The following is a 140,169-nucleotide window of genomic DNA, read 5'->3' on the forward strand; positions in this document are numbered from 1 at the left end:
ATGGAACTACTGGTCTGTTAATTTGAAACATATACAGAGCTGTTTCCTCCGTCCCCTTTTTAATTTATTTTATACATAGTATATATACATATAATAAAACAGCTTTTCAAGTGTAGATGAAAACTCTGTGTTAAGAATTTTTCTTTTTCCGTCTTCACACAGTGCAGTTGAGTTGTGACTTTTTTGGAAGTCTCTGGCTGAACTGATGTCACTGGCTGTTTTTAAGTTCTTATGCACTGTTGGTTAATAAGGTTTAATGTTATGTCTGAACTCTAGCTTGTGTTCTGTAAGATTGCACATGTAGCTTCCAATATTTAAGATGGGTTTTCTGCATACCTCTCAATTGTCTGGACTTTCCTCATTTAAATAAATCTACCATTTGATCACAAGAAAGTTGATGTATGCCAGGTAACCAGGTTTGATTGTACCACAGGCAGTGATAAACTTGACCAAACATACTTCTAAGGGAAACTTACTGTGCATAATTAAAAGCTGACGATTGCTTAGGTTTTGCTTGACAGTGGAGCAGTATCAAGAGGCACGGAATTGCAGGTTTTAGCTGTAGTATTTGTGCAGAGATGTAAACAAAGTATAAAGCTGGGATATTTGAAGTCTGATAATATTGGTAGTTATGTACAAGATATGCTCAAGCAGGTAGGGGCAGTGGGGGTGTAGCTATGTGCACACACTGGTTCACATTGTCCTGTGTTTAACAAGAGCTCAATTTTATCCCTGCTGGTAGAAGAACAATTAGGTGCCAAGACTGCAGTGCAAGAAGCTGGTCTGTAGCAGATGGGTCTTGTGGCCACATCTAAGTGCTGCCTGCAGTGGTGACGTCTGGAAGTGTGTGAGGGCTGCAGAATTACTTGTTTCATCATCTTTCTCAGTGGGACTTCTCCATCCCTGTCCAGAACGACAGATGCTTCCAAATCAGTGGCTAAATTTGCTGTCCTTTGCAGTCCTTGTGAAGGAGGAATGCTTAGGACTTGTCTTCCAAACCTGCTCCAAACTCCCCCCCCCCCCCCCCTTTTTTTTTTTTTTTTTGTGATCAGGAACTGTTTTCTTCTTTGTTCCTGTGCTGCTAAGCCTGCTTCTCAACGTGATGCTACTCTGGATGAGTAGGTGGGCCACAGAGCTGGTGGGGGTGCGTTTTCTGTATGTTGATTGCATGGCAGGGTTGCCTTCCTTGGCTTGCCCTCTGGGTACATGCAGTATTGCCCTGACTTGGGAACTAGACACTCGAGAGGTATGGACCCGTGTAGTATGCACTGACATAGCGTTGCCATCCTTCCAGGGGGAAAAAGCTTTGAGCAGTCAAAGCTTTAAATACCAGTCCTGGAGTTCTGTACATTTACTCAAAAGTACCCTTATTTTGAAAGTATTTTGTGTAAGCATTGTGTGGGTTTTTTCCTTTCTTTAACGTGGTTGTCACTCCTGCTGAAGAGATGTGACCAGGTTACTCAGTAGTCCTTCAGAGTGAGCATTTGTGTCGTTTCGCTTGGACTGCTCTACAAAAGGAGGCTCATTGTCTGGTGCTGCAGCAGTCGTATCTCACCTCTGCAGTTGTATCACCAGTTTGTGTTTGAAGTCCGAATTGACATGTTGGTGTTGCCATACAGCCACGGCCAGCTTCATCCTCTGATGCATTTCTAATTTTTATTTCAAAAGACCTTTTTTTTTGTAGTATCTGACGTTTCTGAAATTTGAAAACAGAAGACGGATGGCAGCCTTTCAGCAGAAGAAAGTAACGGGAAGCGGCGGAAAATCCTCCGGGGAGGGCGGGCTGCAAGTGCCCCTTTCATCTCCCCCCCATACTTCGGTCTTACCTGTTGAATTTTATTGGTTTTTTTGGTTCATTTTAAGAGCGGGGGGGGGGAAAGGTTGGTTAACATATTCACTCGCCGCGCCTGCTGTCAGGCGCTGCTGGGGGAGAGGCGGCTGGGACGGGGTGAGAGGGTGGGACGACGGGGTGAGGGCCCGGGGGCGGCGCGGAGGCTGCTCGGTGCGGGTGAGGGCCCGGCGGCCGCTCGGTGCGGAGGCCGCTCGGTGCGGGTGAGGGCCCGGCGGCCGCTCGGTGCGGTGCCGGAAGGGCGGGGGGCGGGCCGGGCGCTGGCGACGTGGCGGCCCGGGCGTGCGGCTCTTCCGGCTCCGGGGCAGCCGCCGCCGCGTTTCCCGTCCCGGCCCCGGGATGGCGGCGGCGGGCGGCGCGGCGGCGGCGCTGTGGAGCGAGGTGAACCGCTGCGGCCAGAGCGGAGACTTCGCCCGAGCGCTCAAGGCCGTGAACAAGAGTGAGTGACCCGGGCGCGCCGCCTGCCCCTGCCCGGCCGCGGGAGGGAGAGGGGCAGGGAGGGGGGCAGGGCCTTTCCCGGCCTCCGTGCGCCCCGGCCCCGCGTCGCTCCCGCCGCCGCCCGGGCGGGCTGGGCCTTTCGGAGCGGCGGGGCGAGGCGGCGGGGTCACGGCTGCGGCGGGGAGCTGCAGCTCCCACCTGCTGGCTTCGTGCCGGCAGCCGCGCCGCGGGCCGGGGCTCCCCGGGGCTGGAGCCGAGGGGCCCGGGGCCTGGCCCCGCTCCCCGCTCCCCGCCGGGCTGTGCTGCGCCTGCTGCTTCGGGCGGCCTTGCTGGGGCCGAGGCTGCAGAGGCACTCGTGGGTTCTCCCTCAGTTCGATGGCGGGAGGAGGGAAGGAAGGGGGCCTTTCCCGCTGGGGCTGGAGCGGCGTGCGTCTGCACCGGCTGCCCTGGGAGAGACTTGCCCGGCAGTGAGTCCAGCCCGGGGTGTGTGCTTCTCAGGGCCCGGCATCCAAAACGGGTTTGCAGCACAAGGCGCGTGATGGCTCCGACTTGTAGGGAGCGGGGACTCATCCCCTGCCCCGCCAGATCCGAGAGCTGGGATCACGTGAAAAAAATCCAGTACCAAAACTAGTGTCGCTGTCCTAGTTCTCCCTCACTGGCTTCCGCTGACGGAAAGTATTAGCATGTGAAGCGACCTCCTGTCTAGAGCCATTCCGTTCTAGACCAGGTGCTTTTCTTCCTGCACACGCTTTACGTGGCACTCGGGTTTTGGCACTGTGTTCTCTGCCTGGAAGTGAAGTGCCAGTGAAAGGTTTGTCCAGGTGCAACTCCTTTGGTGCAGCTCTGTTCCAGGCACACCGACCACTTTGGGTAAGTTCAGGATTTATACTGGATTCTTTTAACCTGACAGGATTTGTTTAGTGAGCTGAGCCAAAGCAAGCAGAGTCAGGACTCTTAGATTAACATGACTACTCTCTATGACGGCTTTTTGCAAATGCAACAAGGTATGGCTTCTACAGAGCCTTAATGTGTCTGATAATGAGTTAGGTCATTGTGTTGGAAATGGTTTCTCCTCCAGTACTGCAGATCAGCAAAGATGATGTGACTGCGCTTCAGTGCAAAGTAGTGTGTCTTATCCAGAACGGGAATTTCAAGGAAGCCCTCAGCGTCATCAACACCCACACTAAAGTGTTAACCAAGTGAGTTGTTTCTTGCTGTACTCTACAAAATATAAGACCACAATTCCTTGAAAAGTGATTTGGACAAGTTTGAGACAGTCTAACATATTGCTGTTACTTTTGAAAAGATTGTCCCTGATCTAGTTTTCAGCCATCTTCATGAGCTGATTTCGCTTGCTGACATGTTTGAGCACCATAGCTGATACAAGGGAAGAGGACAGGTTTAATGGGAAGTGAAGAGAGAAGGGAGAAGCCCTTGCCAGTGGCAGGGAGCTGTTTGCTTTGCTTGGCTGTCTCATCATACTGCTCCTTGGGGTCCTTTTCTTTGCAAGCCTGAAGGTACTGCTTCAGCTTTTGTGGTGGTGCAAGCTCTTTGTGCACATTCTCAAAACCAGGACCTTAGAGACAGCTTGTGTTTGAGAACAAGTCAAGCTTCCCGTTTGTATAATTAAGCAGACTCTATAAAGATGCTCTTTGTGCGATGACGAGGATAAAAAAATGTTACTCAAGAGTTGCCTGGCAGCAAAATTCTTGTATTTCAGGTGCTGCTCTTGTAAGGCAACTTCCCAGATGAGAGTTTTGTAGTATCAGAGTGATGAAACGTGTCCTCGTTTATGCTCATATCTTAAAAAAAATTAACCTTATCCACAAATTCCTTTTTCTTTCTGCGATACAAGGGATGTAATTTAAGGCTTTTAGCTTGTTTTTTTAGGATGTGGCGAGAAGGAAGTGTAATTTGTCTAAATGCAACTGGCTTCAGAGTTGTCCCAATAATTTCTTAATCTTGGCTTTACTTCATGTCTGTCTCTATCCTGCCAAGCAGGGAAAGTGGTGGTTCTTGCTCTGCCTTGAAGTTGTCCTGCCCTGCACTGAGGCTGGCTCACTGCTTTACTTTAATTCTTAATGCCAGTTTTCAGGCTCCCTTAATAATCAGCTAGACTGTGATAATCTTAAATAGGCAAAGAAATAGCTGGTAGCCAGTGGTACCAGTGATGAACTGAGGGAATTATGGATTAATTTTTCTTTGGCTTAACTGGTAACTCAGGGGGTGGGTGGAACATAGCATTCAAGGCTCTGCTTCTTTGATAATGCTTCCCTGCTGCTGCGAGCTTGCTTTGAAGCCAGTTTTGTGTTAACATTAGCAAACCCTTTTGTTTCAGTTCTGCTGTACTGGTATTTCAAAATAGGTTAATGTTAATGTTGGCTTAGGATAAGATTATAAGAGGGTCTATTTTATACCATTTCCTTTCTCTCTCTCTCTCTGTGAGTCTATTGTCTTGGAAAGCTTGCGGTAACAATCTTCTGGTGTGGTGATATGTCTTCTCCTTAAGAAGGAGTCCCATAATGAATTTTTGTGTTTTTTTAGCTTTAAGGATTTGATTTGCATAATCAGGAGGAGGCAGGAAGGGGAATTTGAAATGCCATGTGTCTGGAAACAATAAAAAAACCCGAACATCTTCCTTTACCTCTTTCCCTGTTGAACAGAAAGTAGGATTAAGATATTTTCAGCGCTCAGCAGATACATAATTCATTAATCTGGGATCATGTGCTCACCTCTGGTGTTTTGGCTCTTTGGGAATGTAGCAGTCCGTGACTTAATTAGGGCTGCTTAAACAAGTGTGTTCAGGTGGGTGAATGCTGTTGAGTGAAGACTACGCCAGTTCCCAGCCTTTTTTTCTTGTCCTTGCAGTGACGTTATTGCCTTTGAGAAGGCCTACTGTGAATACAGGTTGAATCGTATTGAAAGTGCTCTCAAGACCATTCAGAGTGCCAGTCAGCAGACAGACAAACTGAAGGAGCTTTACGGACAAGTGGTAATTACAAGCTTTTCTTTGGGAGTTTCATATGCTGGGATGCCTGTTCACTCCTCTTATGTGGGGCACATATGGGGACAAAATTTCCTTCTCTGCCTTGAAGGTAAGGAGAAGTACAGTTTCCAACTGCTCCCACTTCTGTGGAGCTTCAGTCACCTGTTGCTGGAGACAATAGTCATCTTACTGCCGCTGAACCAAAGCAACACATTTGGGACTTCCTTTCCCTTCTTGCATCTGGCCTGATAATAGCCAGCTGGCTGAAGAGATAGATGATGCAAGAGAAATGATGACACTTTTTGGTGGTTGAGCCATGTGCTTGCTTTAGATACCTGTCCAGGAATGGTTGGCGGGACCTGATATCTCAGGTGTTAGAAGTGAAGCAGAAAAGAAGTTGCGTTTCTTCTCTGATTTCTCCTGGGTTGATCAGAACAGTTTTGTGAAGAATTGGCTGTCTTCCCTCAGCTGCACAAAAGACCTTTCATTAATCTCTCATAGAGAGGTGATCTAATCTGGAAAAAGGCTGTTTAAAGACAAAACCGTGTAAACTGCTGCTTGTAAAGAAGCTGTTTTAGGATTGAGAACTGTCATTTGTGTGCAAGTATTGGTTGGCATTGCTTGAGTCCTTGTAAATGTCATCTATAGAGTTTGCCCTTAAAGGTAGATGCAAATGTTACTAATGTTCAGCTTAAAACATTTGATGCTCTGCTGCTGCCAGTCCATGGGGAGGGAGGAAAAAGACTGTAGTTATTAGCAAACACAGGGAAATACTATTCTGAAGGCTAATCTCTTCTCTTTCTCAGTTGTACAGGTTGGAGCGTTATGACGATTGTCTGGCTGCGTACAGGGATCTCATCCGCAACTCCCAGGATGAGTATGAGGAGGAGAGAAAAACCAACCTCTCTGCTGTTGTGGCAGCACAAAGCACATGGGAGAAGGTGATGCCGGTAAGAGAGTGTGTGTGTGCATGTAAGAGTGAGAGTCAAGGAGTAAAGGATATGGAATCTTTTTAACAGGACAGAAATGTGTTCTTGTCTCTTAATGACTTCTGAGCGTATTGAAGATCACCTTGTGGTTTCACTCGTATGGAGGAATAAACAGTGCTGTTATACTTCATGAGTTATACTTCTTCATCTTTGATCTCTGGGAGTCTTGTATTAGTAGATGTCATAGCAGAGCAGGAAGTACATCTCTTTAAGGCTGCATTAGGCAGGATGTGTGGTGACTAGCACTTTCCTCTGTCTCCTTACCTTCTTGCCCAGGGTAAAGCTAACGGCCTGGATCACCTAGTCATGCTTGGGAATATCTTTGTTAATGAGCAGTGCAAATAGTAATGTCCTCATTTTTTTCATAAATCGTTGTCATTTGATGTATGCACAGCATGCTCAGCTTTTTGTTCAGTGCTATGGATCAACTTCCTCATTCACTAGAGCAGTGGTTTTTACCTGCCCTCTTTCCACAGCCTCAGTAGTCTCTAGGTTCAAGCTGGAGTTTCATTGTTGCCTTGTTGATTGCCTCTGTCTTGCTTGTGCAGTGTGAGGAAAGGTCCTTTGCACTGAGACTTACTTGCCAGCTGTGTGCCTGTTGAGGTTTAACTCCAGAGGCTACTGAGCACCACACAGCTGTTCCCTCACTTTCTCCTCAATGGGATGGGGGAGAGAATCAGAAAAAAAAAAAGTTAAAACTTGTGAGTTGAGATAAAGACAGTGTAACAGGACAGAAAATGAAAATTATAATGATAAATAATATACAAAACATGTGATGTATAGCACAATTGCTCACCACCTGCTGACCAGTGCCCAGCTATTTCCCAAGCTGCTGCACCCTCCAGCCAGCTCCCCCCAGTTTATATTCTGAGCATGATGTCATATGGTACGGGATGTCCCTTTGGCCAGTTTGGATCAGCTGTCCTGGCTGTGCCCCCTCCCAGCTTCTCGCTAGCAGGGCATGAGAAGCTGGGGAGTACTTGACTAGTATAAAAGCATTACTTAGCAACAACTAAAACATTAGTGTGTTATCAACATTGTTCTCCTACTAAATACAAAACATAGCACTATATTAGCTACTGGGAAGAAGATTATCTGTATTCCAGCTGAAACCAGGACAGTGCCCTTCTAAAATTGCCCATAAATTTATTTAGCAAGGAATGGTTTCAATGTACACGAGAAATATAGTTTGTGTGGTTGCCTGTCAAACCTGTATTGATCAGTTATTTATGTAGTGTTGCATTTGCTTTTCATACTAGGAGGATTTGGGCCTTCGAGAAGCTACCTATGAGCTGTGTTATAACAGTGCATGTGCATTGATTGGGCAAGGAAAGCTGAATGAAGCAATGAAAAAACTACAGAAAGCAGAAGGTAAAAACATGGTGAGGTGAGAGGGAAGAAGCTTTGTGTAATAGGAGTAGTCACTTGCTCCCTATAGACACACTTAATCAGAGAGAAAGAAGTTTTGAGAATTTTAAAATTGACCAGCGGCAGAATTTGTTATAAGTTTCCAGATGTTTTCTGAGAGGACTGGTGTTTCTGTGGAAATGTTCCTCTGCAGCTCTTTCCCAGAACCATGTGGCATGTACCATCTCCTGGCTCTCTTGTAGCCCTATGAGTGGTGTTCGGTGCCTTTGAGCAGTTTTTTGAAGTAGGATATAGACATGAGTGTAAACTCTTACTCATAAGCATGAGGTGTTTCATCTGCTCTTACTCCTTTTAGTATATGTATCTGTATAGACATATACTATAAAAATAGAAATATTTAATGGTCTGAATTAGGTATGAAATCAGTATAAGTCAATAAAAATGTGCTTTTTTTGCTAAAACATTTTTTTCTGTGGGTTAGAAGGGTGATTTTGTGCGTCTTTAAAAAACAAAAAAAGACTGGGTGGCAGAATTAAGAAGAATTAGCTTCTTTCTGATCTCATTGCTCTTGCAGATAAATAGGCCAGTTCTGTCCTGATTTTGATGATAGAATAGCAGCTCTCGTATAATTGATATATTAAGGATGTGTAATTTGAGCCTATATGCTGTGCTAAATAGTCCTTTGGAAAGCAAAGCAAGTGATGTTCCAGAGGTATATGAGGAAGTCAATAAGTGACTGTTTTGTGTACTGAAAACTGATAGAATTGCTGCCCCATAAAGGGTGGTGTAATCTGAATCTTGCAAGCTTGCAGCACTTAAAATATCTCCCAAGATGGTGAGCAGTTGCAGCCAAGTGATCTATGGAAAAGATCAGGAGCTAGGTTTAAGAAAATCTGTGCAGGAGAGAAAATGAGTGTGTAACTCTACTCAGAACGCAGTGCTGGGAGGGACAGTATCTGCTGTGCATTTGATACTGCGTCTGTCTTATCTAGTTTTCTTCCTCATGCTCAGTCCCTGCTGTGCCCTTGCAATGCTGCAGAAGTTTCAGGGAGACATGAAAAAAGTCTATGTTTTCCCATGCTTTTAGACTAATTTTTTCCTCCTGAAGCCTTCTAAATTGTTCTTTGATTTGTTTTTTCTTTCTAGAGCTGTGCCGCCAGTCGCTGTCAGAAGACTCTGTAAGTTCTTGATGTTGTTCTGGAAAGTGTTCTGGGTGCGGTTATGAAGGGTACTGCAGGTAGCCAGATGATAGCCAAAGCTGCTGTGCAGGATTACCCAGCAAGACTTGCCACTGCTGCTAGTACCCACTTGTGAGGCTGGGGCAGCAACCGTGGCTGTTGCAGAGACTGCAGGCTGTTTGCTGCTGTGCTCCTTGCACAGCTGCCTGTGCAGGTGCTGGCAAGATGGGTATGGGTTGTTTGAAGCCTCCCTCTGACCCGTCCCCTGCTATGGAGTGGGTGATGGGAAATACTTGAAATTTGTCATCACTGCCGTTGGTTCAAGCAGAGGGGCAGATGAAGCACACAAGTTGAGGGTATATTCAGATTCTTGCAGAAGCAGGCAAAGCTTTCTTTGCTCCTGGTTTGACCCAAATATGCTTGTATTCGTGCTGTGGCTACAACCTTCATCTCTAGTAGCTGGGATGCTTTGCTGCTTATACTGCCCAAGAGAGCTTGTAGACATTTGCCAGCAGAATGCTGAAGCCAGGGGAAAAGAGGCAAGATGGCAGCTTTTTTCTTTTTGCCTTGATTTTCTTTCAGGATGTGACAGAGGAAGACATTGAGGCTGAACTGGCCATTATTCACGGTCAGATGGCTTATATCATGCAACTGCAGGGTCGTACAGAAGATGCTCTACAGCTCTACAATCAAATAATCAAGTTGAAGTAAGGACTTTTCTAAAACAAATGCTTGTTACTCCATAGGTAGACAGAAGAGAGTCTGCTGTTTTATAACAATGTGCTTTCTGCTTTTCTTATCTGCAGGCCAACAGATGTGGGACTGCTTGCTGTCATTGCAAATAACATCATCACAATTAACAAGGTATAGAATTACCTTGCTCCTTTCAATGTGGTTATACTCTGTTGGCTTCTCCACTTCTGTGGAGAGAAGGAAGAGAACTAGGAAAGACTTTCCTAGACAGTTAAATTGCAGATCCAGAGGCCTTTTCATCTTCTTCAAGTAATGTAGTGAAATCTTCTCATGATGTGTGATTTCCCCAGGACCAAAATGTCTTTGACTCAAAGAAAAAGGTGAAGCTGACCAATGCAGAAGGCGTTGAGCATAAACTCTCCAAGAAACAGCTCCAGGCAATTGAATTCAACAAAGCTTTGCTGGCAATGTACACTAACCAGGTAGGGGAAATTGATCTGCAGTAAGTAGCCACAGATTTACTCCACAGGAGTTTGACTAGGCAAAAAACAGATATGCAGCTGTTCTGTGCTAGGAAGTTTGACCACTTGGTTTAGGCACGTAAGTGAGGAGAAAAAAAACAACCCAGCTATTCTTAAAAGAACAGCCAGCCAGTTGTGTAGGGACTTGAGCTGTAGGGAGGACAGTGTGGAGATTACTAGAAGACCAAAGGGATGTGAGGGTTTCTTAGGTGCATCTGAAGTGCTATTAAAGAGGACTTGATCTTGGTTCTGTGTACCCATTTCAGGGAAGCCATCAGTAGCTTCTCTTCTTAGATAGAACTGGTATGTTAGCCCTGCATTAAGTGCTTGCAGCAGAGGCTGAGAAAAGTGTATTCTCTCTTCCCACTCCTCAGGCAGATCAGTGCCGCAAGCTGTCAGCAGGCCTGCAGTCACAGAGTCCTGAGCACCTCCTCCCTGTGCTTATCCAGGCAGCCCAGCTGTGTCGTGAGAAGCAGCACGCAAAGGCTGTAGGGCTTCTGCAGGTAGGTTAAGAGAAAATACTTATTTGGCTAAGCTCCATTTAAACTTGTGCTTTATGTTCTTATGTGCTGTTCCCCTTAGTTTGTCTTGTCTGGTTTAAATTTCCAAGGGTATCTGACTGTGTTTATTTTGGTTTGGTTTAACGCTGCTGGAAAGTATTTTACACCCAACTGAACAATGTTGCTTTTAAAGGGAAATAGTTCTCTTGCACCTCTGATTTTTATGCTTAGAAGTTGCATTAGGCTTCTGGAGTAAGCAGTGGGGTTCTGCTTGCAAGCAGTTTGCAACATCCTCCTTTTTGGATGGAGTGAGTGACCTGGAATGGAAATCTAAGAGGGCAATGGGCCCACCGGCACACTTTGGAGCCCTCTTCTGCTGTGTGCTGAAGCCTGCCTGTGCTGGAAAAGCTTCCTTTGGCTCTTGCCAGCTTGCTGTAACTGAGCATGAGATATGATTCACCAAGAGCAGCAGCCTTGTGCCCACACACATGTCGAATTGTTCTTTCCTCTGACTCTCAGGACTTTGCAGACCAGCACCCTGCCAATGCAGCTGAAATCAAGCTGACGATGGCCCAGCTGAAAATCGCTCAAGGTATCCAGTGTCCTCCTTTGATGGGAAGTGTCTGCAGATGATAATGGTACAAGGGGTGAGAAAAACAAGGATTTAGGGCAATCTTTGCTGCACTCACTGTTGTAACAGGGGTGTAGGGGAGAGTTGCTTTCAGTCAGGTATTCTATATGTATGGCTATGGCATGATAATGCTCATAACTTAATGTCTGGATATTCAGGCTCCAAAGATCCCTGACAGAGATGCCCACAGTCTTTGTTAATAATAAGGCTGAATCTGTTCTGGGGCAGGAGGGTTCTGGGAGCAGTGTAGGGCTCTCTGGTGGTACCTTTCCTTTATACAGTTGGGCTGCACAGTTACTCCTGGAATAGAAGACCCTACTTGCAAAAGCTTGGTCATGAACCCTTGCAGGATATGGCAAAGGCAGAAAACTCCTTTGTGTGGAGGCCTGTCCTTTATTCCTTGAAATGGGGGAGATGTTTAGAGAAGGGGATTGTTATGTCCGCATTGTTTACCTTTGGCTGGAAGTTCACTTGCAGGGTGAAGTGTTACCATGCAGCTCAGAGCATGTTCCTTCCTGTCTTTCTTCTAGGCAGTGTCACAAAAGCCTGCATGATCCTGAGGAGCATAGAAGAACTGCAGCACAAGCCTGGTATGGTAAGCAAAACTCAGTTTGAACTGTGTGAGGTTTTTCCCTTGTAGCACAGCTTTGTACTGCCTGGTTCGTGTTGCCTCTTTCCTGTGGCTTTCAGTCACTTGAGTATCTGCAGGGAATCTGAGCCCATCTTCCATGTCTTGGACAAAGGTGGGATTATAAATTGCATCAAGTGGCCTGAATTTAGCCACAGAAGTACTCTGCCTGTCAGCAGAGGAGATGCTCTCTGCCTATGTTCCTGCTCTCTTGTAATCCCCCAGACCTGTGTGTTGCCTGGATTTACTTGCATAACATAACAGTAGCAGCTGCTTCCCTGGTATGTGCTGCTGGGAAGTTTTGAAGCAGCTTTCAGAGAAGCATTAGGGAGAGAGCGCCATATGTTCCATCCCTACAGTGTCACCCTGGTCTGCATGCATGTCCACGTCTGGTATTCAGAAGAGCTTGATGACCTTGAAAATGCTCAAGTGTATAGTGTAAGCGTCTTGAGTAGAGGCTGACAGTTATGGGTCTGTTCCAGTTGAAAGTCTGATCAAAGTGATTTCTGGAGGCAGCCAGCAATACCAGCTCCTTGCCCTGGGTTGCCTCTGGTTGTGACTGGGGTAGAGACAAGTATTGTGTGTTCTGTGCTGATTTGTTTTTTCATGGCTCTTGGGGTAGAGAATGGGGAGGAAAAAAAGGGTTTCTAATGAAACTGTCCAGTGTCAAGCAAAGAAAGTGCCAAGACAAGAAAATTCTTTCTGTAAATGCAGTCTTAAGCTTGTACCATAGGAGAAAAATTGTTGGGGACATTTCTTTGGGAGAGACCTGGGTAGGCAGGTCTCGCCTGGGTATCCTGCCTATTACCACAGCTCCATTTTAGGGACAGAGCAGAAAGCTTATGTTATGTTTTAGTTACTTCTGTAGTTTAACTGCTGACTCTGGCTTATAGACAGCTTGTGTGAGGATCTATTATAAGTTGCTGTTGAATTTTTGCAGGTGTCTGCACTGGTGACAATGTACAGTCATGAAGAGGACATTGACAGTGCAATCGAGGTCTTCACACAGGCTATCCAGTGGTATCAGCAATTCCAGGCAAGTCAAAACAGAGGAGCTAATGTGCAAGGTCTAATGCAGACAGATGCCTGTCTTTTCTAGCTAGTCCAACTTTTCCTGTTGATGCACAGTCCCAGCAGCTCATCCATTTGGGGTTTGGGAACCTGTGAGCTCCTGTTTTGTGGCTGTTCATTTTATCACTGTTCCGTTATTTCAGACGTGTCACAAACAGGCAACAGCAGCTCCCTTCAGTTGGTAGGGTGAGGGCAGTGGGAGCCCAAATGCAGCAATTCAGCCTTCTCCCTGATAAGAAAACATTGTGGAGCAGCAAGCTGCTTTGTCCCAGCCGTTCTGCCTCTCATCTTAGAGTGCAAAGGTGGTCTGCTTCTGTATCACAGGGTGTTAACTCAGGTCTTGGGTATTAAAGCCAGATAGAGTTGGGCTCTCTGCTGTGATAATGAGGAACTAACTGTGGCTGCTGTGTCTTTCAGCCAAAGTCTCCTGTCCATTTGTTGCTGATAAGGGAAGCTGCCAACTTCAAACTTAAGCATGGCAGGAAGAAAGAAGCAATCAGTGACTTGGAGGAGCTCTGGAAGTGAGTTGGGTGGTTGCTGAGCAGGTCTCTCCCCAGAGACCTCTGTAAGCTGTCTGGTGCCCCACAGTGTCACAATGTTGGTTGGCTGGTGGCTGTTGTGTAGATTTGTTTTTTCACAGGGACTCTAATGCAAAGCTATATATTGTAAGGAGGGGAGATGGTTCATTTGATCTATAGCTGATGTTCACTTGAAAACCCGATTGATTTATCCTAGAGGCCTCTTGTGTGTAGTGAAGATTCCTTTGGGGACTGGGATGCATAATTTTTTCTAGGTCTGCATAAACTATGGATGTCTAGGTTTTAGTTTTTATTATGCATTTGATGGGATTTTGCGGGGGGGGGACTGTTAACTTGCCTTTGCTACTAGGTCCTGAGGGATTTTTTTCTTTCATTGCCTGCTTCACGGTACTGTGGGAGATGTCTGCACAGCTCCTCTTGTCCACACCAGTGACATTTGGAAAGGTGCTCTGGAGGAGACCACAGACTGACTGCCTGTCCACACAGTTAGCAGCTATGCTGCCACAGCAAGCACTGCATCTGTGCCTTGAGTACTGTACCTTGGTCTGTACCTTGGTAACTTGGTCCTTTTTTTTTCCCCTACAAAGGCAAAACCCAAAAGATGTGCACACTCTGGCACAGCTCATCTCTGCCTACTCCTTGGTGGACCCTGAAAAAGCTAAAGTGTATCCTTTTGGTGGTGGTATCGAAGCAAAGAAAGATGTTTAGGCATTGATCCCTTGGGTTTCAGCTGTGTGGTGAATTCAGACCCACTCTCAACTGAGGAAAGGAACATACCCAAAACTGCTACATATCCAGGTCAGGTTGTCTGGAGCTATGTTACTTCCCTAATTGGTTTGATTATAGCAGAATCCCAGGACCCTTTTGTCTTTGGCATTCTTCTCTCTGAGAATTGATAACTTAAGACAAGGTGGAACCAAAAATAGGAGCTCTGTCATCTTTTCTGTTGGAATCTTGAACCTGTGGTAGTAATACAGGATTGTGCCCCATAAAACCTGGCTAAGCTCTCACTGTCCTAAAATGACAGGGTCACATACTGCTTTTGCCACCCTGACCAGCTTTCAGAGGAAGTTGCTGCTTTTGTCCCCATATCAAAGAAGGGGAAAAATGAGGCAGATGGCGATCAAGCAGCTCATCTCAGCTTATTTAGGAAGCTGGTGAGAGAGCTGGTACTAGTCACATAGGCTTGTCTGGTGTCTGCAGTGCCAACAGGCCAGATTGGTTCAAGCTCAAGTTGCCTATTGCTTTCTGGACAAACCTGGATGTTTATCATTTTGCTTGCTGGTTTGCATTCCTGAACTCTTCCCTTGCAGTCTTAGCAAACACTTGCCTTCCTCGGACACCATGTCGCTGAAAGTAGATGTTGATGCACTGGAGAACTCCCATGGAGCAACCTATGTTCGGAAGAAAGCTGGGAAGCTGACAGGAGACAACCAGCCAAAGGAGCAAGGGTAAAGTGGGCTGCTGTAGCTCTAGTGCAGTCGTTCTTTGGGGTGGCACAAGAACCACACCTGGTGTGGTAGAGACATTGCTGTAGAAGGCAGGCTGGTGGAAAGGGAGCCTGTTCATAAACTGCAAGAAACTTCAAGCAGACCCAAGTTTTAAGAGAGATGGGAATGGTTTAGCTTTTTCTAGAGCAAATTTTTAGTTGACCTGTGTGCTGTGTCTCAGTGGCTGTTTCCCTTCTTGCTTTTCAGACAAGGAGAAGTGAAAAAGAAGAAGAAAAAAAAGAAGGGTAAGTTGCATTTCCTAGCTATTGACCTGGCACAGCTGCAGCGAGCTCACCAGATTGTTTATTCAAATATCCAGCCTTAAGCTCCCCAGGAGCTGGAACTCTTTGCTGGGACTGGGTCTCTGTGAACCGAGATCTTCATGATAGCTTGTTGGGATGGGGCATTTTTTCATGGAACTGAGGGTAATATCCTGGTAGGATTATGTGGATTGCTGGGCTTTTGTTGCTTCCTGGCTACTGACATCCCATGTGTATCCCTTGGTGATGCCTCTAATGTCCCTGCACTGGATATTCTGCAGGAAAGCTGCCTAAGAACTATGACCCCAAAGTGACTCCCGACCCTGAGCGGTGGCTTCCAATGCGAGAGCGTTCCTACTATCGTGGACGGAAGAAGGGGAAGAAGAAGGATCAGGTTGGCAAGGGCACTCAGGGTTCAACCACAGCTGGCTCCTCTGAACTGTAAGTACCCATTTTGCAGGGCTTGCAGTCTCTTGGGTGACTGGGGAGACTGGGTTTGTACTAGTCTTCTCTGACTCTGTCACCATGCCAGCCATGGGTAGCAGAAGTTAAACTGTACTTTGGCGCTTGCACGTTCTACCACCTGCTCTTCCTAAAGATCACTATAGTCTTTCATTGTGTTTTTCTTAGGTTTGATGGTGAGATGGATTTTGTATGCTTTCTCGTGAGCTATTTGTTTTCAAGTCTTTTGGTGGCTGGAGAACCATTAGCCATTATTTGGGAAAATGCTGTGCGTCATTCTAAGTTGAAACTGATTATTTGAGCTGGAATCGGGATGTACCATTGTGTGTGAGGCCTGGCAGAAAGATGGTGACTTGCTAACATCTGAGAGAGAGAAATGCTGCTAAAATAGCAGCGATGCAGGGAATTGCCAGTGCTGTCTGATAGTTTCTTTCAACACAGCTATCTCAAAACAGAAGCATGAAAACCTTTTGTGAGAAACGTTTTGGGAGAAAGGATGTTGGGTTTGCAGTGTGTAAGCATGGGGGCCTGGAAGGCTTCTCATGTTGCATGAGCTGCTACATGTCTTCAAAAGTTAGCCTTGCTTTTGTTATTGGAGACTTATGCTGTCTAGTAAACATCTGTTAGAAGGTGGTTGCCTGCCCTTTGAGACATGTTCCATTATCCTTTAGCCCTTGTGTATATGTTGAAGCTTCTTTAAGATCTCCTCGCGTGACTGTGCTCCCACACATGATGTTATCTGATGCTCTCTTATGGGGCAGCTGCTCTTTTTCGCTGTCAGTTTCCTGCAGCTTTGCCACATCTTACAGGTAGTGGTGACCCCACACGGTGTCTCTTTCTGTCATCTTTTGCAGGGATGCTAGTAAGACTGCCAGCAGCCCACCTACCTCCCCTCGGCCCGGCAGTGCTGCAGCTGTATCAGCCACAAGTAACGTCATCCCTCCCAGGCACCAAAAACCTGCCGGCGCCCCAGCCACCAAGAAGAAGCAGCAGCAGAAGAAGAAGAAGGGGGCTAAAGGAGGGTGGTAAAAAGCAGGATGTGTAACCTCCCTCCTTCAACAGGTGATGCTGGTTGCAGAATAAAGGTCAGAAGCAAGTGCTGGTGAAAGACTCATGCTTGTCAGGATCTCTGTCCTGCCTGTAGGTGGTCTGGAGGGAGATGTGCTGGTACAGGCACCCGGTTATGTCTGCTCACCAAGTTGCCTTCCTGACACTTGCCCCCGCCATGACTCAAGAGTGTTGCCATCAAACTCAGATGCAGCCACTAAGAAATCTGTCAGCATTGCCAAATGTTTAAAAGATGTGGAATAATCAAGAATTTCTTGATACATGGTTTTATGCTCCTGCATATGTTAAGGCCTTTAACAGGTTTGTCTGACAGCATCTCTATGTATGATGCAAGTACTGTCTTCTGTGTCTCATCCCAGTCAGTTGTTGACCCCTGTTGTGGTTTAGTCCCAGCCAGCACCTAAGTCCCAAACAGCTGCTTGCTCTCTCACCCCCAGTGGGATGGGGGAGAGAATTGGAAGGGGAAAAAAAAGTGAGAAACCCATGGGTAAAAGACAGATATAAAGACAGTTGAAGAGGTAAAGCAAAAGCTACTTGCCCAAGCAAAGCAAAAAAAGGAATTCCTTCACTGCTTTCCATTGCAGGCAGGTGTTCAGCCATCCTTAGGAGAGCAGAGCTCCATCACATGTAGTGGGTACTTGGGATGACAAACTATCACTCCAAATGTCCCCCCTTTCCTCCTTCTCCCAGCTTTATATGTGAGCATTATGTTGTGTGGTCAGGGATATCCCTCTGACCAGCTGGTGTCAGCTGTCTTGGCTGTGTCCCCTCCCAGCTTCTTGTGCACCCCCAGCCTATGCTCTGGTGCAGTGGTGTGAGAAGTAGAGAAGTGACTAAACACTGTTCAGGAATAACAAAAACATCTCTGCATTATTAACACTCTGTTCAGCACAAATCTAAAACACACCCCCATACCAGCTACTATGAGGAAAATAACTCTATCCCAGCCAAAACCAGCACACCACCAAACAGCACAGGCACGAAGGATCTTGGAAAACAACATATGGGCTAGATTATCTGGAACTAGATAATCTGAACGGGGAGAACAAAGCTCTTGGGAGGAAGCATGATGAAGTGTGTGGGAGCTGACTCGGTGTCCCCTTTTCTAGTGGCCTTGGCAAGACAAGTGAGGTAGAAGAAAGTGTCTGGTTCTAGCACCCACAAGCATCTCTTAACTTCTGGTTTGAATATGGCAAAAACATTTTTCCACACATGAACTTTCAGTGGGTAGAAACAGCACCTCAGGGGGAGTTGTCAGATGCCAATCCAAAAGGCAAAGGCTGCTGTCTCTGAATAGGTTTAAAGTAAAGGCCTGAAGAGGTGGGGAGCAAGGGAATTATTAGTGTGGTTTAAAGCCCCCGCACTCCCCCTGAGTCCCCATGGAGTAAAATTCCAAGTCAAATCCATTACCTTGACTGCACGCCAGGAGCATCTGGAAGGGGGCTGGATGTTTGCTGTGCTCTGAGAACAACAAGATAGAGATACCAGCGTTATGAGTGGCTGGCAGGCACTTGCTCTCAGGTACGTGTCGGGGGATATGCCTCCTCTTAGCTGGCAGCTGCTGACTGCAGGGGAGAGGCGCTATCCTGCAGTGGTGCGATTTCTGGAAGGTGATTTGGAGAGGAGATCCTGGAGGATAATGCAACTCGGTGTTCTCTGGGTGTCTCCCCTGGTTCAACCTGGTGGGAACTGACCCGGGGGAAGCTCGTGGCGCTGCGGGAGCCCTGCCCAGGCTGGCGGTGCCTTCACTGCTTCCCCCGGGGTGGGCGCCCAGGCAGGAGCCGCCTGGGAGCGAATCCTGTCGTGCGGGGAGCGGGCGGCAGCTGCGGGGAAAGCCTGCTTTCCTCTCCTGGCAAAAAGCCGCTGGTGCGCGGAGCGGTTCCCCCGCTGCCGACGCCGCTTACACCCGCAGGCTGACACGGAGGGCCCGGCTGGGGGCGGGAGGGGGAAGCGCTGCCTGCAGGGCGGCGGGTCCGGCGCTGCGCCAAGGGCGGCAGGGGGAGCTCTGCGGGCCGCGCCCCGCTCTGCCCGCGGGCCGGGCCGGTGCGGGGGCCATGGGCACCCGCCTGCGCTCCGCCGCGCTGTGCGGGGCAGCGCTGGCCGTGGCGGGCGGTGCGGCCGCTTGGGCCTGGGCCTGCCTGCGGAGGCGCGCCCCGCCGCCCGCCGCCCGCCCCGCTTTCGCCGCCGCCGCCGCCGCCGAGCAGGTACCGGGGCCGCGCGGGGGCAGCGGGTGAGGCCGCTGGGCCGGGGACCGCCGCGGTGCCCGCTCGGCGCTGCTGGGGAGGCTGTGCTGCGAGCGGGCCCCTGGCCCCGCGCCGCTGCTGCGTGCCCGGGCGGCGCGGAGGGCCCGGACCGGGCCGGGGCGGTGCGAGGGAGCGGGCCGGGCCGGGGCGGGGCGGGTGGCGGAGCCGGGGGAGCGGGCCGGGCCGGGGCGGTGCGGGGGAGCCGGGCGAGCGGGCCGGGCCGGGGCGCGTTCCTCCCCAGCCGTGTATTGCCTGGCCGGCCGGGTCGGCGGGTGTCCCCGGCATCAGCCCGCCGGCACCTCCTCCCGCTTCGCCCCCTCGGCTTTGGCGTTCTCTCCAGCCCCCTTGTTGAGCCTCCCTTTCCCCCAGCCCTGCCAGGCTCTGCAGAGGCCCTGGCTGAGCGTGCGGCCCCTCGCTTTGCAGGGTACGGGACACAGCAAGCAGATCCTGGTGCTGGGCCTGGATGGGGCCGGGAAGACCAGCGTGCTCCACTCCCTGGCGACTAACCAGGTCAAGCGCAGCATGGCTCCCACCGAGGGCTTCAATGCCATCTGCATCAACACCGAAGAGTCCCAGATGGAGTTCCTGGAGAGTGAGTGAACCTGTTTAAGTACACAACGTACAATAAGTTCCTGTCCTGGGTATCAGGTCCATATTTTAAAACCACTGTACTACTCCCTTTTGTCTGCTCTGATAGCATGAAGCTGTGATTATGCTGTCCTTGAGTATTCTATTTACCCACCCAACTTCTTGAACGAGATGATTCACTGGTGTAAGAAGAGATCTCTGTTCATTCAGCCCTGTCCTCCAGGGAGTTCAGCTCCCAGAGAGAAAAGGGTGACAAGCCTGGTTGTGTCAAGTCAGAGGTGTCCACAGTAACCTGTGTTGTGGTCCATAGCCACTGCATGTTGTCCAGCTTTTCCTTGGTGCTCATGCCTGGCAAAGGGCAAGAGCAGAAGAGGTATAAGGTGAAAGAAGAGAGGAAGAAGAGAAAAGCTCTGTACACTTTTTGTTCAAAAGCCTCATAAGGGATGTTTTCTAGTCTAATGGCTTCTGAATATCTGTAGGTTTTCACTAAACTTTTATGTTTTCCTGAGCACTGATTTTTGGGTCTTGTCCATGCCTGCAGAGAGCATCTCCCGTGATGCTTTTGGGATGTCACAGTTGTGCTAGGGTGCAGAGACACTGAAGTTAGGTCAGCCCCTGGTACTGAGAGGCTGACATCCTAGCCTCATTGCTGCCTGCCTTCTGTGGACATGGAAGCTGCCCTTGGCTTCCTGCTGTTCTCCACTGTGTGTACCAGTGCTCAACTGGCTCACTTGGCAGCTAGCCCATCAACACCTCTGCACCTTTGTCAGCAGACCTAAAGGAGTTGTGCTGTTCCCAGGTAAGTCTTTGGGATGTGAGAATGAGGCCGCTAAAGCAGAGTTTATTTCCAGTTCTACTACCATAGGAGTGTCTGCAGTGTTGTAGTATCCAGAGATGCTTGTCGTCTGTGCCCCTCTCCTAATAGGTATGAGACTCCCATGTCTCCTACTGGGAGGTGCTTTGCATAGCTGAGCCCAGAGAAACCCACAGTAACTCTCCTCCTCCTTGGGGATGGCCTGGGCCCAGCGCTGTGCACCCCATGGCAGAACCTGCTGTTTCTGAGTCGTCCTTCCCTCTCTGGTCCAGGTTGGTAGTGACTGAGATGTGATGGCTGCGATCTGACCCATGGGAAATGAAATGTCTCAGGCCAGTTTCAGCCAGGTAAATCCGTGCATGGCTCTCTAATCTGGTTATTTATCCAGTCTGTACCATCGCCTAGTCCAGGGGTTAGCAGTCTGTGCTGTGATCACGTGGCATAAGATGATCAGCAGACAGAAAGGTTTTTATTTTGCTGGCTTAGACAGATAGAAAACTGTTCAATCTTTTTCTTTGTGCCATCATATAGATAAGGGGCTGGTATCTTGCCTCTGAAAGGGGTAGGAGCTCCTGGCTTCTGAGTTCCTTCTAGTTTGGGAAATAAAAAAAATGTTCTCTCTGAGGTTGCTGACCCCTGGGTTATGCTATGCATGAATGCATTTAACAGAGGAAACAGTGGTGAGCCCCCAAAATGTCACAGTACAGAATCAGAGGCATCTGTGCCAAGTGTGATGTGTCTGTCAGTCACAGCCCTCAGGCTCCTTTCCACAGTGTCAGATTGCAGTTCTGCCTGTGGATATGCTGGGGCTCCTGAAGAAGACTCAGGCACAACCTAGAGGGAAATGTTGCTTCCCTTTCTACATTCTTGAAGCTGCTGAACCATTTTGACTTAAGTGAAAGCAAAATTGCTTTGAAACAGAGCGAAGTCACTTGAAGACAGTAAAAGATGGGTGACTAGCAAGTCAGTTTTGAAAAGAGCTCCTGGGTAAGGCAGGAGACAATTACAGGGAACTTTGAAAACTTGCTACGTTTGGGGGACTCACCCATGCCTCTGAGCACTTCAGGACTCTTGAGCGAATGGTTCTGCACTCTGCCTGTGAGAAGACTTGGAGAACTGAGAACACATCTGAAGTACTTAATATACCGTTGCTACTCCTGCTCCTATCAAACTTGGCAATCTACCCAACTCTTTGTCCTCAATGGAAACAGCAGTCTCAGGCAACTTGCTGCATATGGTTTCACCACAGAATTGTTACAAGACCTTATTTTGAAGGTGGACAGCTTTCCTTTATATCCCATCACCTAAGGATTGCGTAAAGTCTGAAGCAACTTGATTTTTCTCTCTTCCTAAACACCTCTGGTTATTTGCAGTATGAAAGCTGTGCGTGTTTTGAACTAGCCCCTCGTGTCATACAAATCTGATGAGAGCCCTCTCCACCTCAGAGCTAAATTTCTTCTTTTAAAATTATCAGCCTGCTGTGTCTTGAGATGGGCATATGGAGATAGGTTATAATGGGAACATTCTCACACGGTGTATATGGACACTGAGCATCTTTCAGCTCTCCCTACTAGCTTGAGAGCAAGAACCAACAAGGGAGGAAGCAACTGTAAAGAAACTGAATCCAGAATCCTCTCAAGAAGAGCTTAGAATGGAAAGATTTTTTATTTCCAGAGCATTCATGTATGCCTGCATGGGACTTGACTGGGGAAAATAAAGCTATTTCCAGTCTCATACAGGGTAGCAAAAATGCTTCAAGTTTTTAACTTAAACACCTTGGGTTTTCATCCCAGGGCCTGCTGTCTGCACCTCTGGGAACGGTTCTGCTTGGATTGCTTGGTGAATCTTGTCCTGCTATCTTCTCTTCCAGTCGGGGGCAGTGAATCTCTGCGTTCCTACTGGAAGATGTACCTGCCCAAAGTGCTGTTGCTCATCTATGTCGTGGACTCAGCTGATCATGCCCGACTGCCTGTGGCGAAACAGCTGCTTCATCAGCTGATCCAGAACAACTCCACCCTGCCGGTGGTGGTTCTGGCCAACAAGCAGGTAAGAGTTACCTGCAGCTAACTGAACTTGGACTGGGAGCAGCTCTGAAAACAGCAACAAAGCCTTTCAAAGGAGGCTTCATGCCTTTAAGGAGGCTATGTGGCTGGGAGCGGAGGGTCTTTCTGGGACACCTGTTGACCACAAAAGAAAATAGTCTGACCTGGAGTTTTGGAGCTGCAAGGTGCAGGTCCTGTGCTCGGAGATGGTGCAGTCAGAGCTGTGGGTGGAAATAGTGGTGAAAACTGCTGTAGAGCTGCAAAGTTTGAGAACTGCAAGGGACACCATAGTTAGACATGGAGTTAGGTTTGTGTTCTGAATGTTTGTCTAAAAGTACCACTTTACCTAGCAGCAGCTGCAAAGTGAAGCACTGTTGTTTGCCTTCAGACTGGTTGATGACTCCTAAAGCTGCTGCTGAAGCATGAGAGAAGAGCATCTGTCCTCACAAGGCAGTGCTTTCTCCTAAGACCTTTGTGAAAGTGTCAGTGACTGGAGCTCTACCTGGAATAGAATTGGGCCTGTGGGACAGTTGGATAACAGAACAGCTTGGGGTTTTTAAGCCCTGATTTTCTTTTATGAGGGCTGTGTGCTTTGTTTACTCTATGTTGTTACCTCCTGAATTTCTAGTAACTTAGGCATGTTACTAGTAGTTGTCTATGTTACTCTTGAACAAAAGTGCAGGCTTTGGATTCATCAAACACAAATGCTACTGCTGATTCTCTAGGTCCCGGACTCAGAAGCGCTGGTGGCTTAGAAGGTGCACAGGGAAGGACTGTTGTATGTTTGCCCTGTTCTTGTGACTTGGTGCTGGGGTCTTGGACCAGCAAGACTTTTGTCTGCCTTGTGCAGATAGTCACACATTGTAATCAGAAACACTGGAATGACTGAAAACAGAACTGTACTCGTATTTCTTTGGGAATAAATTAGGTGAAGGATAAACTTTTTTTTTTTCTCCCCTAAAGCACTTTGGGGGAACCTAAACTTGATCTTACCGACAATACATAAGAATGGTGCCCCTAGGGCTTTGGAGACCCTTTCCTCCTTGGACAAAGGCAGTGGCAATGGTGCTGCCACCTCTTGCAACTAACAGGTTTGTTTTGTTTTTTGCACATCAGGACCTCGAAGGTGCATATTGCATCACTGATATTCACGATGCTCTGGCACTATCTGATATTGGGGACGAGAGGAAGATGTTCTTGATTGGTACCCATGTGGCAGAAGATGGCTCCGAGATCTCCTCCAGCATGAAGGATGCCAGGGAGCTCATAGCACAGCTGGTTCTGGAAACACAGTGACAGCTCTCTTCCTACAACGTGGTGTTTGCAGCTGAGGGAGATGAGGTGTTAGGGTATGGTCAGTTTGCCATATGGCAACTGAAACGTAGAGATACCTGTTCCTCGTGGGTGTGGAATTTCTCTGAAAGTGATGTGTAGTTGGTAAGAAAATCTAATTTATAGTGGTTTGAAAATACATTTGAAAAGTAGTCTATTTCTTAGTGTATTTGTAGGGGAAAATTAGTCTTGCCAGAGTTAAGGGGATATAGAGCTTAGATGGGCTGAGATGGCTTCTTGCCAGCAGGAATCAAGCTTGAACTTCAGCGGAACAAAGTTGTACGCAGTTAATTTCACTTGGCTCAATGTCTCAGGCTTAAACGGAAATACGTTTACTTCACAGGTTTTGCAGAACCCTGTTAACAGTGTTGTTCTGTTAAAAACCTCACTTCTTGACAGTGTCAGAAATGTAAACTCCAGCGACTAGTATTTTTCACAGTGATTTTCTATTGTTGCTATATTGGAGCTGTCTTTTAAGGGAGTAGCAAGTTAGTAAACTCTGGAATTTGGGTTGGTTAGTGCTTATTTAGTGGGTAAGAATGAGAAAATAAAATGAGGAAGAGATTGTTTCTTTGCCTATGGTGCAAAACCAGAACAGTGTAATTTAAGGCAGTGACTAGAAGCATTTAATTTAACTTGGCACCAAAGGTGGGAGACTCCTCCACTAGGCTGAGCGGTTATTTCTGTTTAGTCCAGGTTGTCCTCAAGTGAGCACTTTTACATGTGAAAAATCTAGTTTTTGAAAGTGATTTCTGTAAGGGCAGGAGATGAGGAAGGCGAGTCGCTGATGAGCGTCACCCTCTTAATTATACTCCCAGAGCGTGATCCAGGAGCGTTTCTGTACAGGGCCCGTTTCGCAACTGCGTGTATTGTGTGAGGGTTTTACAGTTTTGTCATTTGGAAAGTATGCATAAAGCAGTTTTACCTCAACCTGTGGTCCGAGCGTCATTAACCCGAACAAAGAGGCCCCCAGGCCTTTCTTGGACAGAAACGAGGCCTTCCCTCCCGGCTGCCGAGGCCGGCTGCCCCCCCGGCCCGCCTCTGGCGGCCCCCGCGCACCTCCCGGGCCCTGCAGGCTCTGGCTTCGGGCGGGCAGCCGGCTTCTCGCTCTCCGGGGCCGCCGGAGCGGACGCGCCTCGGGAGCCGCGGTGCCCGGGGAGCCGGCGGCCGCCGTTGCCATAGCGACGGGAGCGCAGAGCATGGCGGCGGCCGGGCCGCCCCGCGGTGCCCGGGGCTGCTGGAACCTGTGCTGCCGGGCGCCGAGCGCAGACCCTCCCGCCGCGGCTGCCCCGTGCCCCAGCAGCCCCCTGCCCACCCGCGGCGGCTCGCCGGCGCTGCAGGACCGGCCCCGCAGCTCCGAGGGCCTGCTGGCCGAAGCGGTGGTGGCCAGTGGCGTGGCCGTTGCCACCATCGCCAAGACGGACTCCCTGAGGTCGCGGCTGCTCTCCTCGCAGTGTCGGTGTCACCACGTCTCTGGCTTTCCTGCCTCCCTGCTACCTACCCGCCCCCGCCCTTGACACTCGCGGCGTGCTCGGTACCGCGAGGGTCCCGGTTCGGTACAGCCGCTCCTCGCGGGGCTCGCAGGACCTGCCTTCGGAGCGGCTGAAGGCATTAGCGAGAGGGGGCTGCGGGAGCCGGGCGGGAGCCGCACGGCAGCAGTGCCCGCGGCGCTCGCCCCAGCGGTGGGTGCTGGTGGGGGATGCGGTGCCAGGGGCGCTCCGTCCCGCAGCCTGGGGGCTGCCAGCAGCCCTCGTCAGGCGCAGCTGGGGAGAGGAGGGGAGAGGAGCACCTCTTGTGCAGGTGCGTGGCTGTGCGCCTGCAGCTGAGGGGTACCAGGCGAAGTACCGTGCAAGTAACTGCCAGGGAAGTCTGTCCCAAGGAGATGGAGAAGCTTCATCTGCCTTGTGATGATTTCACGCTGAAGCACAGGCAGCACAGGCTGCAGGTGTTACCAAGCTTTTAAATTCACCTCTTCTTGCCTTTGCAGTTCCTAGTTGCTCGTCTGCACGCTCACATGACAGGTAAGAAATCCTCCCAGCCCAGGGCCTCCTGGCTGAGTGTCCTGGCCGTGCCTCAGGTCTCTTGGGCAGGGCTCAGTTGGGGATTTACATGGAGCAATAAGTCTGTGTATCAGATGAGACTGTGATGAACACACAGAGGAAATGATGCCTAGTTTTGCCCATCCCCCTGCTTGTCATGACAAAACACATCCGACTGTCCTGGCCCTTCAAAGTGGAAGCTGTGACCCTTTGCTTTAGAAGGGATTGATCTCAAAGGGAGCTGATCCCCCTGAAGCAATGAGTCTGTGGGAGCTCAGGCGGTGGATGGGAGGTGTTTCTGTGTCTGCCTGCAGCAAGGCCTCTTTCCCTGCTGGGAAGCGTGACAAGGATCAAGATGCGTCCTGTGTGGGGATGCCTGTTCATAGCTTTTGTGGTTAGAGAAGAGTAGAAAGTAACCCTTTTTTTTTGTAATTGGAAAAAAAAAAAAAAAAAAGTCAGGTGAGTTGAGGGACCCAATTTGGACCTATGTGTGATTTGTCCCTTGGCCTGGTTTTGATGCAAAGTCTCCACAGCAGTGTCCAAGCCAGCAGTGTGGCGCACTTTAGGCTAGGTTTGGCTGTGGTTATGTGGTGGATCTGTGCCAGGAGTGGAGGAAAAGCGACAAGCCTGCCTGCGGATAGAGGCTTCCAGCTTCCAGACTGGTCAGGGCTACATCTGCCTGGTATCCCCTTGCACTTCTGCATGGAAAAGCTTCTGGGGAGCCACTTGGGAATGAGCAGCTGAAGCTGGTTTTGGACTCCTGAAGTGACTGCTGCCTTCTTGAGCATGTCTCATCTTGAACTGGTGGGAGAGCCCCAGAGTCCCATGGGCAGCTAGTTCCCTCTGGGGGATCTCGGTGGTAGCCATGTTTGCCATGTTGTGACAAAACATTAGGCATGACAGAGAGATAGATCAGCAGGTGTCTTGCAGAGAGCATGTGGTGAGGATGCTTTAACAGCAGCCTGCCATTGCAAGGATCTCTGTGGTTCTGAGCTCACTAGCTTGTGTTTGCTGGGGCTCAGCAGCTCACTAGAGGTATCAGCCGCATCAGAAAAACCACAAGTGTGTCCCCAAAGTATGGACTGATTTCTGTCAGCAAACATTTTTCTCTCTGTTGGTGTCCCTGCTCCTCTCTAGGACTATGCTGCCTGATTGCCAGGTGATACTGAGCAGGAAAGCAATGCCCCAGGCTTTCACCTCCTATGCTTTTTTCATGGTGGGGCATCTCCACATCTGCCCATATTGTGTATTTGTTCGCTAGCTGGGGGCTGCACCTGCAGTCCCAGTGGGTGGGTGTGGGCTTGGTCTGTGATCTCAGGGAGTTCTACAACACACTTGTGGCACTGGAGTAATCTCTTCCTTCTCCTTGTACCCATGCTTACAAAGCACAAATGCTTCCCAGCCGCTATAATGTCAGGCCTGAAACACCTGAGCAGCAGGAGCAGACAGCAATGTCTGATCTTCTTGAGAAGTTGTGGTCTGATGAATATTCAGTAAAAACATTTTCAGTGCTGCTTCTAGGGCACAGACCATGTATATTCCTGTGTCTCTAGAGCATCTAAGACCTCTGTGCTAAACAGACTGAAATAAAATGATAAGTAAAAAATAAGTCTTCACCTGTGCTCCTAAAGCCCCATGGAAATAGTACTGTCTCCGCTGTGACTTTTCGTAAACCACAAGAGTGTTCATAACAGCTGTTTGTGTTCATCTGGGCCCCTGTAGTCTGGGAGATCATCCATCTCCTACCTGCTAGGGTTATATGGCATCTTATTAACCAGAAAAGTATTTTATCACTCTCTCTGTCATGTCCCCAAGGAACCCTGCAGTAAGGGCAGAATTGCAAACTGTGTCTCTGTAATCCAGGAGGTAGCACAAATATCCATGGGCTGGTGAGTTCACCAGAGTAAATGGATGGAGAGAGATCTCTTAAATGCACTCTAGCAACAGATGCCTCACGGAGGCACGGGGGTTCAAGAATGTGTTATGGCTTTCAGTACAGCAGTAGCTTCTTCATGCTTCATGGTTTAACTGTATATGTAATGGCACATTTGTTCTTTCCAGTAGTTTTGACAAGATAAAAAAACTTGCAGAACGCGAGAAAACAGCCAGTGCAAGTGAACCCAGGTAAGGAGGTGCCCAGGCAGCTCTGGCTCAAGAAATGGGGACCTGGCCTCAGCTGATGCAGACCTTTTTCCTTTGTCTTGCTATTGTTTTCCTCTCAAGAACAGAATGACTCCAACAAGAACAGATTGAGATGTTCAGTGTGTGAGGGGCTCTCTTCAATATGCTTTCTTGTTTTCAATCCAAAAACTGGTCTTGCCTTTGCTGCCCCATCTGAGCTGGCCTGCTGAGATGTTGCAAGGTAGGATGGTGCTGTGGTGCAAGAAGACTGGACTCCATTGGAGTCACAGGCTGCTGTATCCTGGAGGACACAGTCCATCTTTAGGAACTGAATTGCTGTCTGCATTATGGGGTCAAGCTATGGCTTGTCAAGCTATGTCTTGACAAACAAAGGCAACAGTCTCTGGATAATGTCTCTTTTCCCCTGTCTGGGTGGGTGTCACTGTGCTCGAAAAAGGCTGCACAGACCCATCACAGTGCTCTTCCCTCTCCTGAAAACCCTGGTACCCTCTCCCACCATGGCCTCTCTCTCATTAGGAGATGAGCAACTGCACATTTGCTGTAGGCACAGGAGAGTAACCACTAACGTGCTGCAAAACCTCACCCACTTTCCACGGCACACCCTGACCCTAACATTATTATTATTTTTACTGTCATTCCTGTGGTATAGTTAGGTGGTAATGGTGAGGCAAGAAAAATGCAATCATGAAACTCCCCCAGGGGTTTCAGAGATGTAATGAAACAAGCCTTTCTGCACATCCACTGGTAACTGTAAAACCGGACTCATCACTTGAAGGCTATTTTCTTTTTGAGTTGACAACAACCACGTGGACAGAGTTAGGAAATGCAGTGCCAGAGAAGGTGAGTGCTCCAGGGATGGCAGCGACACTGTACAGCTGTGGAAAGCCGTAGGGACTGTGTGTGTGTCCCATCCTAGGCAGGGCAGGATAGCCCCAGCAAGTACATTTCACACTTGTGCATGTTTCTAAAATGTCACACCTTTGCTGTTCTTGCTAGGCTTGTGTGGGGAAACCAAGAGACCATCTGGACCCTCCCGCGGGGTGCTGTGACAGCTCGGCCATCCCCAAGAACAGTGGCACTGGCCAAGCCCAAAAAAGATTTTGGCAAGCACCGGTGCAGGTCAGTGATGCGGTAGCACATCTGGGGGAAGGAAACAGCTCAGATGGTGCTCTTTAATCAGGGGAATGTGCTCATTCCTAGGGGAAGGGGAGATGCCATCTCCTCTCGTGCCACCACTGCTCACAGGGAGCTCCATGCCACTGAGACACACTAGGCTGTACTGATGCTTGGAACAGGGGCTGTCTGTAGCAGGGAAGAAAGTGCTATGGGAGCACAGTCACCCAGAATGCTTGACTTCCAAAATGAGGAGGAACTGGGGGGGTGTTAAGTTTTGGTGCCATTTTATTTCCTCATAGCCTCTTCCTGGCTATAGGAAGGGCTTCTGCAATGCATGGTGCTTGCTGGTCTGATTAGAGCTCTGGTTTTGGATTAGCTGTCATGGGAGCCAGCCTTGATCTGGCTGCTCTGCATGGAAGAAGAGAGATAATGTGCATGCATGTATGCCTTGATGGGAACATAAATTTGTCACAGCTGGACATACAGAGGGACTGTCTGTGCCTAGGGTGTTTGCTGTCCATACTGGGGCTGATGCAGCCCAGACAGGCCCCTGGACAGAATTTGTGATCCTCTGAGTCCTCTTGGAGCCTGGCCTAAATCTTGAGGATAAAGGTTAGGAAATGCTATGAACAGAAATCTTGCAGCATTCTGCTGGCTCGAGGGATTCATGTTTCCTGCTTTGAGTTAAACCTCTGCTGTCACTGGTAAGCAACCAGTCAAAGCAGTCCATGGAAAAAATGTAAACTTCAGCAGGGATGGGTGATGCTGCATTACTTGAAGCAACTTGTCTGTAGCTCTGTTGGAGGGGATGAAGCTCTTTTGGAGACAGGATGGCGGTTGCTAGTCTGTAAGAAGTCCTAGCAATGAGAATGGAGATAAAATAGTATTGCACTCCTGGCTTTCCTCTACCTGGTGGAATGTCAAAATACGTGTCGTTTTCTCTGTCACTGTCATCAGTTCAGGGGCCCTCATCCACCTGAGAGCTTCTGCCTCTGACTGTTGCTGTCCATCTGACAGCCCTTCCTGCCTTTCTGCTCAAGCTCTGCTCACCCCTTTCCTGGTGATGACAGGCATCTGCCAGCAGCTGTGGCTGATGGAAGGCTGGGTGAGCATGGACTAAGCAAACATGGAGAGATCCCAAGATGAAAGAACCTGCAAGAGCGCAAGGTGCTATTAAGCCACTGCAACAAAGAGGTTTCTAAATTTGCAGAGCTGAACAGAGGTGCTGCCAAGTTTGCATTGTGGAGTAGCTTCCTGAAATGGCCCAGGGATATGCGAAAAGCATTTACCTTTCAAGCTAGGAAACGTCAAGTGTAAATGCCAGTTTGTTCATGGCTTTTCCATGTGCACCAGTGCTGACTTAGGTACATGTAGCAGGCATGAATGTTTAGCCAGACTTAGGAGACCATCTGCCAGGATCACGTTCTCTCTTGGTTGCCTTTTACTAACTTTTGTTCTGTCCTTCAAGACCCCTCTTCGTGTACAGCTGTGGGCGGGAATCAACGATCTGGGAGCGTCCCCCACTAGCGGATTTTGGCTTCCCTTCTGATCGGCTGCTGAAGTTGTCTGAACCTAAACAAGACGCTGCTGCCTACCTGCAGCAAAGGTGAGAGGCCAGAAAGCCTGCAGGGTGCTATAGGTAGGCCCTTGGGTCTTGTAGCATCAGTGCAGCTTCAAAGAAATAAATGCAAAGTAATGAATGGGTACAACAGAGGGCAACATGCAGAGAAGGGACTCTGCTGGGATTAGGACCTCTGGGTGCATGGCGTGAGTGCATTCTACACTGGAAACGGCCACAAGACAAAGCTGCCTTCTACTATGGAAAATGCAAGGCTTAAACATCCCAGCCGCAGCCTAGTTTAACCAGTGTGGGGGAGTATCTGTGTGGCAGTGCCATGCTTCTCTGCTTCCAGACCTCACCAGTCCCCTCAGTGGCCCGTGTCGCCAGCTGCACTGAACTGTAAGGCCTCCCTGCGGATCCTAGAGCTTGCCCGGCCAAAGGTGGTGCACCCAGATTTCATGCTGGCCAGAGAGGTGAGGAGGTGGTTGGGTAAGATTTGCAGGAGACGATGATGCAGCAAACCGTCCTGAGATTTTACAGCCTGTGTCATGGCCCTGGATACGCCCAGTGTGTGTTACGGAGGCGAGAAATTGTCTGGTTCTGCTTTTAGATAGTGAGAGAAACTCTTTTCAGAGTGAGATGCTGTCTTTGAAAATCTCACTGCTGAGAGACAGGAAACAGCCAGACTGGAGCTGCCTAGAATAGCAGGAGAGCAAGGGGAGGAATCTGGACTGCATCCCCCGATAAAGCAGCCTGGGAAAGTGGAGAAACCTTACAGGAATGGCCTGTTTAGCTCCTAGGGAGTACAGTCGTGGTTGTTGTTGGGCAGCTGCGCTCCTATTTGTGTGTACAGAGGGATGAGCTTCCAAACACTATGTGTATTTAAACAGTGCTTTACTAGAAGCCTAATTTAGAGACATACCTCTGAACTTGCTCCCTTTAGGCAAGTCATTGCTTTGACAAGGGTGAAAGGGCTTGTGGCAATCTCAGATTACAGTAATTTCCATGGCAAAGGCTAAATTTTCTGGCTGCAATCTCTGGGCTGGGAAATAAGGGAGGCTGTGCTGGAGCAGGCCTTGGCATCAGTAACCCTGTGAAAAATATAGGAAGAGGTCCAATGCTGAAGCAGTAATAACTTTAGCTGCAGGAATGCATTTAACTGCACCAGCAGTTAAAAAAAAATCTGAGTGTCTCTCCTTAGCAAGGAAAATTATTTGATGCAGCCAGGAGGATGCATATGAAAAACATTTCCCTACCCTGGAAGAAATTTCTCGGCACTTCTACCTGGCTGCGTAGGCTGTCATTACAGGCGTTCCTCTCCTAGCTATGAGTGGGCAACAGTTAGGGGAAAAAAGTAATATTGGCTGAGATGTACAAATCCCAATAGCACCAAAATTACCTTGTAACCATGGTAAAAGAAAAATAACGGGAGCTGGGAAAGCAAGGGTGCTCCTTTTTGTGTCCTTGTCTACAGAGGAAGGGTGCTGGGTACTCATCCCTTTAGAGAGGGAGTGTGTCCCCATGGGCTGCTGTGGACGAGCTCTCTGTCTGTACATCCCTCCTCCATTTTGAACCTATTCAGGTGCCAACACAGGTTTCACATGCTGCAATCTCGGCCAGAGCATCCTCACGGTTACAGTGTCTTGCAGAGCCCCGGGTCAGGAAGGTGACCTGCTGCTATGATAACAGCTTTCCTGAATCTGTCATCCGTCCGGTAATGCAGCGTCACCCGGGACCATGCACAGCAGGGACACCGGGCAGAGGGGACAGCATGGGTTCCCAGTCACTGGTGACTCCCTTCATGGCAGCCTTGGATGTGCTGTTGTCTGTGAGGCTGATGTCACTGCTTCCTGGGCTGCAGAGCAGGGCTCTCCCTCTGACCAGAGCATGAACTGACTCCCAGCAGACATTCCAAGAGAAGGGCAGACTTGTGCCTAGTCTGCAGTTGTGGGGATGGGAAGAGATGGACATGTGTCTAATTAGGATTTCCAGAGGGCAGGTTGTGGGACTGGCCTAAAAGGCAGTGATTTCTCCTTCCACAGCTTGTCTGGTGCCAGTCACAGCTGTGGACAGGATCACGTCCCATCTGTGCATCGTCAGTGGCAGTGAACCTGGGCACACTGAGTTGCAGGCTGGTCACCCTTGAATGCCAAGAGCACCTGTAAGGACCTTCCTCCCCGTTCTTCCACAGGTTTCCCTGTTGGCTCAGAAGGCAATTGCAAGCCCTCGGATCCTGGAGCTAGCTAGGGCAAAACCAGTGCATCCTAACTACGTACCTGTGCGGGATGCTGAGTGGCCAGTGACAAAGGCAGCACAGCACGCAGTGGCCACACCAAGGCTTGTGGAACTGGCCCAGCCTTGCAAAAGGTAGGTGCTGCTTCCTTGCCATGGGCAAATGATCAGCTGTCAGCCCTTTTTGTGCAGGCCATGGCACCTTGTTGATTTGGGTTTGGGCAGTGTGATTAAGTCACTACTCTTCCATTTCCAAAATGCATGGATTTCATATATCTGGATGTGCTAATGCTACATGGCTTGTGGTTTAAAAGGCATTTTTGAGGTGGAAGGAGAATCAAAAGAAAAGAAATAGGAAATTTCTAATTCCAGTAGGAATAACTGGTCAGGATTTCCCAATTATTAATTGCAATTATAAAAGGCAAACAGCTGACACATGACATGCTAGCACATTTGTGTTGCCCAGCAGCATGCATGATGCAGCTGGCCTCAGCCTGTGCTGCAGCAAGTGCTGGTTAGGATGTTCGACAGAGGGTGAAGGAGTGCCTGGCTGTAGTGGCTGTGGCAGCAGTTTCACTGAGAGAGGAACCACCCCCTCTCACTAGTGTCCTGGTGACAGCAGCAGGGGCATGACTGCTTTTGTTCTCCCTTGACAGGGAAGGGTAGGGCAGGGGTGGAGATGTGCCAGCTGGCAGGCAGTTCTGAGGGCTGGCTCTGCTCCACTTGGAACTGACCAGCTCTGTTCTTGCTCCCCCAGGCCTTCTATGAACTTTGTTCAACTCAATCTAGATGCATTCACAGTGAAGGAGTCTGCTATGAAGGCAACTTGTTCTGCAAGGATCCAAGAGCTGGCTCGTCCCATTAAGCGTTGAGCTCCCTCAGAAGCACAGCCTGCTGCTCGTGCCAGCTGCCCCCATCACTCCTTGGAACATCACCCTCTGTGGGCAGTCCTGTGGCTGGACAACCTGCTTGAGCATGGCACAGAGGCAGCACCCAGCTGGAACGTTTTCTTACGAGCAGCCACTTTTACTGGGCTTATCTGGAGGAGTTAAATAAAGCAGTCATTCTTTAGAAACAAAGTAGTCACCAGGGAAAAAGAGCAGAATTTGACCTAATAGGAAGCCTCTCTCCCTAGGATGGGTTATGTCTGGAGTTTGTCACTCGTCTTTTTTCTTTCTTTTTTCCTGTAATAGCTAAAGAAGTTATGAAACCACTGCCAGCACAGGAACTGTTCTTACACGTAAAGTGTGGCAAACCAAAGCTGATGGCACATAGCAGGTTGATGCAACACAACTCCTGACCTTGGGTTTCAAAATTTTTGATAAAGTTTAGAATTCATAGTGACACTCAAAGTTTTGTGCTTGTGACAGAAGTAGAAACACAAAAGGCTGCAAAACTGCAGATCCAGGGCTGGGTTTGGTAAGGCGTAGAGCTTTAGTACAGACTTTAGAAATGCTGGGGTGGCATGTGCATTGAGTTGCCTGGGCTTTGGGGCCCATTTTCTCAAATGCCTGGAGAATGGGCAGACCCAGCCTTCTGCATTGCAATGCTTCTGTGATACAAGTTACATAGTTAAATCTTCATTCAGTTGTGTGATGCTGGGCAAAATAATGGAGCTCTGCATTGGGATTTTTGGAGCCTAACTCAAAAAAAGCAAAGTTCCCCTCAGTGCATATTGCAAAGGCTAAGAAGAAAATAGATATTGGTGCCAGACTGCAGAATAAACTTGAAGCTCCAGTTGGGTCTGAGGGTGAGTCAGTCTGGCAGCTGGACTGCAAGGGAACAACACAGCTTGCATAGGACATGGCACACGGAGATTGCTTTTATCTGTTTCCTGCCAGCTCAGTATTTGCACTAGCAACCTAAGCACTGGCAATGTGCTGGAGATACTGAGGCAAGCAAGATGCTGTTCAGCAAGGGTCAAAGGCCATAAATGAAAGCATGTGGCAGTTTCAGTGCCAGTGTTTCTTCATCTTCCCTGTGTTAAGCTGATTCCCCTTCCAAAGGAGTAGAGGCAAGTGACCACAAAACAGATGAGGATTAAGCAGAGGATCCACTAAGCGATTCAATAATGCACTAAGCAGAGGATTTTTTAACCCTTTTGAACAAGGTAGAGTAACTGGGCAATGGTGCTGGTTATTTTTTAGCTCAGGCGTTGTCCTGTACTGGGATGGATAAGAGTTCAGGCTTTGTGCAAGAGCCCCAGCACAGCTGCATCCCTCAGGCTTGAGAATGGCCAGAGGGAGTCTGGAGTCTGCACTCCCCACCCAGTGGGGGAACCTCAGCATCACCAGCTTCTGCCACCTTGGGGCTCCTGGTGTGCATGGGGCTGTGTGGGCTGCCAGGGATGGACCCATGGGTGCCTTAGAAGAGGAGGTTGTCCATATTTGCAGGCTGAGGCAAGAGGGAAAACCAACAGTGCCCACTGAGGCTGCCTTGGAGAAGTGCTGCCCTCCCAGAGGAAGAAGTCTGCCTTCTGCCACTGGAGTAGAAAGCACAAGCAGGGAACATAAAACAGCTCCTCTCATCAGAAAACTTTCATTTTTTTATTAATGCATTGGGAAAAAAATAATAAAAAAAGAAAAAAGACCAGTCCTTTCCCTTTGGTGACCTTTAACAAAAATGTGAGAAATGCATTCAAGGGGGGCTTGGCTTGGTCTGATTATGGTGTAGGCACTCGGTTTGCCAATATTGAGAGCTGACTCAGGCATCTTGAGCTAACCGAGATCCCCCGAACTACACAACCGGTTTTCCAAGTGCCCTCCTCTCCAGATGATCTGTATATTGAAGCTACCATGCTTACTTTGCTTCTGGGGATCTTCTGTGAACCTTTCATGACAGTTTTTCTGAAAGCCTGGGACAAGGACTTGAGTTGCCTTGCTCTGTGCGGCTGCTGCTAATGGATGGGAATCACTAGACAGGTTATGCAGACATCAGAAGCTGTATACACACACACACATATATATATATATATATAGTATTTTTTCCTGGTTATGTACACTTTAAATAAAACTTATGTTAAATAGCAGGGTATTACTTTGTGTCTCAAAAACGTTTGCAACAGAAGAATCCCAAGGAAACCCACTCTGACGAGCTTCATCATCATTTAGAGCAGGCGTAGGCCTTGGAGCAACACCTTCTAGTCCCTGACAGACCCACTTTCTGAGGGCAGCCCTTCAGACTTCCTCCACTCTGCCAGGCGCTGCTTGAACCATTTCTAGAGAAAAAAGAATGAGAGAGATTCAGTGCACCAGGCTGAGTGAACCCTTTGCTAAAGCATGTGGGACCAAGGTCAGGGCACTGCTGTCTTGTAGCACTCCACCACTCCCCGGCAGCACAGGCAGCAGGAAACCACTCCTGACCGTGCACCTCTTTCAAACTAATTTCTCTTGCTTGCTTCAGACCTTGACATCATGGGTGAGTCCTCGTTTATTGATGAATCTAGTTTTTCTTGCAAACAGAATAAGAGACTGCCTAAGGAGCTGCTGAATGGTGTATTTTTAAATGGCTGGACCAGTGAAACAATCACTGCAGGTCCAAAACTGACAGGAATAAAAAGTTGACCTGCTTCAGAAAGGAGGAGAGGGACAAGACAGTGGCTTCGGGCAATTTTAAAAACAAATAGTTTTAAAAAATGAGTTAAAAATAATCTTTGTCTTCAAGCAATAAGCATGGTTACATTATTCAGGAGTAACTTTGCATGTCTAAGCCAACTCCTAGAGCTGCTGATGCCACTTCAACACATCCCTAATTTCAAATGTTCAGTGAAATGCAGCTAGATAAAGCCATGCTACTTCTGTAAGGAGATACAACTTCATGTGTGCCGGAAGCACAGCTCAGCCTTTTGTTTGGGAATGTGCCTGTGATTTGCTTTGCTGCTGCTCATTTTGTTGCTATATTTGTTCATGGCTATTTTTGAAGCTATTGTGGTCTGTAATGGTACAACCACGATGCTCTCTACAAGTGGCTCTGGCATTAGCAGTGCCTTGGACCACATCCAGTCAGATGATTGTGTGCCTAGCCTCCTCCCAAAAATTTCACTTCCTATCCTAAACCATCATCTCCTGTTGACTCACTACCTCTTTGCATCTCATTTTTACTAAATATTTTATTAAAATGGCTGCTATATCTAGCTGACAAAGCACTCCAGATGTCAGGAGTAAAGATTCTCTCTGTCATACGCAATGCAGGTGCTTTGCAGTTCACTGTCCCAGTCTTAGTCCTGTCCCTAGCACGACCTTCATCTCCAGAGCTCTAGGAGCACCCTGGATTCATGGAAAAATATTGCTATCAGGGAAAATTTTAAGAGATCTCCAGGGGTGTCCTGGGCATATGTGACCTGTGTTTACAATTTGCTTTAGGAAAAAAAAAAACAGCTACTACTCAACCTGAAGGAATTGGGAAGGAGTTGTTTGCTTTTGAAGCCTTGGGTAGCCTGCAGGTAGCCAAATGGAGCACAGGGCTCAGTGCAAGCCCCAGTCAGTGGCAGCCTGTCCCTGTGAAAGGACATTTGGAAGCCTCTATGTCTCTTGGAGAGGCTGACAGACTGGCCTGACATCTAGGTTTAGGGATGCTGAATTATCTCATTGTAGCGAGAAGTGTGCACAGCCTGAGCATGTCCCACATGCTCAGTACATCTGCAGGAGTTCCATCTATCTGGTATCTGTTTTAAAATTACTATATTATCTTCAGACTACAAAGCCAGCAGTGTTTTGGGCACCTGAGACTATCAGTAAAGGGTTGGAAGGAAAGGACAGCATGCATCATTGTATATTCAGGGTTCTACAGCCAGCCAGTAACCCTTGGAGTGTGCCCTTGTTCTGGCTGGGGGAAGCACTAGCCTGGTCTCCAAGCCCAGGCTGGGGATGGGGGGCACCTTGTGGGGGGAACACAAGGATCCCTGTGGGGCACAGGGCTGCTGTGCAGGAGGCCATGGCTGTAGGATGAAGGGGCTGTGATTACAGGGGAAGGGGCTTTGGGGGTGCAGGAGTAGGAACATGTGGTGTGCAGGGAGAACGTGGGGTGCAGGGAGGTGTCATGGTGCAGTAGAGGTCTGTGGTGCAGTGTGAGGATGGGGGTGCACTGGGGCTTGCAGAGGTGTAGAGGAGACTTGTGGGTACAGTGTGCGGTGCAATAAGGAGTATACGGGGTGCAGAGTGGTGCAGGAGGTGCAAGTAGGGAGCATACAGGGAACAAGGAGGTACAGGGGGCGGGGGGTAGCAAGAGAGGTGCAGGGGTTGCAGTATAGAGCATGTGGTGGGATAAAAGGGAGCAGAGGGTATGATAGAGAGCCAGGCACAGGGCAGGGGGGAGATGTGGGCAGGCGGGGAGTGTGTGGGGCATGCAGGGGGAGCGGGGATGGTGCCGAGGCAGGGGCAGGGAACACACTCACCAGGGTCTGCTCCTCGGAGAGTCCGGTCTCAGCTGCGATGAGGCACAGTGTGGTGGGGTCAGGATGCTTGTTCACTTTGGAGAAGTTGTACTCGAGGATCTCCAGCTGCTCCTCAGTGGGAGTCACTGGCTTCTCCGTGGCCATCTCCTCCTGAGACAGGGCTATGAAGCCAGGCACTGCAGAGAGGGCCTGGTGTCATTACCCAAGCCGGGAGTGGCAAGTGGGGCCACAACTACTGAGCCCCAGATTGCCATCCCTGGCCCCACCAGCTCCCCTCTCCCCAGTGGCCTCTGGCTGTGGCAGGGTACACCTCTTTTCCCAAAGGCATGCCTGGCAGCTCAGCCGGGAGCTCCAGCCCTGCAGCAGCTCCTGCCTCAGCTTCCCCACTGCAGCGACCACACAGCAACAGCACCGAGCTGAACTGTCTCACCATCCTCAGCTGGCAGGAAACTGCAGCCTGTCCTCTGCTCAGCAATCCCCTGTTGCTGTATTTATAGCCAGCGTGGCTCCCATGGGGATGATTCCTGTTTACAGCCGTATTTAGGCCTGGGCGTCACTTGGGAGTGATGTCACAGCAACAGGCATGTTGGGGGGTTAATTTAAAGACATTCATCAAAAAAAAAAAAAAAGTATCCTTCGCATGTAGGGACAGTATCTGCTATCTTGGTGTTTTGCACATTTTTTTCTTCTTCTCAGCCACCAGAGAAGTTTGTGCAGGGGAATCACAAATCAGAGGATGCAGGAACTTTTGGGGCCTTGGGCTTGGATCCAGCAATCACCCCATTTTCCCTCCTGATCAATATATTTAAAGTTATCACGCATGGGCATAAACAGTCATGTTGTTCCTAAGCAAGCTGAACTGTTTGTTTGTTTGTTTTTTAGTGTCTAAGTGAAGGGTCAGTCCCGGGAGGACCATACCCTGTTCGTGTCTGTTGCCTAAGCGTTCACTGCCCTCAGCTGTGATCCCAGCAGTGGCAGAAGCAAGGAGCCCACATTTTCCTCCAAAGTAACATTTGCCCCACTTGTTGTTTGCATGAATCTCTGGCATACGTGGCACAAAAGCACAAGCAAAACAAGTAAGTACACCTTGGGTAAGTCCCATGCCCCTCTTTGGCAGGGCTCCAGGTTTGCTCCCATGTGGCAGAGGGTCAAGCCTGCCAATCCAGCCAACTAAAAAACAAGGTGTTGGCCCCACAAAGCATGCATAAGTCCCTTGACACTGAATCATCTCCATGTTCCCGAAACCAAGCTGTGGGGTGTTGGCAGGGGAGGAGCTGGATGCAAAAATGTGGCCTTTCTTGATCTGCTCTCCTGCTGTCCAAGTTTCCTGGCCCATCTCTGTCAGGTGGGTGGTTGGTGTTACTGGATCTCCAGTGCTGCCAGGAGCCCTTGGTCTACCATGGGACTCCTCTGGGCCGTCTGCACACCTGCCCTGCTTCCACTTTGCAGACTAGCTTCTCCTTCTCTTTGGCTGTGGGATGTAACCTAGACACCTTCATCATGCTGCATAACTACTGTGTAGCTTTAAGCCCAACTGCTTTCCCTGTTGATGGATAACTCACCTTAACCCGCTTGGTACCCTGGGGCCAAAACTGCTTTGTAGGTTGCAAAGAGCCAGCTCTCCTCTTCACAAGAGGCTGGAGAGATCCTCTTCTTTGAGCTTTGCCTCAAAAAGCAAAAGCTCCACTAAGCATTGTCTGCTGGAGGTTGCTTTGACTAATAAAAGGATCCTTCAGCATTTGAGTAGGGGCTATAAATAGATCAGGGCTGGTTGTGAAACAGCCCACTCTACTTGAGTCACTTGGTAAGTACCGATTGTAACACAGTGGTTGCATAAGGCTGGAGCATCTCTGAGCAAAAGGGAGTGTGCCGGTAGAAGGCATCATCCACCATTCTGGATGGACTGGGGAAAGACCATCTGCTGCAAGTTGAGTTGGCCTTGTCTGCAGAGTGTTGCAGCCTCAGTTATGAGGCAGCAGCTGCCCAGGATTTCCTGGCATCAGCTCAGTTCAGAGGTGTCTATATAGGAAGAGGGCAGACAAAGTTCAGTCCCTCATGTGAGCTGGTGGGGGCTAGGTGAATGCTGCTTACCTACCTTGGGCTTTTGGAGACCCCTGGAAATTAAGCAAGGGGAGAAGGAGATCACCTGCACTTGAGGTGCTGCTCTCCAGCACTGTGGCTGCTGGGCTCTCCACAAGGTCAAAGTGCAGATGAGACCAGGCTCAAGCCACAAGTCCTTGCTCCCCTTCTTGATCAGCACTCTTCGTCAACTCCGAGCCACCTGCCCTTCTCCTAGAAACCCCATTACCTATTCCTCATCACCTCTGGATCAGGCATCTAACCTGGGCCACCAGCGGCAACATGTCCTGGTGGTTTATAAACCATTGTTTGCAGCCTGCTGCATTAATGTATATTGGTGTGTGTGCATTGATTTGCATAGGGAACACGTGCCTCAACTTTTATGTTTTGTCTTCACAGCTTTTTCTATTTCTGATAATCTCCAGATTCCTGAGGCATTTTCCTCTAGGACACGGTATCTTCTGTCTGCTGGTAGCTCAGGATACCCCAGCACGTGGGACATGATGCCTGATGGTTTTTCCTTGTCTCCCCTGCACCCCTGCTCTAGAGAGAGAACATTTCCTATCTATCAAGGCTGTGAGATGGCTTTCAGGAAAAGGTCAAAACCTTGGGTGTCCTGGAGGGCTCTGCAGGTCTCCCTGCATGCCTCCACTGAGCCCTGGGGGTTTGCAGGGGCCATGTGGCCTTGTGCAGCATGTGGCACCCGGCACTTGGCACCTTTTGGGTGCTAAAAATTGGGGGTATATGACAGGACTTGAGGGCACCAGGAGTCTCTAAATGTCTTGATTGGCCATATCTGGACTGCTGCTCACCTACCCACTACTTAAATGGAGCCCTGTTTAAGCCCAACCCTGGACCATGGTCTTCAAGCTGGACCCAACCTCTCCCCTGTGAGAGGTGATTTTCTTGCTTACATTTCTTTAAGTCTGGAAGAACCATGGAGAATCATGACTGTTTTGTTCAGCTGTTGAAAAGCACCACTGCTCATTGTTTTTTTTCTGCCTATTTTTGCAGGCATTGAGGAAAAAAAAAAAAAAAAGGCTTTTTCAGTGCAAAGGATGTAAACTATCTCTTCAGCTTTCAGAAAGCCTGGGAGGCTGTGGTTGTTATTAAGCTCTGTGAGCAGACCCGTGCCCACTGCTGTCTCCCCTGGGCAGCACAGGGATGAGAGTTAGGTGGCAGAGTGTTTTTCATCCAAGCAGAAGTGACAATGCCAGATGCATTGTCACAGTGAAACCACAGCAGCAGTGACACCTGCTAAGTGTCAAGCTAAAGAGCTCCAGGGGATTTCACACTTGGCTCTAACTGCCTTGGTTTTAGGTGGAGCAATGTGAGAGCAGCCAGCAGCTGAAGCTTGCAAGGGGTTCACGGGTTGCCGGGTTGTGGGAGGCTCTAGCTACAGTGCTGTGCAGGCAGCACCTGGTGCTCTTAGTGTGGCTGATGGGGCATTTAAATGCCCTTCCATGGCCGTTTTGGAGTGAGCAGAAAAAAGGCAATGGCTGAAGGACACAAGTGGCAGCAAGGGAAAGTCTAATTAGATAATGGGAAAGAAGTCTTCATAGTGGGGGGGGTGTCCAACAGGGGACAGGCCCTGAGTCACCTAACCTAGATATGAGGCAGGAGCAGTGTGGTGGAGAGAAATAATTTCCCTATGCAATTATACTGCCTGTGTCCTGTGGTTGCACCCAGCTCCCCAGAAACACCCTGGGGTTACTAGCAGGGCTCCCAGCTCTGGCCTCAGACGGGAGAGGACATCCCTCTGTCCCTCAGCATGCCTGCCCAACACTGCTAGTGCAGTATTTACCATCCTGGCAGAAAGCAGCCATTTTTCCAGAAAATATGTGATCTCTGTTTGCTCTGCTTTGCTTTTGTGAACAGCAGATTCAATAGCTGTCTAGCTGTGCAGCTTTCTAATAGCTTATTGCACCCGAAGAACCTGGAAAGCTCTCTGAGCAGTAGCTCCTGCCCAGTTGATGGGGTCCCATAGCCCCTGGCTGGGCTTCTTGGCCCCTTCCCCTGTACTCTCCCCACTGTCAGGGCTGGGATGCAACCGGAGGAACCTGTGTCTGGTTTTATCTTGCAGCTATTTCCTGCCACTGCAGGGATCAAAATAGCAGTCCTCAATGCAAACAAACCCTCCTGTCCTCCCTTGCTCTGCTGCAGAGCCATGTCCTGTCCTCATCTTTGTTCAGCCTCCTGCTGTGGGGTGGCTGTGGATAACATCAGCCAGCATGGTGCACAGGATAAGGTGGGACAGGCTTTAAAAATAAACCAGACCCTGCCATAAATAAGGAAAAGCCACCTGTCAGGCATCCTGTAAACTACCCGTTCAGCCTTTTAGAAGATAATATCCGAGGGGAACAAAGCAAACAAGAGCACAGCAGCTGCTGAAGCAGAGGCAGGTCCCTGTGGTGCCCCCAGCCTGGAGTCTCTGCCTGCCTCTGTGACACTCTCCCTATCCCAGGCATCAAGCTCTCCCACCACAGCCCTGCTGGGTGTTGCTCCAACCTCCCCAGCATCAGTAAGCGCAGGTCAGCTCCTCCCTCCACCCATCTCCGCCATCCCCGACGGCAAATCCACCCCGTTACCCCCAGCTCAAAGGCTGCACTTACCTGGAGCTGGCAGGGACCAGGAGTAAGTAAAACAAGAACCCCGCAGGTCCTCGGGTGACCGCTTAAGTATCTGCGTGTGTGTGACAGGCGGGGACCTGAAAAACCTGCCGCAAATCACAGGAGCTCCCGGGATCCGCAGCCACTCTCGGGGCTGGTAATTCAGGTTTGGCACCCACTCGCCTTGGCAGGGCTCTTCGCGCGGCTGTGGGCGCTGCAGGGCTCTCCGGGAGGGTGGCACCAGCAGCCGCCGAGACTCGTCCCGCGGGCCCCGAGGGGTGAGGGCCTCCGGGCTGCTCCTGCGGGGGTACGGGAAGGGTGAAGGCAGGGTGCTGGGGAAACCGCGCTCAGCCCTTTGTTGTGGCTCCAGCTGAGGCAGCCTGCCCTTCGGGGGGCCCTGAGACCCCACAGCCGCCACCCCCCGGCCAGGCTGCCACCCGCTCCCTGCTGTGGGCAGCCCTGCTCCTGGCTTTGCTGGTGGCAGCCACTGCTGTGCAGGGCTGGCTTCCCATCTCACTTTAGTCCCCGGCAAATGATTTGCCTGGGTTTAAGGTTCCTGACTGCCTGTAGCTTTAGGCAGCCCAGTGATCCCACCAGGTTGGGTATGGGGGCAGGACTGGGTCCTGGATCTGACCTGCTGCTGCAGCCCAGGTGCCCTTAGAGGCACAGGGCAGGAGCCTGGCTGGGGATGGGGTGGAGGGCAGGGCAGCCCCTTCTGCTGAAGACCTCTGCTCTCCTTGATTAAAGTGCCTGGGAGCCTGCAGTCCCCCGCGGGGTGGGCTGGAAGCAACAGACGGTAGCTTAAAAAGAGGCTTCTTGTAGGGTGGGGTGCAGTGGGGAGGAGCTGATTTTCTCACAGCTCACAGACAGCTGGAAGGGGATGCTGGAAAATCAGAGGGGCTGGAGAAAGGGCTCATGAGAAAGCCGAGTATGAGTTGCAATGGCCAAGATTATCTGCCAGAGCATAAGGAAAACTGGCACTGGATGCAAAAAGCTGTGAGATAGCTGGAGCCAGGGGCAGGCAGCCCTGCCCCTGGGGAGATGTGGCTGGATAAACCCAGGCAAGAAACTTGCCATATGTTTAGCACTGAGCCAAAACCATCCTGAAGACTGAGCAGTTTTGTAATGTGGGGGAAGACAACAGGCCAAGGCAAGGTGATTGCAAAGATATCTGCGCCAAAGGGCAGGCAGACAAGTGCCAGTTTTCCCAGCAGGATGATGTTGATCAAGCAAGAGTGCTTTTGCTACAGGGATAGCCTCACTGCCTGATAAACCAAGTGATGCTGTTCAGTGGCTGCCAGAGGAGGTTTTCGGGAGAAGACTTGATCCTGCATGCCTTGGGCAGGCACCTGGTATGCCCTGTTTATCACTGGTGCTAAGCAACAGGAGCACGGGTAGCAATGGGTGGGGGCAAGCAGGTTGGAAAACATATCCAATAGGATGGCTCCAGCAGCTGTGTCTGGGGAGACTGGGGTGCGTTCAACGGGGCTAGAGTAGACCCCAGCATCAGGAGACAGTTCTGGATTTCAAACTCAGTGTGGGAGCTCCAGGCTGAGGCCCTGAATCGCATACTGCCTTGTGCTTGGGGGAGCTCTGGTGGGTATGGTTACTTACCTGCTCCATGCCTATGCTCTGCCCTGGCACCTGCTCTCAGCCACCCTTGGAGACAGGACAGATGTGAAGATAGTGTGGCCCAGAAAGATTTTTCATATGTTTGTATGCTGTATTTTATTTTCTTCCATGCATGTGCTCCAAGCATTGCAAAATGTGAGTAACCTGGCCTGCAGGAACAGGATCAGCTCCTCTCTTCCCTTGTTTATTCCTGTCAACAGAGAGAAAGTCTTTCATGTGGAAAAAACAATTTTCCCTTAGCCTGTGAACCCAGCCTGGACTTGCACTGGGAGCACTGGCAACCATGTGTTTCAGGCTGAGACATGCCCCTGAAATGGCTTCAGAGCTGCTGAGAGTCCTGCAGTGACAGTGCAAAAGTCACGTCATGAATATGTACGTGTCTAGCTGGCAAATGTTTATGCTTTTCTGATCCTGAAATCTTTTAGGCCCTATTTCTCTTCTGGGAAAGGTCCAGGGTACTGCTGGAATTTATGCCTCTCCTCGTATGAGGAGATCCTGTCCCCAGAAGATGTCCTTTTGCCAGAAGAGTTAGATTAAATAGAAACAAAATCCAGGGTGCATTCAGGCCCATCACAGAGCTTTCCTCCCTACAGGGGAAAAAAATACAGCTGTTGTGATGTGCATTGGACAATTGTGCATGATAGTGTGGCACTGCAGCAAGGAGTTGGCAGCTGCAGCCTGTGTCCAGCTTTCCACTTCTCTGGACCCTCTTGCGGAGGCTTGAATGTCATCCAGTGCTTGCACTATGGCAACCTGTTGTGTGGGGCATCAGACACATAGCTCATGGCCATCCTGGCCCAAATGCTGTCCCTCTAATTCTGTGTGGAGACAGGATGGAAGTAAGATGAAAAGGAGAGGTGAGAAGCAACTTGTTAAGCCATCAGGAGAGAATGGGATATAATTTAGCTTTTCTGACTCCTTCATACTGTTTCCTTTGTGTGCAGGTCTCTCTTCTGGATTTTACCATGTTTTCCTTCTGGAGAATGAGGCTTAGTCCCAGCACCTCTTGTCTGGGCACTAAGCAGAGATTTTTTAATTATTATTATTATTTTTTCTTTTTCTAAGTATTCAAGTTAAAAACCCTGTGCTTTTCAGAGACCCACCCTCTCTAGTCCAAGAATCAGAGAGGGAGCAAAACCTTCCTTTCTCCCCCTGAACTCAGCAATGCAAAGGAAAACCACAAAAGCCATTTTCTGTTTTGTTTTCCAGTGTTTTTTTTTCATGCTGTGCTGGGGATTTCTGGCTACTAACCCAAAAATGTGGCTGGAAACAAGGCTTTACAGATTTTTTTTTTGCTTCCATTCAGTTGGAGAAGAGTTTCCTAACCAGCCAGTACCGGGTCACAGGCTAAATCTTGCAGCTAATCAGATGAGATTTCTACCTGTAAAATCCACTTGCCCCAGAGTAGCATAAGGGATGGACTGCTCTGGAGGGTTCACCTAACACTTGCCGTTATTGTATACCCAAAACACAGGAACCTGATTGAATCTTTGATCTTTTGATCAGATTTTCCCTGGGAGAGCAGCAACACTAGCTGCAGTCCAAGAGCCAGCAGCACGCAGTGCTCAGATCATGTCCCAGCAGGGGTAGGAGGAGGAAGAGGTGGGCACTGGCAGATCCTTGCTGCCCTTGTTGCTGGAGCAGGGCTGCCCACTGTCCAGTCAGGCTCAGCAACTGCCTCAGCTGCACTCCTCTTCATGCATTTTCCTTTTGTTTTAGTGGGCAGGGTTCAGTCTGCCTCTCAGCATCAGAGCTGATTCAGGCCAGACAGATAGGAATCCAGTGTGATTTCCAATAAGATCTCTGCCTTTTCTTTGTTCATGGGATACAGGCGAGTGGATGGAAACTTCAGTGTTTTATTGCTCCTCCAGTTGTTCCAATACCTCTGAGAGAACCATGTAATCTCATTGGTATTTCCCTGTGCAATCTCTGCCTGGGGTACAGTCTTACTCCCTCCTCTCCCTCTTACTAACCAGATTGTTTTAAAGTGACTACACCAGGCCTGATATATGTGGTTCCTTGCCAAAAGGCTTTCCAGAAGCGCTGCCATTGCTTGTAGGCAGAGCGTGCCCTGGCAAGTGGAGGGAGCCAGCAGGGCATGACATGTGTGAGCCCAGGAAAACAGGAGCTCCAGCACTGGTGAGAGGCAGGAGACAAGCAAATCCACTCTCTACTCTTGGAGTGCAGGAGGGGTGTGAAGAGGAGCAAGTGCCCTTCTAGAGATTTGGATGGCCGTGAATTTTCTAAGGAGCTTCCCACTCAGGAAGGTGGGAGGCTGGAAAACACCTGCTGAAATCCGTTCTCCTCTAAACTTCTAGACTGAAGGTGCCTGCTTTTGGAAGTCCTGACTCAACGACTTGTATACAGGTCATTGTCCCTCCCTGGAGCAGGGAAGGGCTCTGCCAGACCACCAGTGTGGCCCCCTTGGTTGCAGGCATGCTGTCCCGAAGGCTGTTCCTGAGGAGAGTGAGGGGCCATAGCAGAGTGAGCACGGGTGCAGACCAGCCTGTAGCTGCACCATCCAGCCCAGCCGGTCTTCTCAGCTTTCACTGCAAGGGACAAGGACCATGTTCTCCCCTGTAGTGTCCCAGGCCATGTAGCCCATGGGTGCTGCTTGCTGTGAGGGACAGAGAGCATGTCCCTGGCTGCGGAAGGTGCAGCAGCAGCAACCTGCAACTGGCAACGGTGCTGATGGTTTCTGTTGGACCAGTTTGGGCGGGTAGTGCAGGGCCATCCATCATGGGCACCGGCTGGGAGGTGACTCCAGTGCCACCAGCTGCTGGGGCATTGCCACAGGCCCCAGGACCATGAGCAGAATGGATTTTCTCCCTGTAACACATGCCACATCCCCCAGAACACCCATGGGACCCCCATGGCACACCATGGCAGTTGACCAAGGTGACTTGCAGAGTGATGGTGAACAGGAAAGGGACATAATGGTGACTGGCCCCCTTCTCTGGCTGCCATGTGTCAGGGAGTGGCTTCAGGGTCCCAGTGCAATTAACTTTAAAATGTTTTTCTCTCTAGCAGCCTGTGTTTTGCTGCTCTTGGGAACCCAGCACTGATGAAAGTGTTGCAGCTAGCTGGGTGCTGCTACATGGCTGGCCATGGGGACAGCTGGGTGAGCAGAACAGAGGCACTCATGGCTGGCTCCCTCATTGCTCTGACAGCCTTGCCACCCCAGGGAATGGGGCACCCACAGCAGGACATCCCCCACTCCTGGGAGCTCCCCCCCTGCTCCAGCTCTGAGGACTGGAGCACACCACTATTAGACAGTCAGTTGTGTCCAGTATACTGGCAGAGAGGCCTGGAGGAAGATGCTTTTTGCTGTCTCACTCAAGATGTAGTGACTGGGTGGGTGGATATGGGTGCTTTCCAGCGAGGAGCAGTGGGAGCAGGGTGCTGTGCTGCACAGCCAAGCAGCTGGAGAGTGCTGAACCCAGGAGAGAGCCTAGCAGGCTCAAACAAGCACAAACACCCTAGGAAAGCTGAGCTAAAGGAGCTGTACCTGTGCCACTGCTTCAGGAAGTCACACTCTTGCTTGTGTGTATTTGCTCCTTGTCCCGCTGGAGGGGAAAATTTGGGGGACACAAGATGCTGAGGGTGCCAGTTCCCATTGGCAGTGAGGCCACTGGGGGCTCACTGCCAAGCTGAGGCTATTTGAAGCAGAAGGGCTTCTGGTGCTGGTATGGGATTGCCTTAAGGTTGCTCTGAGTGTCTATGTGTCTGTCTCTTGGCTGGCTGGTACTGTACACAGCTAGTGTGCCTGGCTTCTCTGGGTGGGCTTTTCTCCCTTCTTCAAAGGCTGTTTCTTGGCTCAGGGGGCCTAGTCCTGGCTAGTAAGATCTTCTCCAGAGAGGGCTTGGTGTAGGGTCATGTTTCCTGTTTATTAAGTCTATGGCCTGGCCACAGCTACCTCTGCTCAGTGGGGTGGGCCCAGCAGGACGGAGCTGATAGAACCCCCTGGAGAACTGTGTCTCCATCACCATGCTGCTCCTGCTGTCCAGTGCTGGCCTGTCTGCATGGTGAGGGAGCACTGGACCACACTGTTGGGACACAGGCTGCCCAGGGAGGTTGTGGAGTCTCCTTCACTGGAGACATTCAAAACCCACCTGGATGCGTTCTTGTGTGATGTGCTCTAGGTGACCCTGCTCTAGCAGGGGGGGTTGGACTAGATGATCTTTCGAGGTCCCTTCCAACCCCTAAGATTCTATGATTCTATGATTCTATGATTCTATGACTTTCCAGAGCCTGCTTCCCTTGAAATACACCTCATTTAGCAGGTATTTTTTTTAGCAAGATATTGATTCTAGCATCTGCTGCCCATTCAGTTATTTTGCACATAGACACGACTTTGCTGCCTTGTGAGGCTGAGTTGGCTTCAAGTCAGGGAAAGGTAGTCTGGAGTTCTCCTAGCTTGATTTCTTTCTTGGCCACCCAACCCCCTGGCCATGTCCCATGTTACTGACTGCCAGAATGGATCAGAGCTCTGAGTACACCTAAGGGCTGTCATGGGCTCAGCATCATTTCCACAGCTTAGCTGGGTGAGCAGAAATGCCATTGTGCCCAATCATGGCAAATATGAGCCATGGGGAAAATAAGATACATGAGAGGCCAGCTCTGCTCTCTGTGCTCAGCTCTGTTCTCTGTGCCCAGCCTGCTGTCACACTGGAAATCTAGGCAACCTGGGGGTGGGAACAGACAGGTGACTATGCACCCTGCCTGGAGAGACCTGGTGTGAGCCAGGGACTGTTCACAGCCTGTTGGTTTCTGTCAGCTGCGGTTCAGGCCTGCCTTTTGTGAAGACCTGGAGGCTTTCCTGAGCCTCTGACACTGTAGGATCTCTTCTGAAGAAAGTAATCTTATCACTCCCTAATGGCTGACTGTTGAGCCTAAGCACTCATTTTGTGAAGTTTGCACCCAAGGCACTTGAATCCAAGAGATGGGAAATTAAGATAAAAGTTCAGAGACTTTTATCTGCTATGTACCTACAGGTAGCACTCCAGGTGACTTAGGTGCTTTCTCCTACATCATCAGGCTTGTCAGGGTGGTTCCAGTAATTCTGATAACACTTGACTTTGGGTAGTGCAGGTGCCAGCTGTAAATGCACTAACTTCTTGCTATTATAAACTGCAGAATAATTGAGGTGGAAAGGACCTCTCAAGGCCTCTAGTCCAACCTCCTTGCTCCAAGCAGGGCTTTCTAGATCAGTAGGGCTGTGAGCAGCTGAATTGTGAACATCTCAAAGAACCTAGTTCCTAGAACTTCTGTAGGTCCTTGTTCTAGTGCTCATTTGTTTCCTCACAGGGAAAATTTTTTTGCTAGTATTAAATAAATTTTTTTCATGTATATGAGTGTGGCAGGCACACCCGCCCTGACAAAAGAACGGGGCACTAGGACTGCACGTCCTCACTTTTCATAGAATTATAGAATCACAGAATGGTTTTGGTTGGAAGAGACCTTAAAGGTCATCTAGTTTCAACCCCTTGCATGGGCAGGGACATCTCCCACTAGACCAGGTTAATCCAAGCCCCATCTGACCTGGCCTTGAACACTTCCAGGGAGGGGACAGACAAAACCTCCCTGGGCAACCTGTGCTGGGGTCTCACCACCATCACAGGAAAGAATTTACTCCTAACATCTAATCTAAATCCACCTTCTTCCACTTCAAAGCCATTACCCCTCATCCTATCCCTACATGCCCTTGTACACAGTCCCTCCCCAGCTTTCCTGCAGGCCTCCACAGCAAGGCTGCTCTAAGGTCTCTCCAGAGCCTTCTCCTCTCTGGGCTGAGCAGCCCCAACTCTCTGCCTGTCCTCCTAGGAGAGCTGTTCCAGCCCTCTGACCATCTTGGTGGGCCTCCCCTGGGTGGTAACTTCAGGCGGTAGGTGCTAGGGCTGCGTGCCCTCACTTTCCAGCCCTTACTCCCGTGCCTTTTGGGGCCCGAGTGCCGCGGGTGAGGGGCAGGGTGGCTCGGATCCCCAGCTCATCTGAGCTGACTGCGAGCCCTGGTCTGAGCTGGCTGGAAACGAAGCCCCAGGAAAGGCCCTTTTAGGCCCCCGTTGGAGCGGGGGTTCCGTGGCACCGGGGGGTTACCGTTTTAAGATAGCTCCCGAAATCACAGACGAAGAGACTACGTTTAGGGAGGAGACTTTGTTAATTGTTATGGGTTTGTACAAAGCTGGGTGCTTGGTGCTGTCCCACAAATCAAGCACACCAAGTGAGATTTTTCACAACATATTTTTACACAAAACTGTGCAGTTAGTAGACTCCCAAGTCCATCCTCCTTATAGTGAGTGGTTAGTGATTTACATATAGTAAAATATGGTTACATCACTATTTCTGCACTCATGCATACTCAGGGGAAGCGTCTTCACCTGGGCAGGTGGGTTTTTTTTGACCTGGGGGTGTGTTTTTTAGTATTATAACATTTTATTGAGCTAAGTTCACCTAAAGGACACAATATTGTAAATTCTGTAGCTCCAACCGCCCAAGACTGGTTCAGCAGTCAATCTTATGGATTTTGGTTCTTCCTTATCACCTCCCGCATTCCTTAGGTCCCATTATCCATATTGGCCTCCACATCTGGAACTGAGGGGGGGAGCTCTTCAGCTTCTTGCTGGAGTCACCCGCGGGGCCTCTCCCCGACTACCAAAAAACACTCCAAACCAAACCAGCACAGGGGTGCCTGCCCGGTTTGTCAGGAGAGCCCCTGGCAGCTCCCTCCTGCTGGGCAGGTTTGTGCTTGGTGTGATGCCTGTTATAAATTGAGGTCCAATAATTGACAGGAACCAGTCCTATTAATCAAATTAGTTTATTAAGCAAGCGGCAGCAAACAAAACAGCGCTGGGCGGCCGGGGGAGTCTTTGCTCCGCCAGCGGCGCGCACCCACTTCCCGAAAGTAGCTGATTATATACTCTTCTGGTTCCCGTATATGTGTCATCCCTGGTATATTCTGTGTCTGAGCGACGTGTTGCTAGGGGGTCGGTTTTATCTCACCTCCTGGTGGTCGTGAGGCCGAAGGTTCCTCATCTTCATCGGTGTCCTATGGGTGACCCTTTACAGCTTATCGCACAACTTAACTCTTTGAAGTGTTAAAGCACACCAGATATCTGTGATTCAGATAACATTGTAAGTTTTTACAAGCCTTTAAGAAAACCTGATTTGATTAACAAACTGGATTTTATTTATTACAATCCCCCCTTTTTCTTTTACCATTTTGTTCATCAAATCTTTGGAGTTCAGCGTGACTTAAAGCTAATATTTCTTCCATTGCTGATTCCTTATCTAATGGCTCGTATTTAGCCCTGATAAGCATTAAATGGGCAGCTTCCAGTCTGCCCTTTACAATTTCAATTACTTTGTTCAATATACAAGGGCCAAATGTTATTCCCAAGATTAATAGTATCATGAGTCCCGCGATGGTAGACAATAGCGTAGTCATCCATGGGGAATAATTGAACCAAGATTCATACCAACTTTGCTGTGCTTCTCTTTCTTTCTTTCTTTTTTCTAATCCTTCCCGTAGTTTTGTCATGGTGTCTCTAACTACTCCAGTGTGATCTGCGTATACGCAGCATTCCTCATCTAGAGCAACACACAACCCCCCTTGCTGTGCAAACAATAAGTCCAATCCTCGACGGTTTTGTAATGCTACTTCTGATAAGGATCTCAGGGAGGCTTCTAAGGCACTAATAGATTTCTCTACTTTTTCTAGGTCTTCATCTACAGCTGCTCTGAGGGAATTGAATTTTTGATTTTGTTGTATTAAGGAGGCTGTCCCTGTACCGACTCCAGTTGCACCTAAAGCTACCAGCGTGGCTACTGTTAGGGCTGTGAAGGGTTCTCGTTTGTTCAAATGATGTTTTGGGACTGTTTGATATTCATAGGCAAATTCCTCTGGGTGATATATAATTTTAGGAACTACTAACACTTGGATACAATAATCCTGGTTTTCATTGAATAATTTCAGCGATAAGCAAGGAGTTACTCCAATGGAGGAGCAGATCCATTTGGTATTCTTTGCTGGTAATAACCAGTCAGCTGGTGGTTTCCTATTTGAGGGGATCGTGGCTTTACACAAGTGCTTCTTATTGTGGGGCACGTTCCCAATGCACCTCCCCTGCCCGGTTACTTGAGCCAATGTAATTCCCTGGCTTTGACTGGTTTCCTTTTTCCACAGACATTGTGAGGGGTTTGACCCATTGATTCGTTTAGGGTTAGTAGTTACCCCAATTGCCTCATAAAAAGGTGGTCGAATGTTATAGCACAGCCAGCAGTGCTCTGTCAAGTTTGGATGAGTAGCATTCAATACTTGATAGCTGGCTTGCACCAATTTCCAAAGAGAATTGCCCCTAGGCTCCTGGGTGTTAATATTTGTTGCTGTTGTTGTAATAGTCTCAGTATCTATTCCATTAGGTATCCCTTTATCCGAAGAGAGGGATATTTCTCCTGCTAGTACCTCATTCGGTCCCACCAGATCAGGGTCATTAGGGACTATTTCTTTCTTTATGTAAATGAGTCCCCCTCTATCTGTTCCAGGTTGCCAATACCGTATTCCCCAAGTTTTTCCCAGTAGCCACCCTTCATCATAAGGTTGTTGTATAGTTAATTCTAGATGGGTGCAATTTCCAGGATTGATAATTCCCCCAGACCAATCACGCGGGGGGGGCCCTGCATCCCTGAGGGCCCCATTTAACTGTCAAGTACCTATCTGGCCCTGCTCCTGGTTTCCAATTTGAGGCGATCGTTTCACATCCCCAATAAGCACAATAATACTGGTTGGGAGCATTGCAATATGTTCTCCCGGGATTGGAGCTTGGACACAGATAATACCCCATAAGATTCAAACAGGGTTTTATGGGAGCTAACTCACATAAGTGTGTTTTAAATGTTGGTGCCCCAGGACTAGTGACAGTTTGAATCACGTGATGATCCTCCCACCTACTTAATATCCATTTAAATGGCTGGTGAGAGTATCCGTGTACATTTACAAAATTTAGTAGAATTAGAATTAGAGTGTGTCGAGGAGGGTGGAAACCCGGCCGGTTAATAAATTTAGTTTGAACACTCAATCCAGTTACCCAGTCCTTTTCAGTGCTATCACTCCTCCCGGGGCGTTTCGTGCGATTCCCTTGATTAACACTGAGGCAGTCCTCCCAGTGTCTTTGTACAGTCCCACTCTTTGGGTTCTGTTCTCCACAGCTTTTTACTCCTCTGCCTCGCTCGTCGACTCGGTTGTTTCGAGCCACGAGGGGTATCATCTTCTCGGCAGCAGGGGTAGTCTTCAGGAAAATAAATGCAGTTTTTAGTTGCTTGATTTCAGGTGAATCGCACTGAACCCCTTCAAGTGTCTTGCGACAACACACTTTAATAACGTCAATTACAATGGAGCAGGTTCGCTAGGGTGATAGCAATAGCACGGGTTTTATACCCCTTTCAAATATCTCCCACCATTCACTAGATTGCTCCTGGATTTCACCATTAAAAGTTTTTGTTTAGAGCCAATTTGGTGAGCTCACGCTCTTTGTTCCCACAAGGTTGGCAAACCCCTCGAGGGGGTATCCCTTAACGGCAATGGGTCCCCCACCGTTCTCGACACCCTTTACAAATAAAACAGATAAAAAAATAACAGTTGCAGCTCGGAATGTCACACTTGATTCTTATGTTCCCTGTATCAATCCCACCGATATGCTGTAGTCTCTCACTTGTACCACAGTTATATTCGTGTCCATTTACAACCTCCTGAAAGCAATCTTCAGATCTCCAGGTGGGCTTGTCACTTCCCAAGAATAGTCTTTTAACGGTCCTTTTACGCGGCTCGCATGGGTCCAGCCTCTCTCTGCTGTCCGGATGGCTGTTTCTGTGGTGAGTAAAATGAGATAGGGCCTTTCCCAACGGGGCGTTAATGAGGACTATTTCCATGATTTGATTAGCGCTTTGTCTCCTGGCTTTATGTTATGCATGGCTACATCCAAGGGGGGTCTCTGTACTACTAAGCCCTTATTCCGCAGCTTTACTCTCCTAGCCATGAGTTGAATTATATAAGGTCTAATTTGTGAATTTTCAAGTTGGGGATGGTCCTGCGGAATTTCTAAATCGTATGGCATCCCATATAACATTTCAAAGGGGGAAATTCCTACATCAGTTCGTGGCTGTGTTCTTATATTCAATAGTGCTAAGGGGAGGCACTTTACCCATGACATCTTGGTTTCTAACATCAATTTTGTGAGCTGTTTCTTTATTTCCCCATTTACTCTTTCTACCTTTCCCGAGCTTTGTGGATGCCAGGGAGTATGATATTCCCATTTTGTCCCTAAAGAGGAGAGAGCTTCCCTTGCTATTTTTGAAACAAAATGGGAACCCCTATCAGAGTCAATTACCTCAATGGATCCATACCTAGGGATTATATTTTCCAGCAAAGTCTTCACTACGGTTTGAGCGGTGGCTCTAGCTGTCGGGAATGCTTCCACAAAGTGGGTTAGGTGGTCTATGATTACTAATAAGTACTTATATCGTCCCACTTTTGGAAGGTCAGTGAAATCCAGCTGGATTTTAGCAAATGGTCTGTGAGCCAGTTCTCTTCCCCCCCAGGGCTTTTTCCCGTAACTGATGTTTATTGACCCTTTTGCATGTCATACATTCGCTAACTATTCTCTTTGCTATATTGTATACGCCAATGCACATATACTTTGTGGCAAACTGATCCACTAACGCCTGAGTTCCCCAATGGGTGTTCTCATGGAATTTTTGCATGATTTTCAAGGCCAGAGGTTTTGGGAGAACTTCCCGGCCATCCGGGAGTTTCCACTTTCCTTCTTCTATCTCCCTGAGTCCCATCTGAGTCAGCTTATCTTTTTCCTGCACTGTAAAACTCAGGATTGAGTGAATTTTTCCGTGTAGATGGCAATGGCTATACTTGGGGCTGTCACATTCATCATAAATTAGACATCTGCAAGGGACTTCATGGATTCCAAAATCCTTCCAACACTTATAACACGGGAATTCGTCTGATTCCTTTCCACAAGTTATACAGTCCTCCCGAGTTCTTTTAGTCTGGATCACCATTAATGCCGCTCTTTTTGCTTCTTGATCAGCAAGATTGTTTCCTCTGACTAATGGGCTTAATCCTTTTTGGTGTCCTTTTAAATGTACTACGGCTATTCCCGCTGGTCCTCGTAATGCTTGTAAAACCTGGATTATTAATTCCTGGTGTATTAATCCTTTTCCTTGAGAATTTATTAAACCCCTTTCTTCCCAAATTTTTCCAAAAGTATGCACTACGCCAAAGGCATATTTTGAATCCGTATATATGGTTCCAATTTTGCCTTTTAAAAGTTGTAAGGCTCTTAATACAGCATATAGTTCACAAGCCTGTGCAGACCAACTAGGACTCAGAGGTCCTGATTCTATTACACTAAATGTTTTTCCATCAATGATTGCAAATCCTGATTTATTTTTTTTTTCTTTCCTTCAATTACCCGGGATGATCCATCTACAAATAGCTTTTCTCCTTCTCCAAGTTCTTCCTCGTCTAAATCTGGTCTGATTTTCGTTTGCTCCTCAATGTTGTAAAGGCAATCATGATTTATTTTGTCACTCGGCTCCCCATACAAAAACTGTGCTGGATTCTGCAAGCTTGTTACCTCGAGTTCCAGTTTGGGAGAGGAGATAAGGATGCCTTCATATTTTAGAAGCCGGGCATGTAAACCCTTGGGGCAATACCGTCCACCGTAATTGTTGTTTCCGATGGTTATCTGGATCTTCCCATTCAAAAGCAAAGTAATCTCTGCAATCTTCTTTAAGAGGGCATGCCCAGAAGGCATCCTTCAGATCTACTACACTATACCATTGATTATCGGGCCCTATTTGACTCAGGAGGGTGTGTGGATTCGCCACCACCGGGAATCTAGCTATTGTTCTCTGGTTAATTTCTCGTAAGTCATGTACTAACCTATATTTTCCATCCGGCTTTTTTACAGGTAGGATGGGAGTATTAAAAGGAGACATATACGGTTCTAGCAACCCCCTTTCAAGTAATCTTTGGATCTCAGGTTTCAAACCTAACCTCCCTTCTCTAGGAAGTGGGTATTGTTTTATCCTGACCGGTATTTCTGGGTTCCTTATTGTTACTGAAAAGGGTTCAATATCTAACTTACCCACTGTTTCTGGGGTGTACCAGACTTCAGGATTTATTTTCTCTTCATCTATTACTCGTAAGGGACACAGTTTAATTTTTAGTGTTTCATTTTTAGCTTCCAAACCAATTCCTAATTCGATCATCAAATCTCGCCCCAATAAATTATAGTCTGCTTCCGGCATGAGCAGCAGGGACCCAATCCCTACCTTAGAATGGGTTTCAAAAAACACATCTTTTATTACAGGTACTTCAAAAGGTTCTCCTTTTGCTCCAATGACCTGTATAGTCGCCGAGGATATTTTATATCCTTGGGGCAATTTTTGAACGGTAGATCTTTCTGCTCCCGAGTCCACTAGGAACTCAATTTCTCATCCATCTTTCTCTTTCTGCAGTCTTTTTTTTTTAACATGCCCTTTTCCTCCACAATAAAAACAAATCACAGTTCCCCGTTCTCTACCTCTTAAAGGTTCTCGAGTCTCCTGCCTTGTATGGCGAGCTTCAAACCCTTTTCCAGGCTAAAGGGTTCCTTGGAATAAACATAAATATGTAAAGCCTGGCATATCCAATATTCAAAGGACCCAAAAACGGGCCAATACAGGTGGTCACCTCTAATTTGTTTCCCACCCCAAACTTCCATGCAATAATGTATCATTTTTGCTTTATCTTTACCCTGCCTAGAAGGGTAATCATTCCAATATTTAATCATTATTCCTAACGGACTGTCTGGTGGTATCTAGGGTAACCTAACCTTAGGCACCGACCCACCCATGGGATCAGAAGGCTTGCTTTTCTTCTGTCCCATCTTCCGGAGTGCCTTCACACACACACACACACACACACACAATCGCTTCCCCCTGTTTGTGGCCCAGTCCCTCGCGGGAGATGGGAACCGCACTACTGAGGGGTCCGCACTTGCTTCGTCCTCAAGGGGACGTCTCACACAGGCACACTCCGGGATACCCAACCCCAACCGAACGGATCACCGGCCTATACTTACTCACTGCTGAGTCTTCGTTCGGGTCTTCGTGCACAAAGTTTACGGGGTTACCGGTTTTTATTTGTTTGCTGTCGAATTTCGAGTTCGTCGGTAGAGGTTTTGGGTGTAAAAAAACCCTCAACAGGGGCCGCTTACTCAGCGGGGCGCCTCCCCCGTGAGGTTTACAGCCAAATTGTCTCTATCCGAGTTACGGCACCAAATTTGTTATAAATTGAGGTCCAATAATTGACAGGAACCAGTCCTATTAATCAAATTAGTTTATTAAGCAAGCGGCAGCAAACAAAACAGCGCTGGGCGGCCGGGGGAGTCTTTGCTCCGCCAGCGGCGCGCACCCACTTCCCGAAAGTAGCTGATTATATACTCTTCTGGTTCCCGTATATGTGTCATCCCTGGTATATTCTGTGTCTGAGCGACGTGTTGCTAGGGGGTCGGTTTTATCTCACCTCCTGGTGGTCGTGAGGCCGAAGGTTCCTCATCTTCATCGGTGTCCTATGGGTGACCCTTTACAGCTTATCGCACAACTTAACTCTTTGAAGTGTTAAAGCACACCAGATATCTGTGATTCAGATAACATTGTAAGTTTTTACAAGCCTTTAAGAAAACCTGATTTGATTAACAAACTGGATTTTATTTATTACAATGCCCAGGACCTGCTGCACCGGGCAGGGGACACGAAGGCTGGGGCTTGTGGCCGGGTGGTGCTGCTCCGGTGGCTGTGACGTCTCAGGGGACAGGTCACAATGGGAGCTGCCCCCAGGGGCACCACCAGGCAGCCCCACGGCAGTTGGACGCGGGCGGTTGGTGAGCGCGGCACACGGGGAAGGCTGGGATGGATGGGGGACAGGATGGATGCTGGGGGTTTCTAACGCTGAGCAAGAGCCGAGCCCCTTGGGGCAGGGCACGGCACCGCCCTCGGGGCTGGGGACAGAGCTGCTCTGGGCTCCAGCGCTGGCAGGTGCCCAGAGAGGCTCTGGGGATCTGCCGAGGGCCCATGGCTCTGTGGGACGCTCGTGTGAGGCAGGGACAGGGCCTGGGAAAACTGCGGCGGTGCCCCTTGCAGGGCCCTTCCCCGGGCAGAGTGCAGCCGGGGAGCGGCCATCGGGGCAGCTTGGGCAGGCTGGGCCCCCCCCAGGCTGTCTCCAGCCAGGGCCTGCAGCCCTTTCAAGCCTGCAGGCACCAGTCCCCAGACGCTTCCCTGGGACAGTCCCTGGCTCCCACCCGTGCAGTGCCTCCAAACCCTGCCCTTGCTCCCTCCCGCCTCCCTCAACCCCTTTTCTCCCCGTATCACCCAGCTCCAGGCGCCTTCTGCCCTGCTCCCCCAGCCCTGTGCTCCCTCCCACCCAGCCCTGCTCAGCTCCCTTTTCTCCCACCCGCTCCAGGCCATGGCTCTGGCAATCGTCGTCCTTCTGGCTGTGCTGGCCATAGAGCACGCGCTGAAGCACGAGGAGAAGGTAGATGTGGCCGCGGATGAGCGGATGCGGCAGCGTGAAGAGTTTCTTCGTCAGGAGATGACTCGGCTGCTGCAGGAGATTGAGCAGAGCAGGGAAGCCTCGTTCCTCCCTGTCTTGTGGCAGTGGACATTTTGGATTGTGGTTAAAGCTATGGTCCTGCTTCCTGTGTTTTGCTGGCTGTCCAGAGAAGAGAAGCTTGTGGTTGACAGCTGCAGTGAGCAGGACAGCTCCAGCAGCGAGGTGAAGGAGGAGCTGGAAAACCCCGAGGGTTCACACAGTCTTGTCAAGTTTTTGGCTGTCTGCCCCATCACCAGTGCAGGGCCTGCCCAAAATGTGCAAGGAGCTGAAGGAGCTGGTGATTGACTTCCTTTGTGTCTGCCCGGTGTTTTGCAAGAAGACTTCCGTGCCACAGATGTACCCTGTCGCTGGGATGGACAGCTGTGAGTTTTGGAGCGTCAACGAGAACACCATCATGTACCGCCTGACTGTTCCTGCAGCCACCTCCTGGGCACTCCTTCAGGCAGCAGCTGGACACCATGGGGCAGCTGCCAGCAAGATGCTCGAGCATCCAGGTGGTGCTGGAGTGCATGTGCTGGAGGGAGCAGCTACTGGAGGGTATTTTGTGCTTTCTCCACCACCCCAACAACAAGCTGCCAACAGAGCAGAACTCAGATCTCCTACACACCCTCTGCACACAGTCCTGCTTAGACATGGAGAAAGTTGCCTGCTGGGTCCAGCTGCTGGTGAGATCAGCCTGGCTGTATTTGCCTCAGTTGTGCCACTGCCAGCTAACGGTGCTGCCCTCCTCCCACTCCTGCGTGTTCCAGCTGACGGGTGCCTCCAAGATGGACATTTTCACTGAGGTAATTTTTGCAGTGCAACAAGGCAACTCGGTGGCCTGCCTGAGCCACGAGTAGGCAATAGCCAGCTCCACCAGCAGCACACCAGGGCTGGAGAGCTACACTGCTGTCTCACAGTGAGCTTTTCAGACTCGCAGTGACACACCCAGCAGGGCAGTTTTGGGCACCCCAGAGGTCTGCAGCTCTGCACCCATATCCTAGTGGTGACAGGCCTGTGACCCTGAGAACCTACTTTCCTCTGGCACTGGTGGGGCCTGGGTGACAATTTTGGACACTTGGGACGGAGAATCTGCTCATCCTGGAGTCTGTGCCACCGATCTGAGCAAACCAGGGATGGAGAGGATACCACCCAAGGAGAGCTCGGCAGAAGCAGAGTTTGGGGAGCAGTTGAAGATGACATTGCCACTGAGGCTCCTGTTACCACATGTAACAGGATGGGATCACCCATCCTCTTGAAAAGAGTTGATCCCCTCTGGGACCTTTCTGTGTTGCAAAGTTGACAATAAATTAGTTTGTTTTAACCAACCCTCTGCCTGTGAGTGTCTGCCCAAGACTTTGTTGGGCAATGTGGGGCAGGGAGCAGGTTACTACTTGCTCAAGCAGAAGCAGCAGGGTGGCATTTTGAAGTAAGTAAGTAGTGCCAAACCAGAATGTTTCCCCTCACCCCTTTTCACTTTTGTTTCCAGTCTTCTGCTCTGCTTCCCTTTTAAGGCGAAGAGGACTCTGTGCAAGTATACCTGATGGGAGGAAACAAGGGCAAGGGAGCCAGACTTCTCTCAGTAGTGACCACTGACAGGACAAGAAGGCTGGCCTGGCTGAACAGAAAGCTTTGGCTGGAAGTGAGGGAAAAAAGAGAGTTTACAGACTTTGGAAGAGGGGGCAGGCAATTCAGGATGACTACAAGGATGTAATGAGGTTATGCATGGAGAAAATGAGAAAGGCCAAAGCCTTAATCCGGCTCTGCCATAAAAGACAATTAAAACTATTGCTATAAGTACATTGAGATTGAAAGGAGGACTAAGGAGGAGACTCTCCATCCTTTATTGGATGCAGGGGCAAAGGCAGTGAGAAAGGATGAGGAAAAGGCGGAGGTGCTCAATTCCTTGTTCGTCTCAGTCTTTAGTAGAAAGACCAGTTGTTCTCAGGGTGCCCAGCCTCCTGAGCTAGAACACAGGGACAGGGAGCAGGACAAAGCCCCCATAATCCAAGGGGAAATGATTAGTGACCTGCTACAGGCACCAAAGCTTGTGAAGGGTCAAGAGCAGAAGTCTTAGGAGGAGCATTTGAAGGAACTGGAGTTGTTTCGTCTGGAGAAAAACAGGCTGAGGGGTGACACTATTGCTTTCTGCAACTACCTGAAAGGAGGCTGTAGTGAGCCATCTGTGTTGGTCTCTTCTCCCAGGTGACAAGAGGAAATGGCCTCAAGTTGTGCCAGGGAAAGATTAGTTTGGATATTAGGAAGTATTTCTTCACTGGAAGGTTTGTCAGGCACTGGAACAGACTGCCCAGGGAAGTGATTGAGTCACCATCCCTGGAGGTGTTTAAACAACTGTAGATGTGGTGCTTAAGGACATGGTTTAGTGGTGGCTTTGGCAGTGTTAGGTTAATGTTTGGACTTGATGATTAGTCTTAAGGGTCTTTTCCAACCTAAATGATTCTAGGACTCTTTCCCGATATCCAATCTAAATTCAACATCTCAGTCTCAGCCCTGTTCTCTGCTTCAGAGAGCTTCACCACAGGATTTTTCTGCCGGTTTGTCTCTGGGGAAGCTGGAACAGACTAGCTTAAACAGAGACAGTTTTAGGTCACCTCTAAACACTTGTGAATCTAATGTCAGGAAGAAGAAGTCATACATGCTTAAAAGGTAAAATAAAATAAGTGCACCAGATTCTTACATAATTTCTCACCAGTTGAGAAGAAAGCACTTTTCCTCAGTATAAAGATGAGACTCAGTTACAGTGGAAAACTACTGTTTTTCTGAGGTTATCTAGCTAAGAATGCTCAGTCCTGAAACCTATGCTGCTTCCGTAACTTTGTAGGGTTTAGAAAATAAAGCAACTGCCATGTGACCAACTAGAGAATCATAAAGCTAAGACAGAACCCAATGCAATGTTGTGTATGGCAACAAATGCCAGAGGTTCATCTATGAGGCATCTTCCCACAGAACAGAATTTTTACAAAATGCTGTACTGTAGAGTCTCTTTCAGCAAACATGCTTGGATTTAATGATTAGGAAAAAAAGCAAGTTAACTTTGCCAGGTAAATAATGAGAGTGACTGCGCATCTTATGTAACAGATGAAAAGAAACAGCTCCTAACAGAATGTTTAGGTGTACAGATGATAATTATTAATAAAAATGTTTTCCTACACCCTCACTGAGAACAGAAAATAAAATGAGATGTAAAAGAAAACAAATGCTGCCGCCTAGGGAGCAAGGTGGAAATCCACAGTTTTAAGCCTTTCCTTCTGTCTTGTGTCCCACAGGATTCAGACCATGGCTCCCCCAGTTAGACCTCTCCCTTCTGCTCCCACTGTCTTTCTGTGCCACCCAGGATAAACAGTGCACCATTACACGGGTACAGGCTAACACTACACTGGTGCCTAAGAGGAAAACAGAAGTCTCTCCTGGGTGACTATTAATGCCCAGCACCTTTGGATAGGTGTTCTCCCATAGACAAGGATTTTCAACACCTAGCAATATTTTTTGAGCCTTAGATGTTTCAGTGGAAGCATGGCAGGTTTGATACATTTCTGTCACACCCAAGAGAAGTTCAGAATTGTCAGTCCTGAAAGACTCTCCAAGCAATTCAAGGAGAGATGCTTTCCTCTTTGTTCAAACCAAAGTGTGTTACTGTCTCTGGCTAAGAAAACCTGCAAACTGTCAAAAGAGTGCTTGAAGCAAAGGGGCTGAGCACTTCCCAACTATCCACAACTAAGCTGGGAGCTGAAGCCCAGCTGTTACAGAAAACACACCCTCAGTATCTGCTGGGCAACAATGTGTGCATTCCAGGGAACATTTTGTTTACTGATGTTTCCTGGACAATTTTTAAATTTTATTTTATTTATTTCCACAGGAATTCAACCAATTAAAAAAGTCCTTCTTGTAGCTCAATCAGGAACAAAACCATTCATATCCACCCTTCATTAGCAAAAGTAGTAAGACATCTTCTGGATTTACTTTGACCTAGATGGATGGCTGCGCGTTCTCCTCCCAGTCAGATCAACACTGTAATGATTCAGGGAAACTAGACAATGTAATAAGATAAATATTATCCAACTATCTGAGCTCAGGCAGAAAAGGGATCCTTTCACATCTTATTTTACCATCATACTATTCAGCTAGTATAAACCCTTGTTAACCTCATGCAAATGTATTAAGTTAATAAGAATGATTGGATTAAGGGTTGTTGATGTCTAAATGTTACAGTAACATTCTTCTATGTTACTTACTTTAGCTAGTTCATAAGTGCCATGAGTAGATGTCAGTCAACACTTTGAGCAATAAAAGTGACATATGGATTTTAATGCATCTGATAAATCAAACATGATGGTCAGCAAGCACTGATGAATAGTCCTGTACAAGTCAATTTTTGCTATCAAGGAGGTTGGAATTTTATAAATTCCTGTCAGAGCCGAGCATGCATGGCTAAATGTTAGACACCAGTTTCTGTGTTAAAGAGAAATACACCTCCTTGCTCCAGCTGGAAATTTACGTGTAACAGTAGGAGGTATAATGCAACAAGAGAGAGCAAAAGGAAAGTCGAGCAACGTAGCTACAGTGGTTGCAACAAACTTTCAGAACTGTTTCACCAAAAAAACCCCATTAAAAACCCAGTTTGCCTGGTGAATAACAGTAAGATCCATGAAAATAAAAGGTAAATAAAAAGAATTTTACAAAAAGTAGATTCTGGGTAAATCATGATTTCAATGATACTGTTTATTTAGCATAATAAGAAGAACAGTGTAAAAAGTTTAAAAGAAAAATAATTTCAAGGGAAAATAAATACTTCTTCCTTGGTTTAGTGGAGAATTTAATGCCACCTGCTCCAAAGAGATCTGGTTACCAAGACTGGAAGGGTTGCTAGTGCAATGTGGGAATGGCCTCAGTGCCTGGGTGCTTCAACATGCTCTGAGCCTGCCTGATCATCTTCCCCTCCAAGTAACACACTTCCCAAATCCAGTGACTCCAGAAACAGGAAGGATGAGAGCACAGTCTGGCTTCAAAAGCCTCCTTGCTGGGTGACTTCCTTGAGCAGCAGAGACTAGGGCTGCCAGCAGTGAAACCATTCTTAAATCCAAAGAGGCAGCTGGGTGAAAATTTTGCAAACAACTAGATTGTTGTCTGAATTTTGGGCAATCAGAGCACATGGAAGTCATCAGTGTTGACACACTGTAGCCACTGATGCAAGACCCACAGGCTGTCTTTCCCTCTTTGCCACTTAATTTTGCTGCTCCAGCACTATATTGTCTGTATGACTTTCTACTTCACCTGTGTGTAAAATGGACTTCTGATAGCACCACTGAAGGCAATTGAATTAAATAACAAGAAAGAGGACTCTTCATACAAGTCAGCCTTGTCCTAAGGCCTCATAGGAAGCCTCAGGGTCCTCCTCTAGAAGCATGAATCCAACTCTTCATATGAATAAGGCCAGTATTGTCCCAAACATAATGTACAGTTTTAACTTAAAACAAAAACTTAAGTCCATCATAAAGAAATTTGCCATCTTTTTGAGCTATAAAACTTCATAAACACTCAAATGGAGTACATTATTGTTTTTGTTCTGAGTTTGAAAAAAGGATATTTTTCTTGAGTGAAGATTAAGATATGATGTATGATGAAGCCTCTCTAACATTGTCCCATATGCACAAAAAAATTCTGATTGAAAACAAAAATTAAGACTACCACACTGAAATTCTGAGACATCAACTTTTGAATCTATAAAAGTCTGTACATGCCAAACTGAAGAGCAACGCTGGTTTGGTTGGGGTTGTTTGTTTGCTTTAAATTGGGAAAGCATAGAAGTGGTGCTTTGCATTCCTCTCTGGAAGGATCCAGCTGACAGCACCAAGAGTAATTTATTTTTCTACATTTTGGTTTTGATCATTGCAAAGCACATCAATAGGATGATGCTACATAAAGCAAGACTATAACTTTATGATAAAATGCACCGTAAGAAAGGTCAAAACATTACTTAAAAATGTGCGAAATTCTCATCAAGAATATTTCAGACCATCATAAGGAAACTTCTGCTCTTACATAATAATCCTTCTTGCTTAGTCTTCGTAGACAATATTGCAGAAGTTACTATGAATTGGTGTTCACCTCCAAAGACTAATGTGCCCTAGACATTCCCAAGCACAGGAACCATTCCACACACCTTTTCTGTAGATCTCTACTGAATGAGAGGTATCTTGTCTTGTGTATGACTAGAAAGAGGTAGAATCAATGACATACACCTGCACTACTTCTTCACAAATCTTGGTATCAAAAACTACCTGTGGAAATTGCTAGAACTTTTTAATGAACAGAAAATGAAGTACGGATGTTGGGAGCAGATTTGTGGAGTGTTTACATGCAGCGCTGAAACTTTTTGAATATGCAGAAAAATAGGAAGATTTAAAGTCACCTTTAAGGTTGTATCTTAAGCATTCATATGCTGGGAGCAGTGCTCTAGTGTGATTACAGTTGTCAGCCTATATGTTATTTTTCATTTGGATTTTTTTCATTTAGTGGTATTTACAAAACCAAATATTTCTTAAGAGTTTTGGGAAAAAACAAAAAAAAACCAAACCAAACCAAGCAAAAAGCAATGCTATGCACACTTGTCAAATACTGAAGGAACATTTCTACCACTAAAAAGACTGGAGTTGTTGAAGTTCCTTTGTAAGCACCATTAGTTATCAAAATACAAATACAAGAAGAAACATTATTACCATCCAGTTGTAAATTGCTAGCATAGCACACAACTGCTTTGGCACTTGGTACCGTTTGAAAAAGCGAAAATTTCCAGATCTGGAGCTGGGAGCACACAGAAACTTTCTCAAATGGATTTGCCACTACTAGAGAAACTGATTTTTCCATCTGCAAGGAATATGTTGTTGGAGGCACTGGACATCTTTCTTTTCCACCCACATATTCATGTCTGTACGATTGCTTTATCCTGAGCTTCCAGCCCTCTGATTGTGCCACATACGACATCCCTCTGTCAATGATTAGTCTTTGCATGAAGAAAATTAAAGCAGACATGTACTGGAAGGAGTGCTCTGACCCTTTAAATGAACTATAAGGCAAAAGTATTATTGATTTTCAAAAGCAAAGTCACTGACCTGTAAATGTTCCTCAGGCATAAAGTGTGCTGCACATCTGTGCCTGTGCTTCTGCTGTCCAGGAAAGCCTGATGAAACCATTGTCTAAGGCCATGGCTAGAACAGGTGCCACTTGGCTTGGATCAAAAGGTATGTTTTGCCACCTGTATATATGTGTGTGCTTGTATATATATATATATTAGAATCACAGAATGGTTTGAGTTGGAAGGGACCTTAAAGATCATCCAGTTCCAACCCCCTGCATGGGCAGGGATATGTCCTGCTAGACCAGGTTGCTCAGAGCCCCATCCAACCTGGTCTTGAACACTTACAGGGAGGGGGCAGCCACAGCTCCCCTGGCAACCTGTGCCAGTGTCTCACCACCCTCAAAGGAAAGAATTTCTTCCTAAATGCCTAATCTAAATCTCCCTTCTTCTATCTTAAAACCATTATCCCTCATCCTATCACTACACATCCTGGCAGGAAGTCCATCCCCAGCTTTCCTGCAGGCCCCCTTCAGGCACTGGAAGGCCACTATTATGTCCCCCTGGAGCCTTCTTTTCTCCGGGCTGAACAGCCCCAACTTTCTCAGCCTGTCCTTGTAGGAGAGGTGCTCCAGCCCTCTGATCATCTTCATGGCCCTTCTCTGGACTTGCTCCAAGAACTCCATGTCCTTCCTGTGTTGAGGGCTCCAGAAGCAGACACAGTACTCCAGGTGAGGTCTCACAAGAGTGGAGTAGAGTGGAGTGGAGTAGAGGGGGGAAAATCACCTCCCTGGTCCTGCTGCTTCTTTTGATGCAGCCCAGGACACAGTTGGCTTTCTGGGCTGCAAGTGCACATTGCTGTCTCATGTTGAGCTTTTCACTGATCAACACCCCCAGGTCCTTCACCTCAAGGCTGTTCTCAATCTGTTCTCCACCCTGCCTGTATTTGTGCTTGGCATTGCCCCAACCCAGGTGCAGGACCTTGCATTTGGCCTTATTGAACTTCACGAGGTTGGCATGGGCCCACCTCTCCAGCCTGTCAAGGTCCCTCTGGATGGCATCCCTTAATCCAGCATGTCGACCTCACCACACAGTTTGGTGACATCAGCAGACTCGCTGAGGGTGCACTTATTTCCACTGTCCATGTCACTGATAAAGATGTTAAACAGCAATGCTCCCGGTACCAAGATATATACACACACATATATATGCATGTATGTATATATAAATCTGCATCATTGCCATCTGTATATTAGCAATGCACCATAAGGCAACCCAAAGACAATTAATTTCAAGCAACATGCAGAAAACATAGATGTTTAGCAGAAGAGAAGGTAAGAAACATAAGGAAGTCTATGTGCCCATGTGCATGACAAGTGGGTGAAGGACAGGACCAAACCCCAGTGCTGCCAGCATTGCCTGCAGCAGAAGTGCTGGGGCCTTCTTGCTCCCTGGTGCTGCTGTGGGAGTGGTGCTGCGTACCATTCAGTTCCTCTTCCAAACAACTGACTTACTGGTATGCAGTCAGGACATCTCTTTCTTACCCTGTGATCTGTCTTGCATGAGAAAATAAATCAGGGTTCAGGTTTAGGAGTACTATGGCCATGTTTCTAAACACTGGTTTTAATACAGAAACAGTATTTTGTTTAAACAAGCACAATTTTTTATTAAGCAAGCTACACAGAAGGAACATTTAAGGCATTGTTTCCATTTGCACTGCCTGTGTCCCTTTCATTTTCTTGAGAAGTGGCCATCTGCCATATCAGCATGGTCCCCTCCATAAAATTTGGACGTTCTTGCCATTTTCACTGCAAGCAGAAGAAAAACATTTTAGAAGAGAAGCACTATACTTGAATTTAACAGAGGCATTTTATAAAGTGGACTCTCCTGTGTCTTTCCATGTGTTCAATTAAATGCAGCAATGCATTTAGTCACATCACTTACAGCAAACATCACTGCAAATTAATTGTGATGCAAAGAAATATCACACACACAGAGTAACTTACCAGAGGTAGCCTCATGTCAGGCTTTGATACCAACAAAAATGTGATAAAACCACCTGCAAATCTGAGAAGTATCAAACCACATGACAAGTCTCGCAATGAGGACTGAAATCTCTACTACAGAGCACTAATGCAAGTCAAACTTCACAGTTCCTAAAGTGGCAATCAGTTTTAATGCTTACAAAATTTCTCCCTTTCACATGGGAATTTAGTGGGCAGGGTGTGCATCCTAATGCATCTCTGCATCCTGAGTGTCACTAAAATTTTATTGTGTGGTTCTCTGGAGCTTGGAATCTTCTTTAAGGAAATTTTAGCCAAGCCTCCCTTAGTTTGGGAACATAAGATTTCTTTGTGGAAGTCTCATACATGGTATGCTGGGGTGTTCTATTTACAAATCTCAGTTTACCAAGCAAGTTCAGATACAAAAAGAAAGTGATAGATTACAGACTGCCCTAGATCTTCAGTTTGCTTCCCTGTCTTAATAGACTCAAGCTGTTCTACCTCTAATGAAATTCAAGTGGCTTTTGATCACCCAGAAGCAGGGATAGTCTGTACCAATTGTTGTATCAGGGATCTTGTAACCAGAAGGTAGTGAGGCAGATTACGACTATGAAAGGAAAAATCAAGTCCAGGGGATGTAAACCACATGTAAAGATGTGAGGAAAAGTTCTGGCTGAAGGACAGCCCTCATGCTGAACCCTGCAGAATCAGCTCAAGCTGCTCTGTTTCCAAAGGGGTGCTTGTAGTGCTGCCAGGCCAGGCTTAAATTAAGATCAGCTGTTGTCATGCTGCTGCACACTAAGTGCGGAAGAGACTTGGGATTTGAGCACCCACTTAAGTATGGATTAGATCTAAGCTTTTCATTTGAAAAAAAAAAAGAAAAAAAAGAAAAAGAAAAAAAAAAGAAAAAAAGAAGCAGAGAGAAGGACCAGCATTTATCTTAGAGTTAATGGGCAGGGTTTGTGCTGCACCTGCTATCATGGACCAGCCACGGCAACCTCTCCTGCAGTACTCTTGATGCCCATGGGGCTCTCCAGGTGCCCACACAGTCTTGCATGGCTAAAAAAGCCCATGGATGGTACTGTCTTTGCCATCATGAAGTACAACTCCCTCTAAAAAGTCCTTTAACAGGCTTAAACACAGGCTGTAAGTGACCTTTAAGTTGGCTATTGAGAATCACCTAAGTTAATTTAGAACTGAGTGTTTTGTAACTCACTATGGGATATGCCCATATATCTGTTGCTACATCACCCCATTATGCTGTTTATCTCAGCAACTACTGGTTGTGCAGCTCGTTAAGAAAGGCAGAAAGATCTCAATGTTCTCATCTTCTAAGGAGTGTGACAAACTGTACCTTAGACTCTTTGAAGTGAAATGACCATTGCTTATGACTACGAACCATTTTTCAAAGCTGTAATTCTTTCAATAAGACTGTTTTATTCTTCTTGTGTTCATGCCAAGCCAAACACTTTAGAACAACTCCAAACTGAACTAGAAAGTCACTGAGTACACTAAATACTGAATTATTAATGGAAAAAAAGTAGAATATAACCACCCTGTGTCCCTTCAGACCAAAATACGTTTCCGAGCATGTAGGAAGACAGCAAAAAAGATCATTAAGATAAAAATCTATATTGTGTGTGTAACTGGATTAAAACCCATGTTTCACACAGAACATGTACAAAACAAGTCCCATCATGAGTTACTCAAGGAACTAAGTGGAAATAAACAGCAGGTTTGGCTAGAGAACCCTTTGTGCTATATTCAGGAATCTACCATGCACCCATCTGGAACTGAGGGATCATGCCTAAAAAATGAAACATCCTAGAAAACACTGCCAAATTCTGCAGACCTGCATACCTTTAAACATACCTTGATACATTCAGGCACTTTCTTTAAAGTATTTTTCCTTAAGTGTCCTTTGACACCTTTGTCACTTTCCTTATTCTGGTCTATGTTCCCTCTATCTTGGTAATTTGAATTTTGTAAATGATCACAATTAATTTTCCCTCGCCCCAAAGTCAGAAGCACATTTCAGCCTTCCCTTTCTTGATATCTATCTATTTGTAATTTTGGAAATGCCCTTCACTGCTGTTCTGCTACTCTCATTTCTTCCCTCTGCTGGAAACAGAAATTCTGATACTTCATTTGAATAAATTCCTTCACCATTAAATTTGATTAATAAGCAGTTCCTTTCAGTTTGTACTGAGGGGATGCTCTATAGAGGTTTCCTGTCAATCATAATGGGGGTAACAATGCTCATTAAATACTGATTTTCTAGGTTTTCTATGTTTACAAAAATGATTAAATTATTAAAGAATAAAATACCCTCTCTCAAATACTAGAGAACTTTTTTATTATTATTTTTTAAATAATCTGAATGGCAAAAGAGTATTTTCTCCTAACATTTGGCATTCTTACTCCTCTCTGTGAAAGGAAGTACAGGAGATCGGATCCTGAATGTAAGTAAGAATTTTGTAGTAAAAGCTGCATATTGGGTGGGATCTTTTACATTTTCTGATGGGGGGTGTGGAAGAGCCTGACATTATACTTAATGGCAATGTGGCACTGTATAAACATGGCATGCAACCCTCCTCTGAGATGCTTGTCCTTGAGGATTACAGAAGGGAATATTCAGTATTCCCAGCTAACTGCATCCAATGTAAGCCATTGACAGGTACCATGACCAAGCTGTTGGAAGGGACTGACAGTTGAGGGGACTCTGCTGAAACTGCCATTTAACTGTGAGGGAACCAAAGCCAATAACTGGTCAGTTAACTGGGATGTCAGGGTGATTATTTTGCTTACATATAGGGAAGAAGAAAAGGTTAGGATGACAATTAAGTGGCTACCTGTTGGAAAGGCAGAGCACACACTCGTTTGAGTAGGTCTCTCCGTCAGTCCCACAAACCGGGTTGTAGTCCCTCGGACATCCATGCACACCATACCTGTAGCAGGCAGGCTGGGGAATACAGGTACAGAAGAAGTCTAAGACACGTAATTGAAACAGGTCTCTGATCAGCTTCTGATCTGAGAGCTTCTGGAGAGCACCGGCCCGCCGGAGCACGGCGAGCAGCGCTCAGCAGGAGCTGGCACAGCCTGGCGGAGCGCTGCCTTCTCTTCCACGGAGAATCATCATCACTCCAGGCTCGGCAGCGGCTGTGGTGCCAGGACACACACGTGCCAGAAAATGCGGCTCCTTCCGACGTCTTAACGTCGGTGGGACACACGGACAGCGAGTTCCCGTGAAGGGCACCTGCAGACCGAGCTGGTAAGAGACGGGAGTCCCCCGGGCATCTAGGGCATGTGTGCTGCCGCCCTGGGGGGCCGAGAGCCAGGCTGCCGGCGTCCCGCGGCTGCGGGGGGAGACCCCGAGCTCAGCCCCGGGGCTCTGGGGAAGGGGCTGGCGGCACGGGGAGGGCTGGCTGGCGACAAGGAGGGCAGGTGGGACCGTCCTTCCTGGGGACAGGGAGGAGGGCTGCACTCACCGGGGTGCTGGCATCGGCGCCGGGAGACCAGAGGAGCCCTGCGAAAAGCAACCGGCGTTAACGGCGCCTGAGTTCCCCCCGACCTCCCCCGGCACCAGCCGGGGCCGTTACCGGTACCGGCCCCACCAGCCGGCGTCTGGTCTCTGCACCCCCCGAACAGCCGGCGTCTGGCACCGTCTTGTGTCCGTTCTCACCCCCGCCCCGGCTGAAGCCCGCACTGGTTTAGACCCCGCGGCCGCCCCGCTACGCCGGCCGGTGCCCTGTACCGGTTCAGGTTTCCCCACCCCTCGGACGGGCCCGGCTCGGTTCCCGCTTCCCCGGGACCAGACGGCCCCCCTGGCCGGGCAGTGCCCGGCGCGGTGGCCGTACCGGCGAGGAGGGCGGGCAGCAGCAGCAGCACCGGTCCCATCGCGGCGTGTCCCGGACGCTGCGGAGCTGCGGCGGCTGGCGGGGCGCGAGCGGAGTGGCCGGGGCGCGACGGGCGCGGGGAGCGCGGCGGGGGCGGGAGCGGCGGGAGCGGCGGGGCTGGGAGGAGCTGCGGGCACTGGGATGCCTCAGGGAGGTGCCTGGGGAAGGAGGACCCGGGGGCACCCACGGGAGAGGGGGCAGGGAGGAAGGACCACCAGTGAGGTGGGGAGGGATGCGCTCTCTGTCGTCTCACCCGTGGGTTTGGAGAAGGGACAGGCATCTCCAGAGGCACCTCCGGGGGAGGAGAAGGGATGGGGACATTCCCTCGGGGTGCTGGGGGGATGTGGCTGTTAAGGTCATAGCCCCAGTCTTGTCACAAAGTGACATGAGATGGTTTTTGTGGAGCTATGATTGTGATCCTGCCAAGAGGAAAAGCAAATCTGTACAGCTCCCACAATCGGAAGTCGTGGGAATCCAGGCCAGTGGGGGCTGGAAAGGCTTGGCACACTGTCCTGTCAGTAGCACTGGGTGTCTGGGCAGCACAGCTCTCCAAAGAGTATCTCATCTGTTGGTCGCTGCTAAGAGTGGATAGCTCTGCAGGGCCCAGGGGTTAGCTTTATCATAAAACCATATCCTAGAATGGTTTGAGTTGGAGGGGATCTTAAAGATCATCTAGTTCCAACCCCCTGCATGGGCATGGACACCTCCCACTAGATCGGGTTGCTCAGGACTCCATCCAACCTGCCCTTGAACACTTCCAGTAATGGGGCTTCCACAACTTCCCTGGGCAACCTGCTCCAGTATCTCAGCACCCGAGTTCTTCTCCTCTGGACTGTTTTTGATCCATTCTCTGCCCAGCCTGTATTTGTGCTTGGGACTGCCCCGACCCGGGTGCAGGACCTTGCACTTGGCCTGGTTAAACTTCATGCAGTTTGCATGAGCCCACCTCTCTAGCCTGTCAAGGTCCCTCTGGATGGCATCCCTTCCCTCCTGTGTGTTGACCTCACCACACAGTTTGGTGTCATCAGCAAACCTGCTGAGGGTGCACTCAATGCCACTGTCCATGTTGCCAACAAAGATGTTAAATAGCAACAGTCCAAGTACCAACCCTTGGGGAACACCACTCATCACAGGTCTCCACCTGGACATACAGCCATTGATCACCACTCATTGAGTGTGACCATCCAGCCAGTTCCTTACCCAAGAAGTGGTCCCTCCATCGCATCTGTACTGTTCCAGTTGCAATCCCAGGATGTTGTGCAGGACAGTGTTAAACGCTTTGCACAGGTCCAGGTAGACGACGTCAGTTCCTCTTCCTTTGGCCACTGATGCCGTGACCCCACTGTAGAAGGCCACCAAATTGGTCAGGCAGGATTTGCCCTGGGTGAAGCTGTCTTGGCTGTCACCAGTCACCCCTTTGTTTTCCACATGCCTTAGCAGAGCATTCAGGAGGATCTGCTCCATGATCTTGCCAGGCACAGAGGTGAAACTGGCTGGTCTATAGTTCCCTGGGTCTTCTTTTTTTCCCTTCTTGAAAATGGGAGTTATGTTTCCCCTTTTCCAGTCAGAGGGGATTTCTCCAGACTGCCAAGACTTTTCAGACATGATGGACAGAAGCTTTGCAATTTCATCAGCCAGTTCCTTCAGGAGCTTGTTTTTATGCAGTTTCCTGAAATCTATGGTATGGGCTTTTTGTGAAATGGCCTGTACTTGTGTATATGAGCTGGGGTTTAGACCTGTCAAGTGTTCTGTTCTGTCACATACAGGTACATATGCAGACATCACACACACCCTTCTTGTCTCTGTTTCAGTCTCTGGGTCCTTCCAAACATGGCTTTTCTTCCCCTGTGCATTTCAGAAAGTGTGTCCTGCCCACATGGCATCATAGTCAGGTTATTTTATTATCTGCTGAATATGTTCCTATTCCTCCAGGTAACCTCTGCAAATTGATTGCAGTGTTAGATTTCCATTCAGAGCACACCTTTGAAACGAATACCCCTCATAAAGGATGTTTCATGCAAAAGCCTCTGGCTTTAATAGTTTAAGCAAGTTGCCTAATCAGAACATTTTGTGGCTGGTGAAGCATGTAGAGGGCTATTTCTTTCTGCTTGATTTCCTTTCCTAGCTTTGCTCAAGTTTTTGCCCAGCTTTGCCTGCTAAGCCATTTAAGAATCATGCATTTTTCTTTTATCTTGTTACTGGTGGAGTGGTTGCTGTATTTGCATCCTTGGGGGACCTCTCGGTCCCAGAGAGCTTTCCTTGGGAGGAGCATCAGGGGTGAAATATTGGAAAGCTAGGCTGGGGTGGGTTTCCTTGCTTCTTGAAGGTGTGATTTTTCAAAGCAAAAGGTGCCAGCTGAAAGTGAAGAATGCAAAACCAAGGGTAGGAGTTATCTCTTAAGTTGTTAATTTCTTAAATGCGTCACCACACAGTTAAGAGCAAAGCTCTTGCACAGAGCTGTATTTGAACAGGAACAAACCCAAACACAACAACCCAAGTGAGAACTCAGTGCCCCAGCTGCTGGTAGCCCATACAAGTTTTCAACTTCAATTCCAGCACAGCAAGCACAAGATTTATGTGTACTGTCATCAGGTCACGTAAGACAATAGCTGCCTCATTCCCTGCCCCAGCATTATGCACTTTTTTTTCCAACGAGCTAATTACATGCTCATAGATTTGTTGCACTGGATCCCAGATAAGTGGGGTGAATGGGACTGTTCTGCTTTAACATGGCTTCACTTGTGTCTCTGTGACAGTAACATGAACTTATTCGCAACCATGTGTTCTGTCCAGGATGCTTCCTCTTGGTGTTGCAGAGGAAACGTGGAAAAGTAATTGACAGGTGCTTTGTTAACTCTAAAGGTGACACTCATATTTTAGCTTGGTGCCAGTCCAGCCTCCTCAGTGCTGAAAGCATTTCATTTCACTTGTTCCAAATCTTTCCCCTGAGAGTACTTACATTTGCCTTATTTGAATAAAATTTTGGAGATAGGTCTTTAGAAAATGGAAAATGAAAGAAATTAGATTTTAAACAGAAGACAAGATAACTTACACAACTTTTCTTCCGGCAAGATCAAGTATCTATTAGAAAACATTCATTTTCTTCCATAAATTATTAAGAACTGGAAGGAAGGAAGAGGATAATTATGCAGAGGGCTTCTTAATAGTCTTTGTTTCCTGCTAACACATTTCTGAATGAATGCTGAGTCACTGGAAAAGAAAACTGCGGTATTATTTGCATATCTCCTAGAAGTTATCTTCTTGTTAACGTCAGGTGATTAATAAACACAGAAGATAACAATGATCCTAGTATATAGGCTGCAGGGAACAAGACATAATTAGAAGTTAACATCTGTACAGAGAAAGTCTGTTTCTGCCTTAGTGGAATAACCCTCTGTGCTTGGAAGCTAGAATTTACTGGAACTTCTGTCTCTTTTCTAAGTATATGTATACCACTCCCTGAAATAAAAAAGTTCCTTTGGTGAGTTTATACGTACTTCATATTCTTCTGCTGCCCAGCAGTTAGGAACTAGCAAGGTTTGACCCATGACAAAGACATTTTGTGACTGAAAGATATTAAGAGCAGCAGAATTGACCAAGGGCAGGTTTCACACTAGAAGTGTGTGTCTTGTCCTTCTCTTGGAGCAAAGAAGTGTTAAGTGTGGCAGTCTGAGTTTTGTCTGGAGAACACAGGGCATAGTTCAGAGCCTCAGGTTCACCTAAGAAGAAAGTGGCTGTATAGGAAGGAGTGCCTGAGTGTTTACCACTGCTTCTAGCAGGGCTGGCCTGTAGACTGGCTGTGTCTTGGAAGAAACAAAGTAAAACAATGCTGCTGAGCAAAACCATTGGGGTTTAAACCCTTCTAGTGAAACCCTTGGTCTTGCTGCTGCTCCAGTGGCTGCTAGACAGGTGCTTTTCTTGGGTGTACCTGCTGCAGTGATTGGCCATTGATCGTGACCACCTTAGTGATGGTGGCAGAAAGGTCCTTTTGTTGCTTCACCTGTATAGTTTGTCCTCAGCCACTCATGATGGCCCTGCTTGCTGGTGATGCTTGATTGCTTGAGTCTGACTGTGGGAGTGTTTCTTAAATCTGTACAAATCAGCTAGATGAGCAACGACCAACTGCTAATAATCTCCAACCATCCCAGCCACATTGGACTGAAGTGATAATCTCTGAAACAAGGTCCTGGTGTGGGTAGATCCAGCTTATTCCAGGATGAGAAAGTTTGTTCCTTATCTCTCCACAACATGCTAAGAAAAGCAGGAGTAGTTTTTATTTACAATCAGTAATGAGTAGGTCTTAAGCAAAATAGGCAGTGATTAGGGTGGACATTGACAAGCTGCAGCAAAAAAGAATTTGGCTGAATGTGGAATGGATTCAACATCAAGAAAAGCACTTAGACGAATAATGAAAAATGCCATTATCTGATGTTCCTTTTCAAATAATTGAGCCCTCTTGGGAAAAACAGAACTTCCCTTGTCTTGATGTTTATCAGAAAGAAAATGTGGTGAAGATTTGCAGACTCTGAGATCTTAATCCTCGGGCATTTCCAAGACACAGCTAGACACGCCTACCATTCTGCTGATCTACTGTTGGCAAGAGTCCTGCTCTGAATAGGAGGGTGGGTGAGAGACCCCAGAGGTCCCTGCCAGCCATCACTGCCATAACCCTATGTCCCTGTCCCTGTAATCCATTCAGAACTTTGATCTGTGGATTCATACTGCATTTACCTGTGTTGCCTATCTCCCTGAAATCAGTGGGCATCAGGCATTGGAAGGGTGGAGACTTCTGGTGAGAGACAGCCCAAAACTCATGCCTGTGCTAGGAACTTTTACCAGTATAATTTTTCAACATTTCAATACCAACAAAACGTTGGATATGCAGCTTAGCACAGGTATAAAAAAATGTATTTGGTGGTGCCATTTATTCCTGTTATTTGAAATGGTATTGCCTTTGTTGGGAAAGAGTGTTTGGCTGACATGCCTGTGCCAGGATAGGTGTGCCAAAGCTGAAGGAACAACCGGTTGTTATTCGTCGGGTCCTCAGAGGCATGCCAGTGAGATATGGGCAATTTCTGGGAGTGCAGAAGTGCCTGCATTGCAGTAGAAAGGACTTCAATATGTTCCTTACTCTTCTACCATCTGAACAAAAAATGGAAGGGGCTCAGGTTTATAAACCTTAGCAGTAGTCTCTGTTATTCTCAGAGTCATGGAAGGTATTTGAATTAGTGGATTAACATCTACTGTGGGCCTCTCCCAGTGTCTCTGACAGTAGGGCCACTGAACCTAATAAAACCCCCTATTATTTAATGAAGATGGGACAAGTGGAGAGCAGTTTTGTACCAGCTAGTAAAATGAGGTCATTCTGCCAACAGAGAGTCAGGCTGCTTATAGCTTTACTCAAGCACAAGAGCAGCATGGGCTTAGGAGGCAGGGTAAATTTGGAACAAGCTAGGAGGCACCAGTTCTCAGCGTAAAATTAGTTCACAATATTGAAAGAAAGCTGATCTATCACCTCATCTGCTTCCAATGGATATAGGGAGATGTCTTAGATTATTGTAGTGCCAAAACAGGATTGGAACTAAGACACTAGATTAACTGCTACCTTAGGTAAGGATTCAGCAGTGTGGTGTGAAATATCGTCTTTGCCACAGGTAGGGGTGCTGAAAGTTTAAACACGGGAGGAAAAAGTAGAATCATAGACCAAGAAACCATAAGTGGCCTTAATAGCATTAGAATTCCCACTTGAGCAGATTCCTGCAGGCTGCTGCAGGCAGGATAGTGGCACAGGAAAAGTCTGGCTGTGCATTTGCTCCAATTTTCTCTTCTCTTGGCCACCACTGCTGGCTTCTCTTGGAGAGGGAGGCTAGTGAGAAGGATGCTACAGGGACACACAACCTGCAGTTAATGTCCTCGTGCAGCCTGCAGTCATATGGGGGAGGATGTTTACATCCACTGAAGAAGCAGGATGGTGCAGCTGGGTTGCCTGTGCTGCTCTGGGCAGTCTGGCAGGGCACGATGCTTGGGCACGTCCCAGCTGTACTTGTGCCATGCATGTGAGTCTCTTGCCATAAGTACAGAGTGTGTCTTTCCGCCTGTGTTATTACTGGGGTAAAAGCAAGCAACACCCTTGAAGGAACATAGCACAGGACAATAAAAAATGTTTCTGAGCTGTTTTTCAGTGCATCAGCCTGGGGTGGCTCTGCTGAAAGCCTCTTTCCTAAGGCACTGGAGGGACCCTGCATTTGGTGAGACTGGGAATGCCCTAGAAATGTTTTGGCACTTGCTAATTGGCCGTTTTTGCCAACTTGGACCTGGCAAAGCAGCAGGGCAGAGAAGGATAGAGGTCAAAGAGTTGATTTTGCTGAATATTTTCATCTCCCTGACAGTGATTGCTGTAGGGAAAAAGTCAACAGCACGGGGTAGATGAATCAGCTTTTGGCGTAAGTTTGGGTTTCTTGTGCTGGGGGAACTGGTTACAGCTGACAAGCTGTCTCCTTGGCCAGGACCAGAGTGCTGAGCTGTGGCATCACCTCTAGCTTTTGTAGACTCCTCCAAGCTGTTTTTGTGAAGGCTGGTTCAAATTTTCACAGAAAGATGTGGAGGAAGCACCTTGTCTCATCACATTCCGTCACCATCTTGTCAGCGGCATTCCCACCCCCACAACAATAAGAGATTGCTTTGGGGGTCCTATCTGTCACACACAGCCCATGAATCATTCACTTCAGCTGTACTCCTACAGCTGCAATCCCACATAGCCCAAAAGACAGGATCCAGGCCTCAAAGATTTAATTATATACACACGACTCAGTCTCTCCTTCCTTGATCCTTCTGTGCCCATTCATTTTGCTCCACCCTGAGCTGTTCTTTGCTGTATCAGTCACACGTGGCCAATTTATCCTCTCCTATTTCCTACATAAGACCATCTATCACCTGCCTGCCTTTGAAACTGATTTACTCGCTGTCCAACAGCCCAATTTGTGTCTCTGGCTGCTTCCCTTCTGTGTGTAACATGGGGGGTGCTCCCTGGATGGGGAGTGAGCATCTCCTGGTTTGCTGCCTCATACCATGGCCCTGAGAAGAGATGCTGGCCTGTGGATAGTGCTGCCCAACGGCACCACTGCACCTGCTGTGGGACACTGGGGAAAGGGCTGATGTGACTTACCCACATGCTCCTGCAGGATCTGCTCATGCCCTCAGTTACCATTACAGCACAAAGCAGCAGCCTTCTGCCTGGCAGAGAAATGAGTGTGGATTGCTGTGATACTTGGCCTTGAAAAGAGGTTTTAGTAGTCTCTGAAGCCTCCAGAAAGCTCCTAAAGGGTTGTCCTGAGGGGCAGAAATCAACATTGTTTTTCTTTTCTCTTGTCTCCAGAAGTTTTTTTATGTTGTTGTTTCCAACTTGACTAAGCACATCTATCTACTTGATCTGTTATGGGCAGATTTACAGTTGCTGCCTTTGCTCTCTGTGTGCTAGTTCAAATGATGCATGGCAGACCAAGGCCGCACATCGTGCTAGAGGGGAAACGCATCTCAGTGATTTGCCCTGGGATCATAACCCCTTTGGAGGGAGGGGCAGGTCCCAGTGGCATTTCTTATGTCAGAAGTTTTCTCAAAGAGCAGAAGCCTTGAAGACAGGTTGCAAAAGCCTCTTCTAGCTGCTGAAGCTGTGAAGGCAGATGGGGTTAAGGGAACCAGCCTGGAAAGCAGCTCACATTTTTCTGGGTGCTAAGGTTAAGCCCCATAGCTGAACTGCAGCTATAGAGCAACAGTCAGGCTGGTGGGTCAGCAGGAACTGTTTTCAGCTGAGAAGGGCAGAAATAGTCCATGGACGTGGGAGCAAAGCTGCTACTGAATAAGCATAGTGCTTGAAAGTTAATTGATCCAGCAAAAGGCAGGAATGCCAAAACACTGCCTGGGCTTGAGGAAGGTAAATCTCAGCTTTGTTTCCCCCTCACACTTTTATGGCCTGACCTGGCCCTTACTCTTCCATCACAAAGCTGCAGTTTCTCTTGCTCTTCTTATTTCTGCATTTGAAGCAGTGTCTGGCATCTGGGAAGTGCATTGGCAGGTCTGAGTTCTAGAGAAAGCTTTGGTTTATATAGTGTTTCAAATGCTTTTTACCTAAATGTTCTTTTTTCCAAGAACAAAGGTGATTTTCTTGTGTAATTGAAAAATTTCAGTTTCCCTCTAGATTTTCAACTCATCTCTCCCCCACATTTTTGAGGAATATTTTGAGGTGGCTGAAAAGGAGGAACAAAAAATATTTTTTGTCTTTTGCTGATTATCTGTTATTGCAGAGTTGAATCACAGTTACCTGAACTGCTCTGTGGTTCAACACAAGAGGCCAACGCTTCCCAGCCATTATCAGAAGTATCATGCTTGTGGGTTGGTTCCACACCCACAAGCAATGTGAGTTTAGGAAATGAAATAACTTGGTATATTTTTGTTTATCAGTGCTCTCAGGCTCCACTGAGCCCAGGCTTTTCTGATCTGTGGGGTACTTTTGAACTGGTTCACTTGAAAATAATCCCTTGTGAGAACAGCCAAAGCTCATCTGTGTCTTAGGAATCCCTCTTTTGCAAGATTCTGGTAGTTTCTTTGCAAGAGAATTTAATGATTTGGAGGGCAGGGCACAAGAGCGACAGTTCCTGACCAAACTGATTGATCCAGCCGAGACATCGGGATTTGGCCATAGCTGGTCAATGAGACCAGGGCAGGCTGGATGTGTGAGGATGGTTTTCCTTGCTTCTGCTCTGGCGGAAAGAGTCTGCAGGTTTGTCCTTGTACCATGCGGTGGCAGCCTTGCCCTCGGAACGTGCCCTCGGTGCGTGCTCGCATGGCTGGTTTGGTTTGCAACGTGTTTTTAGGGTGAAGAGCTCAGTGGACCATATATGCTGTCAGCTGGATAATACGGTGCTGTAATGTAGTGTGCTCATCCCCACAGCATCACCAATGCACAACTGCTTCCTTTCTTTACCGTGCTGGAGGCATCGATAATTCAGTGTGAAACAGCCCGTTGCTTTGGGCTGGGTGGTCCAACATGCACTGCCAGGGCTGCACAAGTGACAGGGCTGTGCAGGAATGAGGGTGTGAGGATGTTTGAGGCATGTGAGACCTCACCCAGCCTTGCAAATCCCTGCCTGGCAATCCCAGAGGCTTCCAGGAGCTGTGAGCGAGGACTGGTAGCAGGTAGCAAGGGCCATTCCTAGCCGACTCCCTTCCCCTTTCCCCTGATAATTCATGCAGGATTTGTCTGCTCTGTACTGTGTGTATCTCTGAGCCCCGTTTTGGAGGGATGGAGTCTCATCTGCTGACAGCTTTGCCTGTTCTAGTGCTTGAGGGTAGGAAGAAGGCTGGTGGGATTTATTTTGGTTGAGCTGCAATGTTGTGTTTGGCAGGACTTTCCAGCAGCCCTGCTGGAAAGGTTTAGCAGGTTGTGGGCATACTTGGGAGTGAGTCACCAAGCAGTAATTGCAGTAGGAAGTCGTTCAGCTTTTCCTGATGGGAGGCAGACACAGGGACCAGGTTTACTTAGAGTGGCAGAAAGCATCTAAACTGAAAGGTCACCTGAAGTGATCTGGGGACACAGCTCAGCTGTGGCCTCTGTTTTGAATCCTCATATGTCCCTGTCACCAGCTGATGCAGAGACATCCTGGCAGATGCATATGATGTTGACAGGAGAGCTTCCTACCTGTCAGCTTCTGTAGTCACCAAGAATCTCATCAGGCTGATGTGGCTGTCCTTAGGCAAGTTTGCTTCAGTGCAAGCTGCCTTTATGAGAAATCATGCAAACACCTCATATTTAAACAGAGAAGCACTCATTGCTGTAATAAAAGTGTCTGCATGGAGACTGAAGTGTGCTGCTACTGGTTTACACTTCACTGAGTCCCAGGAGAAAGGATGTGTGTGGTCTGCAATATTGTTTCTGATCAGAGGTGCATATATGAGATAGTAGTTAGTCAGGAAACATTTCTTAGGCTGGATTTTGGCAAATGCAAGGCTACTGCTGGTGGTTTTGCTCTGCACTATAAGCTGGCCAGGTGGCCTAAATGAGGGAGCTCTGCTCCCTCCATTCTTGCTATACTTCTGGTAAGTGTGCCACACTGAGGGCCCTGTGGGCACTGTTACCATGGCATCCTACAAAACCCCAATATTTCAAGACCCTGTTGCTTCCAGGCCCTAACCTTATCATAATTATCATAGTACAACAACCTGCAGAGAAAACAGGGGGTAAAAGTAGATAGGATGTTGACCTCACAGCATTTTTTCTTAAGCATGCACTTAGATTATTTGGAGAACTGTGTCTGGGCTGGTGTGTTTCCTTTTCAGCTTATAGTGCAGAGGGGTCCCTTTGCAGCAGATCTGATTAGTACAGGTGGCTTTGGGCTTCAAGTGGAGGGCTTGAAACTATGAGATTCATTGGTCGTAGGAACCAATGTAGTGCAGTAACTAATGACAGAGTAATAGAATGGAGCTTGGGAATGAACAACAGTTGCTGATGGCAGTGTCTCCATGTGCAAAAGACAAAGAAATCCTTGCTTCTTACTCGTGCATTTGCTATTACTTTAGCATGGAGCTTTTCCTGCTGTTAAATGGCACCGTGCAAGCTCCTCACCCTGTTGCATCAGCCCAGGAGGAGATGGCCCCTGTTTTACTGTGATTCTCAAGAGTTCCTTGCACATTACTCGGTTTATCTGCCAGACTCTGGAAGCAAACTGGAGGCTAATGCTGAGATCACCCCTGAGGACTGTGGCTATACTGCCTGCAGGAGCAACGAGGAGTGGCCTGACCTGTGGAGCACCACCCTTGGGTGCACCCAGCATGTGGGAAACCTTCTTTCTGTGAGAAGCTGTGTGGACAAATGAGAAGCTGAAGCCAAGGCCCCTGCATGACACCCTTCCACATCTATAATGCTCTGACCTCTTAAAAAGGCCTTCAACCTTGGCCTGCTGTGTTTGGGGTGGTCAGGGTTACTGAGATTCTGCCTGAACTCTGTGTTAGGGGGGGTTGGGGCAGTGGATCTTTTCTGGTTTGGGAATGGTGATGTTAGAGAAACATAGCTTAGGGGTACCTCTGCAAGTGGCAATGGAAAGGCATCAGGAATCTATCCTAGCCACTAAACTCTGACTTGCTTTGCTTTCTCCCAGCTCTGGGTCTAAGCAGGTAGTGACCAGGGGCTGCAAAGTCTCATAAGCCACATGAAGAGAGTCAAGAAGGGCCACAGGGAAGTCCAGAGCTCTGTTATCCTTCCAGGACTGTTTGGGGAGGAAAGGTCTCTTACCTGCATTTCAGAGTAATCTCTGTGAGTGAACTGGATGTACTGCAATCCTCAAAGGTGAACTGATGCTCTGTTCACCTCAGTTACCTCTTCAGTTCTTTCCTCTCCTCTGTTCTGCATGCTCATTCTAATGGTCACCATGCCTGACATGGATAAATGGACACTTCTGCAGTTTCTAGGAGATATCAGTGGGACCAGACATGGATCAGAATGTGCAGCAGGAATTTGGGCCTGGGACCACTGTTTAGAACAGCTTAGGCACTGGTTTGAGTCTCCCAAAATTCAGTAAGGGCTAGAAGGGGAATGTCTATGCTCTGTGCTCATTCCATGTCAAATCTGGAGCATAAACCCAACCAAGAGCATTGCTGAGAGTTAGAGCTTTGCCCAGAAGTTTTGGAGATATTATTTTTTTTGCTCTGAAGTGCAGCCTCAGTTTTGTGGCTAGTTGAGCTTCTAGTTGAGACAGAGAGGACACACTGAGCTTGCAAAATATCCATGGGCATCCTCCAAAGTCTATCAACACCAGGAGCCAAAGAAGGTGCCTTGAAAACTTGCAGGGAGCTCCTGTCAGTCTAACTGGAATCACAATGAAGATACTGTCCACAATGCTGGCATCAGACAGACCTCAGCAATTTGGATTCTCCTCCCAAGCCAAATCTTAGAAAGGGCTGTCCTGGTGTAGCAGGATGCTAGGGAGCTTTTCAGTTGCAGGTCTGCCCACCCTGGGGAACATGGGAAGAGGCAGGTTTCATATCAAAGCACTTTCTCCCCAGGGAAAGAGTGACATGAGTTAGCTGCACCTGTACCTTGGTTATGTTACCCTCTTGGAAAGATGAGTGGGCAAAGCAGGTGCATTTGGAGCAGTGGAGGAAAGGGATTTGGCATGGACTGGGAAAGGAGATGGACTGGAAGATCAAGCAGCAAATAGTTTACCTAAGGGGCAAAGAGAATGAAGTAGGTTACTCACTTTTTATGGTTTTTTACATTCACCACAGACTAATTAAGGAATCGATGTAATGCTGGAAACCTCTGAATGCTTAATGGAAAAGCAGCTAATTAATTAACATTACAAATCATAATCATTAAGGAATTAATCTTTCATGAACTTAATTAGGAATGGTGAGTGAATGGGTACATGGGAGGATGGCTTTTGGAATATGAATTATGGTTGTTTCTTTCCAAATCACTGCTAGTTAATGAAGACAGAGCAACATTGCTGAGCAAACAATGCAGAAGGGAACAGGGCTGTGTAATGATCCCAGCTAGGAGTGGTAATTGATTCATTTGTTGGGAAGGCTCACAAATGGAAATGGTATTTGGCATGATCGTTCCATTGCTTGAGATGACCATTTGCTTCTGGTAATAAAAGGCTAAATTGTCTTTGATTGTCTGCCTGGAAGGCAAAACTCCTGACTGTGGTGGAGGCTTTGTGTCCAGCTCCCAGGGTTGGCTGTGTTCACTGCCCAGGCACCTCTGGAATTCTATCATCACAAGGTAATATCATGTAGATGAGAAACATAGTTTTCAAAAGAGTACAGAAAGAGTATAGAAAGTATAGAAAGCGTTTGGAAGGCCTGAGAGAACTGCAGTGGTCTGGACCACGAGATGTCCCTATCTGGCATTTTCCTAAGGGGTGTGTGCTACCTCATTCTGGGTTTAAAAAACTCCAGGTAATGGTTCCCAGGGTATGTGGATCCAGTTGTGGATTTCCAGAGTGTTACAAATGTCTCTCATTTTGTGCCTGTGTTAGGCATCAGCTTCTTACTGTCTGACCCCTTTTACTCTCTTTTGCTAAGCTGAGGTCCTTTCTTTACCAGGGGGTGCGAGTGTGTCCAGGCCACTGCCAGTGGTGCTAGGGAGAGCTCTGGGCAAGCAGGTTTGGAGAGCTTTCTGCCTTAGTTAATCACCTCTGTTTCCTGTTCAGTGCTCATTTGGAGATCATTATGCTAATAATTGTTCTTAAATTTGGCAGTCAGACAGTCAGGGAATTGAGTGAGGCTAAGGACTTATTTGGGATGGGGGAGAGGCAGATCTTACCAGGGTTTACCTTAGGGAGCACATGCCAGTGGAGCTACACTAATAGAAAAAGGAGGGAACATTTTTACTTCTGGTTTGGGTGTCTGACATAAGGTTTCTCCAGGGACTAGAAAACTACAAATTGGACCAAAAGCTAATGAACACCCTCCCTTCTTGAGATAAGGCTTAACCTACATTGCTATGATAACACAGCTCTTCTGAGTGCAATTGATAGATTTCTCTTTCATTAACGAACTTCCTTAAGGTCCTTATTCTCCCCTCCTTTTTTTTTTTTTTTTTTTTTTTTTTTTTTTTTTTTTTTTTTTTTTTTTTTTTTCCCCCTAATCACTTTATTTGCTCTGGAAAACAGTCTATTTCAGAGGCTAACAATGTCAAAGAATAAAGGATGTGTCTCCTTCTTCATGTGACTTTTTTTCTGATGATGTGCACTTGGAGTGAGACTGCATGTCTACATAGACATGTGTTTGCATCCGCCCTGCAGAATAGGAATTGTCTTTCAGGTGGAAGTGGTAGGGCACAGGATGTTTCCAGGACTTTTCTGTTCCAGGCTCTCTCTGAAGGTACCAGTTCCTTCAGTGAGTACACAACAGTTTTGGCCAGTCCCCAATTTTTGTGATGCAGAGACTTGATATGGAGTGCTTGTGCAATGCAGTAAGGAAGATACATGGAAAGAGGTAGTGAAACCAAGCTTCTGGGTGATGGGTTGTTAAGTGTAAAGAAGACAAGCTAGTCATGGACCTTGCTTACCAGAAGTCATTCTGATGTGGTGCAGAAAGTCCAGCTGAGACAAAAGAATGGGCTCTTACAGATTGGGGATTGGAGCCCTTTCCGACTGATGAGCTTTTTGCTTTGATAATGAGCCCATCTATAAAGTTCAGACTTGCTTCTGGCATGAGTGCTTGGACTGTTTCCCCATGGAACTTGCACCTTTCCTAGAGTAGCGTGTGATTGTGAAGAGCGTGCAGTAGTCCTGGGCATTACTTGGTGTGTGATGGCCTGTATCATGGCTGGAAACAAGCCAAATGCCAACGCAGCTGACCTACAAGCAGGAGTCCTCTGCAGAATGAAGCAGCACTAATTCCGTCATGCTGGGCTCGCTGAACCTTCAGCAAGGGAAATCTTCCTACTTTGACAGGGAAGGTTGCAAAAGGCATAAATTCATTTACATAAAGAACCAAATAAATAAATAAATAAGAGCAGCAGGTTCTATTAACATGGGTTTTAGGTTCCTAAATGCCTTTGTGAATTAGGGCTTTAGGTACTAGGCAAAATCAAATGTTCATGGCTCACATAATGTTTGAAGGGGTAGACCAGTGCCATGTACTCCATATTTATGGCTTTACTAAAAGAAAAAATTGAGCACTTATGTGCTTATCAAGCACATTGGTAGGCTAATTTACTACAGTTTCATAAAACTAATTAAAGAGGAATAAGACAAGGCTGAAAATAAGGTCACAATTAAGTCTGAATCAATAAATCACTGGATTCAGCAATTTAATACAGCAAGTAATTTAACTGAATTATGAGTTTGGCATCAGAAAGAATTAATTTTTGTTTAAATCCTGTTCAGGGGAAGGTATAGGAGACTCACCTCTATATAAAGTGTACAACTCATTTTCTAGTGGGTTAGGGCATTGACTTTGCTTATGAGCACTTGAGATCTTGATCCATCATAGGCACAAGTTTCTGTAGGGTGAAGGCACCAGGTCTGCTCTTCGCCCCTCACTGGCGGGTGTTGCTCTCTTCCCCATAAGCCTCCCATAAGGCAGGGAGCAACGTGACTCTCCAGAGCAGTTCCATCTTAACAAGCTGTCCTTGAATATCTCTGTGCTTACATGGTTTTTATCTTGGTCCTTATTTTCCTCTTCCAAGTTTAGGCAAATACAAAGGGCCTTTTCACACCCTTCATATCAAGGTGATAGCCAAATCAAGTTGAACAACAGTTTTAAGCAATGGTCTTCTATAATCACCTAAATTTACTGACAAACTGGAAAATGCACATACTCAAGAAAAAGGCATTTCACCTCCCACAGTCCTTTTGTTAAAGCAAATGTATAGATGTATTGAGGGGGGTTCCTTTATGGCTTCAAGTAGTGTTGCAGAAATCAATAAATCATTTTGGATGTGAAGCTTTTTCTGGAAGACTGCTAGGAATGTTGCTTGCTTCACAATTAGAAGGAGACTTTTAAAGAAATATGTGTGCTCTATGATGAAATTAAGTGTACTGAATGCATATAAAGTTAGTATTTCTTTAAATATTCAAGAGTATATGTCAAAATTGCCAAACTGAGAAAAAAACCTGACTAATGCAAACAATTCCTCCATAAATAAATCAGCAACTGCTAAAAAAAAAAAAAGAAGAAAAAAAAAAAAGAAGAAAAAAATATTCTGCTGAACAACCTTCTATACTAGATTCCAGAAGCTTAGGAAAAGACTGGTATTTACCAGGATGCCCAGATCCTGAACTCAGAAATTTCCAGATTTTTTTCACTTTTTCATATGAATTACTACACTATACATCTACCAAAAATGAACAAATCCACAGAACTGATATCTAATCTCTCAGTATCTTCCCTGTGGTCTAGTTTCTACTGGGCTGTTTTGAGATGTTAACTCTCAAAGTAACAGACATTGCCTGTAAGATGTCAAATGTTTTAAAAACAGGTTAAATATATCTTTATCTATTTGACTATATCATGGCATTGACTTCGATCAGCTGTCCCTGTCCAGGACAATCTGGGGTCACTGCTGGGTCTTGCTGCCCCTTTTAACATTTCTGGGCTTGCTACTGCTTGTGCCACTCTCTCTTCTTTCATTGCATTAATCAGCTTTCTGTGGCAAAGAGAATATGTTAACAGTAATAAAGTTCTCATGAACCGGCCAATTCCTCTAGTAGCCAAGTATTAATTTTAAGCATTTCTCTTCATTAAGAAGTCTTCAAGACTTGTAATCCTGTAGATTATTGTTACAGAACACTTGAGATAATGCCCTTTCAGCAAATTGCATGCTGAAATGAGTGACAATGGAGCACCTATATGAACTGGCAACTTTTATATTATGTCCAACTCCTAGTGACTACCTATTGCTCTTGCTTCATCATTCCCAGACTGACACTATAGTGGAATGTTGTCATTGCCCTGGCTGTTTGCAATTGGATTGAGAGGTTAGGAGTGTGCTTTTGTGGTGCTGAGAGCCATGAAGCACGGTAAGAGCGTAAAAACACACCAAGTTTGAGTGGTAGCCATGCTGTACTGAAGAGAACTGGAAACACAGTTTTGTTTCTAGGCCAGCATTCCTCAGCAGTGGGGATTGTTTGCAGCTGACTCACCTTAAAATGTGATTTTTGTCCCAGCAGAAAAAGAGCTATTTTGTGAATATTTCAGCTGAGATACATAAATGCTAGCACAGAAGAAGCCCTGACTTCCTCCTGATTTGTTTCTGCCTGTGTCATGCAGTTCCTCCCCTTGTGCTTGCCGCATCAGTACAACTGAGGCTTGTATTGTGATCCCCATTTGAGACCATCCCTATAGCTCTCCAGGAGGCTGGATTTGCCTTCTCCCATTTCATTCCTCTGGCTCCTGCTCCCAGAAAATGATTCAGTTGCTGCTGGTGATCACCCACATCTTACTACCACTCCCCCAACAAGCAGGCAGCAACATATTTGTTCAGGGCAGTTCTTGCCATCCCTCAACATCCCTTGCCACCTTGTGGATGAGGAGCCCTTTATTTCCAGTCTCCAGAGTATCTTCCTGAACATGAATGAGGGCAGCAGTACACTGACAGAGCAGGGGTTCAGCAAGGTCTTTTCAAGGTCGTGCTGCTACAGCAGGAAAGACACAATTGTTTGAGCAAAACAAGCCAGAAGACATTAAGGAGGGTTAGTCCCATGTGTCCCCTTTTGTCAGTGTGGTAAGGTTACCAAACTAATGCTTCAAATCAGAGCCAGTGCCTGATTTTTAGTGGAGCCCTGGCCTCTCTCAGATAGAAGGAATTTAAATTGAACTCATTTACAGAGCAGGATCTGTGGCTTTGCTCTTGTTTTTGGACTCAGTGTATTGAAAGAGAAGTTTGAAGCATGATGATCAGCCTTGTTAAATTACTGGGCTGTCTGATGTATTGATAGTGATGCCATGGCTTCTAAAACTGTTGCTGTCAGGGGGTCAGCAGTGGTGATTTACTGTCTTGCAGCAACTCAGAGAATTAGTCTAGCATTGCTAAATTTCAAACGCAAGCACATCTTCAGAGGTGTGAAATCACCTGGGAAAATGTGAAATTTTCTAAAGTAATTTGCTGTTAATTGTCTCATACTGTTGGAATGTCTCAGACTTCTAACTCAATGGGATTGAAATGGAAAAAAACAAAAAGGAAAAAAATAAGAAAAAAAGAAAGGGAAACAAAAAGACAGATTAAGGCTCCAAGATCTGGTGCTTTAAAAGAAAAATGGCACCCTTGAGCGAATTTGCAAATGTCTGCAAAACTGTTGAGGAGTGGTGGCATCCGTAACTGGTATTGCATTAGGTGGATGCTGATCTTAACACCAGCCCTTAAATTATAAGTAGCTCCTTTGATTTCAGCAGTTACTGAAGATTATTCTAGTTATAAATGAGAACACTGACACAGAGGAGCTGTAATGTTTGTCACTTAGGTATCTTATTAGTATGAGGCAGATCTCTGAAATAACATTGCCCGGAAGAAGTAATATCCAAACTGTTGTCTGTTCCCATTTATTCTTCTTCTGCAAATGTATTAATGAAATAGAAACACATGCAGTGAACTGCACGTAAGTGCCATGTTAAAGCATCAGAACAAAGTACTCGCTCTTACCTCTAGGTTTTCAGAGAATAAAAATAGCTGCAAATTAATTCATCAGTTGAACTCACTTTAATCAGGCTCTATATGCAGTCAGGAGTCTTTCCCTTTAAGCAGAAGGATGACAGTCCCTTGCTTTTATAAATAATGTTTCTTAGGAGCTCAGCATCACAATGCTGTTTTACAAATGGGGGTGTGGAGAATTGAGAGGATTTAGCCAAATACAGATACTGCTGCAGTGTAAAGGAGTGGGTAGCTTTATTACAGTGGTCCTCTTGACCAACAGACTGCAAAAATGCTGGTACTTTTTTGCTCAGTTTTTCAGTCTGCTCACAAAAGCTCAGTGGTTATCTGCTATGGGATCCTAGGCATTGCTTTAGGTTATTAAGGAGAATAAAATACTGTTTAAGACAAACATGGGGAAGACACCTCAGGAGACTCATACAAGTTGCAATTGGTCATAAAGCCTCAGTTCCTGGAGTCCCATGATCACGCCAGGCTTGCTGCTTGCAATGAAAGGAAAAGGTTTGGGTTTTGAAATTGCAGAGAAAAAACTGAATACAGAAAGGTGTAAGAAATCTTCCTTCAGGATGTTAATAAACACAGTTCATATGTTGCCTGGTGAGAAATTCTTAGCTAAACTAGGATGTATGTGACAGCATAAAATCAGGAATATTGTTAGACAATTCCCAAATCTGTGTGCATTTTTAAGTTTTGTGATTCTTGCAGTGGGTAAGAGCTAATATGATCTTTTAACAGCTCTTCTTGCTCTGCTGACCACTAACGTACTGTAGGTCAGGATGTGGTTTTTTTCTGTTTTCAAGGAGAGTTCTCTGCCAACTCCTTCAGTTTTGTGTCCAGCAGCACCCTCAGGGCCTTTCCACCCAGGGTTGCTTGTGGTCTGAGGGCTCACAGCTTCTGAGTGGTGTGAAAGCTGCTTCTCTCCTCTTACCCCGCAGCTGCCTCTAGTCTGCAGCCAACAGCCATTGAAGGAGTCCTCTGCCAGCTGGCCCGGGTCTCACCTCATCAGCACTGAGTAGCACCTGTGGTCAAACCCCTGCCCTGTGGGAATCGCTGTGGAAGTCGGAGAGATGAGGGAGAGTGCAGCAACAAAGTTCCTGTGAGGAAACAAAGCTTGTGCTTGACGTGCAAGCAAGGTGCTGGGACTCCTTTGATATATATGTGTGCTGACAGATGGTCTGACTTGAAATACTCTCTCCAAATTCCATTAAGCCCTGGGAAGGGAGCGGACAGCTAGCAGCCTTGAGGAAGTAAGTGGTTTCTTATTAACCAGCCCCCATGCTTCCCAACCCCTGCTAGCAGCAGCTAGTGGAATGTCTTTTCCGGATGTCAGTTATCTGTCCATCTGGCAGGTACTTTCAAGTCTGCCAAGATGAGTATAAATAGAAGGTCTTTTAGAGGAAAAAATGGCAGACCTCTCTTGCAGTTCCTGTATGTGCTGAATTATGAGGGGTCCTAGTGGCTCTTGCTTCAAAGCAGTGCTTTGCCATGGATGTTTTAGTATTGACACGGGAGAGAAAGTGTTTTTTTTTTTTCTAAAAAAAAAATAATTACTTTTTCTAAGTCTTGCCTCATTTTTAATACTGTAAAGGATGAGCCTGGAAGCTGGACAAAAGGTTTCTCCTGGTTTGGTTTTTTTTTGTTTGTTTATTTGGTTTGGTTTGTTTGTTTGTTTTTTCATCAGAGAAATAGAGACTGATTCAGTGGTGCCAGATTAGGATCAGAGTGACTGAGTTGTTTGCATTTAGAGTCCAAAAATGAAGTTTAAAGGAAACTGAATTTAGATTTTTCACCAGACAATTAAAGAATAGCAAATATGATCTTGGAGACAGCTCAGCCTGAATAGTGCCTTGGTATTTCACTCAAGTACACTAAATGTTTCCTGTCAGGTGTACTTAACTGTTCTCCTATGCTTAACCATTCACTCAGGCCAACTTAGTGCTCATGTGGAGGGTAGGAATGAGGATGCTGTATCAGAACAGGTCCCCCCAGGTACAGGGGTCCATTGTGTTTCCATCACAACTCAATGATCTGATAAATGCTGTATCCTTAGGGAGGAGACCTGGGTGCTTCTAAAAGGAATTTATCATGGAATAGACATGTGAAACTACTGAAAAGAGGGGCTTGTTTCTCTCTATTTACTATAAAGGGAATCTGGATGATCTGTTCAACTGTAGGTGTGCTTGTTAAAAAACTAGGAAAACAAATCCCCTCACTTCTGGCCCTGATCTCTGATCTCCAGGATGGTCAGCATGGTGAACAGTCAATTATCTAAAATGTATGGTTATTCTTACTGTGGTTGCAATTCCAGAGTGCAAAGCTGATCCTGTGGGCTGAGATTTAGGTCAACAGGTTGCATATGTTGCCATGAAATTATCTGGCAGACTAATTTGTGTTTTCTGAAGTGGGCTTGTTGGCAGCAAGTGCTAAAAAAGGGTATATCCTGTAGTTTGTGCACTGCAATACATGACTTGGTACACTTCCATGTATTACAATCGAATATGACTGTAAGATGTCCTATCCTAGTGATTGGAGTAAATAATGTCCATGTCCCACAAAGGCTGAGGACCTTTGTGGAGCAGGTAACACTGTAGGCTGGTGGTGGGATGTGTTTTCAGCACCTGCAGTACCATGGGGCATCTTCTCATCTCATGAGAATAGGTAAATGCACTAACCTGATTCTCACCTTGAGTAGGTGTTTTTGCTTTATGTATCTCATCTATGGTATTTTATTCGTCCTGCTTCCATTCAGAATAGCTCTCATCTCCTTAGAGTGCCTGGTACATATGTGCTTCTCCAGATCCCATTGTGTTTATCAGGAACTCTTTTTTCCACTTGGGATGCCCACGCAGCTGTTGTGCTGCTGTCTGCTGGCGTGACAAGAGAACTCCTCCAGCCAGAGAAGGCAAATCACCTGCTCATTTGCTTATTTTCGGTATCATCTCTGGAGATTGAAGGCATGGCAGGGAGGAGGAGGAGAGCTGGCTCTTCCCAGACTGCTGGTGAATGCTGCCTGTGTCGGTGGCACCGGGCCAGCTGGGCTGCCCTTTGGCAGCGTGGGATGAAGGATGGATGGGATGGCCTGTGTGCTGGCGTGCCGGGGAGCTGGCTGGGAGGAGTGGCGGAGCAGGCTCCCCGGCACGCGCGCTCCCGCCATGGATTCCACAAGCTGTTGGCTCCGGGCTGCCAGGGCTCCTGGGCTGCTCCAGGCTGCCTGCACAGCCCTGCCAGGGCAGGATGAATGGAACTCTGGTAATTACTACGGCATGACTTCACTAGAACCATATTGGTAGGGTTCAGCAGCAGCTCATTGATTAAATAGTTGCCATGGTGACGGTTGCCCTGGTAGCATGAAATCCTTTCTCCTCCTTTCCCCCCTCCTTCTCTCCACTTTGCAGGGCTTCTCATTCATATTCTTGTGTTTTGTATGAATGAAGCTGGAGCGGATCACAGGGCTGGGTGAAGAGGTACTCAAGGAAGGATGATTCCCATTTCTCCACCATGCCTGTTTTCTTGTGGGCCTGAGTGATAACTCAGCCCTGTCCCTGTGTTTGGCCTTAATGGGGTACACAAAGTCTGCCTCATACCCATCCTATTTTTTTTTTTTTTAGTTGCTTATAGCTGATATCCTGATTATCCTGAGCACCTGTGTTACTGTGGGAGTCCTGGGGCCAGCTCCTCTGATTGCAAGTGCACTTTATTTGCAGCCCAACTGCAGAGCTTGGCAATCTTCCAGAGCTGAGCCTTTGCCCATGTGGGCTTTGTGTGCTTGATTAAATCACAATATTTCCTCTGGCTCTGAAGCCAGAAAGGACCATTAATTCTTCAGGCTGGCCACCAGCATAGTAAAGATCAGTGATGCCCACCCAGTGCCTTCTGTTTTGTGCCTGAAAACTTCTAGCTGAGCTGCGATTTCCTTGTCAGAAGTTGTCTCCTCTTGGTATGAATATTGATAGTGATGGAGAACACTGTGCCCTGTGGCAATCTGTCCAGGTGTTTAAGCACCTCTTGCTGCTAATAATCTTCCTCCCCACCATGCATGGTGAGTCTTGTTTGGCATTACTTCTCCTTTTTATGGTCTTGATTTCCTGTGGGTGCTTTCTCACAGTATCTAACTCACCCTTCCTCACTCAGGGTTGGGATCTTTTTCAGTCCCTCTAGATGCAGAAGGGTGGTTGATTATTTGCCTGGAGCCTACCTTTCTGCTCACTGTCCTGCTGTAGATATTTAGAGAAGAAACACCTCCTCAGTGGATAGCAAGACAGGCCTGTATTTGTTTTGTAAGGGTGTTTTTCCAGTTCCAAGTATTCAAAGTAATGACAGGGGCATGTGGCAGCATCCAAGAATGATGTTTTCATAGCACAAGATTGAGAGCGTGTGGCAAGTGGTGTTGTGAGGAAGTACAGCCTGCTGGGACAGTGCCAGAGGAACATACAGGGTCACAGAGCCCAAGCTGGGAGTGGGCCCTGGTGTGTGCTGTCCTTTGAGCCATGTCCTGGGGAAAGACGCGGTTGGTGTGGATCAAAATCATACCTGTAGTGTATGATTGGTTGGGTAGTTTGGACGATCAGCATTCTGGAGTTCATCTTTCTCCCTGGCTCTGTTTTATTTAACAGTCTGTACACTGCATTGTAAGTGGGCATAAAATTTAGTCCTTGGGATGGATTATCCTTGTCTGTCTGCTACCAGGTTTCATCCAACTTTGTCCAAGGTGCCTGGCAGTGGCAATGCTCTGAAGGAGGTCACTGGAGCAGATGGAGCTAGGATCTGAGCAAAATTGAAAATTCACGTTCCTGACTTGGCCCTACCCAGAAATGTGAAAAATTGCCAGGTCTATAATGTCAGGTCTGTTTTCTCCAGTCATTATATGTTCTGGTTGACTGCCTGCCGTTCTGGAGGCACATAAAGATTTTGTGAAAGTGCCATAAGAAGTGGGACACCTGGGAGAGGACAGCACCTGCCTCCCTGGGAGCTCCCAGTCGCCATGTGTGACTTTGTGTACCCTGTGTTGCAGTAAAGCTTATTGAGCACAAATACAAGGACAAGCAGAGCCAGACCAAATCCCTGCTGTCTTCTGTTGCCAAAATACTTTCAGCCCATTAGAGGGTAAAGGAAGAAGGACCTCAGTTGTCTCACTGCCTCTGAATTACTGTGTGCTATTAGGAAATCCTTGGCTCTGTGAGGAAAAGCTTCCTGTACTAGAGGTGGGAAACCTGACACAGTTTTGGCCTGCCCCTTTGTGGGTTTTTGCTTGGTTTCTCACTGTGGTTTTCCTTCCCCTTGAGTTTTCTGCACTAATTTTGTAATAACAGTAAGCGTTGGGTTTCATAACATAGACATACAACATGCAATTAGAGATTGCTTTGTGTGAAATAAAGTAGCTGTGAGTCATATCCAGACAAGTGAATTATCTGTGATTATTCAGCCAAGAAGGGAGACAGTGGTGAGCAGAGGAATGTGCACACCAAAGGCTACACGTCGTTATTAGCATTTCCATACTATTTGGAAGCACAAGGAAGAAAGCAAAGCCATGTACCATAGCAGGGTTGGGCTTACTGGGGATCTCTGTGTGTAAAAATCCATGTGATCAAATCCTCATGGGGAGGAACAGACAATCTTCCCCTCTAGTCCTAAGATTTTTGTAGCCAAAGGATGAAGCAGCCACCCTCGTTAGGTCTCTCTGTGTTTAAAAAAAAAAACAACATCCTAAAAACAACAAAACAAAACCAGGGAGATACATGGCAGATACTTGTATCTTTTAGAGTTCTAAAGTTATGTAAAGCAAATCTTAGCCTAAAGAGGACCTAAGGCTTCTTTGAGGGAAGACAGAAAAAAAATAGATTTTCAGCATGAGCCTGGTTTGATGTCCCTCATGGATCTGCTCCTTTTTGCCCTCCAGGAATGAAAATTCACAATATGAAGGGACCCTTGGCTGTGCAGAAACAGCTGGGAAACCTTTCGGGGTGCAAAGCTGCCAGCCCTGTGAAACGAGGTGGTTTCTGCAGTGGCCTCCCGGTGTGTTTGCTATTGCCAGACAGGCAGCCTACGGGCGGTGACTCTGCCGCCAGGGCATCCCGGGCTGGAGGGCAGGTTGCATCTCCGGAGTGGCAGCTACTCAGCCAGCGGGAGGGACAGGGACGGGGACAGCCTGCCGGCTGCCTGCCCCGCACGGTCTCACCCTTGCCATGGGGAGGGTGGTTGTGGGGAAGGCGCAGGGTGAAACCCGAAGTTCTACTGCAAGGCGGGAGTTCCGCGCAGGGGAGGGAGGGAGGGGGCTGACAGCACTTGCCAAGGAGCATCTTCACAGCCCTCAGTGCGTGGCTTCAACTGCCCTAAGAAGTTTGCTGCAAAGAAGCAGTTGACCCTGCCTCAGCCTGTCACAAATGCCTCCATCTGTAAAATGGCAGTGAGAAATGCTTAATCTTCCAGGATGAATCTAACAGATGCTTCTCCCAGGAAATCAGCTAAAGGTTGCAGCTTTGCTTGAGCGATTGTGAGTCAGGTATGAGTCATTTCTCCCTTGAAGGGCATCTGGATGTGCTTTGCTGATAAATACACAGAACACAAAGCCTGGGGTGAAAGGTTATCACAGGAAGGAGAAACTAAAAAAAAAAACCAAATGAAACCACAAAAACCCTCTGAGATATACCAGTGTACTCTGAATCTTCTTCTGTGGCCCGCAGGATGCATTAGCTGAGGGTTTTAAAGACATGCTTGCTCCACTTCCACTGTGTGCTAACTTGTGAAACACAGACAGGAGCTTTCTGTTTTAATGGAATTTGGATATTTCTATAATATCTATTGGTTTTGTTGCTTCTAGTTGCTGCAGGTGCCTTGAACTGAAGTAAACAGCAGTTGTAGATGAAGTACAACCTCAGCTGTTTTTCCACACTGAAGCAAAGTGATCTGAATATAGATTAAAGTCAGACCCACCATGTGATAGCACAGAGTATTTAACACCCCAGTAACTGATTGGTGTGAAAAAAAAAAGTAATTCACAGGGAATAATGTGGTACTGGATGGTTTTCCAAAGCAATCATAAACGTATTAAATCCATGCAGAAGTTGCTGGCCAAAATTATCTGGCCTGTGCTATGCAGCTCTGAATAAGGAATCACAGTAATTCTGCTTGACTTAAAAAAACCAACCAAACAAACAAAAGTACCACGTAAAACAACACAAAAACAGGCACTGGACTATTAAAATTTGGGTGTAAAACTTGTTTCCTGGAGTAGTCCACAACTGATTTTAGAAGATTCTATTAGCTCAGCAGTAATCTCTGCTCCCATAGGACATCAGAGGTAGGAAAGCTGGCTGCAGCAGTGACAAATTAGCATTAATTGTGCTTCATCTGATAGAGCTAATCCGGGCAGAGTGCAGCCAGACACTGATTTTCCTATATTGCTGTTCTGACCATTTTACTGTCAAGCTGTTTCTTGGTGACGTACGTTTATTCACAGCAAAGGGCCCACAAAAAGCAGCCTAGCATCCTTCCTTAGGAAGCCAGTGGAGCGTGGTCTGTAGGAAGAGCTTGTATCTTTTCCCAGGCTGACAGATCGATCCATCAGGGAGGGGGCAGACATGCTTGCCAGCACACAAGTCCGTTCCTAGGTCAGGAATGGAAGCTGCTTCTTCCAAGGAGAGGCAGGTCAGAGGCAATTATTCTGGGTTCAACTTAATTATGCTAATCAATCATGCAATTAGAGGGATAAGGGTGGGTGACTTGCAAGGATGAAGAAATAGCTAGCCTTTTTGGGAAAAGAGAGAGGCTAGTAATTAGCTTAGTTTGTGCTGGAAGAAGAAGAGGTTATAGGGAAGATTGAAATAAAAATCTCTGGTTGTGCCGATGGCTTTAGGTGTCTGAGGGGGAGGGTATGATTTTTAGGTTTTGTAGTCATCAAGAGCTTACCTTTGCCATGTGGCAGGATATACTGTGGGGATGCTGTTTCTCCTGGCTGCTGTATTGCTGTAAACCAGTGCTCTCTTTTTTGCATTTGTCATTATGACAACCAGGGGAATCTTAGGCTTGGACCATCTCATAGCCAAACCCTGGCCTGTGCAAATATGATAGCCCCAGCTATTCACAAACTGCCTTTCACCCATGGCTTTATGCCTGGCACAGCCATGGGTTCAAAACTGTTCAGAGAGTGACAGTCAGACCAGAATGTGATCAGGGTTGGGAGGTTAGCGCTTGTAGCCCTGTGCCACGGTGGAGATGAGACAGGTCACATCTGCACAGCCAGGATGCAGGAGCAGCACAGAGGAGAGCCTGTTCTGGCTCAAGCATCTCTTCCAGACATGTTCTTAACTTTAATGAACTGGAGCATTTGCTGTGTCCCTTGAAAGCTATTTTGCTATGTCAGTCACCTTGAGAGGAAAAACTCCAGGCAAGAAACAACATATTCTTCTTAGAGCAATAGCTATTGCTGGATAAAGTATCTGGTTTTGGTCCTTCTTTGGGTCTGAAATAGAAGTAGCAGGCCTTAAGGCCAATCCAAGCTGCTCAGTATTTAATGAGGTGTGTATCAGTGAGGTCACCTATGAAAAAAAAGTATTTGATATCTGTAAAATAGAGGAGGGAAGTGGAAGGGGATGTCTCTGAAAGGAGAGAGATTTCAGTGTGCCCTGATGAAGACAGCTTTGGTGGTTCTAGCTTTCCTGGCCTTGAAGAGAAAGGCATCTATAGGCCAGGCCTGCAGGGATAATGTGTTGGCTTTCTCTGTTTTCTCCTCCAGACCTTGCTGTCACAGACTGGCTTTGGCAAAACAGCAGCAAGGCTGGAAAACTTCATCAGAAATAGAAAAGTCAAGAAGTATTCTACTCAGAAAACAGCTTCTCAAGGCTGGTGACGTACTTCAAGATGGTGAATAATTGACCTCAACAGCGGAAAGGAAAAAAAACAACAAAACTATCTGCTCTTCCCTCTGGCAGGCTCCAGCGCCTTGGGAGATGGCTCTGTTGACTCATTCAGAAAGCAGTTTTCAAAACATGACTACTTCACTTGGATCCAGACAGCTTCTTTCCCTGGGAATGGCAGGCAGCCCACCTGCCCCTGTCAGCGAAGGCAGGGTGGGAAACCTGCCCTCCTCCTGCTGCATGGCTCCTGCCTGGCTGCCAGTTTGGGTCTCTTGGCACAGGCACCCCCCACTCCTTAGTCTATGTTGAATTCTCAAAAGCCTGATTGCAAAAAAAGCTTGGGCTTGATTTTTGAAGTTGCTCCAACATGATATTCACCTCCTCTGTTCTACGGTAGCGAGCCATATAAGTTAGTAAATAAATAGATACCAAAATACCAGAAACATGAAACAGAAGAGATTGCTGGTTCAGTTATTTCACATTAAACATTTGGCTTCCAGTATATGAAGATGGGAGTATGGTACAATGTAAACACAACTTGCTGCTTTAAACCTACAAATTCTGTCCCAGGACAGCCATAAGCTACCTGGCAAGGCATGCCAGGGGAGAGGTGACTCTGCTTGTCCCATTGCAGGTTTTGTATACAAAGATGCACTCCTAGGGGCTGTGGGGGGCAGGGTGCTGGCAACATGACCAGTTGGACGACTCTTTTTGTGCAAATGAATTAGGAGTCCTTTACCTAGTTCCTAGCCAGAGGACATCACTGTGTCTGTCTTTTGCTTGGGCACAGATCAGCAAAGGCTACTGGGGCAATTTTAGTAAGAGGGCTGTGTTGGAGGACAGCCCAAACAGGGCCACATTTACTCTGAGAGCTTACTTTGGTGCCAGGACTCTTTCTGCAGGGTTCTTCTAGTGCTGGCACCTTTGCAGCCTTCCTCCCAGCCATGGTCATGGTGGTGAAGAAACTCCTGAATGAGAAAGAGGAGGATTTTTATTCACATAGCTCTTGGCAGGGCTTACTGAGCCCTGAAGCAGTGCTGAAGAGAGGGTCAAACCCCTTAAGGTTTTCCCCACAAATTGCTATCTCTTCGGCACATGTCTTGATTTAGTAGTCAGGGCAAACCAAAACCCAGAGAACAGAATTGCTCTGTCACCCTTCTCCACCCTCCCAAGGGAAGAAAAAAAAGGGGATTAAGGAAGAGAGACTTAAAGGTTGGAAGTTCAAACTAGAACAGGTTTACTGGAAGAGGAACAAGATACTAACATATGGGATGAGGAGCAACTATCCAAATAGATAAACAAAACTCCATCTGATGTAAGTGTCCAGAAGGCCCTTGTGGCAGGGCTGACCCTGTAAAAGGGTCTAGAGCTCTTCCCAGCACCTGATGGATTTGGATCTTGCCAAGCATGTGGCAAAGGGCAGGAGCCTCTTTTCAAGGCCTTCAAGTGCAGGAAGCAGCAAGGAAGAAGGGAGCAGGAAAGGGGGGAGACTTCCCATCCTCCTGGCTTTTATAGATTATGGCAGGAAATGGGAGGGAATACTGACCCTGCTCCATTTTGCCCCTCTTCCCCAGATCCCTCAGAGTTTTAAACACCTTCTTTCTAGGTCCTCATATTGATACCATAAAAATATCCTGGGCCTTCTTGAACCATAACAGTGTGGCTAGAGTCAAGCAAGCATCAGTAGTATCCTTCTCTGTGCTACCTCATGGCAGGGTGAAACCCAGAAGAAATAGGAGAGCTCCCTTTGGGAGCTGCTGGGTGACAAATCAGGTGGAAGGGGGGGACATGGTAGTTGTTCCTTGACTGATCTGTAGTAGCACAAGCAGACTCTTGGACCTCTGCTCTCAGTATGAGTGAAGCATGAAGCCTTTTATCCCTTATCTGCTTCCTAGGAAGTCATGCAGGGGGCAAGCAGCACATGCAGTTTCTACAGACAGAAGGGGCTGGGCAGCAGAGAGAAGCTGGGTCCTGGGCATCTGTTTCACATGAGATTGAGTCAGATCTGCAAGGCTGGGACTGGCTCATCTGCCCTCCTGGCTGATGACAGCTGACAGCTGTGGAACACAGAGGGAGAGAGTAAGACAGGATTGATGTGAAAAGAAAGGGAGCTGGGATTGCAAAAACACACTGGTGGTTTTGCTAGTAGAATTCCAAATCTACATGTGATGAATTAAAATCTGAAATGGTGTTTAGCAAATGCTGCCTGCCAGGCCAAATTAGTAGCTCTTTAAAACTCTTAAAGAGGGGCTCCTTTTAAAATGTGGCATAAATAGGATGTTTTCTCAACAGTAGCATTTCCTTGCTTGAGTGACGCAGTAATTTTTGTACCCTTTGGTCTCCCACAGCTGGTATACCAAAAGAAAATGACAGCATAAAACCCAGCCAGGCTCCTTGGAAATGTAAATAGACCGGAACCGCCGGTGTCCTCTTAATGCAACATCAATCACTGCTGGATGCTGGAAGTGGCAGCATGTTCATTATGGTCCAGGCAACCATTGCATGCAGCAGATGGAGAAGGTTTAAGATGTAGTAGCAGTGTTTTGGAGGTATGCATGATTCTCTGCAGAAAATGGGGCACAGATGGGGTCTGCTTTGACCTGCTCACTCAGTAACTGAAAAATCCTTGTGTTTTGAGACCAGCTCTGTATTTATCACGAGGCTTTGTGGCATGGTTTGGAAGCTCTGCACATGCTCCCTACTCATGTTGGTCTCTGTTGGCCAGTAGCTGAGCTTTCTGTGGATTTGCAGTGAACCAGTAGACAGTAAACCAAGGCAGGTCCTCAGCTTCATGTGGGCTCTTCTCAAGAAAAGCTAACCCCTTTACTTCTTCCAAGAAGACTGTTTTTCCAGAAACAGTAGTCTTTGGAGACAATTGCTGCAAGTGAACCTTGCAGCTGGTGCTCAGCACTGCATCTATCAGTGCCAAGAACAGAATGAGGTCTGTCCATACTGAAGTATTCCCATGGCATGGAGACTTCTCCTAGAAGACAGGGAGACTTTAGAAAGTGTAGGGGGCCATGCTGGGCACTCTGTTGAAATGGTGGTGGTGTGAGATGCTTTGACCTGGTCATGAAGTGCAGGGTGGCTTTTAGCCATGGTGTGTTCTGACCGACTAATACTGGCATTATCCACCAAAGAGTAAGATGAAGTCTGCTGCTGATTTCAAGGCAATTCATTTAAGTAGGAAGGTGATAAATAGAACCAATATATTGTGTTGTGCTCTGGTTTGCCTTGCAGGATGGCTGTCATTAGGAGATAAATGCAGATGTGATTACTTGGGTGTGCCATTTTTTGTGGAAAATAAGAAACAGTCCTTCTTCAGTGGATGGACTTAGACTTGGCCTGTTTTAGAGGCCTCCCTCTTGAGAGGGTGTTTCTTACTACCTCTTCTTTCTCACTGACTGTCAAGGAACTTTGGAAGAACAAACCAAAGTGTCTGGGTTACAGGGTCTGAAGTGATGCAAGTTAAATGCCACCTGTAGAGACCTTGTAAGGTATCCAAGCCTGGTGAGCTTCCCATGTGCTCAGCTATAGCTATGTGAGAACAAAGTGAGTTTCTCCTGTGCACTCAGAGGCTTCAGCAGGGTCTCTAATGGATCTGTAGCTGAAAGATGTGTTCAACAAAAACTGTTAACCCAGTTAACACATTAATTCACACATTGGTAAATTTCAGTTCTTCTCTGTAGCATATTATCAGCCTGCATAGACTTTGAGGCAGAACATGTTTCTTCCTTCTTGTTGTCCTTTGAGTCCTGATTGTGCTGTCCATATGGACAGCCCTGGCAAGTATTTCCCAGGGGACACTGAGATCTGTAATTTTGTATTTCTCTTGCCCAGACCTACATGATACATATCTGACTGCGTTGCTTTGTTGGATAGATAATGTGTGATCCTCATGGACACAGCAGGCCAGAAGAAGGCTGTTTTGAAGGTTATGTTGGTGCTGTAGTTATACCAGCAACACTGTTTTCAGAGCTTGTTTTATTTGAGTAGTTCTAGGGATGAATTTTGGTCTGTGCTCAGGAGGATAACACTTCGTTATATTATCCTGAGTGCCTCATGTAGGAGCATGCCAATTCTTAAATGTCCTTGTGGGATGTTTGTTTCTCAGCCAATTTCTGTTTCAAAGCTTGCTTGTTCCAAGAACACCAGGTGGTTATGCGAGTCACTGCTTTCCAGGTTACTGTCTCTTTCATGGAGCAGTGAGGGGTATGTGATGCAGCTGCCCAGAGGAACTGCTGACGATTTGTAGTCACTGAAGGCTAGTACATGCTAAGTTATTAATCACAAGGTGATTAATAACTGTGCTGGTGGTAATAGAACTGAAGTATCAATCCAGCCTGTGTAGAACCACGGCTTAAAGCAGTGAAAGATTTCTTGCAGTGTAGGAGGATATTCGCACCACCTCTGTCTTTTAAGATGCTTATCATACATTGCCTCCAGGGAGGGTGGTTGGAAGCCAGAGCCTAGCTTGGGAACTGTTATGCCTCCTTTTCTCCTGCTTTAACAACAGGTGGAGCTGAGGGGCCACGTTCTGACTTAGGGCATAATTTGACAAGTTTTGCCACCTGAAATGTCGTGGGTTTCCTTTTCTGTTGTGTATGTCCTCCTGTTTCTCTGCATCTCCTCAAATCAAACCACTGTCTGAGGAGCTGATTCCATTTAAAACAATTTATTTTTCTTTTTTTTTCCCTCTTTCTCTGCCCCTCAGCACTTCCCTGATCCTGCTCCCTGCCTGATCCCACAACCTTGAAAATGGTGGGCAGGACTAGATGTCTGAGGGCAGTGGGCACCGTTGTCAAAAGAAGCCGTGAGTTAAGCAGAGCCTTAAATCCCAAAATGTTACAAGATGAGACAAGTTGGGAGGGATGGAGGGGAAGATGATGCCTCAACCACTACCCTGAAATGAGGAAGGATCACAGTGAAAAAGAGGGGCATACTTGGTAGGATCCTCAAGTTGGTGCTTAGCCAAGGATGGTAATTCCTCTACACTAGTGTGTGGCATCACATAAAAATCTGGCTGTTGTGAGCCCTGTGAGGTTCTGGCATGTCTTATGCACCTTTACAACCTACCTGCCATCAGTACCATGAGCACAGAGGTTGAATGCTTCTTCTGCAAGAATGAATAAGCTCCATCTTAACTAAGAAACAATCTCAGTTTAAATTTAGAAGAGACGAGGGCATTGCCCACTCCATGTTCTGCAAGATGTCCCTAGGGAGGCATGTCTTTAGTGTCCTTTCTCTGACTCCTGTGTGTGGGAATCTGGCCCTGCTGGCAGGTATCCAGCAATACTGGAGAGGCTGTTTGCTTCCATCTGGCCTACTTTCATGCAAAATCCAGGGACACTTTAGAAAAATGTCCTTCTAGATAGATAATTCGATTTCATGAGCAGAAAAGGGCAGGGAAGTTACAGCTGTGTTTGGGACTCTGTCCCTGCCATTCAGTTAGCAGGACAGAGGGTGACAACACCAACAATCAGGGAAACAAACATACCTTTCGTCACCTGAACACTCTGGGAAGGTTGGATGTACTCTCAGGTCAGGACACTCTTAGTCACTGGTTTCTGTCAGTCCATCTTTTTCCAGGCATTGGAACTGGCACTGTCATCAGCTTCACTTAAAGCCAGCTGAATAGGAAGAGGTCCTCCAGGGTATTAGGGTGTTTCACAGACTGTTGGCTGGGGTAGCAGAGTGGTGTCCTGACAAAAAGCAGCATGGTATGCAGAAAGCAGTAGTCCTGGGCAAGGCCACCTGATGCCCTTCAGGGATTAACAACCCATGGTAGAGCCTGAGCTGGATCTGACACAGATGCACCTTCTATCCCAGTCCTCCTCAATATTTCTATGTCAAGCAAGGGTGGTTACTGCAGCTGTGTGGCTGCTGACCCACGGGGCATATACGCCCCCAGAACTCCTCTTTTGGACACCAGTATAGCTCTCTCAAGCATCATGTAGGAGCCAGGCAGGAGGCAGAGCTTGGATGTAGATACAATTTGTTGTAAAGGATGTAAAACAGGCACTGTTTACTTTCTGCCCAGAGTGGACAATACACTCTCTAACCTTAACCTTCCCACACAGTGCCACAGTCAGGGCTATTATATTTATTGTGATAATTTTCCTCCTGGTTGTTAGAAGACACGATTTCATTGTTGTTATTTTTAATCAGCTAGCTCTGGAGGGTTAGGATGCTACCTGCCAACCCTGTTTCAATTCAAATAATACCTTTTCCTGGTATCATTCACATCACAGTGACAAGCCCACTCCTGAAAACAACAATGGTGCATTATGCAGACTTTGACTTCTCAGCTGATGGGAGATAAAATTATAAAGAGAGGCAGGTGAATCATCTGCTCTGGAAGCACTGATGAATACACACGAGGCTTTCAGATCACAGCTCTGTGTGGTACAATGAGTGAGTGGAGAAAGGGGAACAATGAGAGATTCAGACAAATCCAGGAAAGCAAAATGACCATACGTGCTGGTAGGGGGGTGTCTTCTTCCACTCTCTCTTCTCTGGACTCTCCTGGCAGAACTGGAGCAGTACAATAGTGCTTTCGCCCTATTTTCATTTAGTTATTTATTTTTAATTCTGTCTCGTGGTGGATTCAGTGACAAAAGTGGGTTGGTGTGGCATGAAGATGAGGCCTTTTGTCTTCCTGGGTGGTCGTTGTTGCCCTGGCTGTGTTCACTGCACCACAGAGTGGGTGAATGCATGGAGAGACAAGGGCTGTTCAAGAGATGACTTTGAGAAGGAGTCCCTGAATACATCAAGGCACACACAGCTTTGGGGAGGGATCAAAGTAACAGAGCTTCATACTGATTTTTAAAAACCCGTAACATTTTCCTTCCTTAAATGTTAATAAGACGGGCAAGGTATTTTCTTTCTCACTACCAACATTTTCCTTTGCTTCTCTCACCTCAAACAACAGGGAAATGTGTTTACTTGGAGATCTTTTCTTAAGTCTGAAAAACTGAGAGGGTGGAAATCTCTCTTGTTCTTTATTTTGATTCACTTGGAAGACCTGGAAAAGACAAAAGAAGGTACTGGTTTTAATGTTTGGTTTTGTTCTCTTACTGTCCCTCAAGATATGTCCTTCAAGCTTGTAAGCAAGCTTTTTGTATTTTTATGGAGGAAGCAGAGTACTGAGAAAACAAATCTACACTTTTCTAAGTGCCAAGTAATATCTCTGAGGCAAGAATTCTGGATAATATTAGGAACTTCCTTAACACTAAAGCAGTGCAAAATCTGCCCAATTCAGTGAGGAGTCCAGGAGGTGAACTGAACATGGTGTCTCCACATGTTGTCAGAGATAAGATGCCATGTGTCAGAAGGCTTCTTCAATTGGTAGGATCAGGTCCAGTAAAAATGGACACTGAAAAATAGCTATGGCAAATAAATTTTGTACCATTTAACAGTTTGGGTGGTGAGACACTGGCATGAGAAGAGGGTGAGACCTCTTTCTGGTCTACATTAGCTCACCTAAGCTTCCCAAAATTTTTATTACACAGGATGAAGCAGGTTATTTTTAGGAAGAGAAGGAATAACCATTGACTTTGCACTGACATCAGATTTTACTGCACCATGGTTGAAGCACTTGCTGTGGAAGAAAGGTCTGCAAACCAAGGTAGAGACTAAACTGCTCATTCATATGTAGATAAGTAAAACATTGTGAATGAACTGGATGCACCAGTTTTTCTGTCATTTGCAACAAAGTAAATACAATGAGTAGTCTTCCTCCAGACTAAAAGAAGTATGAAAAGGTGTAAAGGTTTTCCCCTCTCTGCTCAAATCAGCCCCAGGGCAGCAGGTGATGTTTCCTTTGGAGCGTTGTGCTCTGCCCACACTGTATGGACACCTGTATTTCTGCTGGGTCACAGGGGCTTGCAGTACCTTTCTCTGTAGCACTGGCTCTCCATAGTAATTTAATAACTCATACTTACTGCAAAACTGTTATTCATATCCCATTAGATTTTGGAGAGATGGTGTGAGTGTGCAGCAGTAAGCGATGTACGTTGTCACGGTTCACAAAACTCCTGTGACACTTGACAACTAAGAGCAAATTGCATTTTTCGCTGCTGTAAAGCAACTGCAGAGATGGAAAGTATGAAATTGGTCAGCTTTAACATGCATTAATCAAGGAAAGGAACCTGAAGATGCCCTTGGAGAAAGACAGACTGAGAGGCTGGGCCAAGAGCTGTTTTTTTTTGCTGGTAGCACATGCTAGAGAGGCAGCTCTTGCCCATAGCAGCAGAGGAGCTGGGTATGAGCCATGGCAAGAGACAGGTAAGTAGCCAGCCTGGAGAGACCATGCTCTCATGGAAGCAGCTAAGAGCAAGAGGCTGATGAGGATTTTGGCACTGGGAGTAGGAGGAAGGAGAAATTAGGAAACAGCAGCTCCAAGGTTGGCTTTCCTAAGCCACCTAGGATTTCAGAGTCTTCAGGTTGTTCCCAATGGGAGAGGTACCATGTGAAGACTGCGAGGCACGCAGCTGGCTCTGCACCATCTCTGCTCAATGCTGTCCCTGCAGGTGGGCAGGTGAGCTGTCCTCAGTGTCCCCTGGCAGTGACCCGCAGGTGCCAGGCTTCTGGCAAGCCTCCTTTGCACAGGAGGACGCTGCACCCTCCTCCCTTGCAAGCACTGGAGTGCCTTCTCCTGGGGCCTTCTCCTGGGGCCTGGGCAGCTGGGACACTGGGACATTCTGCAGACGCCACTGGGCTGGATGAAAAAGAATCAGGAGAGCGAAGCTTGTGTCTGCTTCCTCTGGGAAACTGACTGGAAAATCCCAGGCTGGCCTGAGAGTTAGTGCCTCCGGAGTGCTAGTGACGGTGCGGGAAGCAGTTATTCCACAGAAGCACAGGAGGACGATGAGGCAATGGCGAAGCAGCCCAGAGGCAGCCGCGAGCGCCGTCCTGCCGGCACAGCACCTTGCAGGTGGCTGACTAAAATATTAAACAGTGATTCACTGTTACTCACCGTCTCACCAGCTCATAAATTTAAAATAACTCCCTTTTCTATATTTTTTTAAAATTATTATTTCAGAAAAAAAAAAAGAAGCTGTATTATGCATAACTATACGAGAGAGAGGTCTGCTGATAAACTTTTTACTGGCTTCTGCCTCTTTACATTACATTGAGAACTGAAGCAGTAGGAGGGGAGAAGAAATCTTGCATTTCTTATGTTTATAGAGGAAATAGAAACAGTGACATGTCTGGCAAAATAAGGGAGTAGAAATGTGAAGGCAATTGTCTGTTCTACTACTTAGGAGGATGAAATTCAGAGCTAGACACTGGTTGCAGGGAACAGAAAATTAAGAAGGTGCTGTCATGTTGTTTCTGGGCTCCCTATTAGCTGTTATTAGCCATTCCTCAGGAAACAATTTGTACCTACTGAAATCCTCTTTGAAAAACTCTCACGGATTTCCATCTATAAAACAAGTTCTTCTTTCCTACAGCAAGCCTCTGGCCTCTTGGCTGGGCACCCACTGCCTCTCTGGGCTTTAGGGGAGCTCCAGTCCCTATATACTAGCCCTGCTTGTTTTTTGCCCCTTTCTTTGGTTTTGGAGTGTTAATGTTAGTACAGTGTTAGTGCTTGCAAACCCCTGTTTCCGTAGTGGGGAAAGCTGGCCTGTAAATGGGAAAGCAGAGGTGACACAGGATATGCAGTCTTTGGCACTGAGGAGAATAGTGGTGTGCTTTCTTCTTTTATTGGTGTAACTAGCTCTGAAGGTTTGCTCTCCTCCAGGAAATTATTAATTTAATCCAAAAGCTCCGGAGAGACTTGGGTTTTCATATATGTTTTTAGCTATATAATAAGTTTCAGTGGCTCAGTATTGAGAGTGCTAGGGGTTGTAAATATGGAGCGTGAGATGCAGCCCCTGCCCAAAGGTTGAAGAGGCTGGGAGAAGGCACCAAGACTGCCAAGGTGAGTGGCAAAGCTAGAAATTTGGACTCCTGGTTCCCAAGCCCGGAATCTCTCTGCATAGACCAGGCTGCTTAATTCAGCTTTCCTTGAAAGGGGGATAATCCCAGCCCCCACCCACTCCCAATTTGGATACAGCCTAGAGCATGGGGTAGTAGAAGTTACTGAAGGCTGCAGTAGTTGAATTTGTGCCAGATACGAGCCAACCACAGTCATGGCAGGCCAGAAGGTATGTCACTCATCAGTGTTCATGCCTGCTGGGACCCATCCAGTGGTGTCCTGTGGTTGGACAAGGGCATGCAGCACTTTGTGTGCTGGCCTGAGAAAGAAAAATTACTGAGGGACATTTGCAACATCTATGCTGACTAAGACAAAAATTCAGTGATTTTGCTGTCTAGTTTCATCCTTCATCAGCCTCCAGTGACTGTAGTACTCACTTTTAACATAAAGTAGAATTCAAGTTCCATTTTTAAGGATTATTGTGGTGCTGCGAGTGAAAGCTGGTGGGACCATGAGCATCTCTGAGCTGCCAGAGATTGTTTGCTCTCTCCATCAGCCAAATAAAAGCAGAGGGAGTCAGTCTAAGAAAGCAGCTTAGCATGAGCACCTTCAGTGATCAGCAAACACTTTTCAAAAAAGAAAGAATGATGGCAGAACAAAGCTGGCTCTAGCAGCTTTGAATAGTCACAGCGAGACCAACAGCCTGAAATCAGAGCTCCTCCCTCTTGTGGTCAAGGAGAGAGAACCCCTTCCTTGCACCCACTCTGGGATCTTCCCAACGCTGCTTCCTGCCTCATGCCAGAGTGCAGCCAGAAAAAATGATGCTGTGGTCCACCAGACTTCTCACGAGTTACGATATTATGCCACGAAGCGGTTTTCTTCACCCCAAGATGTCTCAGTTGCTGCCTTGTAATGAGTCTCGCCCATAGATCAAACGTTATAATAGAGTCCCAATGTTGTTGGTTTTCTCATCGTGTCAGTAAGCTCCATGCTCATTCTTCAGCACAGGGTAGACTTGCCTGGTACCTTTGCAAAGGATGGATGGAACTGGTCCCATGGCAGCTCTGGGAGGCAGGATTTTACTCACACTGCAGATTCATCTTTGTGCAGCCTGGGCCTCCCAGTAAGTGTGATGTGTGGGCATTGGAGAGTGAGAAAAACACCACAGCCTGAGGCTCAGGCACTCCAGGGACTCTTTCCTAGCTTTGCAGCTGGAGATGGCCTTTAATACCACAGTTCTCTTGCAATACCATAGCTCCTCTTTGCAAACCGTTGCTGTGCTGGCCCTGGGGCTCGTTTGAGTAAAGAAGCACTGCCATAGTCTCCCAGAGAAGTTGCCATGCTTTTGTGTTCACATCAGCTCCACGTCTCATGGCACTGCCTTTCCCTGGTTGAGGTGCTGGTTATCTGCCAGCTGCCCAGGAACATCATGATGATGCAGGCATCAAATTCAGGTGCTGAACAGCAGGGGTAGAAGGGGGCAGCCAGTGGTAGTGCAAGGTTGCCCACCTCTGCCTTGCACCAAGGTTCATGCTACCCATGTGATGCCATGAGTAGGAGTTAGAGATCCATTGTAGACATTGCCTAAGGGAAAAGTGCCTGGAGAGTGGCTTATTTGCTGCTTGGATGCTGAGTATGGCAGGAAAAGCACATGGTCCTTCCTCTCCTTGCACTCTCACCTCTGCCCTTAGACACTGTGGCAGCCTGGGAACAGTCTGGTTTATTTTGGTGTCTTAGCCTCTGTTGTCCCAATGAAAGGTGGGTTCTGTTTGACCTTGCTGTCCCTCCAGGGTTCCTGTGAAGATTTCCTGCTTTCTTCCATAAAGGGGGCCAAAAATGCTTAAGGAAATGGCAGTTTCCCAGGCAACTGCACTCGACAATTTCATCAATTAATCAGGAGGAAACTAAGGAAGAGAATGGGAAGCAGATGCTCTGAGCAGGACGAGGCCATGAATGATTGATGCCATCTAAGTGACAGGCAGAATTTATGCCAGGAGAGACCCCAGCCTGGGGCTGAGGCCACTTCCTACGCAAGAGCTCATTACTGCAAAATAGTGGCAGGGAGCCAGGAATGGCTTCCTAGGCTAATGTCCAGTCCAGTATTTAGAAAATTATGAAGCACACTGAAAAAATATAGACAAGTTGGCTCTGAAAGGCACAGAAAAACTCAAGGACACATGAAGCAGGAGTTATATGCTGTTTTGCCCTACCATGTATGACAGTTCTCCTATTGAGCCTAAGAAAAATGGGGTTTTGATGCTCTCCTGCTAAACTTATGGGCAGCTGTGATCTCTTCAAGATGTTAATTTCCTGCCACATGTGTGGTCATGACATGTTAGCTAACCTGTATGTATGTTGTAGTCTGTGCAGACACATTTAACAACCCGTACTGCCTTAAGGTACTGCCTGCATGTGCAAGGCAGCTGAGGGAGAGACTGGATTTCTTCTGGGGGTACCTGGTTGGATTAAAGGTTGTGAAGGTGCTCTAGTTCAAGCCTTGCTGAGAATAGCAATGGCAAGGGAGGGAATCAGGGAGAGATTCTCTTGGTTTTTGGTTTGTTCTTGCAACTTGGTCAGAATGAAAATGAAAAGGTCTGGAAGAATCTCATGAGACAACAAAGTGAAAAATGTCTTGGTGTTAGAGAAGTTTGTTAGAGTAACTTTTAATCCATTCTGGTTTTCTTTGCTTTTAAAACATCTTTAATACTTACTTTTTGTTTACTTCTGCCATTTTTCTTAATAAGATTTTATTCCTTCCATTTCCTTCCACATTTAACGATCCAACTTCTGTCTCTGGTGAAAGGAACTAACTGAACCAAATGATGGAGATAGCATTGTGAGTAACCCTTCTTGTATACACTGCACAGCTTTTCTCTATATGAATTCATATGACAGTGTATTCTTCCCTTAACACTTTCATTTAAGTGAGTGCTGGAACAGAGCTTTTGCGTAAATCAGCAAGAAAAAACAAACCATCTCTTGCTGTAACCATTTGTTCCTTTTACCTTGGTAATAAATCCTTCCTGGAAATCATGAGCTGATGCAATTTGTCAATTGATCATTGTAATGCACATTGTGGTACTGTATTTCACATGTCTGGAGTGCATCTTTAGATCAGAGCAGACCTCAGATTTCTGTTTGTAAAAGCAAATGAAAAGATGCTCTTGATGACAGTATTGAAATGAGTATTAACTGCACTAAAAATCAGGAAGTAAAAGGTTCAAACAATCAAAGTGTTCGTAAGGAGAAAAGGTAATGAGAAATGTTAGGTCCAGATTAAATCTGTTGTCTTTACTAGGATGGATGTGCTGCCTTTGATGATACCAGCCCTGTGGCTTTTCCTTTTCTGAGACATTCACAAACCATTAGGTGTACCTTCCAGCTTGCATTATGGGTACCTGAGATATAAGACATTTCTGATAGTCTTTCTGATATAAGTGAGGTTCTGGTAAAGAAGTGCCACTCTCTCCTTCTAGGAAAATGTGTCAGTTTATCTTTTTGCAAATTATCTTCTCTTTCCCATGGAAAAGCCTCCTATTCAGCTGTGCTTTCAGCAAGTGGAGCAGTGCCTGTGGACAGGATGCTTGTTAGCTGGGCAATTGGTGCAAACAAGAGTGGGACCAGCTTAGGAAAGCTGTTAAACATGACTGCTCTTTGTCTTGGCTTTCCTAATTAGATCTGGGTTGTGAGACCATCCACATCTCTGTTGTGACTCTGACTGTCTCATCTTGCAGCAGTGCCTGGCCATGGCTCAGGTGAAACAACAGAGCAGGGAGTGCTCCCAGGATGTGTGGGTAGAGAGGAGAATTTAGTTGTAGAGATGTGAATTCTGCTGTGCTGGTTGCTCTCTAGGTCAGGCAGGGAGCCTTGGTCCATGTTATTTACCAGTGCACATAAAGCTACTGGGACTTCAGCCCACGCTGAGACCTATTGGAGAAGTGATGCCTTTGAGTCATGCTGCAGTGTCAGCAAAGCATCACCTCCTCCACGGAGAGAAAAGAAACAACATTTCCAGCATGCTGCAGGTTTTGGGGAGGGAAATTTGGCAGCTGAGACATGGAGCACTGTGAATGCTGGTGCAGAGAGTCCCATGTGCCATCCCTTGGAGACCCACCTTGGTATTTGAGTCAGAATGACTCTTTTCCTCTTGTCTCCCTTTCTGAGTCACTGCCCCAGTCTATTTCTGGCCTGTGCTTTAGGAAGAGTGGGTTGATGAGAATGTGTGAAGAAGGTCATAGCTGGTACCCAGGGGTACACACAAAGATGTTTTCTGTAACTAGATTAATCCAGTTGGGCTACATGTGGTGACACTTTTGAATTCACCACTGGGAAGCAGGTTGAAGCAGAAGTTCAGCACTGCCTGAGTTCACTGAGGCTGAGGATTTGGGATGGGGTTGAGACTGCCACCCTTGATGGAGGTTTTTCAGGTCCCCTGGTGTCCTGTCTGTGAAGAGCAGGCACCTGACATAGTTCCAGAGTCTAGCCTTAGCCTGGAGAAAGTCTGAGGAAACCTGAGAAAAATTCATCCATTACTCTCTTGCCAGAAGATTACTCTGCATAGGGGGGACTGACTACTGGTAGGTCACTCTTGGAAGGGATGGAATCTGCACCTTAGAGCAAGAGTGCACAGACACAGTTTATAGTCCAAATACCTCATCTCCTAGATGGGTTCAATTCTTCCCTTCTGGATATATGGTAGGGAGGAAGATTCTGTACTTGGAGGTGCCTGGCTCTGTCCAGGGACTTCACAATACTGAGCTTGAAGAAGATGGCTGAATCAGGTGAGAAGACTTCCAGCTACCCTGGCTTATGAGGTGGCAGTTGTGAGACTCAACGCTCCAGTGCATCTGCACCAAAGGTCCTGGGTCAGAGGAGGACAGATTTCTGGGATCCAGCCTGAGCAGGCTTTAGACTGTCTAGAGCCTTTGGCTCTGAGGCAGCACAAGGCCAAACAGTCAGGAGGAACTGTCAGAGGTCTCAAGGCTTGTCACAGGTTTTCCTCTTGGGTGCTATTGGATGCTGAAGCTGATGACACTGGCTGCTTTCCAGGTAGCTGCTTTGTGGGAGCTGAGAAGATAAAGCTACAGAAAGTCAGGAAGATGATGGCAACGGGTTGCAAGAAGCATGCCAGGACCAAGGTTGTTGAGAGAGCTCTAATTGTGGTGATACGAAGCCTGACAATATGAGCTGTTACTTAGAGTGATTGAACTCAGGCTGATGGCTGTCATGTCCTGGATGAACACAGATCGCACTAAAAAATGGCATTGAGAATGAATTCCAAGCAGTGGATGATCTCTGCCCACTCAGGGAATGAGAGATCACTCCTGATAAAGATATATCTTGGTGCAGTGGCCAACACAACCTTCAGAGTGGCAGTCACTGTGCCTCCCAATCTGATCCTTTGGGAGTTCAAAAGTGCAAGGCATCGAGGCTATCCATCATTTTAAAATTAAGTGATCTCTCCTCAATTCAGAGAGCAGCTTGGGAAGTAATATACCATTCATAAAAAGAAGAGCAGGAACCAGCCCTGAGAGAGGCAAACCTCTGAATGGGCTCTGCTAATGCTCTCCAAGACCATATGCTGTGACCTTGGAGTCTGGCATCTGCAGAATTCTCCAAGTGTGTTCCTACACTGTGTTCACCCCCGAACAACCATTTTCTCTCTGCATGTTCGTTTACACAAGCCAGATCAGGTAGCTATGCACATGAGCTGTCCCCTTAAGAAAGAGGACACAAATTGTTGTTAATTAGGCTTTAACAATAATGAAAGAAGGCGGCTGAAGGGTCTGAAAGGCAGATAGAGAAGGCAGAGCTGCAAAACGCTGTGGAAGGTACAAGGTGAGATGATTGATATGTCATGGTTAAATTGAAGCCAAAACACCTCCTAGCCCTCAGCGGGGAAGGGTCTGCAAAAGATACCCTTAATTTTTGAGTCAGTCGGAAATTATTCTTTCTAATTGCACCTCAGCATTGCTACCTGCATGAGGTGGGTGTCCCTGGGTGGCAGTGCACTGAAATGTGGGGCAGTAGCTGCCTGCCAAAAGGGCAGCGCTCAGGTGGTGGCTGTGACCCAGCAAGCTGGGGGTGTTCCAGGGCTTCCACTGGGGATCCACACCCCAGAGAGCCTAGCTGTGCCCTTGCCACTTTGTCCTGAAGTGGGCTTCAGGAACGGTGCAGGCTACAAACATCCTGCCAGTCAAGAAAAAAGGGACAGGAGGGGCTGGGGGTCTCAAAATGACTTCCCCACCACATTAAGGGAGCACGCTGGGACTTGCGTTTTCACAGGACCTGTCAGGCAATGGTTTTACTGGAACGAGAATTGACGTTAGGAAGAAGGAAGAACATTTATGCTCAAAAGCATGCAATAGAACCACAGCATGCCAAGGCAAGATCCCCATCCCCAGTGCAAGATATGTCTCTTAACTAAATCTCCTGCAGCCTCCAAGTTCCATACAGTCCCAGCAGTTTGCTGCAGACAATGTATGAGGTGACCACATCAACCCATCCGCTCTACACATCTCCGCTTGCTCTGTGTTGATAGACTGCTCAAGGTAATAGCAAAACCAGATGCAGGGAGAAAGACAGAAGGAATTGGTCTTAAATTCTTGGCAAATACATTATTTAAAAGTTTGTGGGTTTTTTCAGATGTGTTCCCTCCCTGCCAGTTTGGTAAACATGGGAAAGATTTCCTGGTCCATCCAGGTCTGTCCTGCTTGGAAGTATCAAGCATGAAGAGTTTTAACGTATCAGGGATTTTGGGAATGGTTCCTAAGGGGTCTGTACCACTTTCACATTCACCTTCCTAATTCTGATCCAAGTCTTCACCATCCAGAGCCTTTGGGAAGATGTGTTTCACAACTGGTTCTGTGAAAGGAGAGCCAGCTTATGTGTTCAAGGTCATGAAAGGGTCTCAGAACAGCCAGCCACCATTCCTGCAGCTTCCCATCAGTCAGAGAGACCAAGGTCTTCACTGCCAGTTACTTTACATTTTGGAGCACACCACAGCACATGTAAGGCCGGATAATATGCCCTCACTTTATGATGCAACATTGTGGTTTAGATAAAATCTCTTTCATTTTGATGAGGAGCAATGTTGTTTCTGAGGAGGATAAAAACAACATCCTGTCTCCTGGAGGGGAAGCCTGGAAACAGCTGAAACCTCTTTTCACCAGTACTCCTCTCAAATTCTTCTTTCAGGGGTCAAGTCATCTGTGGCTCTGGCTGTGGTTTCTCGCTGTCTTCTCTGGTTGCTTATGCAGTTTGTTCTGCCTCCTACACACATGCAGAGCCTTTGCAATAAACCCTGTGGAGCCCACTGTGCCACGCTGGTCATGTTTTCCAAAGAGCTCACACAGATACGGGTTTTGGATGAAGGCTCCAGCCTGTGGTTCAGTTTGCACGGTGTTTTCTCTGGTCCTAGTGTCCTTGTCCTTGCTGGAACACATCTGAATGCAGACCAGGCACACTTTCCAGTGTCAAGCAGTCTAACTCTACCTGCAGAAATAATAATTAGGCTATTTTTATCATCCCCATTTGCTGCTGTTCAAAGCTCCCGTGAGCACCTGAAAGCTGGTTTAGTCTGAAATTCTGACTGTGTGAGCAGATGCATTTTGCAAGGTGGTTTCGATGGGAATAGGCTAAAGATCTTACGCTTGCTCAAATCTGTGGGTGAGACTTTTCAGATTTTCATTCATCTTCTTTACTCCATTCCTAATAGAAGTCTGCTTCTCACAGGATGTAAAGAGCACACCAGATGTTTCTACAACGTGAAGGCAATTAATTGAACCAACAACTCCTGCTGCCCAAGCAATTTAAGATAGTTCCTTTGTAAGCACCTATTATTTCCTTGGTCAAGCAAAAAGATTGTTGTTCTCTGTGGAAATGAAGAAAACGGGACTGCTTCTCAAATAAAGGTTTGGGGGAAGAAGATGGAAAAAAAAAAAAAAAGGTTTTAAAAGCTATCCTGACCTTTCTTTTTCAGTGACTCCACTGGAAATTAACCCTTTCCTGTCAGTGGCGATTTTTTCCCCACTTACAAGAGCATTAACATTTCTTTTGTTCATCCACTTTTTGAGTGGCAGAAGGCAGGCAGTGTAGCACACCTACATGTCTCTCCTTTTAGATGCTCAGTTCCAAATTTGATGAGATTTGTTGAAATGAGGCATTATTGGTTTTGTACGTGCTTCTTTTAAGCAGGTGCTGATAAACAGCAAAGCCCCACTTCTGAAGGTTATGATAGGACTGTAAAGACTAATACCTGCAGAGAATGAATCATCTGCTCAGCTTATACACCCACCCCAGGATGAGATGAAGCCCATCTGGAAATAGCCTGGCTCACTTAGTTTGGGTTCGTGCACATCATTTGAACCATCAGGCATGAGAGAAAGGGTTCATGACCAAATCTAATGTCACAGACTTACAGTTGTCACACTGGAATAGCAGTCTAGGCCTTTGTTTTTCCTGTTTTCTTTTTGATTTTGAAGACTCACCAGCTGCAAACGTGGATTTCACTGGTGGGGGAAAAAAAAAAAGGGAGCTCTCAGTCCAGGCAGAAACCTCTCAGCCCTGGGAGGCTTCACTTGAAAGCACAAATAGCAAAAAAAACCCACCACCTCTTCACAGAGGAAAGGGATTCCATGGTGAGCTGAAAGCTGAAGCAGTAATAGAACCAGGTTTGTGATCTTGCTTTTTTTTTTTTTTTTCTTTCTTCCAAGCTGATCCTTTTTCTTATGAGAAAGCCACACATTTGGTGGCCATTCACTAAACTGAAATAGTTGCTTGTGTATATTCAAACCACAGATAAAGACAGGCAGTGAAATAAAAATCTCACTTTGGCCTGTGCCCACCTTCAGTGTCTCCAGGAAGGACCTCTCAGCTCCTAACATGCTCCTGGTGCAAAGTGCTCAGCTGATGATGCCCAGCCTGACCCCAGTGCTCCTGATCCTCCCCTCTAGTGACAGGACAAGATGTGACCTACACATTTACTGCACTATGTGAAGAACAATTAAGTCTAGGGCAAATTCTGAAGGAGAATCTAATTATATGTAGAACTGAAGACAGTTACATGAAGAAGGACAACCACATACCTGGCCGGTTAATGTGGTGACTTGAACTTGAGCTGCAGTCCCCATCCATCATTTATTGCTGCATTGAAAAGCCCCAGAGCTAAAACAAGCATGGATGGCAAAAATTTCCTCAAGGTGATCAAGGACCTCAGTAGTAGAGTTGTGCTCCTGCATCTAGGAGCAGTGAGGGCCAGCCTTAGATCCTCCCTAAAGGGCAGGAGCCAAGCATGGTAACACAGCCAGCAGGGCAGGGGCTTTGCAAACCAGGGCCCCAACTCAGAGTACCCAGGCAAGGCAAGCCTAGATGACAGCCAGGTTCATCCAATCCATGCCTGCTTGGGACATGAGTTCACATCTGCTCATGCTCTGGTCTGGGCATTCCTCTACTGGCCTCCTGGGATCTGAGTCACTGGTCCCTCTCTCAGGTGTAGAGCAGTATCAAAAACAGCGGTGAATAATCAGAGTTAATAATAATGCTGGCCTAAGGTACTTGATGCACTTTGCTCCCAAATAGCTGCTGAACAAAAACACCCTGCCTGCTAAGGACAGGCAGTGGCTGTACAGCCTTGTGAGATTTAACAACATCTGGCACCAGCCTGCCCCCATGGCAAGCCGTGGGTTTCACCCAGCCACTGCTGAGCCCCTTTTTTTCTGTGAAAGTGCTGAAAATCGGCTAAGCAATGCTCTTCCAGTGAGTGAATTCCCCCAGGGGCATCCAGGCCAGAGTAGATCCATTCCCTGGGTGCTCACCCAGGAAGTCATTAGCAGCTTGCAGGCAGAGGTCGATCCCATTACCATGGTTTTGTAATGCTTTGTTGGAAAAAATAAGCTGGTGTCATAGGACCAGAGCTGACCCTGAATGAACAAGAAGGAAAAGCTATCGTGCCTGGAGCTTCTCTCTTTGCAGTCTCAAATGTGCTTCTGTCTGGATGCTAATTATGGGGAAAGCAATTTAGGGGAAGCAGGCAAGGTGGGAGCAATGTTTTGGAGCTAGAGTGATTGTTTCATCAACAGATTGACTGCCCCTAGAGAACAGCATTTCTATGACTCCTTGTATCCCTCTGCAGTGTGACTGAAAGACATCAGGAAAAGCACCTGACTGAGGCTTCGCTCACTGGTGTAATGATCTCTGTGCAGGTGTTCTGGCTGTGAGCAGGTAGCAGTCACCTGCACACATGGACAGCCTCCATTTCTCTGCTGGTAGATAGCTCTCAGTTTGGTGCACTTCCTTTAGGGCTAGAGTGAGTGCTTTCAATGAATGGAAAGTAGATCATTTTCACCAGTAGATTCTGGGTAGATGACAAGGACTCAGACAAAACCAGCGGATCCAAAAGAAGTCAGGTAGGATTTTCAGCTGCACAAGTTGCAGATTAATCCATGCTACTTCTCAGTTGGATTTTCCTGCTCCCTGCAGTTTCACTTTTCAGAGTGCAAGTGCTGGGCACTGGAGGTGGTTGTGGAGAGGGGGAAGGCTAAAATGTCTCTTGCTGAGGGCCCATTTGCCCTTTTCTCTGATTTAAGTGGATTGAGAGGTGTTTCAGTACAAACAGCTGAGTGATGTGCAAGGGGGTTTGAATAAACAAGCATGCTGTGGTTGATACTTGCACAGCTTTAGAGATGGCTCCTGGTGTCACTAGATACTTTCTCATCCAGATGTGGACTTCCTCTCTTCTGCCTTGTAGGCTCTTCTCTGCGATGGCCTCTATTAGATGAGTCAAAGCATAGTATTCACTTTGGTGCAATAATACAAGTATAAGCTGCTTCCTGCTTAATGTGGGTCCTTTTGCTTCCATTTAGTATGAATTAATGTTTTCTTCTGTACTGTGAATGGTAGCACTAAGCATACATCAGGTAGCTGCTAATTTTGTCAGCAAAGCTGGTTAGGAAAGGAGATAAGAGGGGAAATAATGAATCATTGAAGACAATATCTGGCTCAGGAACTGCCATGTTATCATCACGACTGCACAGCAGTGTCTGGTGCCCACTCACCTGCCTGGCATGAGGTCCATTTGGCCCTCCAAAGACACACTGTGACATGAAACTATCTTTCATTTAAGCTTCCCAGCAAGCTCTAGGCTCAAATGAGCTGGCAAAGAGGTAGCTCAGTCACTATTTTCAACTACTGGGAAGGACCTCAGAGCATTCCTGACAGCCAAATGCAGCTTGATCCAGTAGACAGAGGCAAATGTAATAGCTGGAACCAGATGTGAGGCATGTTAAGAAAAGCCAGGAGGTACCTAGTTTTATTACCTGGGCAGGAAATTAAATCCTGAGCCAGCTCATCCAGTAGATAGATTCTCCAAAGTCTGTGCATTGAGAGCAGGTATCACCTTCTACGTGATCCCATTGGATAATATTTGCCTGAAGGGACACACTGTTACATGTGAGGGCAGAATGGGGTTTGAGCAGCTAATAAAAATGGGAAGAAAATTAAGTACTATTTAATAGTTCTGGGTAGCCAAGGACCTCAGTAATATGAAGCTAAGTTGTAGCATGGTCCTTACCATCAATCTTAGTATTCCCTAGTGCTGCTACTGTAGGGTTCTTCTGGCTCCCCAAATGCTGTATTATGCATTCCAAGTTCCACAGTGGTGCCCACGAGTTGCCATGATTTTGACTGTGCAAAATTCCCTTTGACAGAAAGAGAAGGCTTTGTTCCAGGACAAACAAATACTTCACCTCCTTCAGAACTTCTTAGAGATAACCACACAACTTTGTTCTTCTGTACAGTAGCAGATACCATGTGATACTGACCCAGGTCCAAGTCCAACACCTCCAAGCTCATCTGCAAAACACTTTGAATTGCAGGAAAACTGCAAAGTGTTTGTTTTTTTTTTTTAATTAAAAAGCATAGAATCAATCCTTCTTCTCCATTCCCCCTTGCCTTCTCATCCACAAGGAAAAAAATCGGGGAGGAAAAAGAGCATCCTAAGGGGGAGAGCTACCACATGCTGTTCTCAGTGTTAGGAAAACAGTATTGAGTCACACAAATAATTTTAGATGCTTCTAAATACGCTGTGCTCTCAGCAGGCAGTCTTCCCAACTATAATCTTGCCGGCTGCCCCTAATTCTGAGCACACAGTATACTCTGCTTCCTTCCCTCTTGTAAATGAGTCAGAATTTCCCTCTGTCACTCACCTGAGCCACAAGGAGTTTACCAGCTCGTACACAATTAGAGGATGTATTCCCTCTCCCTGTAAAAAAACCCCACAAACACACAGTAGTGTCTCCCTACGGAAACGTGTTGTCTGGGGAGCAGTTTTGGTTCTGTTGATGTGGTAGGATGGGAGAGCTGACTGTGCTCCTTGGAAGGGCAGCCTGCCTAGGTTGTACTTGCTAGTTGAGGAGATGTCAGATCTCCATGGAGGCAGTGGAGTGGGGAACATGATATTCAGAGCCCCACAGAGACTCAGACCACACAGCTCTCATCAGCTGTATAAAAATGCCAGGAGAAAGCCCCTGAAGAAAATAAAGTGGAAAAAGTAAAGACTCAGTCTGGAAGCCAGAAAGAGTTGAGGAATCTCAGAAGACTAGTTAATGCTTTTATACTGCTGTCTGGATAATGGCAGTCCTAGGAGGGTAAGAGATGTGTCCTTCACATGTCATAGTCAGGGATTCTCTGTAAGAGGTAGCAGAGTGGAGACCACCCCAGCTTCAGGAGCCCTTCTACTGACATTGCATTTCTCTATCAGACTGCCTGCTAGAAAGGACAGGACTGTAGAACTAACCTACAGGCCAAGTACAGCACCCACACTTCAGCAAAAGCCATAGCACATACCACGGCTAGACCACACCTCACATATTGAGGCACAGAAGAGCCATAGGCTATCAAACATCACTTTAGAGCCCCCTGGATCAACAAGGGGGCTTCCCTGATGCATTCCCCTATGACTTCCCTGATGCATTAAATTAGTACACTTGGGCAATGGGAGCCCAACAGCCCCTCTACAAAGGAAGCAACAGTATCCAAAGCATGGTTTTTACATTCAGTAATCTAAATGTTTTTATGAGTCTGTTGTGACTACTTGCTTCAAAGCACTTAAACATCAAGCAGACCACAAATGGTGTCCTGGTTCCAAGAACAAGTTAACTGGAAGGGAAGGAATGATAGCAGAGGACCATGGTGGACAAGGCTCTGCACTCCAGCAATACCTGTCTGAGGAGAGTCCCTCACTGCTCTGAGAATGGCTGGTGACAAAAGAAGAAAGGATAAAAAGAGATAGGACATAGAAGGAGGAGATATCTCTCTTTGCTGTTACCCATAGGAACCATGGAAGCTGAGCAGACAGTTCAGAAGTGCTTCCTGTGAATGATCAGTTGAGCTCCTCCATAGGCTTCCTCTTGATATTTTCCTCAGCACTTTGCATTTCCTTGTCTCTTAAGCAATAATGCAGTCTGGCAGTTTCAGAGGAAAATCTTGGTTTAGGAGATGAAGCGACACTGCTGCTGTAATGCAAATTGCGGCATTGCCACCAGTTGCAGTATTCATCTGACCCTCATGCTTCTGCTTTCACAGTCAACTGATGGAGGAAATCTCAGCTATCGTCTTAAAAACCATAATATTTTAAAGGAAGCTTGAATAATTCTGTCAATCCCAACCTGGAAAAGACAAAGAGGAAAAATCTAGTCTTAGATGAAGTGGTACATTTGACCAATTCTGTATTTTTATCAGAGTAGAAGAACTCAGTTATGCTTTATTTTTGTCTGTAGAAGTTGGCTAAGTGAAAGCACTCCCAGATTCTGCTTTCATTTGCTGTTCTTCCCTCCTTCTCTGTGCATCACCTTAGATATAACCTTGTCCACCTCTTCCAGTTATTTAAGCTAGATGCATCTTGGGTTTATATGTATTTGTCTCCTTATGTGTTCTGTATACACAAATTATTTTCATTCTCTCAAATAAAAAGAATAAAAATTAATGAGGAAAAAAAATTATCTAAGAAGATGTTGTAAGCTTTGCTATCTTTGTTTTTCAAGGTCAAACAAAAGGGCAGTGCCAGAAGTAAAGCTACAGGGTGAAAATCAAGGAAGGAAATGGAGAACACACACACACACACGGACAGAAGGATGCAAATGAGGAAAGAGTAATGCTAAGATGCCAAGGGGAAAAGTAATCTCAGGTAGTAGTAAGCACTCCAGAAAAGTAATAGGATTGTGACTCAGGGGTTGTTCTGTCATCAGATGTAGACAGACGAAATGGCAAGAGAGCAGACGAACATTAAGTCATGGTAATGCACAAAAAGATCAAGAGGTCACCAAAGGAGATGGAAGAGCCTCCAAGGGATATCAGGAGCAATTTATTATCAAAAGATTTGGAACCTACTTAGAAAAACAACAGCACTAAATGAAATGTTGTCCAAGTGTTCTCAGGGGAAGGAGAAGGACAGATGGCAAACAGACCAATAGCTCCCCCAGGACGGCTGGAAATTGCTGATGGAAATGGCAATGATGAAAGAGCAGGTGACGAAAAAGTCGTGCATCTGAAGACAGACTGAGCTCCGTGAGCAGATGGGACATTGGGCACCTGCTGGCAGAGATGGAAGACCACTTGGGAAGCAGCTGCTGAAAGTGTAAAGGGATCAGATCTTGCCCACATTGTGCAGAGTAAACAGGGAATGTTCCTATGGTACCTACACATTCTGTGATCCCAGGAGGAGAGCAGTGGCTGCCATGAACTCCAAACACAGTTTGGAGCCCCCCGCATGGGCTCATGCAGGCAACCTTGATCACTAGGAGTTAGACTGCCTTTTCAATTCCTTCTCATTAAATTACCATTTTGGAAAAAGTGGGAACAAATGTCCGGAAAAATACTTTTTATCTTTTCAAAATAAAAACTTACCAAGAGTCCCCCAAAGAATTTTTCCTGAAATAGAAAAGACAAAATAATCCTAAATATTGGTGTCAAGAGCTGAAACTCTTCTGATCACATGGGAATGGAAGACATAGGTATGAGCTGGAATACTTCATATAAGCACTGACTTATGTGGGGAGGATTTCAATGCCAACCCCACTCCTCTACCATGATGATGACTCAGTCTTCCCAAGTGCTAGAGAAAATTCATGCCCCATTCCCCCAGTTTTTCCCTATAAGAGCTGTGTCAGCATGCAGAGGGTGGCAGGTGTTGGTGGCTAAGCAGAAAAGACTCCAGCAAGTCCCTTGGGTACTTAGTTTTCTGGCAAAAGTATGTTCAGAAGAGACCGTGGAGAACAAAGGAGGTATTTTAGCTCCAGCACAACTAAATAGCTTTTTGAAATGAGCATCTTTGGAAGTCCTTTTGTTTAAAAAGAAATTCCAATAAGTAAACCCCAGCCTGAGCAGTTGCCGAAAAGTTTGTGCATTGGGCTTCTGGACAAGGCTGGGTTTCACCAAACCCATCCCAGCATTACTTTGAATGGAAACGACTCAGGAGAGAAGCATGAGTCTTTGCTGGGAAGCAGGAGGCTCCTACTCAAGGCCATGTCCCCTATCAGGCATGAAAGGGAGTTGAGTTGGAGCACCAAATACCACCAGGCAAGTGCTTTAGAGACTAGCTGAAGGCCACAGAGGTGGAACAGACCTCCTTCTTTGACAGTGTAATGCTGGTCAGAGAAGAACTACTGCATCCCCATGGAAAGACAGGACCAAGACAGATTTTGGAGCACAGTAAATCCTTCTTGTCTGCATTTTGTGAGTTGTGGTTACTCACCAGGTCACACAATCATGTGCTCATTTCTTCCTTTAGATGCTAGAAGTTGCTCCAGCTTGATGTGGACTTTTGTTTTGACTTACCAATGAGTGGACAAGATAATGGCCCAGCAGAAGAACAAATGATATGGGAATTTATTGTATTACACCTGTGTTGCAGGCTGCACTGGTTGCAGTGCCTCTTATTATGATTACCTCATATTCTTGTAAGAACCTATTTCTTGTGTTTAACTTAGTCAGACAGAAGTGAAATTCTCAGTGTCATCTTCTGCCTTGGGCTGACTTCTTTCAGTCAAACAAGCTCAGCCATTTCTGAAAGTGAGGCTGGGGAAATTTTGCCCCAGCTGAAAAGCAAATAAAAAACTTCCAGGGTTTGCACTGAAATTTGCAGTTTCTCTGTGAAAAAAACATCCAAAACATAGTGGATATATAAACTGCTGGGTGACCTCAGCACTCAAGTGCTCAGAAAGACCTTCTCCTAGTTTCTGAGTAGGGTTGGCTGGCAAAGCTTCCCCTATCTTCAGCAACACCATGAGCTGGGGCAGATGCAGATAATGAGGTGGATGAAAGTAAGACCTCGTGGGTAGCTGAAATCTTCAGAAGACATTTGAGAGTGTTATAACACTGCCCTTGGCTTTGTTCTTGCAAACAGCTGAGCCAGTTGTCATGAAGATTTCAAAATACGTGGGTACCTGGCTGGAAAAATGGCAACCCAAAGTCTGAGAACACTCTAAGAAGCAGAAGTCTAGGTCAGTGTTCAGGCAGCTCTCTGTGCACCACAGCTTCTTCCTTCTCTTTGAGTCTAGGGCTTCAGACTCTATCGAGTTGCAATTACTTTTTTTTTTCTAGTTATCTGCAGGCCAACAGCTTCCCAAAGCTCCCTGAATCCAGCAGAAAAAGAAACAGAGTAGTTCACAGAACAGGACTATAAAACACTTCTCCCCTTGCTTTAGTTAATATCATAAAAATGGAAAACACGTTTAAATTTTATTTTCTGAGAAGTGTTTCTGAGTGCAATTGATGTCTCTGTCTTGGAGTGGTTTTATGTATTACCAAGGCAGTATCAATTACTAGCAGATGGAGACACAGGAATTATTTCCATTTGTAATGGTAAAAAAAAGTCTTTTTGCCTTTAAGTGGTACAGCATAAGAAAATACTCGAGCTTAAATTATTTTTTCAAACTTTCTTTTTGGAGGGTTTTTATGTGAGATTAAAGAATGTTGTGATGGGAAGCACTGTGCTCATTGCTGACTGTAGTGTTGTAAAGGAGACCTGCACACTTTGCTGTAGGGACATCCTTGTTGGTGGCCTCTGGGATGGGGAGCAAGAAGGAGTGGACATCATGTGGGCAACCAAAAAAGCATAGATATGTCTTTCTCTGCCTCTGCCCTACCATTTAATGCACTTATAATCTGTACATGGTCAAAATCAAAACCTGTGCTTCCACTAAAGCATTTAGTTAAAAACAACTGATTAGCAAGAGCCATCAAGAGCAAATGTTGCATGAAAACAAAATTCAGTGGAAACACTTCAGTGCTGCCTATATATTTATGGCTGTTTCAGGTTTATCAAGTGGATATTATATCGAGGTAACATAATTTTTTCCTATGGTAGACCAGATGGTCTTGAAATAAAGGCAGCTCATAAGTGTGATATGCCTTGATAGAAGATGTTTAGAGGTTGCCCCAGGTGACAGTCTCAGGATCAAGTTTGGAATTATAGCACAGGTTAGACTCTTCTTACAAGTAGGAAGAATAGAATAGAATAGAATAGAATAGAATAGAATAGAATAGAATAGAGTAATTGGAAGGGACTTACAATGATCATCCAACTGCCTGACCAGTTCAGGGCTGAGTTAAAGCATGTTATTAAGGGCATTGTCCAAATGCCTCTTAAACACTGATAGGCTTGGGGCATCATCCACCTCTCTAGGAAGCCTGTTCCAGTGTTTGACCACCCTCTTGGTAAATAAAGACTTCCTAATGTCCAGTCTAAACCTCCACTGGTGCAGCTTTTGAGACGTTCTTATATGTTCTATCCCTGGATAACAGGGAGAAGAGCTCAACACCTCCCTCTCCACGTTCCCTCCTCAGGAAGTTGTAGAGGGTAATGAGGTTGCCTCTCAGCCTCATTTTCTCCAAACTAAACAAACCCAGAGTCCTCAGCTGCAACTCATAGGACATCCCTTCCATTTGCACCCTTATTAAAAAAACGAGAAAAAGAGTAGCTACCAGCAGTTTGCTGGTACCTGTCAGATGGGAAGGGCTTTACAGATCCACCTTTAAGGGATGAATCACAGTCTAGTTGCAGAAGTTTCAAATTTCTGTTAATAATTTGGACAAAGGACCAAGGGGGGCTATTTAATTTGTGGGGCCAGATCACAGGAACTTTGACAGAAAGAATTAGAAGATCATCAGTATATCAAAATGGAGAAAAGGTCTGAAAACCCTGAGATAAAATTTGATAAAAAGCAGGTGTAGCACTTTGCACTTCAGAAGATGAAGTCAAATTCCCAATGCCAAGTTAGCTGGATGGAATTAAAGATCTTGTGAGCATGTGATCTAAGATTTTTTTATGAATGGAAAATAACTGTGTGAGCAGTGCTTCAGAAAAGCTTCTGGGGGTTGTAGAAGAAGGCTGTGCTGCCATTCAGTGAGACCTGGACAGGCTGGAGAGTGGGGCAGGGAGAAATCCAATGAAATACAACAAGGGCAAGTGTAGAGTCTTGCATCTGGGGAAGAACAGCCCCATGTACCAGTACAGGTTGGGGGCTGACCTGCTGGAGAGCAGTGTAGCAGAAAGTGACCTGGGGGTCCTGGTGGACAGAAGAATGACCATGAGCCAGCAATGTGCCCTTGTGGCCAAGAAGACCAATGGCATCCTGGGGTGCATTAGAAAGGGTGTGGTTAGTAGGTCAATGGAGGTTCTCCTCCCCGTCTATTCTGCCCTGGTGAGGCCACTTCTGGAGTATTGTGTCCAGCTCTGGGCCCCTCAGTTCAAGAAGGACAGGGAACTGCTTGAAAGAGTCCAGTGCAGAGCCACAGAGATGATTAAGTGAGGAAAAGCTAAGGGAGCTGGGTCTCTTTAGCTTGGAGGAGACTGAGGGGTGACATCATCAATGTTTACAAATATGTTAAGGGGGAGTGTCAGGAGGATGGAGCCAGGCTCTCCTCAGTGATGTCCAATGATAGGACAAGGGGCAACAGGTGGAAACTGAAACACAGGAGGTTCCACGTAAACATGATGAAAAGCTTTTCCACTCTCCGAGTGACAGCACTAGAACAGGCTGCCCAGAGAGGTTGTGAAGTCTCCTTCACTGGAGACATTCAAAACCCACCTGGACACATTCCTGTGTGATGTGCTCTAGGGGATCCTGCTCTGGCAGGGGGGTTGGACTAGATGATCTTTCGAGGTCCCTTCCAACCCCTAGGATTCTGTGATTCTGTGAACATGGACCAAATGTGAGCTGCCAGTGTGATCCTGTGGTAAGTATCAAGGCAGGTCTCAGATATGCATTAACAGCATTGTTGTCTGTCTTCTAGATAGTGTTCCTCAAGGGGCAAAAGAAAAAGAAACTGTGGTTGAGGAGGAAGCCTGGAAAATTGGTCCTCTTATCTTCATTAACTATAAAATTTCCCTCCACCCAAGATCAGATGATTATGGGATTTCTTTGGCTACCAGAGGTTGAACTAAGTAAACTAAGGATGTCATCACATCTCTCCAATCCTGTGAAATAAAATCACATGCAATCCTATGAAGTAAATAATTTGCACAACAAAAATAAATGCAAAGCTGTATCTTTAACAGCACAAATATGTAATTAGTCACAGGAACAGCACACTGATACATGCTGAAGGTCACACTGTTCTGTGGACTTCTTGAGTCAAAATCAAACAGTCCTCATCAGAGGAAATGCTCCAGCTGAAGACATGATTCTTCCTGTAGGAATTTCTGTCCTGTGCAAAACTTCATGTTAACCAACAAAAATGTTCTCTTCAGAGGCTAGAGCAAGGATAACAGCTTGTGCTGTGTGCACCTTTCCTGGAAAGTCTGACTGTTGTGTGTAGGAAAAGGACAGTTTTGTGGTGCTTCATCTGAAAGGGTATTTTTTGACTACATGTATTTTTTTCTGGATCACTGTTATAAAGAAGATGTTTTTCTCAGTTGCTGTTGCATCGATATTACAATGAGATGGAGCAGGAATTACTGTAACACTCTGACATTTTACTTTTGGGCCAAAAGGTGCACTGCAAGCCTGCTACTTTCCATTTTATTTGCCTGGCCATAAAGAGTTTTCTTCTTTTGATGGCAGTAATAAACCTTAAAAACCCCACAGCCTCCTTTGTATAAGCTGCAGAAGAGCAAGATGTTTTTGGTGGCACTGTGTTTTGGTGGGGGTGGGGATGTGGAACTAAGAATGGACACTTTCCTTGAGAATCAGACCTGAGAGGCCCTTAGGCATGGTGCAGGAGCAGTAGGATAATAGCAGGGACACCACCTATCCCACTGTTTTATATTACCCTGATACAGCTCCAGGAATCACATGATGTATACTGCAGCTGTGAAAAATCTGAGGTGAAGTTTAGTTTAATCTCTGGCTGCAGTAAACTTTGAGTCCTAGCTGGCTGTGGCCACACGCAGATCAACCCAGAATGCACCCACCAGTCCAGATTTCCTGGATGACCATTTCTGTTAAAATTAATTTAAGATCCCAACCCATTCAAAATGACTGCATCCCTTGCCCTTTTCTAATGTGAAACCATGAAAAGGCACTGGCAGCATCAGCTAGAACATCTTCCTGGGCAAACAAAGAGAAGGAGAGCAGCAAATCTTCAGGACAGAAAAGTGTTTTGGGTCTTGCATTACCCAGTCCATGGCGTAAACATTTCTGTTTCAGCCAAGGGAAGATGTCTCTACTGAGGTCAGCTCTGAGTTTACTCCTTGGTGTGCCACAGCAGGATGGCAAAACCCATCCGGGGCACCTCCCAAAATCCTCTTGCCTTTCAGGGAGACAAGGGCATTTACTTGGCTCTCCCTCATTACCACAAGAGGGCTCTGGGAGAGCAGGTCCAGCAGCCTTCAACAAGAGATTGTGTCCTCCAGTTTGGATTTTTAAAGCGAGCTACACAACTGCAAAACCTGTAGAAGGGCAGCAGAGGCTGGGTTGGCTAGGAGCAATGTGTTAACAGCGGTCTGGAATAGTCCACCAATTTTAAACCTGCTGTATGTCCACACAGCTGTTGTTTGTTAGGGCAGTAGAAGAACCAGAGTGGCTTGAGTCAGACAACCAAGTCAAACAGAGTTGTTAGTGTCTGCAAGCAGGGGCTTCACACAGGAAACCTGGAAGAACTCACCCAGAATGAAGACCCTGTCTTCTTAGGCTTGATGCTATTTGTTGTGCAGCAGGTTGGCTGCAGACCTCCACTTCCACACCTGAGCCGTGGCTTGGAAAATTTATGTCCACAGCCCAGAGAGCAAGGCCACTGCTGGGCTTTGGCTATTCTGATGCCTTCTCTGCTCAAGCTGATCTCATGGAGCAGCCAATGCACAGACTAACATCTGGCCAAACTGGACATCATGACAGGACCATATGCTGAATCATGACTTATGCACTCATGGTGAAGCAATTTACACTGAAGTGGCAGTAGAATGGGCTAGAGCAAGAGGAAAAATGTCCACCAGCTGCCATTTTAGCAGCACCTGTTTGGGAGAGGAAAAATACAGATATTATTTCCCGACCTTTCCAAAATAAGCTGAAGGTTTGATTAGATAAGTGATTTAAAGCATGCACATCCCTCTTCTTCCTGTTTCTTGAACACATTGGAGGATTTAATGAGGTAATATGTTTGGCACTTAGGTGGAGTATTGAAATCTAAGACAAGGCTATTTTCTCCTTTCTCCCCATCGTAATTTAGTTCAATTCACTTATTCTGTAGTGATTTGAGTAAATGGATGGGAAATTATGAGCTCTTTGCTGCACACCATGTTGTGATGATTAATTCATTCAGCTTTTTCTTAAATGTCACAGATGGTTACAAATGCAAGCCTAGAATGAGGTGGACTTACTAAAGACATAAGCTGGAGGGGAAAGGAGGAATTCCCCTCATAGTGTGAGTTCCTCATCACTCAGCAGACTTAAATTATTTTCAAACACCTTAAGCAGATGTATTTAGGGGAAATACCAACAAAACAGGATGATGTGACCAAAAATGACTGTGGACACAGTCAGGGACTCTCGGGTCTTGACATCATGAATAAAGCCGTGGGATGGATGTGGGGAAGTCATAGAACAGTTTGGGTTGGAAGGGACCTTAAAGATCATCCAGTTCCAACCCCCTGCATGGACAGGGACACCTCCCACTAGACCAGGTTGCTCAGGGCCCCATCCAACCTGCCCTTGAACACTTCCAGGGATGGGGCTTCCACAGCTTCCCTGGGCAACCTGTGCCAGGGTCTCATCACCCTCACACTAAAGGATTTCCTCCTAATGTCTAATCTAAATCTCCTCTCTTTCAGTTTGAAACCATTACCCCTTGTCCTCTCACTACATGCCCTTGTAAAAAGCCCTTCCCCAACTTTCTTGTATGCCTTCAGGTACTGGAAGGCCACTGTGAGATCTCTCCGGAGTCTTCTCTTCTCCAGGCTGAACAACCCCAATTCTCTCAGCCTATTCTTGTAGGAGAGGTGCTCCAGCCCTCAGATTATCTTTGTGGTCCTCCTCGGGACTCCCTCCAACAACTCCATGTCCTTCTTGTGCTGGGGGCCCCCGAAAGAAGGAAGAAGGAGAAAGTGTCACACACAAGACATGCTGTTGTCTATATATGAATCTTAAGACATCAGGAGGTGTTTGGGGCAGCAGAAGGACAGACCATGTCTCAGGAGTGGCATCTCAGGAAGACCAGCCACAGAATGAGGCTTCTTTCAATTGCCATGGAAGATAATGGGAAACTTTCCATTGAGTAATACTGCTTGTTTTTGTTGTCTATTGAATAAACCTGCAAGGTGGAAGGAAGCTAGACTAGTGACTCAGAAAAATAACCCCAAAATCAACATCTGTCCTGAAGCTGGGACCTTCCCTGCAGACAGATGGCCTCTGGGACACCCTGTTAAGGGGCAAGTTGGTGAGAAGAAGGGACGGATTTAACTCTTCAGCATTTCAGGATCCTGTGTCATTCTCACAGCTGATTGAAATTACTCCCTTCTCTCTTCTATGAGGTTTTCCTGTGGTTAATTAATTACAGAGAGAATTCAGAGGCCTCTGTAGGTAGTCTGTCAACTTTGTGCTATGAGTCAAGAGGAGTGCACCTCAACAAAGCCTGGAATGTGGGCTGGGCTCCATGAGACATTCCCAAATTTGGTAGTTTATCTGGATTTTTCTGGTACATTTGCATCCTCTCTGTATGGCCAGTCCATCTTTCCTTTGAGGCAGCACAGGGCATGGAGCCTGCAGCAAGCAGAATGTGGTTGCAGCCATTGTGGAGTCCCAGGGACCTTGAGTTGTTTCCACATTCACCAAATAGATGCAGTTTTGCAAAGTCTGTCCTCTGGCTTGCCCTTGATGTGGTAAAGAGCTGCAATGCACGCAGAAAATCAGGATGTGATTCTTTCTTCCTATTTTTTGTATAAAACAGTGACAAGAATATGGAAATCCAAACAACATAGATGTTCTCCTTCCTTCCTATTAAGCAAGAAACTGAAGGGATATAGGGCATTTTTTGACTTGACATGGATTCATCACCTTACCATTTGCCCAGAGTTTACTTCTCCAGGAAGGATTTCCACCTGCTACTGTATACTGCTGTGGCTCAGGCTCATGACATTGCTGCTGAGGAAATTCAAAACACTTGGTGCTCAGCTTGCAGAGGTTTGATCATAACTTGCCAAGTATGCCCTGGGGAGAGGCTGCCTTATTTGAAGAACATCAGGTCTGTGGGCAAGCTCAGGTTGTTTCAGCAGGAACTGCTCTTATTTGTGGTTTATTATTATGCAGTGAGATGGATGAAATTATGGATTACTTCAGTGACCAGTCATACAGCCTAAATAACAAATACACTGGCACCCAGGTGAAATGGAGGCTCTACTGCCTGATACACATCTCGCAGATATTGAGCTGGAGAAAAAAATATGTTTGCGGGGAATTCACAAGCAGTGAATTGGTGAAACTATGCCAGAAAGAATTCAACAAGCTGTGTTCCTCATCTCCCTGATCACTTGAATGGTGCAGTCTATGTTACCTGCGTTTGCCCTGTTTATACTATGGTGTAAATCCAGCTTGTGAAACAGTCTTTAAAAAGGAAGGGAAAAGATTTGTAATGATGTTTAAGGATCAGCATTAGGGCCTCAGGTGTAATTTTCATTTGGGGACTTCTGTATTTTTGGTGCTGTATATTGCAATCTTTTGTCTGTGAACTTTTTGGATGTATTCCCACGTTACAGTTGGCAGTCTTGACCTCAAAGTCATAAACAGGAAAAAGAAGTGATAACGGGAGGACCTTAGTAACGACAGGCTTAAATCAAGAAATAAATTTGGCTCGTTTGCACCAGCTGGCAGTTTCCAGGGTATAAAAGTCACATGGATTTGGCCAAACCCTGACCAGCTCTCTGAGCAGACTTCAGGTGACAGTCACAACTGATCTGAGCTAGTTGTGGCTGTACTGCTGGCACAAGGCAGGTCCCAAGTAAAATCCCAGTTCTTTTTCAGGCTTGACTTGTGGTGGGATCCTATAGTTTGCAAGATTTATCACTGTGACTTCTTGCTTGAGAGTGCAAGTGTGATAGTCACTTGGGGGAACAGGAGCACCAGACTTGGGCAAAAATGCCAGCAAGAACTGGTGACACTAGTGCACACGGAATGGTGGCTGTTATTTGAAAGTATGAGTACAAAAGCTCATGGCTGAATTTTCAACCTGCCACCCAGTGGCCTTTCAAGGATGATTTGTAAAAGCCTTTGAATTGAATGGTATTGTCAGAGAGCCATTTCAGCAATGTGGCCTCATATTTTTAAATGCTTTTCCTAAGCTGCCAAGAATATAGGATGAGAACTTGAATGTGTAAACAACCTATATGTTAGGAGAAGGTTGTGAACATGTGTTGGGCTTACTTTCCTGGGGCATAATTATTACAGATACTTAAGCAGCAGAGCGGTTGCACAATTCCTTAATTACTATGTTTAGATGGAGCTTGTTCATTGTAGGAGTCATACTCTGTGGGTCTACTTTCTCTTCAAGGTGTAATTTGAACAGTCGTTGCTGAGATGCATGGCTGACCAACATGCACTGAACTTTTCTTATGGTTCCTACAGTTCATAAATGGGTATTCTTTACCCTACCTGTCAAGGTGCAGCACTCAGTGACCTTGTGGTTGTTGTGTAAAAGGTGCCAATCCTTTGAAGTAGAAGGAAGACAGATTAAGATACATGTGTATTGGGGACATGGTGGTTCCTTTTACAGGCACCTTTTGTTTGTTTCCTCTTTGTATTTGAAACATATGTGCATCTGCAGATACTTGTTCCACTGATTTTGATAGGTACCCACATTGTGAGGGGAGCAGAAGGAAATTCTCAGCTGAGTCTGGGCAAGATTTTGGGATGGTGCACTACAAATACGTCTGGTATCTGGTGGTACGCCTGAGTCTACTGTTTGTTTTTCCTTTGAAAGCCTGAATGAAAATGAAAGAAAAAATAGGAAGAAAGAAAGGATGTGGTTTAGATTTCACATAAATCCCATGATGCAGATCTAGGAGAGGGGGTCTTTCTACCTGGCTTCAGGGGTCTGTAATCTAAGGTTGCTGCTTGGTGTCAACGTAACTAGTGGTAAGGAGGAGGCATTGTAGGAAGTGGTGTCTGTAAACTTCTTCCCTCTGTTCAGAGACTTGTCTCACCTCACCAACAAACCTGTTGGTAGAGGGGCAGTTTACAGTCCATGTCCTTTCTCATCACAGCCTTTTGTAAAATTAAATATATAAAATAAATAACTTCATCCCCTTTTCAGTTCCCTAACTCAGCAGCAGGGGTGCATAAACATCTGAGTATACAGGAAGAAGATATCTGAAAAACAAAGATTTTCAGCTGGTTTCTCAATTCTCAACCTTGGAGAGCACTGGCCAAAGCCATGTCATGAGAGATAAGAAATTTGGGGAGGGGGTTCAGTAGACCAAGAAGGATGCAAATTAAGTGTGGCCAACACTTCCTAATAGAGGTACCCATGAGGTATATATGTTGGACCTCAAGGACTTATTTCAGCCTCTCTCAGTCATGTCAAGGCTGTTGGTCACAAGTGGACTCACTCAGCCATCTCTTTGGCTCATTCAGAGAAGCTTAGCACCTACCATTTTGTTGCTTTCTCTGGAGACAGTCCATGCTCAATATCCCAAAATGGGCCATTTCTTAGACCACAGATAGGTTAAGAGTGCTTCCCTTTGGGATCCCTCACTGGGAACATGTCTGCTGGATTCTACTGCATGGCATAGGCCTAAATCACATGGTGGGCCCTCACCTCCTCTCATGCTGTGAGCACTGCTGGCTCTTCCTCCAGCTATTTTTTTCTAGCTGAATGAATAAACAAAGCCACCCAGTTTAAATGCCTGTGTTACAATTTTTATCTGAGCAAGGAAACATTTCCCAGCAGCTATAGCCACGTGCACAAGGGTAAGGACCTGTGGCAATTAGCAAGTATGGGGAGAGAATATTGGGTCATGTTGAGGCAGGATTTTCAGTAATTGTATAGGGGCAACAATTAGAAGAGGCAGGAGACTCATTAGATATGCTAATCCCCCAGAGTAGGCAGTGGATTGCAGAAGAGCCATCCACTCCAAATGATTGCTCACAGCTCATGGTGTGCCTGAAGTACAGTGATAAAAACCTCACTCTCTTCTGAGAGGCAACTCGTGTGGGTGCACACCAGTGATGGGGCTGGGGGAAGAAGTGTGGGTTCTCTGCCTCTTCTAGTCATAGCCTTCAACTCCTGCAAAGCAAAGGGATCCTGGTGCAAAGACTGCCATCAGTGCTTCATTGGTGATGTCACATGTCCTCTTCCCCTTGCCCCGAGCCCCAGCACTTCGCTCTGTGGTGACAATCACAGAATCACAATATCATTCTGGTTGGAAAAGACCCTTAAGATCATTGACTCCAACCATAACCTAAGTCTACCAACCATTAAGTAACTCTACCAAGTCCAATGCTTAAACCATGCTCCTAAGCACCACATCTATATGTCTCTTAAGCACCTCCAGGGATGGAGACTCAACCACCTCCCTGGGCAGCCTGTTCCTGTGCTTAATTATGCTTTCAGTGAATAAATTACTTCTAATATCTAATCTAAACCTCCCTGGCACAACTTGAGCCCATTTCCTCTTGTTCTATTGCTTGTTGCTTGGGAAAAGAGACCACCCCCACCTTGCTAACTGCAGTGCTGGCAGCTCTCACCAGCAGGGCAGATGCTGCCAGCTGGGATATGAGGAGAAGCTCATGGTATGCAAGGAGGTGCTGAGGGAGCTGGGTACGCCCAGCCTGGAGAAGAGAAAGACCAATGTGTATAACAGGGGGAATCCAGCTGCTGTCTGCCTCTGATGAGTGGGGGATTGCAGGGAAAACAGTCAGATGCTTCTCTGGCTTAACAAGGACAACCCCCTGAGCTTCTCTCATACGCAATGTGCTCCCTGACTATCTTGATGGCATCTGCCAGACTTGCTTCAGTTTATTGATACCTCTCTTGCTCTGAAGGGACTCAAAAGTGAACAAAGCCCTTCAGATGCAGCCTCACCAGTGTGCAGCAGAATGAAATTATGGTTTCCCTCACTCTGCTGGCTGTGCTTGTGCTGATGCTAACTGAGATGCAGTTGGGCTTCGCCATTGTGAATGCACACTGCTAACTCATTTTCAACTTCTTGTCCACCAGGACCTTCAGGCCCTTTTCTACAGAGCTGCTTCCCTGTCAGCCAACCCCCAGCCTGTCCTGGTGTGAGGGGTCACTTCAGCCCAGGTGCATGAGCTTACCCTTGCCTTGGCTTTTCTTTGTAAGATTCCTGCTGGCACAGTACTTCAGCTCATTGCAGTCCCTCTGAATCACAGCCCTGCCTGACAACATGTCAGCTGCTCCCACCAGTTTGGCATCATCCCTGAAACTGGAGAGATTATGCTCAGTCTCACAAATCCAGCTGATTAACAAGGTGGTTTATGTCTTGCCAGCCCCCAAAAACTCACGAGATCCAAAAGAGGGAAAAAATGCCTCAACAAACAAACTCAAGTGTTTCCACAAAGTGGGGAAGAAATTTCTATCTTCTGCAGGTATTTTAAATAAAATGCAGAGTTTTTCTCAGAGCCACAGGATCCTGGGGCCTCAGGATTTCAGAGGTTGCAGGAAATACCATGAGACCTCATGACATGTTAGCACTTAAGCTTATGGTTTAACTACATGCCTTTTGGTTTTTTTTTAGTTTTATAGTCACCTGCTCTTTGTGGGATTACTATATGTCCCTAATATATTGCACATGTTCTACAGTGATGTGCAGTAGGGTCACAGGAAGGTGAAAGTTGTTTACTACGCCTCTGCCCTGCCCAGAACGGGTTCCTGAGATTTTTACAGGATGGGCTGGTTTTTATTCTCTGTAGAAGAGTCAGTGCTGCTGTTTTGAAGTTCCAGTTCTTTGGGATCTTTGGTCTCCTTTTGTCCTGAATAGAGGTTAATATCACCAATGGGCTTGTTTGTATCCTTCTGCAAGAGGAAGACGTTGGTTCACCATGAAGCCATTGAGGGGTTCCCTATCAAGGACACTCCAAAAGGAATTCTCTTTGCATATCTTGAAATAGACTTTGCCAGTGCCTGAGGCAGTGGCCACAATTAGGACTGCCACATGAAGAAGTCAAGCAGACCTAGTGCTTGAAAGAAAGATGTGAAACACCTTGCTTGAACATAGGAGACTGATCACAGCTAAGTATGGAATGTGATGCTACATCTTTGGATGCTAGCAAGCTTTCCAAGTGCCTCGCTGTGTGTCTTGTTCCACAGTTAAACGGACCATCAAATCTGGAGTCGGAAAGGAATTTCAAGTCAAATTGGCTAGCAAAAGCAGAGTGCAGTTCTTTTGCTTTCTCTATTTACTAGGCACACATGGGAACTTCACTTACCGATTTCCTTTCCCTTGCAGGCACCAAGGACACTGGCAATAAATTTCAGCTCTCTTGCTGTCTTCCTAGAGTAGGAACTTTCGTTGCTTTTGTGGTAGTGTTTTTTGGTAGAGAATCTTAAGATTGCTTAAGAGCATTAGAGTTGCTCTGTAGCTGATGGAGTGCAGCCCTGTGTCCCTGTCAGTTCTGAATGACTGCTCAGTGGTTGCCTCTGACTGCAGGAGGCTGGATTAGAAGCCTGAGAGCTCCTGCCATATGTTCTACATCAAGCCAAACAGAGGACATCTCACTCTTGTATAATGAAGAAGTGCTGCTCCTCTGAACCAAGTTTTATCAGGAAAAGTTGTGTCTCAAGGGGTCTCCAAGACCAAGTTATCAAGATCCACTGACCAACCCTTGCTGAATTGCTATGCCAGGAACAAGAAATATTGCTTGCTCTCTCTTTAAGAAGCACATAATCTGTTAGCAAAGTTTTGTCCTAGGCTCTAGACCATTTCCTAGCTGTCTGCTGCCCTGATTGGAATGAAAATATTACTGGCTTCTAGAAGAGGTCTTCTCACAGAATTGGCTCATATTGAGTAAAAACTATGCTGGAGAATGCGTAAGCCCCCTGCCTGTCAGAGGGGAAATAGGTATGACAGCAAGCTGCTAGACTGACTGTTCCTAGACACTGTTCTACACATCCTCGTTGCCACAGAAAAAGCCCAGATGCTTCTTTGAAAGGCAAGCAAGTATATGGCAGATTCCATCTTGTGTAATGCCTAATAGAAAGTCTGAGCCACCTCCTGAAAGATGAGTGTCTTGTCTCCACACCTTTGATAAAACATTGTTGACAAATAGCAGGTTTGCCATAATTAGAAGCATAATAACTAGGAAGTGCAGCTCAGAACCAATTCAGGCGTCTAACTCTCTCCAGCTGCTATTAAAGCTGATGTCTCAGGCAATCAGCTGCACACAGGTATTATGTTCTGATTGAATCCACAGCTCCCTACATGTGAGATGTGAATGAATAGGGTAAATACACGTGCAGCCAGCAAACCTCACAGATGGCTGTTGTCCCCTCAGTGCCACTAACTTGGCCCTCATTCATACCAGAAATTACGGGGACCTCGCTACAGTTTTCCAGAGGCCTTAGGGTCCACACAGTTAGCTAGAGCAATGGCATCTGCTTTGCTTCTGATGTTTGGATTAAGGGCCTGCTTAAAGCTCCATAGATATTCTGCAGGCACAGGGGACTTTCAAACACACACCCAGGGTGAGTATCTGCAAGCCACACAAAAGGGCTGAGCTGGGAAATATGAAGTAGCTATTCCAGCATGATAAATCACTCCACCTGCTTGATCTGGTCTTGGCTCCAGCCTTCATTCTGGTGGAGGCTGTACTGTGTGGCCAAAACCCTGTCAGAAAGGAGCTTGCAAGAGCCATGACAGTGTTAGAGTCCCAGATCCAGTGCTGTGGGGAGATTAGCAGCACCAGATTGGCCTTCCTGGTTGGAGGAATACCCCATACCCCATGGGAAGTGTGCTGGTGCATTCCATACATGTGAATGGATAGAGGTGGCTTTCTTCTTAATTCCTGGTAGAGATGTGGTGCCTGTGTGGAGGGGGGCTGTAGGGTTAGTGCCCCCTGGCTCTTGCAAGTACCTCATCCCTTCTGGGAGGGGTTCAGAGCAAAGATACTGTGTCTCCAGTACCATCAGCATAATACAGTCGTATTTGACCAGAAGACCAGGAAGGATGAAGATTTCATTAGAAGTATGTGACAGGGCTTTTTCTGAGACATTTTCATATCTAGTGTGCCTTTCTCCCTTCCATGACAAATACTCACTTGAGATGTGAAGTGATGGAGGGCTGTCCCTACTCCCCAGGTACTCTGCTACATTGTTTAGAAAAAAAATTGCTTTACTTTCAGTCTGCAATCATCTGGTGTCCACATCCAGCCTCTAGATCCTGTTTTGTGTTTGCCTATACATTAGAAAGCTCTACTGTCAGGAATCTTCCTTTCACATGAATGTCTGTAAGAGACCTGGGTCTCTCTAACCTAAACGGATGAGTCTCACCTGCCTTCCTTTGGGAAAGAGGCTATCCAGCCTGCATCCTACCATTCTTACCACTTTTCACCAGAATGCTTTCTGTGAGTCAGCAAGCACTGTGTGACTCAATAAAAGCACACACAGGGCAAAACACCTGTGAACCAAATTCAGTGCTTGCTAAAGAACGTGCAGGTGTTATTCTGGGGATCAACA

At 46.8% G+C, this 140,169-nt stretch overlaps 6 protein-coding genes across 9 annotated transcripts in view; 3 read left to right on the forward strand and 3 right to left on the reverse strand.

Moving 5' to 3' along the window:
• Positions 1-123, forward strand: part of LEPROTL1 (leptin receptor overlapping transcript like 1) — a 4,238-nt gene extending 4,115 nt beyond the window's left edge. The window contains exon 4 of the mRNA XM_051619337.1: positions 1-123. This exon is cut by the window's left edge and continues 977 nt beyond it. The gene's annotated coding sequence lies outside the window, so the exon portion shown is untranslated.
• A 2,015-nt stretch (positions 124-2,138) lies between these two features.
• On the forward strand, positions 2,139-16,699 carry SRP72 (signal recognition particle 72). The gene is made up of 19 exons (XM_051618233.1): positions 2,139-2,288; positions 3,366-3,486; positions 5,156-5,279; positions 6,080-6,223; positions 7,522-7,633; positions 8,777-8,808; positions 9,391-9,515; positions 9,615-9,672; positions 9,852-9,983; positions 10,397-10,525; positions 11,042-11,114; positions 11,684-11,748; positions 12,722-12,817; positions 13,270-13,373; positions 13,979-14,056; positions 14,705-14,842; positions 15,089-15,126; positions 15,423-15,582; positions 16,458-16,699. The coding sequence occupies exons 1-19, from the start codon at positions 2,189-2,191 to the stop codon at positions 16,630-16,632; spliced, it is 2,004 nt and encodes a 667-aa protein (XP_051474193.1). The 5' UTR covers positions 2,139-2,188; the 3' UTR covers positions 16,633-16,699.
• A 1,892-nt stretch (positions 16,700-18,591) lies between these two features.
• ARL9 (ADP ribosylation factor like GTPase 9) lies at positions 18,592-35,256 on the forward strand. Of its 3 annotated transcripts, XR_007889421.1 has the most exons (7): positions 18,592-18,875; positions 19,338-19,506; positions 22,187-22,362; positions 28,868-28,990; positions 30,456-30,593; positions 32,740-32,915; positions 33,538-35,256. XR_007889421.1 is itself a non-coding variant. In XM_051618897.1 (4 exons), the coding sequence occupies exons 1-4, from the start codon at positions 18,726-18,728 to the stop codon at positions 23,652-23,654; spliced, it is 675 nt and encodes a 224-aa protein (XP_051474857.1). In that variant the 5' UTR covers positions 18,612-18,725; the 3' UTR covers positions 23,655-24,620. The 3 variants fall into 3 exon arrangements, 1 of the variants encoding a protein (XP_051474857.1); XR_007889422.1 differs by lacking the exons at positions 32,740-32,915; positions 33,538-35,256 and adding an exon at positions 30,901-31,316; XM_051618897.1 differs by lacking the exons at positions 28,868-28,990; positions 30,456-30,593; positions 32,740-32,915; positions 33,538-35,256 and adding an exon at positions 23,475-24,620 and having other exon boundaries at positions 18,612-18,875.
• A 56-nt stretch (positions 35,257-35,312) lies between these two features.
• Positions 35,313-43,085, reverse strand: HOPX (HOP homeobox). 2 transcript variants are annotated; one of them, XM_051618899.1, is made up of 3 exons: positions 42,864-43,085; positions 38,173-38,348; positions 35,313-35,997 (listed from the first exon to the last, which is right to left on the reverse strand). In XM_051618899.1, the coding sequence occupies exons 2-3, from the start codon at positions 38,314-38,316 to the stop codon at positions 35,920-35,922; spliced, it is 222 nt and encodes a 73-aa protein (XP_051474859.1). In that variant the 5' UTR covers positions 38,317-38,348; positions 42,864-43,085; the 3' UTR covers positions 35,313-35,919. The 2 variants fall into 2 exon arrangements, with proteins under 2 accessions (XP_051474859.1, XP_051474858.1); XM_051618898.1 differs by lacking the exon at positions 42,864-43,085 and adding an exon at positions 38,603-38,654.
• On the reverse strand, positions 42,430-56,317 carry LOC127384199 (MLV-related proviral Env polyprotein-like). The gene is made up of 7 exons (XM_051618282.1): positions 56,138-56,317; positions 54,014-54,094; positions 53,674-53,893; positions 51,690-53,024; positions 48,001-48,058; positions 42,864-43,159; positions 42,430-42,461 (listed from the first exon to the last, which is right to left on the reverse strand). Exons 1-7 carry the CDS (start codon positions 56,315-56,317, stop codon positions 42,430-42,432), a joined length of 2,202 nt encoding a protein of 733 aa, XP_051474242.1.
• An 11,552-nt stretch (positions 56,318-67,869) lies between these two features.
• SPINK2 (serine peptidase inhibitor Kazal type 2) lies at positions 67,870-72,135 on the reverse strand. Its single transcript, XM_051618388.1, has 4 exons — positions 72,090-72,135; positions 71,721-71,758; positions 71,085-71,194; positions 67,870-68,037 (listed from the first exon to the last, which is right to left on the reverse strand). Exons 1-4 carry the CDS (start codon positions 72,127-72,129, stop codon positions 67,992-67,994), a joined length of 234 nt encoding a protein of 77 aa, XP_051474348.1. The 5' UTR covers positions 72,130-72,135; the 3' UTR covers positions 67,870-67,991.
• Positions 72,136-140,169: the final 68,034 nt, after the last annotated feature.

Source organism: Apus apus, chromosome 4 (assembly GCF_020740795.1).
Source record: "Apus apus isolate bApuApu2 chromosome 4, bApuApu2.pri.cur, whole genome shotgun sequence".
NCBI lineage: Eukaryota > Metazoa > Chordata > Aves > Apodiformes > Apodidae > Apus > Apus apus.

Excerpts from the sequence above, each read along its gene's own strand:
- SRP72 (XM_051618233.1), top strand. The coding sequence starts at position 2,189 with ATGGCGGCGGCGGGCGGCGCGGCGGCGGCGCTGTGGAGCGAGGTGAAC. Across the intron at positions 3,487-5,155 it reads CACACTAAAGTGTTAACCAA|TGACGTTATTGCCTTTGAGA; the intron begins GTGAGTTGTTTC and ends TTGTCCTTGCAG. Across the intron at positions 9,516-9,614 it reads AATCAAATAATCAAGTTGAA|GCCAACAGATGTGGGACTGC; the intron begins GTAAGGACTTTT and ends TCTTATCTGCAG.
- ARL9 (XM_051618897.1), top strand. The coding sequence starts at position 18,726 with ATGGGCACCCGCCTGCGCTCCGCCGCGCTGTGCGGGGCAGCGCTGGCC. Across the intron at positions 19,507-22,186 it reads CCAGATGGAGTTCCTGGAGA|TCGGGGGCAGTGAATCTCTG; the intron begins GTGAGTGAACCT and ends CTTCTCTTCCAG. Across the intron at positions 22,363-23,474 it reads TGGTTCTGGCCAACAAGCAG|GACCTCGAAGGTGCATATTG; the intron begins GTAAGAGTTACC and ends TTTGCACATCAG.
- HOPX (XM_051618899.1), bottom strand. The coding sequence starts at position 38,316 with ATGGCCACGGAGAAGCCAGTGACTCCCACTGAGGAGCAGCTGGAGATC. Across the intron at positions 35,998-38,172 it reads TCTCCGAGGAGCAGACCCTG|AAATGGTTCAAGCAGCGCCT; the intron begins GTGAGTGTGTTC and ends TTTTTTCTCTAG.
- LOC127384199 (XM_051618282.1), bottom strand. The coding sequence starts at position 56,317 with ATGCCTTCTGGGCATGCCCTCTTAAAGAAGATTGCAGAGATTACTTTG. Across the intron at positions 53,894-54,013 it reads ACCTTGTGGGAACAAAGAGC|CGAACCTGCTCCATTGTAAT; the intron begins GTGAGCTCACCA and ends CTATCACCCTAG. Across the intron at positions 53,025-53,673 it reads TGGAGAACAGAACCCAAAGA|ATAGAGGGGGACTCATTTAC; the intron begins GTGGGACTGTAC and ends AACCTGGAACAG.
- SPINK2 (XM_051618388.1), bottom strand. The coding sequence starts at position 72,129 with ATGGGACCGGTGCTGCTGCTGCTGCCCGCCCTCCTCGCCG. Across the intron at positions 71,195-71,720 it reads GCGCCGATGCCAGCACCCCG|CCTGCCTGCTACAGGTATGG; the intron begins GTGAGTGCAGCC and ends TGTATTCCCCAG. Across the intron at positions 68,038-71,084 it reads GTGCTCTGCCTTTCCAACAG|TGAAAATGGCAAGAACGTCC; the intron begins GTAGCCACTTAA and ends TTCTGCTTGCAG.